Genomic DNA, 144,179 nt, shown 5'->3' with positions numbered 1-144,179 from the left:
GTTTTCTAGGTGCCTCTGAGTACCTGTATTTTATCTGAAAAGGCAAAAATATTTTGGCACCTTTCAGATGCCTGCTAGCCTCTGACCTCAAGCAGCTGAGTAATTTAAAAGCAGTAATGAACTTCCCCTCAGCACCCTTGTGCAGGTATTTTTTTCCTTCCCTGCCTTTTTATAGATGGGGAAACTGAGGCACAAAGCAGTCTCTTCCCTGCCTTCTCATATCATAGTAAAGACAGAACTAAAGTCCAGATGGCCTGGCTTCTGGGCCTGTCCCTTAAACACAAGGCCATGCACTCTCTTTCCTGTCAGGCAAAGCAGTTTTCCATATTCTCCTGATATGCTTGGCAATAAATGTTATGGTTAAAAATATCTCTCCACACTGTTTATGTGAGAGCATCATCAATGTAACCGTGCTCCCTGTTTGCACACCTTTGAAGCACATTGTGAATCTTTCTTTACTTTTGGAGTGGTTACTAACCGTATCAGATTTACTTGAACTGGACTGTTTCCTAATAGTAGGCTTTGATCACAGGATGCTCTTAGTTAAATAAAAGGTTTTTGTGTGTATGCAAAATCCTTAGTTCGATCATCTGAGCTTTAATAAATGACAGACTGTTTTTACCCCAGAGATGGTGTCTTTGCTGATCAAGCAGAGGGCACCGCTGCAGCAGCAAGTTTAAGGCCCCCATTTCAAGAGCTGTTCACAGTGATGTCTATGTTTCAGGCCAGCTCTACTATTTCACATGGATATCCATTATATGGATAGTCAGCCAACTTGATTAAATCATGTCTGAATGTATGTAAAATTTGTTACCGTTACTGTACAGTGAGGAAGATTGTGCTGTCACACAAACGATACTTGACTGCTGCTAATTATAGGCATATAAAAAATGGTCAGCTCTGCAGAGGTCTTATGAACCAGACAAGGTCTATAGCTGTTGATTATTAAAGGCTATTATATATTGATAGGTTAGGATTTATTACTGAAAGTATAAACCAATTGCTCTGGATTGGAGGGTAGTCAGGCACTAGGGAATAAGTCTCAGCGCTGTTAGTCTGGGGTAATCTATCAGTAGTAGGAGGAGTGTGTTCTATCAATTAAGGAACAAGCAATTCTACTGATTCGCTATTGGCAGACTAATAGAGATAATGGGTTTTACTGGACAGTACAGGTACAGCACTGTTGGGGAAAACAGTGACATTAGATAAATATAAAAATGGTTCATTAAAACATTATGATGCCTGCTGCAAAGAAATGTAACTGAAGGGCACAAGGCACCAGTATGTCTAGCTTGAGCAGATCATCTGTAGATATAGACGGATGTTACAGAGAAATGTATACATCCGTCAGGCTAAAGGCATACATTAAACTGTGTTTGCGACAGAATTAAGTTATTTCTATTTAAATGTGTTTCTTATTGTGGTCTCCCATTCCCTGACACTGTATTTATTACATCAGTGCCTGCACTGAGCCACCTTATTTCTTAGTTGTTTATAACTCAGTCATAAATACTTGCCCTCCCCCCTCTCTTTTGTAACATGGGGTCTGTCTCAGTGGGATTGTAGTGCTCCTTACAACGGGACTTTTGCTAGCAAGCCCACTTGAGAAGGAAAATTGTGAAGATTATCAAAGGGCCTTTCCTAATATATGTTATTCATTTATGTGCTAGTTTGAATAATGAGGGAAGGGAGAAATTTTTGAAAAGGGGACCATTACAGGGGCAAATTCTGCTCTCTTTCCTTCTGCAGATACATGAGGCCTGAAAACTCATTGCTCTACTTATTGCTTCCCACCCATTTGCACAGATTTCCCTGCTGAACATCAACAACGCATAGCATACCAATGGCACCTGCCACAATTGCGATAGAAGGAGAAGGTTTGTGGGTTGTAACCATCCTAGTAGGTTAGAGGGGTTGCCATTTTGGAAAAATGTTAATCATGCTCTTCAGTCATCATCTGCTCCTTCCATCTGTTCAGTCTTTCTCTCTTTGCTTTTATTCCATGCACATTTTCTGGTTTTTGGTCCCCTTTTCTTCTTTTTTCATCATATGCTTTCTTTTTGCCTGGTCTTTCTTTCCCTTTTTTCATGCTTCCCTACTGTGCTCAGCTCCACTCTTCTCTAGAGGAACTGCCCAACATTTGCAGCCCTGAACATCCTGACTGGATGCCTCATCTCCTGATCCCCTCCTGACTGACCTTCCTTAACAGTGGCTCCAGTCTCTAGGGGTAGTTACCATGTCCTTTCCCTTCCTGTAATATGGTACTGATTCAAAGCAATTAGGCAGTTCTTCACTACAATGAAAATCCTGGGTACCTGAAAACATACAATGTGAGTAGCCAGCTCTGTGGGCTACACCAGATGTTCTGTGAACCATAGTTTTGGAGCCAGTGATATCAGCTTTGACCACAGGTTCCTTCGTTCACCCTTTTTTTGGCTTCTATAAGATGGTTTCTCGCTACTCATTTTGAAAAGTATTATGAGAGTTTTAGCTTCCATGTGGACATTGAGCAGAGAAATGTGGGATGGATCTTTATTTAATATCCTCTCTGAAAGCCAGTACCCCATCATGCCACACTACAAATCAGCCCTACTTATGAACCTAAGGTCCTCTGGTCCACAGGCAGGAATCTGAGCAATGCTAACCCTCTCCTCAGCAAGACATTGGGGTGACTGAGTTACAAAGAACATTTTTCAGTCATTTTTTGTCCAATTTAGATAGAGCAGTTAACTTTGGCAAAGGATTGCCACTACTTCAGTCCATTAACCTGTACTCTGTTGCTGTTTACTTATGAACTAAAAGACCAGTTCCCCAACCCAACTCCTCACTCTCCAAAGAGCCTCCATAGGTAAGAAATACACAGAACTTTCCCCCATTGCTTTCCTATAAAAAAAATACACCCAGGAACTGTGTTTCCTTGAGTTGTGTGTTAATTTGGATTGTAATGTCCTGTGCCAAAGAACTTGTCCTTTAATGGTTGTAAAGCACCATGCACTAACCAGATTTAACTTTTCTTGCTGAAAGCACCCTTAACTTAAAATGGTTTAGGTCCTATAATTTTAATCCTTTCTTTTTAACTATAAAAATGTTTTTCCCTTTTGGATTTTTTCAGAATATGGTATTGCTTATGCAAAGCACCAGCAATGAAAAGCAGAGGCCTCCATTTGGCCATTGAACAAGCACAGAAGAAAAGCAAAAGGTCGTTCTGGCTGCTTCATGCTGTCCTGCCAATATGCCTTATTACTGCGGTGAGCAGGTGACCCTGCTGGGTGAGAGGGCAATTCAGTCTCCATGCTCAATTGATCCTTGGCCTTTCAGCTAAGACTGTTAACTACAGTCCCGCTTGTGTTGTTATTGTTCTGTGACAGGGGCAGCTGTTCACTAGGAACTAGACCGAGACCATTAGCTTGTTTCACATCATGTTCTAAATGGCCAACAGGAGGTAAGACTCCTCAGTTGCTACTAAGCTGGCGTAACTGCCAGCCATGGGCCTAAAGATGACAGGCTCTACATACCACTGCTGTCCTCCAAGCTATCTGGTCTCTCTGAACAGGTTTACTACATTTTCAAAGGGATTTATGCAAACAAATTACATTAAGAACAATGGAACCTGTTTGTGTGTGTCCCTCTTGAACCACTTCAAAAAATATATCCCTAAATCATTCCACTAAAGGGGGAGAAAGAATATTTATATTCTGTTTGTCATTGACTTTTCCATATATATTATAATCTTGCTAAATGGTTTTGATCCAGTTAGGCATCTAAATTGTGGATTCAAACACAATAATCTGAACTTTATAAAAATGCAAGATTCATTCAAATGCAGGAAGGTCTGAGCTGTCGCTGCTCTTGGAGAATGCAAGTGAGTCTTGAAAGGATAAGCTTTCCAAAATGAGAATGTATTTTATCTTCACAATTAGTGGTTTCACTATTAAGTAAGGACTCTGGACTCTATAATTAATATCTTACGATGCCACAGGTGAATTATGAAGGTCCTATTTCAAGCACAGGAATAAATGAATAATCCTACTATAAGCCCATTAAAGCTGTGGAGGCAGCAAAGTGTATAGGTTAATAAAGTATTCAATAATAAATAAATTAAGATACTGGTAATAAATTATCTGGTTTTGTCACTATCCAATTTGTGAACTACAGTGTATCAGAGAAAAAATTCGCATCAGATTTGTGATACATGAATTAATAGGGGATGTGTGCTAAGAAGCCAGGTTGTTTTAAAATGACTCAGACTGAGAGCCATCTCCCAATGGCTGCTAAGTATGTATTGTTATTTAATGGATCAGATGTTAATTGCATCTCTTCTCCATATTTTCATGAAAGGGCAGAAAACATTGAGAGAACAAGACTTTTAAAGATTTTCTCTTTACTTTTTAATATTTCAGTTTAGATGAACATAAATAAATTACACACTTTAAGACTCAGCAGGAACCTAAATCCTGTAATATTGCTTTGTCATTCTCTTTCTGCACCGACTTCCCCTTGCATTTGCCCAGCTGCATCTTTTATTAGGACTGTACTCACAACTGGTCATTGTTAGCTTTCAGTTACAGTAAAACTAAATGATAATTGAGTTATTTTCTGTTCCCCTTTTTGGCTTGTGAGAAAAAGCAAAAGCCAACAGGAATTAAGCTAAGAATGTACCATTCTCAAAAGCAATGGCTCTCTTCTGAAAATGTAACAAGAACAATGTGTGTGTGTCTTTTCAGGGTGGTGGTGATAAATATATTCCCTGCTTCAACTACAATGGGATGGGAATGGCCCAATAGAACATTTAGGCACATGCCGGGCAAGCCTCTGTTTAGGGCTAAGTGGGTTCATAAAGAATAGGGAGAGGCACACAGAGCTTGTAGAGAGACCAGCCAGAATCCCCAAAGCTCAGGGACTAAATAGAACTAAGATAGGTAGGAGCTGAAGAGAACACATATACTGCTCCATGTGAAAACTTATGCTCTAGCCTGCCCTCCACCAGACCCCCTGGTGTAGCCCTGGTTGATGCATTTAGATTGCATCTAATTATACCTGCTGCTGGGCAACCCATCCTCACTCTTCACCCGTATAACACAGATTGTAGCTCAAACAGCAAGAGTCACCTGAGTCCTGGCATGTGGGATCAGACCTACTGTTTTTTTCTCTCAGTTTCAGTTTTCAGTATATGTATTTCTTCACCTATGATGCCCATACCACATATTGTATACTCTGTTTACTACCCAGACATTTGGAAAGAGCCCTTGGTTACAAAACACTCAATATGAAGACTTAATAGAACTGGTTTTATTCATTCTTCATTGTTTTGTGTGCCATAAATGTTTAAGGCAAACTCTGTATTATGTCACCAGTGAAAGGCTTAGACTGAACTGTACATTCGAAATCTCACTTTATCAGAGAGTTTTGGTATACTGTAGATTTGATATGCTTTTTATGAGATATGCTGTATGGCATATTATAGTCAAGTCATAAACTGAGAATAATGCTTGACTTCCCAAAGGGGATGATATTTTTCTCATCAATGAACACTAACTGAATTACTTGTGAACCCTGAATAAATAAATGAATTGGACAAACTAGTTCTTATGAACACAACCAATATGAATTTCAATGGGAAATTATACTTTAAAAACTACATCTGTTTTACCATTTCTCTTAATCACCATTACCTGATTTTCAGCATATGGCCAGTTGGCCACATTCCAGCCAAGGAACAACTCCTGGCTTTTGCTGATATGTATCCCAAATCAGGGTGCCTTTTATTAAAATAAAAGATGTAGCAATAATTGTTTAGAGTGTTAGGGTGCTGTCTGATAGCCCTTTGTGTAGCCTGCATTTTCTGTGGACTTTCTATATAATCTAAGGTGATTCTAATAATTTCTCTTGCTGTATACAATACAGTCATATATCTGAAGCAATTGCGGAGAAGTTATCCCATACATTGTAACACTGTATTCAACTATTTCCTCTCCCTTAAATGGTCATTATGCTGCTGTGACACATACAGCTTCTAGAGAGCTTCTTATGGACTTTCACTTGAAAACATAGTTAAGCATGGAAGTTTCCCCCTTCAGTCTTCCTAAACCAATTAAAAAAAACCCTCAAGTATAGTGTGACTGTTTGGTGAGATGTTGGAGGGATTTACCACTATGGAGAGGAGAGTTGGCTCCAAAAGTGTGGAGATGATGACTGTCTATACAGAGACCCTGCACTGAATTTTGCACACTAACAATCATGGAGGCCATGACAGCACCACTTCTGTGGAAGCTGTGCCATAGTGGTGTTTCACTACAGTCACTGGCTCCAGAGCTATTTGGGAAATTGGCATGCATGAATGTTGATTAGTTCCTCAAAGGAAACTTACACAACACTTCCCAGAGACAAGCCTATGAACTCCACTTCATCAACCTCCTGGATACTAAAAATCATGGACTAAACATAGACATTGGATTTATGACACATTATAACCTGCCTGACATCTGACGCCCCAGGTATCTCTCCACTTTCATCCCCCTTCTCTCTCTTCCCTCCCGCCCCTTTCCAGCCTGTCTCTCACCCATTGACAACTCAGTCTACATTTTCACTGACTACCTGTCTTGTAAGCATACCAGCCCAGCCGCTGGCTTCTTTACTTTTCATTCCATCCAGGAAGAGCACACACCAACTGCTGAAACTTCCTTAGCCTGACGAAGGGTTTTTGAACCAGAAAGCTTGCTTAATAATTGTTTTCCAACTATTTAAGTTGGTCTAATAAAAGATATCAGATTCACCCAAAGAACCTTGTCTGCTGATTAGGTTGATATTAACTCATGCTGGGTGCTCTACATGTGCTCTTTACTGCACAGTAGGCTAATTTGCTGTTCAGTAAAACATCACTGTCCACATGTGTGCGGCAGTTAGGCTGGTGTAGCTTAATTTACTGTGTCGTTGGATAGTCCCATCAAACACAAGCACTCTCTGACAGTGAAGTAAATTACTGCACTTAAATGCATGTGTACATGGTGATGTCTGGATTAGTTTACTCTGGCTCAAATTGTGATGGAGTTTATTCAGTCACATTAATTGTACATGTAGATGTGCCCACTGGTAATCAGCACATGTGGATTATGTCATATGTTCTTCTGATCCTTCCTACCCAATACCCCAAGCTTCTCTGTCAAGCATGCATGGAGGCTGCCTTGTGAAAACTGACTATACAGAGGACACATCTACATGTGTGGTGGACTGCACAGTTGTTACAAGTACTAAATGACTGGGCAGTAACTGGTGTTACTGCACAGCCCTGTTGCCACATGGTTATTTTTAGCTGTTACTGCACAGAAGCTCGTTGCAACTGTGCAGTAGTGTTGGCATCATGCCTGGCAATACTACAATGGCCTATGGCAGTGGTTCCCAAACTGACAGACTGAGCACTACTAATCTAAAACGATACAACTTTAAGTACTACCAGCAAAATTTTGTTGTATAATTATAATAAATCTGTTAACATGTACCACTGACAGGCTGTCTGTGTACCATTGGTGGTACCTGTACCACAGATTGGGAACCGCTGACCTACGGCATAGTAGCTTGTTGTGACGGTGATGTAGCGTCTTGTGTAGATGCGCCAAGAGTGTCTCAAAAATATTTATACACGTTATTTGTCTGGAATAGAAACATATTGATTGACAGCACTGATTCTTGTTTCCTTAGAAAGCCAGAAGCATAATTTACAACGTACCCTGTTGTAGGTCTTCAGAATATCCATCATTGCCCCCAGGCATGCAATACTGTGGTGAACAAAAAACCAATACACATGTGTATATACATTTTTTGTGCCACCCTATATATGGACCTAGTATTTAATATTTTAAGACTTTGCAGAATCATTGTATGAGGCATCTGTTGTCAATGATGTATGAGGAGTATGTGTGCTGTTGAGTAAGTTTTGGGCAAATCACAGTCTCTTTAATCAAAAGATGCAAAAGCCTTCCTAGAAGTATCTGACCTAGGATGACTTTTTTAATATTCTTACAAATGAATACTATTTGGACATGCTAGAGATGTTTACATATTAATTATTTGGCTAGAAATGGGAATAGTGTGTGTGTAAGTGAGAGTGAGTGAGCATGTGTATGAGAGTGAGTGAATGTATGAGTGAGAGAACAAGCAGGGGGGACTACTGCATTCTACTGGGTAGAATAAATTTGTGTTGCAGTGTGTCCCAGACAATACACGCATGGCAAGCAACTCTGAGACATTCTCCTTCAGCGTAAGTGGCAGAAAGTGGCCCGATTTTTTGTTTTGAAGCAGGAAGATAAGAGTTCTGCTACAGTGAAGTTCTGCCCCGCCATGGTGTACTGTATAATGGCAGTGCAGTTAAATTGTGGATGGCCAGGAGACATATCATAATACCTGTTCCTTGACAAATACGCTAAATAGATAAATGCTGTAGCACAGCGTTCAGCGCGTGGAATTCAAACTATGTATTTCTTTAAGGCAAACCTTGCAGGCAGTTTGTGATGAGGACATCCCAAGAGAGTGACACGGTGCAATGCACTCTTTTTCAAAGTCAGCACAGTGACTCTAGAACAGTTTCATCAACCTGAGCAACAGTCATTTCAGTCAGGACTGACGTAAGCAGCACCCAGAGACGAGGCAAACCTTGGTAGGGAAAGAGGGAATCATCCTAACTTTCCCTTTAGTTGGTGGCAGTTTTAACCAGAGGCTCACATGAGCCCCCTTCAGCATATCAATGATAGGAAGACTTGTTTTTTTTTCTTTTTTAAAAAGAACCATTTGGCAGTTGTTTCAATGATACCGTACTTGGCCTTTTAGTCAGTCATCTCCTGGCCTAGAAAGTCAGGCCTATTAAGTGCTGATACAGTGCCATGGGATTCAGATTGAGTGGATTCCTTTTAACATGTTATATTCTTATCTTGAGCTGACATAATATGCCAGTCATCAGAAGTTGCAACCACCAGCAGTAGCAGCAGCAGCAGCAGCAGCTGTATCTTTCCAGGTAAAAGGTCTCCAGTCTAGATTCTCTGCTCATTTACAGCAGCAATTTTACTATGAATAAAGAGAATCCAACACTTAAAAGAACTGCTTATTGGTAGGGATCTACCTAAATCACACTGAGGCAACCTCCCCCCCCCCCACAGAAAACTCATTTTGCACAAGAACCATTTTTGCAGTCTTTTTTCACCCATCTTGGCTGCTGATTGGCTATGGGGCCCTGGTAGCTCTGCCTTCATTGATTATTTGCCAGGAGGGCTTCCCATCATGTGGCCCAACCCTTTGCTGCTGACTGGTGGAGGGTGTGGGGCTGCACAATGGACAGCCCTCTCAGCCAATCAGCAACAAGGGGCAGGGAGGTAGCTGCCACTTTGCTGCTCCCCTTCATGCTGGCAGCTTCCTCCACCTGCTGGTTGGCTGTGAGGCCAGACTGCAGCAGCCCTGAGGACTGGCTCCCACTGGAGATCCAGCATTTTATTTTAGGGGTTTTTTTCCCTGGCAATTCCATGCCAAAATCATGGGGATCAACATTTTGTGCAAACCACTTTTTTGTTGTTTCCAGGAAACCCCCCCCACAAAATAGCAAATAGGGTAGATCCCTACTTATTGGTTAACACAGTAAAATGCATGCAGGATTCCTTCTGGAGGAAAGAGGCTTCTGGAAGTGCTTTGTAGCAGGTATCTTCACAGCAAGCCGTATCATACTATCCAAAATTTGCATACGCTAACTCCAAGCACCACTTGCATTTGGACTCCTAAGCAGGAGAGGCCTGAAATTCTGAGATGATGAGCACCTGCAGCCTACACTGACATCTGTGCCAATTGTGGAAGCTTTGCATGTTGGAAATCAGGCCACTTTTGTTTAGAAGCTGAAGGTTAGGCATCTGTCTTTGCATACCTTTGGCTACTTAAAAAGAAAAATACCTCAGCTGCAAGACTTTCTTATTTTGCTAAGAAGAGACAGGTTTGAAAAGTCATAAGCACCTGTCAGGCCTCAAATTGCCCTTGGAAAGTCAATGGGCAGTGGTGACCCTTGCCCCATTTGTATTTGCAAAAATCTCTCGCTTACTTCTTTGTCATCATTTAAGTGAGCTCCCACCACAGAAGACAACATTATGGTTGGGAAGCATCTGCCAGACAGAATTATTCAACATATATTTCTACTAGAGTTTACAGAAAGAGTCACAGGTGGTGATATAAGAAACAATAGACACAGAATAGTTATTTCTGGCTAATCTTCCTCTCCTTCATAATCTACTCTGCTTTTTCTAATCCACCCACTTTTTATCAACATTTCTTTTAATATTTTTTTTCAAATTGGCATCATCAGGAAACAAGACTTCAACAGCATTCACAGACTTGGGATGAAGGGAGGAAAGTAAAAATTGGCAGCGGGCCTTCATTCTGGAAGGACATCAGTGTCAAATTATTTCCAAAACTACTTCCAAAGTCTTGTCTTAAGGATTTTAGTGAATTTCTCTGAAGACTCATGTGTGGTGCGTATTTAACTGATGCAGGCCAAGTTTTACGGACATGACTTCCTCAAAACAGTACAAAATCTGATAGTAATGTTTCGTAAATGTACATTGACTTTAACCTTCCATAGTATCTTGACTGCTGTGTGATGTTTCTTGGATGAGGAGATGTGAAATGCAGATTTAGAAAAGAATTGTCAGTAGTATCTGGGATAGATACCAGGCAGTGTAAAAGCTTTCCTTTTTGCTTTGCAAAAACTGTTGTTGCAACAATCTGCATATTTGCTCAAGGAATTATGCCACGTCTCAAAATGGTAAAATGTGAACATGTGGGAAAGATGCACACCAGTTCTTTTTTTGTTTGTGATGGTAATGAAAATGATGACATTTGGGCCTCATAAGGGCTCACACCAGGGTAAGGCCATTTGCAATGCCAATCTTTCTTGCAACATGGAAGTCCAAGGACAGGTTTTTTTTCCAGCTCTCCGCAGGTGAGAAAACTGGTGAAAAGAGGATGGGGAGAGGGAGGCCTAAAAACCCTATGGAGTCTGGCTGGCATGCACGGACAGCATTTTATGGCAGTGTAATGGCTGTGTGGGCTGCAAACTCCTGCATTAGATGGTGAATCTTTTCTTTAGTCCTCCTGGTGTAGCTCTATATAGGCCTATAACTCAGATTAAATCCATGATCTAGCCTGTGAACCTCAACCTTCCTAGGTCAGGAAGGTAGTTTTCATCAGGAAAGATGCCCTGCCTTCTTGGCTTTCTCTTTTTAATTAGAATTAAACAAAACTTAACTAAAATCTTCATCTACTGCTCTGAGGATTTTTCTCAGGGCCTTTGACAGATGGTTTCTGAATGTTACCCAGCGAGCTGTGACTCTCCTGTAGTCAGGGGACTGTCTGTTTTGTCATTCACGTGAGGTGTTAGTTGTTCTCCTCTCAAACATCTCCTCCTCAGATTTTCACGCTTAAATCCACACAGACATAGGAGACACCTTTTTTGGAAGATATGTTAATATGATAAATGATGGTACCATTGTGGCTATACTCCTTTGTAGCCATCACTGCACACAAACATGTGCTACATATCCAAAAGGCCTGGTTGGAGCTACCATCTGAAAATTAGACAGGTCCATATTGCCACCTACCTTGTGTTCATCCTCAAAGCCAAATCATTGCTTGTTTTTTTCTGATATGGATGTTAAAAACATTGCAGCAAAGAAAAAAATACTGCATAAATAATTTTGTATCCTGACTTATTAATTAGAGAGGAGTAAACCATAATCCTATGGCTTATGGCACAAGAAAAATGGCCTATGAATCCCATTGACGTGTAACTTATGGCATTAACTTGTGAGTGGCAATTTAATATGTACATAGCAGACATACCAAAGGGTTTTTAAAAGCCTAAATCTGCCATCTTTGCTTGTACTGAAATGAAGAGAACTACTTATGGAGTGAGATAATAGTTATTGTACCTAAAGAATTGTCAACATTTTCTGTAATTACACTATATCTGTTTATCTAGTTATGTTTTCCATGGCTCATTTTCTCATATACAGCAAAGCTTCCCAGGTCTTTAAAAACAGAAACAATATGAAGTTTCAGACTTAAGTAGGGGAGGCTCACTTCTTAATGGAAAGAGTCCAAAATAGTGGCCAGAGGTTGTGTGTGTGTAGGGTATTTTGGTTCTTATGATATAAAACAGTGACACATATGAGTCTAATATTGTACAAGCAATGCCCACTAAATTCAGTCAACAATGCTAGCCTAATCCCTACTTTATTGTAAAAGTGAAGTACTCTCACTATTCAACTTACTTCTAAGATAGCTGTTCTGCCTTTTGACTTTTTAGCATACTCTTTACCTTACAAATGCTCAAATGAGAGAGATGCAATGATTTCCCTTAGAGGCAAAATGTCCCTTCAGGACATTTGCATTGCACTGAGGGGGAACAGAGGCCAAGCTGCTTGAAGGTGCAGTTTAGCCCTAAAACAGAGCCAAGCCCGAGGAATGCAACAGAGACCAGGTGTCTGTCCAAACCTTACGGAGGGGGACCATTCCAGTGAGGTCTCGTGCAGCCCAGAAAAGCACACAAAATGTGCTGATTATTATGTTGAATGGGATCTAAAAGGACAGAATTTGATTTGCTGATGGAATTTGGTAAGATTTCTTTATTACTCCCCAATTCAATCTCTGGCATATTCAACAGTGAGATCTTCCTGTACTTCAGTGGCTTAGAATTTTATTGTTTCATTTTTATTCCCTACTACAACTGGCATCCTTATTTTTAAAGTGGCCATTGCATGTTTTATTTCTTAAAATGCAGTCAAATACTGAAAAGGTTGAACAGAGATTGATCAAGCTTTTCAGTTAATTCATTATTGGACAGACAGTAATGGAAGAAACAATTCCTAGAAGGATAACATTTTGGAAAATTATAAGTGTGTTAGTTTATGAGGCAGGCAACCTTCTTTGGGTAGATGTAATAGCTTTTATTAAACCAACTAAATAGTTGGAAGAAAGTTCTTTGCAAGCCTTCAGGCACAAACACTGGAGACTACTTTTTATTTTTTATTATTTTAGATAACACTAGATACCCAATAATTTATTTCTCTTCATTACCATGGAACCCAAGCTTGGTTCACCGCATGGCTTTTATCACTAGTTTCATTCAGTTCTTACCACAAGGCAGATCAGTTAAACAAGTTAATGTTTATTCTCTGGGCCTTTTTTTGGTTTTTTAACTTTCTTTGTCTCACACCACCACCAAAAGGAGAAAATGGGCTTGGCTCAAAACATTGTCTCAGATGACTGAGCACTCTTCAGAGCTCAAATACAGCCTTCTTTCCACATTAATGTCAATTCAGAGGTTAATTCTGGGAGATTATCTGAATAATTCCAAGTGATGTCCTTTTAGGTACATGTGAAATGCTTCCTCACATGAATGAATAGGAAGACCTCTTAACAGAACTAAATGAAGCACATACAATACCCACTGGAGTCAGTGGGAAGTAATAACTTGCACATCATGGCTGGGTTTGGCTTTGTCTTAAAATAGTTGATCTTTCCTACAATCCCTCACCATCACTATCTGTTCCAGGAACAGTGGGGAAAATTCTCCCCCTGGTTACATTGAAATAACCCTCCTGACCAAAATGGAGCTCCCCTGATACAACCTTCAGGAAAACTTGGCCCAGTGTGTATCAGTGTTTTGGAGGAAAGCATAGTTTGTGTTTGACCTTAGATTTCTTATTCCCTGAGTTGATGGAGCTCAAGTGTCTCATGGAGTGAAGTGTTTTTCCTCCATGGTTGGGAGGCTGCCATGGTCACGCCTCTCAGTTCTCTGTGCCAAAAGGAACTATCTTGCCCCTATGGAAGGAGTTTAGGCATCATGATGACTGCCTGTAAATGGGAGTGAGACTGGGAGAACCAAGGGTAAACACTCATCAAAAAATGGCAGTGTTTGGCAAAAAACTGGTTACTGAATGGAACAGATGTTGGATGAGGGCCAGGCTCTGTGAGCAGCAACTGTGACTTGAAGGAGGGGGTACATTATCAAAAAAGTTGCATAGCAATGGTTAAAAAATGTCTTGCCTTTCTTTCCTATGAGAGAAACTATTTAAACTGGCACAAAATAAATTTAAGGAGCATATTCTTGGAATTACATAGAAAAATACCCTGTACGTTTTGGCAGCAGCTAAACATATCCTTAATAGAATTCATATGGGGCCTCAAATGATCACAATGTTTGGAGAGGAGCCAGATAGTAAGTAATTTAAACATCACAGGAAATTAAATTTTAGAATTCAATTTTGCATAAAGTTTTCTGTAATGAAAATGTCACACATAAATTATGAAGTCTGATTATATTCTTTTTTGACTTTTTAATAAAATAATAGAGGCACTTGACAGTCAAGAACAAATGCATATTTTATGTGAATAGCATTACGTTAAACTAACGTTCTCTGGAAATAATGGAACAGATGTTAACACTGCTATATCAGTTATCAGGTGCTCTGTTAAACAGCTTCAAACACAAGTATTTATTAAAAAATGCTAACAGGACTGTCTCTTAGGGTTATCTAATTGTAGGTTTAAAATGTAGATATTTAATATAATTAATTATACATGTAGAATTATATAGTTAGACCATAATTTATTATATATGCCTATATATAAATTATACGATATTCTTAATGTGAGTTAATTTAATATGGGTATGGGGAATGACTTTGGTGAAAATATCAACTGGTTCATAATGCAGTTATAAATCAAAACTAAATCAAATTTCCACTTAATTTTGGAGGGGGAAGGAACTCCCCAAAGTTACAGACTTCTAGGTTCTTACAGAGTTTTAGATTAAAACCCACTAACTTTGAGGTATTGGTATAATCTTCAAAACAAAAGGGAAAAGAAAAGAATCTGAACATTGTTTAAGCCTCACATTATGTATATAATACACAGACAAAATTCCTGTTGGTACCATAAGAGCAGGATCATGACCCTTTTTCTATTTTAAACTAAAGACCATCATCTTCAAAACAGAAAAAGCAATTTCATTTCTTCTCCACACATTACGCTGCCCAAACACATCTTCGGAATATCTCTGGGGTATAATAAAATGGTAACCTTCTAAAAAATACTAAGGGCCAGATCCTATTTTTTGCTTCATGAAAACATAGTACATAAATATTAGGTAGCAGCTTGCTCTGCTTAGTCTTACAAAAGCAGTAGTGTTACACCATGCTGTACAGCTTCGGAGCCAAAACCAAAGTACCTTCTCCTGGCAGGATGAGATTCTGTTGTATCAGGAGCATTGACTATTGACTTGCTTCCTCTTCCCTGTCTCATGTGCTAATGAAGCAGGTTCAGAGACAAGTTTGATTCCTGGACTGGAAGATGCTCATTTCTAACATGAGGTGGATACTATGAAAAATAGGTACACTTTTTAGCAAAGGTAAATTCATCTCGGGAGTAAGCCATTGTGACTCCCAATGTCCTCAATGAGATTAGTACCTTATTTCAGGAATGCTTCTGGCTAACTTTCCTCTTTTCAAACACCAATTACCAAGGTCTAGACCTCTCATTTTTAACCCGTGGCTATTAGGATGTGCACAGCTCTTGGCACAATAGAGCTTTCTTGGAGATGAAACTGTGACAAGAAATAAGGACCATCACAAACTTCACACCTTCTTTTTAAGTGCCAAGTGTTTGTCTTTGACCTGACTTCTCCAGTACAGACTCATGGTATTGTATACATTTAAATAATTAAAACTCTAATAAAAATATTACTTTGCACATGACACTTTGGGGAAAGGATGAGAGCATGAATAAAGCATGTGACAGATCGTCCCTGTGTTGTTTGTTACACTACTGGAGGATGCTTTCAGGTGATGATCCTAGTATCTGTATCTCACAGTACCTAGCTGCTATGAAAAGCTTTGTAGAGCAGAATTTGGAGCCTCACATGTTACTTTCATGATATGCATGGATTTGATCATTTCTGCTCTTGCTCTGCTTTGTCTCAGTCAGAACAATGAACCATTACCCATAGGAGCACTCTGCATGAAATGGTGCTTTCAGCATTGAGCCTGTGGATCACAGCAATTAGGACGAAGGCACAGGGAGATAGGGGACATGAGAGAGGCCTTTCCCCTTCCCCCCTATCAGCATCAGGGAAAAAAGATAGTGGTGAACAGAATCATAAAGAGCAACAAAAGGATTAGAGCTTGATCTCCTGACACAGAGCTGTGATGTTGCCTTCATGGTGTTGCATCAGTACATGATGACACTGTCCTGTAACATGTCAGGATATCAAATTGCCATTTTTGTGGCCTTCTCTGCATCTACTTGAGGAAGAGGATCACCAGTACTTCAAGGCTGAGAGTCACTGGCTTAGACTTGTAATTTCCACTGAGCAGATAAGAATTACATTTTCTAATACCGTTTCTCCTCTTGTAGCTTCAATATCCATCCAACAAACCCAAGCATGAGTGCTCATGACTAAGCTTTCAGGACAACTGTTTTGCTCTCCTACAGTGATGTGAAAATTCAGGGAATATTAATTCTACCCAGACTCCCTATCCTGAGAGAGGCCTTCAGTGGGAACTGCCAAGGATCCATCACCTTTGAAAACCAGGACACTTATTAGGTGATTAACTATGGATTTGTACAAATATTATCAGGAGAATACAGATGAAATTTCAGCAACACACACTAACTGTTGAATCAACAAATGCCATTTTTACCCAAGGAAATTAAGCTAATTCTTTATGTAAAAAGTCATAGTTCTTTGTAGTTACATCTAAGGCCACTGCAGATATCTATGTATTCAGTCTTATTGCATACCTCTGATGTTAAGTGGTATTACTTTCAATTTTTAAAGCAACTCCTTTAAAAGACAGTCCAGAGAAGAGCCACACGCATGATCAGAGGTCAGGGAAGCAGACCCTATGATGACAGGCTGAGAGCCCTGGGGCTCTTTAGCCTGGAAAAGCGCAGGCTTAGGGGTGATCTGATGGCCACCTATAAGTTTATCAGGGGTGACCACCAGTATGTGGGGGAACGTTTGTTCACCAGAGCGCCCCAAGGGATGACGACTAGGTTGAATGGTCATAAACTACTACAAGACCGTTTCAGGCTGGACATAAGGAAGAATTTCTTTACTGTCCGAGCCCCCAAGGTCTGGAACAGCCTGCCACCAGAGGTGGTTCAAGCGCCCACATTGAACACCTTCAAGAGCAAACTGGATGCTCATCTTGCTGGGATCCTATGAACCCGGCTGACTTCCTGCCCTTTGGGCAGGGGGCTGGACTCGATGATCTTCCGAGGTCCCTTCCAGCCCTAATGTCTATGAAGTCTATGAAATCCTACAGGAATCAAAGCCAACAATTTCTATCATACAGGAAAAGTGTGTATATGCCAAGGCCCTGAAAACAACTCAAGTCTCTTCACTCAAGCGTGGGCTTTACTAATAAACTATTGTCCCTTCCATGGATGAAGCAAGATATTCTAGTCTTGATGGCCACTTTCAAGTTCTGAGAGCCATTTTGCCTTTTCAATACCCATCCTTTGGCCTTCTGTTCCAGCACAGTGGCACAAGAATGGCGTCACGCCTATGTGTTGGAATGTAACCTGCCTTTTAGTCTCTTGGATTTTGTTACGTTTTGTCATATTCCATTTTACACTGTTCATAGTCTCTGAAGGCTCCCTAGCTGATTGACAGTACTTGTGTGAGTTTATATAGGAAAAGGAACATTTACTTTTATGAGGCTCTACATGAGATTCAGTGGAGAAGGGTTAAGTTGGGCAGGGGTTGCAGGGTGTATTCCTGTAGAAACTCTACCAGCTTTACCAATTCTACCATTAACCCTTCCCCTCCCCACCCCAAAGCTTTATATTGAGGCCAATCTGATTGCTGACCAAAAAAGGATGGCACTCACTTTAACCTATCAGTGTTGAGTGTGAGTGGGCAGCAGGTCATGACTTAAAACATTCCCTCCCAGACTCCATGGGCTGCATATGCCGTCTCTGTGGCATTCACTATGAAGCCTACCTGGGAAGCCTGAATTATGATCCCCACGTGACACTAAATGGCAAGGTAATGTTGCCAAAACTTATTTGGCCTTTGGGGCCTCATCCTGCTTTTCTTAATTTAGGCAAGACCCAAATTTGAATCAACCAGGGTTTGACTGAAAAGGAGTCAGGAGTGGGGTCCTCAGTAGCTCTCTCCAAAGGGCTGGGAAAAGAAATAGAAATACCATTTAAGGCAAGAGCCATTGTTTGCTTTAAAAAGAGCCATCTCTCTGCACAAGGGGAAAATGTAACCCTGCTCTGTGCTGTCCTGAATATCTATTTTGGAACAGTGCCAGTCCTCTGATCACTTCCCGATGCCTCGCTAATGCCAATTCAGCATGTTGGAAGGCATTGGGAAGTGAGCGTAAGACTGGCTGCATCCCAAAAATTATCTTTAGGACAGAACAGACTGAAGGATATCTTTTCTTTTAACACAGAGATGTCAAAAAGCTGCATCCCTTCAATATTGAATGTTGAAAAAAATGCCTCAGCTAAACCAGCCCTTAGTCAGATTTAACTTACAAGTTTGTCATAAGTCATGAAGGATAATGCTAAAGGAATTCCTCAGCATTTCCTTTGGCTTCCTGATATAATTAAACACCAACACATATACATTCCTAGCCCTTTCAGCACAATCAATGGCGCATTCCTGAACTCAATACATTTTAAACACATGAAGTACAAACTAATAATATAATGTAATATAGATAAAATATTTGACCTCAACTATTTGTATTTTTGTCTGTGACTTCATGTTTTTCCCTACTGACTCCTTCCTTCATTTCTCTGAGGTAGAGGGCCAGACCCTCAGCTGCTGGAAACTTTTGTACCTCCATTGGTTTTTAATAAAGCTGCAATGATTTACATAATTTCTGAGTCTAGCCCACAGTTCACATACAACACATGTAGGACCTGAACTTGGAACTGCTTAGTTAATGGTGCAAGTGGCTATGTTGAACTCACTGGGACTACCTGCATGTATAAAGTTACTCACATGCATAAGGATTTAATAGACATGAACTTAAGTGGTAAAAGTGGGACATATCCTGAAGTTTTTGTTCTGTTTTAGAAAAAAAACAACCTGGTAAAACAACACTGCAGTCTTTAAGGGCAGCATCAATGAAAGATGTATGGAGAGAAACTTTAAGACCGAGTACACACTTTGTCTCTGCTCTCTCCCAGGTCCCATTCTGCTACTGCCCTGGCATATGACCTTGGCAAGCCACTTTATTGCTCTGGCCCTGTTATCTCTTCCATGCATTGTCTGTCTAATCTGTTGTCACTGTAAGTTCCTTGGGACAGAAGCTGTCTCTGACACTGCTTAACTTCATTAGGACCCTGATGTCAGTTATAGCCTCTCTACTGTAATGTACTGGTTAATCCCATTTTCCGAAACTTGTGAAGGGTGCATCCCATCCTTGGGACACAAAGAGAGTAAGAATCCCCCTTTGAATGGTTTATTCCCCCCTTGCACCATAGGACTAATAATTATGTGTAAGACTACATTCATGCCTTACTGGACCCTAATTAAAAGATTTCTGCTGAAATGGTAGCTGGAGTTATCACTCCCCATGTTATTTCAAACAGTCAAACCTGGGTCAAGGCCATCTCAATCATTAACCTAAGGGTGGAAAAATATTTGACCAATTAAAGTCATAATATATTGTCCCTCTAGGTTTTTACAATAATTTAAATATTATAATAAATACAGACAAACTTTGTATATCTCTGATAGTACAACAAATGCTATTTTTGTTTGTGTTAACATATTTTATTTATTACAAAAAATGATAGAGTGGCTATAACAGCAGCATCTGGGCAAAGAGGTTATTATTGTCCCTTTTTGACCCATGTAATTAGCCAATAATCAGTGCTCTGCCAGGTTGTTTCCATTAGGAGGAGAAATTGATTATATGAATCAGGCATTTCTTTGGTGCAGCCCTGTTTGTTTACAAAAAATGATGTAAAATATTCTTGCTCACAATTACCAAGCTTACTTTTCCAGGCAGTCTTATGTCTCAAGACTGTCTGGTTCTGCTCTCCTCAGGGACACAGTCATGACCACTTCTCCTGTTTTCTGCGTCTTATACTCAGCCCAACTAATCCTAATCAATGTCCCACTGCTTGCATTTGCAGTCAGTCCCCTGTGAAGCCTTTCTTATTTGTCCTGATATAGTTCTTGCTCAAGTCTTCCCTATGTCCCAGTCCCTTGGATGGTGACTTCTGTTTCATCTACCTTGCTTCATTGCTTCTTCCACTTAGCCTGAATAAAGAGCTAGCATTCCCTGTGTACTTTAACTATATCTGTTATTGCTTATAAATCAGACCTTTTGTTGACTGTCTCCTTTTTTTATTCAAAGGATGGGTACACTAATCCACATGCATGAAGAAGAGTGTACATTTTATAGTACCTATGATGATATAGATGTAGAGGACCCAGGGGTATATCATGTCTTCGAGAGGCTTGGGGGATGGCCTCCAACGCTAAGGACAGAAATTACACATATACTGGTATAAGCGATCAGAAACAAGTTCAAATCTGTAATACAACAGAAGCTCAGTGACCATAAACTGCTTTCAAAATGGCCAAAACCAGTTTAGGACAAACCTGGATGGATGTAGTATCAGACATAACTGATTTAGGTTAAATTGGTTTATTGAACATCTGTCCCAGATACCCTTCAGATTCAAATTAACTCACAGTCTCCCAGCATCCCAGGATGCTTTGAACCTCCCCTGCAAACTCCCCCTTGCAAGCTGGGTGAGCTAGCCTTGGCCCAAGCTGTCTGTTCCAGCTGAGCAGAGAGGCATGCTCTAGCACCCCTCACCTTCTGGCCTGAGCCGCTGCAGCATGTAGCTGCATTTCTGCGATCAAAAATGAATGTTTGTTAACTTGCTTATTGGTTCAATCTACACAGCTTAGACTAACCTGCAAAGATTGAATCAATTCACCTTCAGGTTTTTTGACTGTCTGTACTTAGCCCAAATCTTGAAGACTCTGAAGTTCCTTGGCATTCACAGCAAATTTAGATATAGCGCTATCGTGTACTAGCCTCTCAGCACTCATGGCTTGGGACCTCCCTCTGCCAATAGTAGGAAAGGTTTCTTCTGAATATGTGACGCCATAGGCTTAGGGAGCTCATGGCTGTGTTTTCAAGAGACAATGCAAATGTGTAACAGGAGTGAATGCTAACTGGAACAGCATTCATTATTGTCTGGAGCTAAATGTTCTCCTTCTGGGCTGAAGTGAATATGTTTTGTTTGGCTACTGCCCTTGTTCCATCGCTGATATGCCTGCCTACAGAATGCCATTACTGCAGATAGGAGGGGACAACATTCCCCTGGGTGGGGCCTCGGGTTGCCAACTCGGACTGAAGCTATTCTAGGAGATTTTTTTCCCCAACATGATGTAATGTCATTAGTTGTACTGTTCAACCCATTCACGATATCAATCTCCCGGATTGCTTTCAATAGTCACTAGAAGATTGATGCCAATTTTGGTAGCGACCCGGCAAATCTGGGAGTGTTGGAGACCTTAGTGGGGCTAGACTACTGGAGCTGTTGCTTTTCCTTCTTTCATACCTTACAGCTTTGTTCTTTTGTCTTTCTTTTACCTTTTATAACTGGGAAACTATAATGTGTGTGCTCTGTGATCTGTACTTCTAGGGCAGATATTTAAAATGTTGGTTTTAATGTACAAAGACCCAACATGGCTAGGACCAGCCTACTTGAGAGTTCTCCTCTTCTGTGTACAGTGAGCACCTCAGTTGGATTCCCCTTGATATGAGACAAGGGGCTGCTGGCAGGTCATATTCTCTGAGGGCCCATTGACTTTTCTACTCAGGCCCAGCCCAGTCTGGAATAGATGGTCTGTTGACCTTCAGGGCATGCTGCAAGGTTCATCTGTTTACTGAGGCACATAAGGAGGGTGAGGACACACTGATAGGATTTGAGGTGGTATGGGGTATTAATTAATTCACTATTATGATTTGTCTGCTTTGATCAGAACTTGATTTTGCTAGCGGGCAAAGCTAGCAAACAATTTGGATTTGTATGTGTTTTTAAATAATGGCAGCACTCCTAGACCTTTAGGGTATATGCCTTTATTATTTATGACTGCAAAGAAATACATACAAACATATATGAATACAGGTATTAACATTCCTGGACCTTTACACCTCTGTTCAAATCCCGCATACATTTTGGCCGGGCTGGACCTTTACAAAGTCAGGCACCAAGCAAATATGTGTGTAAATCTGGTCTAACAGTCTCTCCTGTCTTGCTCTGCAGCTGAAGAAGGAAATTGACTGTCCAGTTTCAAGGCAGGGCCACAGTTTGAGAGATTAATGGACCCCCAGCAGCATCCTTTGCTGTTCACGTAAGTAGCTAGCCAGCACTCTGATCCCAGAGTGTATCATCTTGTAGTTTATGTGTACATTGAGCCAGAGAATACCTGTCCAGAAGTGGAAAAAAATCTAAAACTATATTCAAGAGAAATACCTGGAAAATACACAAAACAAGGAGCCTGTCATAGTCCAAAATTAATGTAGTTTTACAGCCACCTCACAGACTTTGCAATGCTAGTGCACTTAAGTGCTGACAAGCTGGCCTGCCATCTCGTGCATTAGTATTTTACAGCTGAGACATTGTTTTGAAATGTTGAAGAGGATTCAGATTTACATATGAGGAGCATTTTATGGTTTCCACATTTTTACATTAGTGGGTCCTAGCAAAGACACAGCAATAATCTGAGGTGAAAAAATGCATTGCCTTTTTCAAATGTAACTGTTTGAATGGCTTTGAAAAGTAAAGTAGAATTTGTTTCCTTGGATTTAAATTGGTAAATTATTTGAATTTCTCCACCCCTAGGTGAATGATTTAGATGGCCTTGACCCCAGTCTGACTGCAGGGATTAATGTGGTATAATGATTGCTGAGGCTATCATTGCAGCAGGCATCATTAATTATCCTTATTGATTGTAGCTTTCAAAGATAAAGCATTATGCTGACTGGAAAATACCCTCTTCCTGCAAGGTCAAGGCTAAAATAGGGAAGCTAAATAATTGCATTAACAAACAAAGAAATAAAAATAACCTCCCGGAGAACTGTGTAATTAAGATCCAATTACAACATTTAGTCTTGTTTACAAAATGACAGAGTCTCGTCAAGTCATTTTCCCGAAAAATTGCTGCAGTACATGATAATTGCATTATAGCAGGTAACTGGAACAGAGCATTAAAAGGGGGATCAGTTTCCTTGAATATGTGTGACTTGCTCCTGCTGTCTGACTTACTCACCTACAAAAGTGCAAGGGCCTAGAGGGACTTGTCTAAAAATACTAATGATATGTTAAATGAAATGGGTGAGATGGAGGAAGTAATAATTGGCCTCAAATCCTATTATATTTCTTTTGGATTGTATAATGGAGCTTATAGGTATCCCAAGGATGTTATCTTACATGTCTTTCACTCCCCCTTTTTCCTGCTACATCATTTTTGGCTGCAGTGAGGATCTTTGGTTTAAAGGGATATTTGACTGTAATTTTCTCCAGGTTAAGAGAAAGATGTTAGACCTATAGTCCTATCTGTTCCAGTCTGAACATAGTAAGGAACAAGATGCTTTTCAAAATGAAAAACAAGATCGACTTTGCATCCACCCTGAAGAAATTAAGGCAATCTGTTTATATTTTCCTTAATAGAAACAACCTGTAGAAAATGGTTAGTGAAGTCATTTTGCCGAGCATTTTGTTTCCATTTGGCACTGCGTAAACAGTAATGTGCAGTTTGGAACAGATACATTTGCAAGAAATTTCCCCCACCTTCTTTTCCAGCTAACATTTCAATATATAGTGAAGCATGAAAAATATATGGGGAGCACAAGATAGAAATACTAATGAGAGACAGCATGGCCTAATGGGTTGAATATATATATGTGAGACTCTGGGGCACTTGAGTTTCCATTTCTGCTTTGTCATTGATTTGCTGTTTATCTATAAGCAAGTCACTTATGGTTACATTTTGAAAAGCACCTAAGTCCCATTTGAAACAGTGACTTTATACGTTGAAGCCTGAGTCTCACTGAAAACTGTGTTTTAGAAGCTAGTCGGCATGTCCCAATTTCCCCGTTTGTTAAATGGGAGTAATGATTTCTGACTTCTGTAAGTCACAAGGAGGTTTCATATTCATTAATGATTGAACAGTGCTGTGAAAATAAAAACCCTATATACATGTACAACGTATACAAGTGCTAAGTATTATTAAAGTGCTAATAGTAGCTTTTACTTAGGTATAAAGTGACAGCTGTTCCATTGCAGCTCCACTAAACTCCGAACTCCAAATTGCATGTCAGATTTTGTTTGTAAATTACATTGTGTTTCTTTTTGCAAAATTTGCCTAGGGCATCAGTTTATTTCATGTTTTGTGATGTGGCTTGTCATTTGATAGGATGTGATGGGCGTTTGTGAAGTGCATTTCAGGCTCAAACATTTTTTGACATCCATTTAATTATAATTATTTTAATTTTAAAATTTGTTTTTAAATAAGAACCAGACTGTTTGGCATGCCAGTTCGATAGTGAGCTTATTCTTGGTCTTTTAAAAATTAAACCTAGGCAATATTTCTTTTAAACATAATATCTTTTCCATTAAAATTACACAAATATAATTTTAGCTAATAAAATTAAATAATTAATATGTACCATCAGGCAATATTGCTTCCTTCTGGTAAGCAGACACACACAGAATATGCAGATATGGAAATTTTTTGTTCCGATCATTACTTATGCAAGTAGTTCTTATTTACATGAGCAGTCCCAGTGATTTCATTGGTGATTTCTATATTGAATGAATTGAATGCCAGGACTATCTGGATTAGGCTTTTCATAATCTGGCCTTTTATGTCTGGGCCCTGCTCACATAGGTAAAAATAGGGAACTATTACAAATGTTTCTGGAAGTTGGAGAATTATGGCCGTATTCCAGTGGTTTTAAGCACCTAAGTGCAACTCTAGTCTATCCTGCTTGAGTTCCTGAAAAACAGTTAATGCAAAAAGTGGATGCTCTTCCTCACTGCTTTTTTCTTTCCAAATCTTAAGTGCATGATGTTAACATGTTACTACAGTAGACGCATTTTAAGGATTTTCAAGACTTGAACAGAGTGGAATAAAATCATACTTAGGTCCCTATGTCCATTTAGATGCCAACAGGTGGAACAGAATTTGGCCCCAGTGGACACAAACGTGCATAAACCTAATAAGTGTGAATTTCTTACCAACGCGAGTGACAACATCTCACTATTTAGTGAGGCTTCCCCCGGAAGTAAGCCCAATGAAACCAATGCAGGACTTTCCTTTGATTCCAAAGGGGTTTGGATTAGATCTTATGCTTTCAGTAAGGACTCATAGGATTGGGGCTACAGCAGGAAATCCTCTATAAATATCGAAAAACAACTCCATGGAAACCCATTTCATTTTGTGGTGGAGCTGAAGTATGCAACTACAGTTCTGTGCTATTTTTTTCTGCCATAAAATGTTTCCTTAACTAACAAAAGATGATGGTTTCCATGTCCGAGAGCAGATTCCGAGAATTATAGTTACCTTTTCACTCAGTTCAATTCTTCTTGAAATGTGTGGCTCCCTCCTTTACATAGCTGAATCTTGAAGAATATCTTAAATCATTTTGATAGCATCCAATTAACCAAGATTATCTTGGAATCTGATTAGTTGCATTCTAATCCCTTTGTCCAATGACTACTCACTGGTTTAATTGCATGAACCTAACTGCTTGCTGGACTGGGTCAGAATTTTCAATGTTTTGCAGAATCAAGCTTCCAGTTAAGACCCAATATTCTTCTCAATGTACAGTGGCTGCCTCTGACAACTTCATTAGTGGAAGATGAATCTTAAGAGAGTTAGATATGTCAAATCATCCAATTAATAACACCAGAGCTGGGCAAATATGCAGATTTTCATGAGGATTTTAGTACAGAATGAATTTAACCAAAAAGCTAAATACCATGATCATATTGGGAAAATCATTTGAAGGGTTGTGCAATTCTTTAGCTGATAAGTTATAATAGATTGGAAAAGAAAAAAGTGAAGAAAGAGAGATAGATGGAAAATACGGGAGCACAAAGAGTTTGTATTATGGTTCACACCGTGTGGAGAAGCAAGGAACAGAATGTAAAGACACCGGGGGTAAAGGAAGCAACAATAGCACCCATAGCAACAACAACTTCTAAAGGTGAGTTATAGACTCATGGATGCTCCAATACTAGTGTCCACTCCTTGATCTTAGCATCACAGTACGCAACGCAATACACAAGTGAGAGGAAGGCCCTCCTGCAGGGACAAAGAGACCCCCACTGATCAGAACATACAATAGCAATTCATTGTTTACTGTACAATGTAGAACAGAATATAAGTTACAGCAGCATGGAAAGGTCAACAGAAGCAGCATAACCCCTCAACCTGCTCATTCATTTATGTGGAACACAGGCCATTAAAATATGTAGTTGGAAGGGAAAGCAATATTGAACATTTGGGGCAGGCAGAAAAACTATGAATAAAATAAAATGCCCAAACATGGAAAATTCTGTAAACCACAACTTTTAGTTACCCAACCAAAAATGCAGATGAAGTAGCACTTGCTAATAAAAAAAAGAACCAAATCAGGTTTTCCCTTGTATTTCTAACATGGGCCATGCATTGAGAGTTGCAATAAGGAGTGTTCCTTGGAATTTTTGGCAGTGAGGAGAGGTGGTTAGTGTTTTGGCAATGCAAGGTCTAGGTCCAGATTCTTAGGTCTGCCATAAACATCCTCTGTGATTTGGGGCAAATGACCCTCATTATTTATGTGTTATGTCCATTAGTTCCCGTCTTGCAAGGATCTGTGTGTAAAGAGTGGTGTTCTACAGGTGCAGACACGTAGTTATTTCTAGGACCAGAGAATTAGTTTGTAAACTCAGAGCAAAGGCTGTCTCTAACATGGCTGCATGGCACAAGTCCTTATGTTATGTTAGCAGGGGTTTCTTTCTGTGTTCTAGCTGAATTCAAGTGAACAACAATAAAAGTTTGGGCCCCATTTTCAAAGCTACTTCCACCTGACCTCCAAAACTCTGGGTGTATTTTTTCAGTGCCTAAATTAAAAACTCTGTCTTACAATGGCACATTCAGCCATGCGTTATCTTCCTACATTAGATCTCTTGTCACTGTTGTATCTTTTTGTAGCTGTTTTTGCTCTTCTAAAACTACTGTTTTAGGGAAATGGTTCTAGTTCTTACTTCCTTTGTTACTGAATGCTTTGCCTGCAAACCCCTGACTTTAACCACATTTTTATTCAAGGCCTTACCTAAAGCAGAAGCTTTTTTGAGTTTTGTTTTTGTTTTAACTTGCAGTGGTCACCATTAAAGAGTCAGTATTCACCACAGCCAGCAAAGGTTAGGCCCCTGCTGGCTGTGTGACTTATAGCAGATATTATGGGGATTCTGACTCAAATAAGTTGGTGTTGTTTTTAGCTAACAATATCTGTCAAAAAGAGTGGGGGATTTGCCTGGGGAGATAAGCTGTGTGTTTTAGATTTCTCCCTTTACACTTACTGTGACATTAAAAAAAAATCACAATTTTGATTTTCCTTGTCCCCGAGGGGGAGATTGACAAGGGCATTCAGTCCTCATAATTGGATCATTCCTCTGGGAAAGTTGGCTTCTCTACTGAAATCCTTAAATGCTTTCAGGAAAACTGGCTATAATGCTGTTAAAAATGTTGTATGAGACTGAAGGTACTGGGGCCTGTTCAACTCATCCAGGCCTAAGGAAGACAATGAGCCACAACAACGGGAACAAAATCTATAGCTCCCCTTTTTAGTTAAGGCCCATTACTTATTGCTGGCCTGCCACACATAAAAAACGCTCTCAATTCACTAGGGCTTCTCTAGTCAAGGGCTTGCAGATGAGAGCTGTTTTATAGCAAGTTCTAAAAAATATAAGCTTAAATTAAGGCAAAGTAATTAGAAACAGTGCTCTTTCTATAACAAAGGGTTCGGACATTCAGCACAAACTCTTAAGATACAGATAAGCACCATAAAGCAGACTTCTGTCACGCTAGCACTGGAACTCTCTTGGAGGAGCATATGTTGCTTTACATTACATAACACCTGAAAGGCTGTATGACAAAAAAGTTCCAGTAGTTTTCTCTCAACAAGACAACCAGTACTCTGACGGACAGCACTTTAATTAGAACTGTAGTCTTGGACCAAACAGAGCTTTGCCTTCCAACTTTGCCCAATAGAGATTAGAAACTCTAAGGTATATTTACTGTAAGACTATTTAGATTGTAAATTCTTTGGAATGGGGACTGCCTTTTTCTTATAAGCCTAGGCACCAGGACTCGGGCTTCTAGGTGCTAATACAGGTCAAGCATAATAGTTACAGCATGGAATGATGTCAGGGTTATTTAGCTTCATGGATAGAAGATACTTCTGACCCTAGCACTGATATCCCTAACTAATGTTTCTGTATTGTGAGAAAGAAGGCAATCCTAGGTACAGATAGTATATGGGAGGAGAGAATGCACAGATAGTATATGGGAGGAGAGAATGTCCAATCAGGTAGGGGGTGGAAGTTGATTTATTATAATTGCAATATAAATTATTGTTCCGTTATGATTACAAATTGTGCTCACATGAAGTTTTCTATTAGCGAAGATATTAAGAGATGTAAACTTTTTCTAAAACCAAACCAATATAGAAATACACACTAAGGAATTACTGCTCTAACTGGTTCTCGGCAAATGAAGCAGGCTTTATACAATTGGGTATATGCAAACAATTTTTATTGCTTCATTGTGGCAAGAGTGGCACTCAGAGAATAAGTCTTTGGTGATAAAAAATAAAATGGACTTGCAGTACTCTACTGGGTAATAGGCACATTTTAGTGAGCTATTGGAAGGATTCCATCATTTCAAATATAAAAGAATAATCCACATCCATGGCATAAATTGTTGGCTTTTAAAGGCTTATTTTAGAGGATGAGGGTAAAATGGAATATTTTGATGAGATATAGTCCTCTCTTCCTTCCACATAAATTAATTGTACAATTTAATAAACTAACAGGTGGTTCCACTTCAGACAGAGCAGATGTTAGACTGAATGAATGGAGTCCCCTCTTGTGATCAATTCATCCCCAAGCTATTTCTTCCTTTATATCTTTCCCTTTCTCTTTTCCACTTCCCTTTTCCCCCTTCTTTTCTATCTGATTTATGAGCAGCTACAGTATGAAATGTTTTGTCTGAATTATATGAATATTGATGACTGGGTAGTGTTGACTTGAGCTGTATTAATAAGTTCTCAGCACTTCCTGAAAATGTGACTTTTTAAAGTGCCGCATGGTCTTCTCATACTACTTGAGTCTCTGCTCTGCATATATTCCTTTCATAGGCTGAATTTTCAAAAAGCAGCTTCTCTTTGTAAGGGTACAACTTGCTTGCATGTTTTTGTAGATCGTTACCAAACAAAAAGTTGATAAATTAGATGGGATGAGACATGCAAGATCCAGTTAAACAGTGGGATTTGCACATGTGAATTAATTTGGCTGAAATGATAATGCTTGGGAAGTGCGTGAGCAAATACATGGATGTACACAGCTGAGATCCCTGTGAAAGTCTAGCCCACTTATACACCACTTTATAATGTATTTTCCATTGAAAATGAAAAAGAAACCCCAATCATTTTATGGTTAGGGCATCCTAGTGAATAGGAGGGAAGAGCCAGCTGGGGCCCTAGGAAAGACTAGAAAATAATGTTAGGAAACATTTTGATAAGAAACTTTGTGGACTTATTCAAATATTCAGAAACTTCTGGAGCCCATTTCTCATTAGATTGAACCCAGATGATTTCAACATTCTTACATTAGTTAGAATGTCTCTCTAAACTTTCTGCTTGCAATGAGACTTCCTCTTTGGAAGTCCTTAACAGGCAGCATTCAGCCAGGGTGACCTAGACTAAGGCAGAAGTTGACATGTTGTAGGGTCAGTTGTTTGGTTGCCATTTTTGGTCATTTAAAATGTCAGTGTCTGAAAAATTTACAGCAGATCATTATGTATTGTATATGAATATGCAGGTTGTGAAACAAATTTAGTCACAGGTCAAGCAGGAATGATTTTATCAAGAAATATATTGGGGATTGTTCAGAAAACAATGTGAACCACATATAAAAGGTTTATAAAACTGAGGTACTTGGGGGAGATTTTCAGAAGGTACAAAGGGCAAATAAAAGCCCAACTCTCCTTGACGGTCAAAGGGAAATGGGCCCCAAATTCCATTTGTATCTTTGAAAATTGACCCCCCAAAGTAGAGTCATTTACTAAAAGCCCATTGTATTTCTGCTGCTTATTTAGTCCTATTCAGGCCTATTCCTGTTGCTTTAACAAGTGCCAAATTTTTAATTTCCTTTCTGATCACTTCTAACTTCTGCTGATGTGTATTTCACTGGGCACTCACAAGGAGCAATAAACAGTGTTAAAACATAATTACTAATTTCCTACTGGAAGTTTGTAAGTGAGACCCAAGTATTTATTATGTTCTCCAGAATAGATTTAAGGACTTGGAACTCTTCAAGCACTAAATCCAAGAAGGGTTATAATAGAGTATATTACTCACATTTATAAGAGTAACTTGGCAGTCACAGCTTTGTTCACACAATTTTTGTTATAGCAATTTTGTTACTGGTAATTTTATTACAGAAATAAAAAAAATACTCTGAGGTCATATAGAATAATATTTTGCTGCTAACAAGCTACTTATATTCATTATGAAAATCATATTTTATCAACCACTTAGAAACAATAGATTTTTAAACAAAAGTGCAGCATTGTGGGGGTTTATTTGGTCTTTTAAGACATCGCATTTGTAAGGAGCTAGTTTACCTTCTGGAGCTCTGTGACTGAAAAGGGATTGCTATATACTGCTCTCTCATTGTCCATGTGGTAGAGATACAATACTACCTTCCCATCAGTGCTCATTGTTAACTTAATACAGCTGCACACAGAAAAGAGTTGAGTGTGTGACTCTGAAGAGACATTGGCACGTAGCAAGGAAGGGGTTCCTCCCTGTGTAAAAAACAGGTAGGTACGTACCAAGTCAATGACTTGTCTCACGTTCTGCTAAACCTCTTCTGTGGCCACTACTGAGCAGGGGCCTTAACCCTACCAAAGAGAAAGGTGAGGGCCAGTGGAACAGTGTGGTTCCTGACTCTGGGTAGAAATTCACAATGTGTCAGATTCCCGTGACACACAGGAATGGGAAAGGTCAAAATTTCCAAAGCCACAACCCTCTAAACACATCCCAGGACAAGGAAGGATGTGCAGATCCAATTTTTCTTGCCCGTAATATTTTCTATGCAGGTTTTTTTTTCCCCATAGATGAGAACTTCCCTAAGATGGCTGACTTTTACTAGTATTACATTTTTATTAGCCACCAGCGGATTACAATTGTTTGTACAAACAGCTCCCTAACTAATTCAGACCAGCTCATGGAAATGTTCCATAAGTTGCAATCATGAGGGTAATACACATTGCTTTTTAAAATATAAATTAACTTATTGCATGTAACTCTCATCAAGAAGGAAGGATTGTTAAAGGCCTATTTGTATGCTTTTTGGATTGCAGGGCAATCTTCCCCTGTAAATATGCTGCAAAAAATGTACTAGTTTTAGAATGCTATTGTTAGTAAAGTTAATGTTGTTGGACTCTTTAACAAAGTTAAAGCTACATATAATAACCTGATTTCCTATGTAAAAACTCTCTAATGGGTAATATTTAGAAATCAAAGTCTTGTGTAGTAGTTAATTTTCTGCATGGGCAACGCCAAGTTTAAATCCAGTCCAAATGCCACTTCTCAGTCACAGCTTTAAAGGATTAAAAATGATTATAGTGGTATTTGTCTACTTGCCTGATACGTAAGTTCATGTCAATGTTATCTTGAAAATTGACATTCAGTTTCATCTTTGAGGTGAGAGAATAAACTGTTGACTACTAGCTTCAGAGAAGAAAATGGATCAGCTATAATGCAATTAGAGTTGTATTCATAAATGATTATTTTAGCCCATTGCAAAGAACACATGGATAAATAGCATACAGAAGAGTAAAATTAGAAAGTATTTCATTGGAATTTTGCATATGGTCTTTATTTTACAACACTGTATAAAGCTTTAATTTAATAAGGGCATAATCATGTCAAAGATGATATAAAATGCATTTAATTCAGCTTGCTTAAGTATTTCAATTTCAATTTAAGATTTTTATCTATGACAAATGATTTGCTCCTGCTACCCTTACTCAAGTGAGTAGCCTTTATTTAGTCTTATTCATAAGAAGCTCTTATTTTTGTAGAGATTATCTCCAGGCTTTTTTGAATAGGCCCTATTATTGTCTCATGTAACTTATTGCTTCCCAAAACTAAGGCATGAACTAAGGAGCTTCTATTTATTGTGTTTTCTGAAGGAGAGACTAGAGATCATTATGGTAGTATGAAGTGGAGTACATAGGAGGTTCTTTTAATTAACCATTTTATTTAATCGATTTCTGTAATGACTTTGTAACAGAAAATTACAGAATTTTTAATTACAGAAAAGCCTCATGTGAAATAAGTTATCCAAATGGTAAACAAAATAAATGCTGCTTGCATCTTGCCCTGAAGGTGCTAGACTGTCTCTGATGGTCTTTCTATGGGGACCAAATTCCAAAGAAGGAAGGCTCTCACCTTTGTAAGCTATAATGCTTCCAGATGTCAAGGCTTACTTCAAGCACCTTCCACTACTTGCAACAGAGTTTAATTTAGCCTAGGGAATTCAAACTTCCACCAAATAATGCTGCCTGCTAGTAGGGCTGTGCAAAATGGCCCTGTTCCATTTCAACTAGAGTTTCAAAGTTCTGATGGAACAGCAGTTTGTTTTGAATTTCATTTCGAGTTGAAACAGCTGTTCCATTTTGCTTTGTCGAAACAGTGAGGCTGTTTCAACTCTGGTTTAGCATTTCGCCCATTCGCTATAATGGAAAAGCTCAAAACAGCCTCTCCCATCTGGCAGGCAGATCGGGGTCCAACCCTGGGAGGGCTGCTGGGGCTGTGCCAGTCCTCCTGGGGCTGAGGGCCCCTGATCTGCCTGCCAGATGAGGGAGGGAAGCTGGTGCTGCTGCCTGGGACTGGGGAAGGGAACTGAGCCCGATTGCTCAGTTCACCTCCCCAGCACTAGATCGGGCTGGGGAAAGGAAGTCAGCCCAGCTGGGCTGAGTTCCCTGCCCCAGTGCGACCATTGGGCTGGTGAAACAAACTTGGCACAGCTGGGATGAGCTTGTTTCCCCAACGCGATGGTCATGCTGGGGGGGGAGGAACTCAGCCCAGCTGGGCTGACTTCCTTTCCCCAACGCGATGGTCGTGTTGGGGTTGGGAATTCATCCCAGCTTGGCTGAGTTGCCTTTCCCAGCCCAATCGTAGGGCTGGGGAGGGAAACTGAGCAATCTGGCTCAGTTCCCTTCTCTAGCCCAATTGCAGCACTGGGGAGGGGAACTGATCTGGGGCTCAGTTCCCTTCCCCTGTGCTGTGATTGACTTCCCACCCCAGCTGTGGGAGGCAGGGAGAGCCAGGGCTGCATTCCCCGCCTGGCTGAGCCTAGAGCCACTGGGAGTGCAGCCCTGGTTCCCCCCTGTTCCCCACCACCTAGCTGCTGGCTGCTTCGAAACTCAAAACATTTTGAAAATTTTGAAACATTTTGACTAGCCTCACTTTGTTTCAAGGCTGTTTTGAAACCCTTCATTTCATTTTGATTTTGCAGTTGCGAGCTCGAAATGATTCGAAGCAGTGTCGAAATGAAACGTCCAGCGAAATTTCGCACAGCCCTACCTGGCAGATCTTAACAGCTCATCGGAGATATGTGGTGAGAGGCAATCTCTCCCACATTTAGTCCCAGACAATCCAGCTGTTTAAATATTGGCCCCATCTTCTTGATTTGTACCTGAATGCAGACAGAAATTGGAGCACTTATTTAAGTGAAGTGGAATGAACATATCAGGTTCTAGACAGCTATATTTTCTAAGAGCAGAACTTTCTGGTGTCATGGTTGTCCTGAAGAGGTGACAAAAGTCAGAAATTTTAATGAAGTCTGAAATGAAGAGAATTTACCATCTCTATTCTGTATTTAGCTTTCATTTCTGAGAGATCATCACCCCTAGGATCCTGCCATCTCTTGACAGCAGAAGAAATGCATATGGTGCAAGATTTTGGGGTGCCCTAGGTCTCCATGTGGCAGCGTTGGAATCTTATAAGATCTTGTTTCAGCATCCATTGAAGTCAAATGTCTCACAGTCATGCATGTGCTGGATTGGATCCTTAGTGAGGAAATAGCCAAATATGAGCACTGTTTTGGACCTGTTACTCAAGCGAAGAGTCCCATTGATTTCAGAATTAGACAGTCTAGTTCATTCTATAGCATGTTAAATTAGCAGAGCTCAGGGCAGTACTGTAAAGTTACTACTCATTAAATGCTTATAATAACAGTAGCAATAGCTACCTCTTTTTTAATATAAAGACAAATATTATAGCTATAAGTGGAGCACAAATCCCAAACATATGGATTCCTTACTTTTTTTTACCTATTCTGGGATTTCATAAATGAATAAAATCAAATGGCTGTGACTTTTTAATGTATTATTTGTCTATGTGCCTCTTTAAGCTTTTAAAAAATACATGAAAGAATGTGAATTGTCCCCGAGGATCAACGAACAATGGAAAGCAGTGATAATTTAACAAAAATAAATAAATTAATCTGTATACACTGGTGCTAATACAAATGCTTTGTGAATGGCATGAAAGATTTTGCATTATTTTCAAAATAGCACAAAATCTTTTTTTCCATTATAAATTCAATTTAATTTTAAGTAACATGATAAATAATGGCAAATTGAACTTTATTATGTATTCATGAATGCAGTTTAATACAATTGTTATTTCTGGCATTTGTGGTTTAAAGATATTCCCTTATGAGTAGATGTTATTTTTAATGTGCAAATTCAGAAATAATGACCTGCGGTTTCACTAGTGAATTAGTGCCAATACTCTAAGTTAGGGTATATGGAGAAAAGTCCTTTTCTTCCCAGCCCCCCATCCTGTCTGACATTCTATGAAAGCCAAAGCTTTGATGCTATAACAGTCTATATTAGGTAAATTAATATTATTTCTGACACTAGGCACTGACTTTCCACAGAAAGGAAAAGCTAAGCTAGAAATCCTTTTTCTAACTTATGAAGGGCTTCTTTTTCTTTTAATAAAGACAAACATCTGAAAAATTACAACAAAATGTACCAAGTAGAGATTATTTTACAAAGACCACGTAAACTCAGAGGCATGAATGTCACTCCAATACATTTCACACACAAAGCCTTCTCCTTGGCAGCTTTACAATAGAACTGAGAGAGCTTGAGAAACTTGCATAGTGAGCAAGTTATCTAGCTAAAAAAAACAACCTCTCAAGGCTCATAAGTCTCAGGAGAGCCAATGGAGCAATCTCCAAGAATTGTTTTCAAGCACTTAATTGTTGCATTTTTGTTCTAGGCTTACTAAGTCTTTCTTATCCCCTCACTGCTTCTATCAGACGCAACAACTGAAACTCCCATACAAATACAAATATAAACATATTGGCAGCCTTTGAGGCTTGCTTTTCAAGGTGAGCCTAAAGGATGAACAACACGAATCCACAGGCTTTTCTAATGGAGCTTAAGAGGAGGTTGTTCATCATCATTTCTCCCTCTGGATATACTCTTGCTGCAGATTTTCAAGCATGGCTCTACATTTGTAAGCATGAGTAGGATTGGCTCATGAATATTTCCACTAAGGAGTATCTGAGTAAAGTTACTCCCATGTGTAAATGTTTGTGGGATGGGCTTTTTGTTCATTATAGGATATTCAATTATATAACAGCGATCTATGCTAATGCAAACTATTCATTCACCCCAGATAGAGTGATGTGTAGGCTTGCAACTTTAACATAATTTTTGCAATGCTTGTGGTTTTTCTTGTGCCATTCCAGTACCTGGAATTATACAGTTACATGAGAATTTTAGCTTTCACTTCAGAACTCACAAAAGCAGAGTACTGACCATCATGGTTGCATAGCAAATCTTGAAAACATCAGCTCTAGAGCCCACAAAATGAGTCAATAATAAGCAACTCAAATATACTGGGTACGCAGAAATTTATGTACACTTTCTTCACTGTTATGAATGCATATGCAAATTGCAAATTTACTTCCCAAATTCAGTAGCCCAGACCATCCCCTCCTACATTAAAATGTGAGGGAAGTAATTGTGGGGAAAAATGATCACTTCAGTGGGTGCATCTACATGAGATGCCAACTGCACAGTAGCCTAATAACACTGTGCAGTAGCTTGCTGAGCAAAACCCATGCTAATATGCTAATGTGCAGTAATATTAGGCTACTGCGCAGTAAATGTCACTAAAAACCCATGCGCTGCTGCTACTGCACAGTAGTACGTGTTACTGAGCATTGACTTAGTACTTGGTTATTCATGTGCAGTAACTATGGTGCATTAATGAACATGCAGACATGCCCAGTGGGTCTTCCATTGGCATTCCCTAGCCCATGGCCCACATCCAACTGTGCAGAAATCGGGTTTCGGTCATGTGGCACAACTTAGATTCATTAAAGTGGTACCAGATATAGTGGTGTCAATATGACATACCTGTAAAGTGCTCTTTAGACAGGCTACTACCTGCAGTTATGTGCTTTTTCATATGGTTTTCTACTAAGGGTGTGCAATGGTGATAGAAAATAGGGCTGTGCGAAGCTTTGGTTGCTGATTCGATTTGGCAGAGATTCAGCTTAATTTAGGGGTATTCAAATTGGATTTGGCCTGAATCAGGAATAGTGATTTGCTTTGTTGATTTGGATCACTGTCCTGATTCAATTTGGCCGAATGTGAATCTGAAGATTCGATGCTGATTCAGAGAATCAGCAATTCGGCCATAGACACAGCTTTAAATGTTTTTCTACATACCTCAAGGTACCAGGCATGGCTTGCGAATGCTTGTGAATGCTGTGAGGATGCGGTGGATGGACTGCTGACCTCCGCGTGCTCGGCGGTGGGTCCGGAAATGGACCAGAAGTACTTTTGGTCCACTTCTGGGTCTGCCGCCAAGCACACAGGGGACCCCCCACCCCGCGTTCCCCCAGCTCAGCAATCAGCTGAGGGGGGACCCCGGGTGCCCCCCCAGACCCAGGAGACACCAGTTGCTGAGCTGGGGGGGGTGGAAGGGGTCCCCTGTGTGCTCTCCGGCAGACCTGGAAGCGGACCAGAAGTGGTTCCGGTCCACTTCTGGGTCCGCTGCTGAGCACACTGGGGACCAGTCCACGCTCTTGTGGGACGCTTCATCCTCCCCAGCATCTCAGCATTCATGAGCTGCCTGATACCTTGCGGTATGTAGAAAAAACATTTAAAGTGGTGTCTATGTCCGAATCCTTGAATCTCTCCGAATCGATTTGGGGGGTTCTGATTTGATTTGGAGAGATTAAAGGGTCTCCTGATTTGATTCAGATTTGGAGATTTGGCCACTGAATCGGGCTGAATCTCTGCTGAATCAAATCAGCGACCAAAGCTTCTCACAGCCTCATTTTCTATCCCCACCGCCAACCAAAATAAATTGCACCCTTAAAGCTGAGCTTTGACAGTCTAGCTGCATCTGAACTGGAGTCTTCTGTGGGCTGAACTCTGTTGATCAGGAATCATACCATTTACACCGTTACACAGATAGACTGGCAAAAGTGGGTTGTGCAGACCTGGCCTAATGCAGGTGCAATTATTTTAATACGAAGGTGCTTTATATCTGCTTAGCTATTTTCATAGAAAACAGGGAATAACTTGTAACAGCATAAGGCACCTTCATTACAGTGCTCATACTAGTACAGTATAACTAATTTGGTTGTAAATCCTCCCCCCCTTCATATATGCAGATGGAACCTTATAGCAGCCTCCAGTGATGGAAAGAGAAAGAAAAATAGAGTTTCAGATACTAGTAAGGAAGACACTGGCAATAGATTAATTTTGAAGAAGTCTTTGCACAATTACCTTGAGAAAACTCAAAGTAAACTCTACTTGTCATTTCAATACTGGCTAGTACTTTTTTTTCTTATCCAACATGTATTTGCTGAACTGGGCTCTCTGTTTCCAGCTTTGAAGTAGAGGTGGTAGACATTTTTATATGAAAGCAAGTTCCCTGTTTGACAAAACAGCAGGAGGCAAAGTCTACGGACTTCTATTGTAAAAGGCTTTTAAAAGAGGTGATGCCAGCACACAGGCAGCTTTTATGAAATGCTGCAGGGGTGGAGCAAGGTTTCAACTTTTGTATGACAAAAACAAAGGAACCTGGGCTGATTGCAAGGCAACCAGCTCACCTACTGATGTGCTGGTAAACCAGAAATAAATAAGGCAACACATTCATACCTTAAAAATGCAATTATAAATAATAAACATAGCATGAAATGGCTAATTACATAAACATGGGTTTCTTGCTTACCATCTCTAGGCTGGGAACTCTTTGGACTCAACTTTTTGCCTAGATGTAGGACATTTTACTTCCCTGTTCTGTGTACTGCCTCATTCAGGCAAAGATCACAGGCTTTCCTCCATCTCATTTCAGGAATGGAATGACAAAAATGGCTCACCCACAAAATCTCTAGAAACTTTCTTTATCCTCATTGTTGCTTATGTTGGTTCTGGGTATGACCATAAACTGCAACTGACCGGAGGGCCTGGTGGTAATGTGGTGAAGCTACTCATTGTGGGGTAGTTCCGATAAAATCCTACAATGCTGCACCCTCCAGAGTAAAGTGAGTATAGGGCAGGTCAAAATCCTAGCCCCTGATGCCTTGTGGATACTCCTTGGTTGGAGAAAGGCTAAGGGACCTCACCCTGACAGAAATGTGTCTTTGCTGAGGCATTAGGCACTCGGCAGCAGTTCTTATCTGTTGCTTTCTGGCAGAAGCTACAACCACTGAGGCACTGAATGTCTGGACTCAGCCTGGCTTTGGATTCTGTCTCAGTAGTCTAAAGGAGGGATGGTAGGTTTTGGGTAGCCTCCACTCCTCCATACTCTTGCCCAGGCATACGCATCACAGGTCTTGGTATGATGGTCACAGGACTCCATAGAAGTGGATTCATCAGGCACCTGACCAGACTTCTTATGTGTACACCATGATCTAGAGGATCAATTGTTGCCTACTTTGTTGCTTATTTCAAAGTTACCCAACTGAAAGGCCTAGGTACCACAAGCAGTCAGGACAGTATCTTTACCTGGCAAGCAAAACTTTCAGTGCCTTGGGCCTAGGCCATTCCCTCTTCACCACAGATTATGATTCACTGACAAGCTGGGCGCATCTACACATTCATTAATGTGTCATAATTACTGTTCATTAAGTTTAGTACTTGGTTATCCAAGTACTAAAACCAAGTACTAAAACCAGTGCACAGTAACATGTGCTACTGCACAGTAGCGCCGGTACACAGGTTTTTATTGATGCTTACTGCACAGTAGCCTAATACTACTGCGCAGTAGTGTATTAGCGTGGTTTTTGCCCAGCATGCCACTGCGCAATTAGTGTTTCATGTAGATGCTGTGTAGATGCTGTCAAATAAAGCACATAGGCAGAAGACCAAGCATCACTGGTGCAAAATCTGCTCCAAATGTACCTGTCAACAGTACAAATACTTCTTACAGAACCATGCCACTGCTGTAGAGAAAATCAGAGAGAATCTTGTCTCCTTCAATATCACAGTAGCAAAGGTATGGTCACCAGAACTATGTTGTTATAACAAAATAACTCACATATTGGAACCAATTTACCAACCAAGGTCTTCGACTTACAGAAACGATCAACCATATTTACATTTAATGCAACTGTATTCACAGTGGATACATACACCTCATAAATTATGGCAATTGCTATATTAAGACAATAATATCTATACCACCTATGACTTGCAGCTCCTTTTTGGAACAGCAGTTTTATTAAAGAAATTGTGCTGAAAGGCTCCAGTGCTGTAAATATTGTGCACACCATAGTCTGACAATAGAACAACAAAACCAGAGACTACAGAATCACACCCTCAGTGATGCCAGTAAAAAAAACCAGTGGGAGATCCATCCTCCTCATGGACTTGCTCCAATATTAGTCTTATTTTTCTCCCAGAAGGCCAAAAAATATTAATATTGACAAGCATTCTTTAAAGCCATCCTTCATTGATGCTTTTCACTTCAAAGTGCCCTACCAGATTCCCTCTTTCATTAGTGGGGTGGTACCCTTTTGAAGGACCAAGTTCAAGTGAGTCAGAAGGATTAATGTTTCGCCATCTTTTCATTCTTTTGAAATGAATTTAGGAATTGTGGTTTGATTGTGCAAGCTCTCAGCAAATTTTGTTAGTTTGTGGGTTTTCTGTGCACAGAGACTCCAGGACTGGCTCTCTTGCAGACAAAATTGTAGTTGTATTCTTTTAACCCTATTCCACAGCATTTGTCTCATAAAATTCCTCATTTTCCTTTTCTGAGCTAAAGTGTTTCTGATCTTAATGTCCATCTTATTTACATAGAAAAATAGCAGCTTGCTTATTGTGCTTATTCTGTTGCTTTTCTATATGATAGTGGGTAGTTGTTCATGCTTTTTATTTGATACCTTTTTTTTAATTTCCTTCCAGTTAAGTCTCAAATATTTTTTGCTTGTGGGTTCCCAGGATTCTTAATGTATTTTAAAAGAATTGACATATGCCTTTATGCCTTCTTCTACTAATGCACACCCAATAGCTATTGCTTGAATGCATCCAATGGGATCCAATATGAATTAACCAATCAGACATTCTCTTTCAAGGATTCCTGTACTTAGGCTAAATTGTTAATATTTGGGAGGAATCTCAAAACAATGAATTCAATCATATCTGCTAACAGGTAATGGCATTTCCACCAAAACTCTAGGCATTGTGGAGTGATCTTCTGGACATATTCATTACCAGACTTTGTTGCTGTTCACTGGGCGTGTCTACATGTGCCTCTACGGCGCTGTTGTTATTGCACTGTTATTTAGTGCTTCCTTTGGCAGCGGGGCACAGTTATTTTTTGCTGCTACATTGCCATAGCAATGCACAATAGTGAGGGAGTGTGTTGCTATAGCGACATAGTTGTGGCATCATGGTTTGTGCCTGCTGATGCTATGTCACCGTAGCGCATTGCTAAGGTGATGTAGCGTCTCATGTAGACACGCCCACTGTTTACAAAAATTAGCTGATTCCAGAAAATATTAAAATCCTTATTTATTGTGTATCATTAAAGATACCAAAAAAGTTTTCTGCAAAAATGGAAGGCATTTATAAAAATCAAATAAATAATGCAAATGGGGCAAATAATGTAATTACATTTTTGCATATACAAAGGGGCATTTCCATGTACCAGTGGCACACACAGGTATTTAGTGTATTTGGTACATACAAATGTAATTTATAAAAGTTTGGATTTGTATGTGTGCAAAAACTTGGTCATAAAAATTGCACCTACAGAAAACAGATGCACAATATTGCATTGATAGTTTGCATCTGGGTTAACCTTTCCTTAAAAAATAAAATCAGGGGTAGATCCAGATGCATCCCGTTCTTTCAGTTGACCACGCCCTGAGAGAAGCATCTGGGGACTTTTTTTCAAGTCCCTGAAGCAAGGAAAAATCCCCACCTTACTTCCCTTCCCTGCTCAGCATCATTTCCCATCCTCTTCCCTTCACTCCCCTCATCCTCAAACACTGCTTCTGCCTCCACCTGCCCTGGGGACTGGGGTACAAGGAGGCTTCAGAGCCACTCTTGCCCCCTCCAGTCAAGCTCTGTGGGGAGCTGTGCTCAGCCAGGGACAGTGGCACCAGAGGTGGGTCCCTCCTCCCTGCCTAGTCCCTTCTGGTATTCCCTGAAGCCCAAGATTTGAAACCTGCCCACTCCTGCAACTCCAGGTGTTGTCTGTAGTGCAGCCTGGCTTCACATGTAGCCTAGCTGTAGTGGGACAAGAATAGCTCTGGAGCCCTCCCGTCCCTGCCACCTCCCTGGCTCAGCTGGGGGCAGTGGCAGCAGCAGGCAGGAGAGAGGCGAATGGGAGGGAAGATGAGGTAAGAGCAAAGATTTTGACCTATTTGAGGGATTAAAAAAAAAAGTACCCAGTGTTGCTCCTGCGGTGCAGTCTGCTTGCCCTTGTGTGTGTGCAGGGGAAGTTGGGAGCTGGGGTGCAGCCACCCTTGCACTGCAGGTCACTGCTCCCACAGCCCTCTTTCTGAAATCCTGAATCTGCCCATGAATAAAATATATCTGTGGCAGAGGATAAGAAAAAACAAACTTTTTACTGGTTTTTAAAAGTGTCTCTCATCTCTCATTGGATGTTCCTGAATGCTAAAATAATCACAGATGGACAAATTAAAATGGCATTTAAGAAAACATGTACACATTCTGTAGTGGATTTAACTTGGGACCCAACTCCAAAATCACTTACATTCTTGCTCCACATCATGATTTATTGCTTGTATGATCATATCCTGTAGGCAATAGCTCTGCAAGCAAGAAGTAATGCTGTGAAGGACTCAGAAACGGAACAACTTAACTTACATATGGAACAGCTTCCAAAAAGAATTGCACCAAATCTAAGAGAGCACATATTGCCATTTTCCTACAGATTCAGTTAACAGAATTTATAAATCTCTGTGTGACAGCAAAACCCTTTCTGACAGCTTTAATTCCTTCATCTCATTGCATCCAATGAATTATCACACCACAATGTAAGCTTCAGTTTCCTTTTAGAAGGAATAATATGTCACAGCCTGATCTTGAACTCTTATCTTATCCACTAATATACCCATCTGCAGTTTCAAATGCTTCATTCTGTTTTATTTAGATGTTTTAAAATTTTAAGTCCAGCTAACAAAGGACTAATTGTCCACTGTCTGAGTTGTCCTTAGGATAGTCTCAGCTCCAAACCCAATTCACTGAATTCTAATACAGGTTTCATGACCATTTATAATGAAATGAAGGCAAGAGAAGCCAGCCTCATATAGGCAAGGCAGAATCTGGCCCATAACAAGATAGAGATATCTTCTGTAATTCAGGTGAGATACTACAGTGATTATCATGTGGTAAACTGTGGACCACCATCGATGTCACTTGGGCCCACATTTCTGCGTTGTAGAGTGCATGACAGCCTTAACTATATGCCTTGCCTTTTTTTTTTGAACAGCAAAGTATTCAGTGAACTTTTTTGGATGTTATAAAAAATAATTAAAATGTAGATTTATGAATAATTACACAGGAACTTTTTTATTTTGTCTGGTAATGAAAATTTATTACATTCACAAAGAAGATATATGCACACATACATGTTAAGATAGGGTAAAAATAATTTATTTTCTCTTTCCTCTGTGCACAAGATAATGTTCTTCCTAAGGTGGTGAATGTCTACCAGGGCTCTGTAGTGCCCTGGGGTGTCATGAGATATATCTAAGAGTGCTGTGGGATGCTGTGCAATATTGGCACTGGTAAGCATGCAGACACCTAAGTATGACTTACAAAATAAACCTAGATATTTCATATAGGTATAATATCAAAAACATGCTGATCTGTTGTGGTTTTTCTGAGTTCTTTGTAATGGAAGAATTGCTTTATTATTTTTCTATAATCAAATGAGTGCTGTGAGTCTTAATGAGGGGTGCTTAAAAGTTTAAGAAGGTTGAGAATCGCTGTCTTAAGGGCTGTAACAGAAGAGCAGCAACTGTCAAATCAAAGCTTTTCAAATTATCTTAAGAAAAAATTGATTTTTTTGCTCAAAATCTTAAAGTTTGAACAAGCTGAAAGAAAAAGGTGACTAGCAGGAAAACAGAGGGTGGAATGAAATATTTTTACATGGATAATCTGATGTTGGTGTTACCTCCTTATGTTTAAATTTATTTTAAAGGGGCACGTGCAGAATATGGCATTTGAACCTTAAAACAGAAATGAGTTTGCAGCACATAAATGAATTTCATATTATTTGTTTAAACAAATCTGTTCACGCTTAGAAAACAAATTGTTATTTTTATAGACCAAAATAAAGCAACCATGTGAACAGCATGTATTGAAGTACATTTTAAAGCCCACATTTTTCTTATTACAGGAGAGAGAGAGAGAGAGAGAGAGAGAGAGAGGGAGGGAGAACAGTTTCTACTACATGCAAAATAATGACAATGGTGTTTCGAAAAATATCTTTGAAGTGGTAGATAGGTGGTAAGTTTTGCGTACGCAGTTATACAAAGTTTGGGAAACAAACTATAAGGTAGATTACCGAAGCTAAATTAAAAGGAGGAAAAACACACAACAGCTATTTTCTTTTACTTGACTTGGAATGAAAGGTTATATACTGAGTGGTGGCTAGTGCTTACATTAAAGTTAGAAGCATACTTCACATTTATTTCAGTGGGTGCACAATTGAGTCCAAGACAGTGTTAACTGTTTATCTTCATGCAAATACAGTCAGTCACTGTCCTGCTCTGAAGCATTGAACTGAACTGTGTATTAATTTATGCTTCGAGAACTCAGATGAAACATGCAGATCTTTTGCTAACTCTACTATCCTTCTAGTAATAGTAACAGATTTACTACCTAAATCTTCCTTTGTTAATTTCTTGCCTTGTCATAAAGGAGCATAAACCTACATACACACTAAAAGAAAATAACATACCCAGAAAAAATGTTAAACATACTGATCATTCATGTTTATCTGTCCCATCCATTATCACCTCTTATCAAGCAGAGACTTGAGTTCTTTCAGGTGCAGCAATTCTATCCCGAGATAACTCTGTATCATCCAAACACTGATGTTTACACAGTCTGGAAGAAACACTTGCTCTTTCCTCCCTGACACTAAAAAAGTGGAGGCAACTGTCTCTCCACTTCCACACATCTGGTACTGTCTGCTTTTCCACCAGTATGAAAATGCTTAAGTCTCCTCAGGCCAGCCTTCCTATCTGTTAGCATTCTGTCACTGACACTTCCACAAGTAGTTAGATTATCTTTGCAAAATTATTTCTGAAAAAAGGTTGAACCACTAAATTAAAAGTGGTTGCTGAGCCTTGCAAAGCATGTACTTTCTCGCCCCTCTCACCAGCATTTTGCTGGTGGGCAGTACATCAATGGAAGGATGACACTGTAATGATGGATTACTCACTACCATAATGTTGGCCAGCTGGAATAGCTAAAGCAAGCTTTAATTTACTATTTATAAAACTTTACAGCTGTATTTTCATAGAAAGAACAGCTGGCTAGTTGAGCGAGTGTGAAGGAGAGGATGTTAACAGGTAGGCTTGAAGGCCTCCTGAATGTATTTTAATTGAACTAGTGGGGGAAGGGAGTTCACGTACAGGACAGAAAGTAGCAACACAACACAGGAAGAAAATCCTGCAAAATATCACGTGAAGTGTTTGAGTGAAAAGCAACAGCTACAAATCTTAGTGTAACCTTATAAAAATTCTTAGGAGGATACTGCTAATTTTATGAATGCTGTATCATACAAATATCATGTGGCTGTTACAGAGAAGGCATGCAGATTAAAATCCAGAACATATCATAACTTTGCATCCAAGGACTACTATGGCCAAAGGTTATATCAGAAATCTCTTGATTTGCAGGTAGTCACATTTTGCATTGTTCCTCTGCTCTTTTTACCTGCTCCATTATTATTATCAAGGTTAATATTGACACACAAGTGAAAAGAATCTTTGAAGAATGTACTTGGGTTTAAGGCACAGGGCTGGGAGTCAGGAGGCCCAGGTTTAATTCCCATCTTTGCTACAAATTCCCTGGATAACCTTGGGCAAAACATATGATTCAGTGGGACTGTGAGTAACAAGGTTTTGTGTTTGCAATGAAAGGTGCTGTGAAGTAGGTTAGTGGTAGTTCTTTTGTAGGCCTTGATCCTTCAAAGGAACCTGCAAGCACAGACCCTGATCCTGTGCCTTAAACCCAAGTATGTTCTCCAAAGATAAAAGCCATGGGTATTCATGAATGCCTGTAAAGTATTTTACTGAACTCCTGAGACAAGTGCAAATATTATTATAAGAACGGAGCAGACAGGCACAGCAAAGGTCTTAGCATGAGTTCTGCTTTTTAGCTCAGCCTCTACAGACTCCTGCTTTAAAGGTCCCCGCTTCACCCAGTATTGGCTGACATGGCAACTGTCATCCTTATGTTGAGTAACTCCATGAATAATCCCATTAGTGTCAATAGGGACATTCATGGAGTAAGGTGCTATTAAAACTGGACTAAGGATATTAGAATCCAGCCCTGGAAAGTTTGTAAGTGGTGCTTCTCCTACAGAGCTCAGCTTGCCAAAGCCTCTTAGCTAGCTTTGAAACTGCACGTTTCTCAAACTGTCTATTAGGGCTGTGCGAAATGGCACCGGTCCATTTCGACTTGCGTTTCGACGGAACAGTGTTTCGTTCTGAATTTCATTTCAATTCGAAACCACTGCTCCATTTCGTTTAGTCAAAACAGTTTCTCTGTTTCGATGCTGTTTCAACGTTTCGCCCATAGGCTATAATGGGGAAGCTCGAAACAGCCTATAACTTTGTCATTTCTGGCCTGATTTGGTTTAAACTTGCAGGAATGCTAGACCCTGCTGAGGCCAAGAAGCCTGCCAAGTTTCAAGGAGATAGGTTTAGGGGTATTGGGGAAACTGCACTTCAAGCTGCGGGCAAGCAAAACTCGTGACCTGGGTGACAGTGTGCGTGTTAAGGCGCAGCAGGGTGACAGCTGCAGGCATGCTAGCCCCTGCTGAGACCACGAAGGCTGCCAGCTGTCAAGGAGATAGGTGCAGGGGTTCAGGGGCCCTGCACCTCTGGCTTCTGACAGGCGAAACTTGTGACATGGGTGCTTGTGCAACTGAGTGTGTCTGTCTTAGGGCACAGGGGGGTGAAAACTGCAGGCCTGCTAGGCCCTGCTGTGGCCATGAAGCCTGCCAGTCTCCTATCTCCTGAAAAGTGGCTTGTAAATTCAAACAAGCACCTAAGCTCATCACCAGAACTGAAGCCAACTTCCTACAGCTCAAAACACAAAATCTACCAACTATCTCCAGTACCCCACAAACCACACACCAGAAGCTATCAAAGACAACAATAGCCCACTACCTGTGGGGGTACATTCCTCACCAAAAAAATACTATGCCTCCAGTCTCTCAGGCCTGATCCCGAGAGGGAACAAATTATGATGCAAACCACTTTTCACAGCTGGGCCTATGAACTTTATTTCATCAGCCTCCTTGGTACAGTAACTCATGGGCTCAATATAGACAGTGGAATTCTGACACACTGCAACCTGCCGGGCATCCGACTCCCCAGGTACTTCTGCACTTTTACCTGCGCTGCTACAGCTCTCCCTCCACCCCTTCTTCCACCCCTCCCTGAAGGCCGTCCAGGTGTGGCTACCTGCCTTTCCACCACACTTCATGGTGTGTTTCATGTCTCTCTTTTCTACAAATATATAAATGTATTTGTGTTCCTATATACATTTAAAAATGTAGGTGTCTGGTGCAAATAAGAAATGTTAAATGGCAAGTATATGGCTTAGCCTCTGTATAAATTCAAAAGTGTGGGTGCAAGAGCATTGGTGGTACTAGTAGGTGTGTGTGTGATGCAAATCAGAAATGTGAAAGAAAACAGCAAATATGTGGCTTAGTCCCTGTATCAGTTCAAAAGTGTGGGTGCAACAGCATAGGTAGGTGTGTGGTGAAAATAAGAAATGTATAAAAGCAAACAGAAATATGGCTTTGTCCCTATATAAATTCTATAATTTATGCTGCAAACCTTTAAATGTATAGAAATAAAATATAAATGTATTTCACTTACTATATAAATTAAATTCTACAGTAATCCTATCCAATATAATTATAGAATTCAACAGAATAAATCAGTGAATATAATAAAATAAAAGAGCCTCGAAGAAAAAGGTATTCTTAATCTGAAATCCCTCTTGCTAGCACGTAGGGAATCCTTTAGAAACCAAGTGCTGCTAGTCATAGTTGTCTGATGCTGAGTTGCTGGAATACACAGCTCAGTATAACTGACACCAAGGCAGAAAGAAGGGCAGTTCAAACAATGCTGCCTTTTATGCTGTTTTTTCATCCCTCCCCCAGAGCACTGGGATTGGAAGGGACCTCAGGAAAGGATGAGTCACTGGCCAGTTACACAGTCAATATAAGAGCAGTCCTTCCTCCCTCTTCCCTCTCCCTCTCCTTACTTTCTGTTTCCCTGCAGGCAAGCCTAGCTTCAGCTTTGAAACTCAAAACGCTTAAAAAATTTCGAAACATTTCGACTTGCCTCGTTTCATTTCAAGGCTGTTTTGAAGCTCTCTGTTTCACTTTGATTTTGCTATTTTGAGCTTGAAATGAGTCAAAACAGCATCGAAACGAAACTGCTGGCGAAATTTCGCACAGCCCTACGGTCTATGTCTGGCCATTGTGTTTCTTGTATTCTTGCTCTGCACAGGTTGGGAGCATCAACTGTGCAAGTCCAAGACAAAAAATGTGGACAGGAGAAGCAAACCATGCATTAATATGGTGCTGCTGGCATGATTGTCAGGATATTCCCACCCAGTACCTTATAGTACAACATAGGACTTATTTATACCCCAGAAAGCTGCACAGTGTTCTCCACCTGGTCATTGAGAGGTAACTTCCTTGAGGAAGCTTTAAGCAGAATTACCTTGTTATGGCCCATCTCTGTGTTTTGAATCCTCCCTACGATGATGGGATGCCGAGGGCCAGTCACCACCGTGAAAGTCTATTTAGCATAGCTCCACTGGATGTGAACTGCCATGGTGCAGTACCTCCTGTTGGCTCCTTGAGACATGAAGAACAGGACTCTGGGGCTTGGGAACTGGTACCAGTTAGTTCTACCAACTCCCTCACTCAACAGTACAAGTTGAAGAAAATTCCTAAGGGAGACTTTCAGAGTTTTCTTCCTCGTCATCCCTTCTCATTGTTTCTTCAGGGGATGCACAAAAGGGATGTACAAGGCTTTAAGAATGAGGCTTCAACTAATTTTGAAGATTTGGTAAGTTTAAAAATGCAGAATGCAAGCAGCACTCCAATGTAAATTCACTCCCACCTAAGAGCGATGGGAGCTATAGGAGAAAGATCAGCCTATACCTTGTACTGCCTGGCTGAGTTACCTCTCATCCTCCTACAATATTCTGTTTTCCAGTGTTGGGCTGGGAGACTCAAGCAGCAACAAATTATGCTTTTATGTTACTTTCTCTGACTCTAATCAGCATCCCACGTGAATCCAAATTAATTTTGTTGTACAGTATAACTTTCCAGTAACATTAATGTTTAAACACTGTATGCAGAGGCAAAGCTATCCTTGACTCCCATTTGTACATATTACTAATTGCTGCACAATTATGGCTTTGAGGTAATTTATATTTGGCTATAGTGCTCTTTCATGCATTGCATATTTGCCGGGGTACTTTCCCACAGGAAAGTTCCAGAGATTGAGAGCTTTTTATCTGAGGACATTTTTTGCAATCATAATTAAAGTTGAAAAGATGGAACTAATAATCACCTAAACATTTATTTTCTTAATTTTGTCTTGTGGTGTGGGAAAAACAAGGATAGACATACTTACAATGAAATATTCAACACATATTGTACATAATCCAGACTGATTATGCAAGAAAGGAAAGACAATGAAGTAGAAGGCGTCTTTTCTAAGTTTTATGGGTAGGATTTGTTCTTAAATTAAAAATCATTATTTGTTTCATTAAAAATTCTGCTAAACTTTCCAGAAAATGGTCTTATGGAAGATGAACTGTCCTGGGGGGGGGGGGGGGGGAGGGAAGGGGGGAATTAGATCAGATAGGTTAAGAAGCTTCCCAGACTATTGCTCATCCTTTGAATGAAGCCAGTATCATTTTATTAGTTTTTGAAGTTTGGTTGAGGAGGGTTTTCCTCCTGCTGCTTTTTCCTCTCTTCCTAACTCTCAAAGGCTATGTTCTAGGCAGAGCTGGCATCATCACCTATCATTAAAGTGGCCCAGCACTTCCCAATATAAACTCTTGTTTTCACTTGCTTAAAACTTTGCCAAACTTAATCTGTCAAAGCTGAAATTTTCCATGCTGGGTGCCTACCTCAGGTTGAATATTTTTTTAAAAAAGGTTTCAGCCAGAAAAGCTCAACCTTTGCCAAGAACAAGGCTAGGAAAAAAAAAATTGTTTTTGTTTTTCCAAGTGTTAAATGATTTTACCACCATTTTGTCGAGAAGTTTTGGTACCCCTTTGCTTTGGAGCAAGGGCTTAAAATTTGGCAGGAACATGGCCTTTGTATCAGGGGTATGTCTTTAGCTTTTCCTGTGAAAATCCACCCAAATCAGGTCACATTAGAAATCTTCCACCTGCACTGATCATGCCCCTTTTCCTCACAGCTTCTGCAAATGTTTGGACTGCATGGCACATTCCCACAGAACAGCCAAGCAAGCTGCTTCCCTAGGATATAATGCAAGCTTCCCTGCAACTGAGACAGCATGAGGGGAGGCAAATAAGGCTCAAGTTATGACTGAAAGTTTAATTCTGACACTTCCTAATGGAAAGCTGAACTATGCAAATATAATGTTCATTTAATATAAAAGTGCATAATATATACAAAATAGAGAGAGAAATTGGTATTAGCTGCATACCAACAAGGCTGCTATTATTTCTTCCCTGTCTATACCCTCCAATAGGTCATACTGACCGAAAAGCTTGTTTTTTTCAATCAGTTCACCTCTGTGTTTTGGAACCCATGAAAAAATAGCCGAAGCCATATTTCAGTAGAAAGGTTTGCTTGTAGCAAGCACTTTCATTGTATAACACAGAGCCCAACAACCTACAGTATTTCAGTTCAATGGCTAATGGCTCTCTAGATGGGCTGGCAGAACTGTAGGGCAATGCAATGGGCTCCTATAGACATGCAGGAAGCTGGCTCTGATGCACTGGAAATCCAGCATGTTGAAGCAGACTTGACTAATTGAGTCTGCTGGAGCACAGAAATATATATGCTGCAGCAGACTCTGGCGTCACGGGTATCAGTGTCCCTGCGCCGAAAAATGGCAGTGGTGCACTTTGAACTAAAGCTCATTCGATGAATTTTAGTTCAAAGAACGATGCTGCCATTTTTCAGCATAGGGGATGCTGATACATGTGACTCTAGGGCACTTTTAATTAGCCTGGCTCACTAATTAAAGCATCCCCCCCACATCTCCCAGAGCATGTGTAAAAATGCCCAGTGGCACCAAAGGCCACCAGTAGGCTTGCATGGTTAGTAAAATCTAAGCTGTCTGCCCTTGCTTGGAATTTGTTAGTCAGTTGGGGAACTGTTCATCAATGTGCTGTCTCTCCTTAAAGGTGTGCTATATGTATCCTACCTGCTATAGAAAATGAGTCTATAAGATAGTTCTAAGAAGAAACCCAGCTAGTGGCTTTGATCTGGGCTTCATTCAGTTTCATAGGGCCACCATACTTTTAATGACATGCAATCTGCAGTGGTAGGGCCAGGTCCAAAGCTGAAATTGATGGAAAAACTCCCATCCAGTAAAGAATTTTGGATCAGTGCCTTCTAGTGCTTTAGAACCAAAATTCTTTACAAGTATTAATGTGACATTACAAAGAATTGGGGTGGCTGAGAAGTGACAAAACAATGGCATGTGTTCTGTGCGACTGCAGTTAATATAAATGCCATTTGTATGACGGAATTTCAGTACAGTGGCTAACAGGTGTTTCTTCAGAATTAAACCTCATTCCTTAATCATTTCTGAATACAGTGGAACTTTGTCACTGATTTCAGTAGCAACAGGATGAAGCCCTTATGATCAAGCCTAGAAGACGTTTTCATGCAGAGCTGTCATTTGGGATGGGTAGACATTTAAGGAAAATATGAGACATCAGCAAGAATAATCTACTGTCCAAAAACTTTGTAACCATCATCAGTAACATTTAAAATTAGTAAAGTGATGGACAACTTAAATTGCTGAACTAACTACTTTCAGAACTGACACGGATATTCTCTGCCTGATGGTTTTCTTCATAGCAATAATAGCACAAATTCCACAGCTGTGCCCAACTCAGTGGAGGGAAAAACACAGATAGCTGCGGTCTCCTGATTCTGAGCAGGTTCTAATCTGACCCAGGACTTGGCATCTGAATGGTCATCTTAATTTACGTTAGTAGGCTCCCCCTGCCTGTGCAGAAGACACCACCAGCTGATTTGGCTCAAAGAGAGAAGAGCAGGACTCATATTGAGAAGTTCTGTTGTCAGCAGAAGTTCTGCGTGAAGAGTGGTTTCAGGATCAGGCCATTTATCTTGGAACTGCCTATTAGCTGAATTGAAAAAAATAGTTGTATTGATGCAGTTGGTGGTATCAGGTAACTATAGGGCAACAATTCAATTTTGGCAATGATGGTATGCTATTAAAATGTTGATAAATAAACATAATTTCTGCAGTTAAAAGAAGACAATGCTTTATATTTTTATAGCTGATGGAACTATAGCATCTTATTTAGTTTTCAATTGTTTTCTACAGAAAAGCATATGATGAGATACTTTAAAATTAACAGCTATGAGGATTGTAATTCTTATAGTATATTTTATCAGATCATTCATTCTTTCTGTTCTAATATCTTGACATAAGTGTCAAATTAAACACTAGTCAGATTATTATAATACTTTGCACTTTTGCAGCTTCCCTATCTGATTTGAAAAGCCTTTTTCCTCCACAAATGTACATGAAGTTGGTACTTTATAGAGGTTGATAGAATTACTTCAGGGTTAATAAGCCTTCCCTGAACTATTTAGCAGAATCTCTGTAGCACCCTATTTTTGACTATGAAACCTATTCAGAATGCTAAAGACTGATTTAATTAATGTGTCTAATTAATGGAGGGAAATTAAAATTATTTCTTTGCTTCACATTTGTTTTATGCTAACAGAAGCAAATGCCAGTTGAATTATATATATGATACAACTCTAGCTTCTACTGAACATAAGGTTATCTCAATGTTGTTTTAGTGGTACATGAAATTTGATGTCTCTGACAATTCAGGGCCAGCAGTCCATGTGATTCTATAATTACTTTTGCCACTTTGCTTTTGTGGAGTCATTCATTATGAGAATGTTCTTATCTTGTCATACCTCCATGTCATTAGCAATGTTTTAATGCATTAGTGACCAAATGCAGGTTTAGCAGACAGTGATTAGAGCAGCAGAACTGCCAGCTGAGTGAGTGATGTTTGAAATATTGGAATTGTTCTGCTAATTTCCATCAAAATATAAGAGTAAGATGTCAGCATGAAAAACTGACTCTGCTCCAAACAGTGCTACAGCTGAAGACAGAGAGATTGTTATTGACACCAAGATGTGCAGCTGATAGCATTGCTGAAAAGAACAGTTTGCCATTTTATAACAGTGCAGCTGTATTCACAATTAACCCTATATTAACTTGGCTCTAAGATGCACTCTATTTTGTAACCTGATATCTGACCTAGCCTTGTAGTCAAGAAGATTTAATTTCTTCAAATAACTAGTTTTTAGAGAAACAGTCACCCACTCTAGACTTTTTAAGGTACACAGGCCCAAAGCTGCAAGCTCTATATTTGTACATGGCCTTAGTTTGCAAGAGATACCTTCTGATCACCCAGAACTCTGAGAAATTGCTACTGCATGTGTGTGGTGTAAACATATACACACTACCTATCATGCTGGATTTGTATTTAATAAATATACTTTATTGATTTGTAGTTTTATGATGGGAAGAAAGAAGATCCCTAAATGGAAATGTTAGATGTCTTTCCTAGCTAGATGCTACAGGGCTATTCTACACAGTATGTGAACTCCACATGTAGCCTTTATGGGTTTGTGTTCCTAAACAAAAAGGAAAGCCAAACAGTGAAATAAGAGAGATCACCACAAGAATTATTTCCAGGCTTGGTTTCTTCCTTGTGGACTGCACAACCTATGCCCTAAATTACTTCTCCCCTAACAACCATATTATTTATATCTATGATATCCAAGTTGGGGGTGCTGAGTCATTTCCTTGGTGAGTCAGCAGATGCCTTCTGACACTGCCCTAGCAGGATCAACACTGGCTAATATGGTGGGGCTTTTCAGTTTGTTAAAGGGAGGCCCAGTTACTTTAGCTTCATTTCTACTGTTTGGATATGCACAACAGAAGGATTAGAGTCAGTAGCAGGTATGCAGGGCAGATGTTGGCAGTTTGGATCCTGATTCCTGAATTAGAGAGAGTTTTATTTGGATCCTCCACAAATTGCATCAGAGGTGGTCATGGCTAAAAGTATTATGCTCCAGTTCCCCACCCTGAGGAACCTAAATCCAATATAGGTTCTAGCCCAACATCATCCTTCAGAATATAAGCACCAACATTTCTGTGATAAAGTGATGGAACCATGCTGTTAGCTTATATTGGCAGGATAATATACTACCACTACCATGTCTCTGTTACTCAAACATTTTGTCCCTCATTTTATAAGAACACAGGACTTCAAACTTTGTAATAGCTAGAACTCTCATCTGAAAGAGAAGGCAATGTTAACACTGGGATTTACTTCCCTTTATGAGCTACAGAATCAAACTAACTAAAAAACTCTATCCTCAAAAAAAAAAAAAAAAATGGAACAGATTTTAAAAGAGGCCCTTTCAGTTTTGCAGGTGCACTTAATTGCTTTTATGAGTCAGTTCTCAGTCATCAATATATAGTAATTCAGTAGCTCCAAACTGAATGCTTCGTTGAAAGAGCAGAATTCTGTAACTATTGGAAGCACTTTGTAATATTTATAGAGGTAGAGTCTCAACCTGAGAAAAGCCACCAGAAAAGAAAGCCTCTTAGGGCACAATTCACAGCTCAGTTGCAATAGGATTCAGTTGTAGTAACTCCTTTACTTTAAAAAGGAGCAAGTGAGATTCTGTAGAAGCCAGATAATTCATATCTGTGTGGTTTACACCTGCTTAATTATAGCAGGTTGCTGAATTAAAGACGAGCTAGTCAGTTGTTTGCTTCAGTTTTTACTTCAAAGGGCATTTCTTCTTGATCAGCTGGAGGGCAGAGTTGAAAAGTAGCACCCTTTGAAATATAAGCAGCGGCTGGAGTACCCACAACAGTTCTGCACAGATGTTTGCTATGGCTCTATATATGCCTGGATAGTCTTCAAAATCTCATTTGAGAGGGGGTTAGGAACCTCACCCTGTGAAGAATCTGGGTTCTGCTCTAAACGTGAGATTGGGGGTGGCAGCAGTCCCTTAATATGAGGATGACAGGCTTCCAGGAAATAGGGAAGCTGTCAGTGAGTCTGGAGATGACTGAAGAGGCTGATCCAAGACCTGCATGCTTGACATGGCAAACAGTTCCTAGAGAAAGGAGCAAATCCTGGTGACGTTGGGTCCCAGCTCTTTTTCTTTCTCTTTCTACTAACCACTTCTATAGTGAGGTGAATTTGCTCAAAATTATTGATGCCTTGTCATACATGATGGTAGCACTAGGGACAATTCAGTACTGAATCTCCCGGGTATTGATGGTAATATTAAATATCTTTTTGACTGGCCTTCATGGTGTCCTTTTCCCCACCTCAAGAGTAGTTATCATTGGTGAGTTTAGAGTATAGGACCTATTTTCAGAGCTGGTTGTCAGGCATCCTTATGACATGTTGTATCCAGTGGAGCTGGTGCTGTATAAACATGGCTTCAACGCTGGTGGTGTTTCCTTGAGCCAGAATGCTGGTGCTCATCCTTCTGTCCTTCCAATTGATATGGAAGATTTTCCAAAGACACTGCTGATGGTAACGTTTCAAAGGTTTTATGTGTTTCTGATATATTGTCCAAGTTTTGCATCCATACAACAGGACAGGGATGACAACATCCTAGCAGATGAAAAGTTTGGTTTGGGTGTTCATGTGTTGATCACTGAATACATGATTTTGGAAATGTCCAAAGACAGCACTGGCAGATTTTATCTGCTGTTGAATACTATCCTTTATGTTTACTTTTTGGGAAAGGTGGCTATCCAGAAAGGGGAAATGCTCTACATTCTCTGAGGATTGTTCTCTAATTGTAATGTGTGGAGAAACAGCTGGTTGGTTTGGGGTGGGTTGATAAAGTATCTTGTTTTTTATAAAATTGACAGTGAGTTAAATCATTACATATGCTTCACAGAAGCAACCAAGAGTGACTTGGAGGTCTGAAACTGAGTGGGAACACACAACACAATCATCAGCATATTGAATATCTTGGATCTTGATGTTCGTTAGCTTGGATTTGGAGTCTGACCAGTTGATGTTAAAGAGAAAATGGATGCAACTCCAGATGGAAGTCTATCAGCAACTAAATATGAAATAGATGCAATATAGATGGAAAAGTGTTGGTACAATCACATGTCCTTGCTTGACTTGAGTTATAACAGTGAAGGGGTCCATTTCCAAGCTATTCCTTAGGACACTTAATATTGTTATGAAGCAGTCTGATAAGAGTAACAAATTTTGGTGGGGGTGCATCCAAATCTCATTAGGATCTTCCAAAGGGTCTCTATCTCGATTGAATAAAAATCCTTAGGTCAGTAAAGGCTATGTAAAGGTCTTGGTGTTGCTCACAGTATTTCTCCTGCAGCTGTCTAGTAACAAATATCATATCTATTATATCTCTGAATGGTCTGAAACCTCAGTGAGAAAAGTGAATTTACTGAGGACAGTTCAGGTGAGAATCTTCCCAGCTATGAACAAGAGTATAATATCGCACTAATTACTACAATTGGACATCTCTTTTCCTGAATATGGTTATTGATTCGGATCACTGTCCCAGATTCGTTGATTCGGATCACTGTCCCCGATTTGGCCAGATCTGCATCTGAAGATTCGATGTTGATTTGGAGATGGACACAGCTTTAAACTTTTTTTCTACATACCTCAAGGTATCAGGCAGAGCTCGTGAAAGCTGCAATGTTGGGGTAAATGGAGCATCCCAAAGGGGTGGGGGGAGGGAGGCTTGCATGCTTGATGACTCTGGTCCACTTCCCCCCAAAGCCCCCCAACTCAGCGATCAGCTGCAGGAGGACCACAGGTGACCCTCCCCGAGACCCAGGAGGCATCAATTGCTAAGCCAGGGTGGCACAGCCCGCCCCCCCACCCTTGCACTCCATGGCGGACCCAGAAGTGGACCAGAAGTGCTTCTGGTCCATTTCTGGGTCTGCTGCCGAGCACACTGGGGAGCCTCTTGTGCTCCTGAGGGATGCTCCATCTGCCCCACCATCACAGTATTTACAAGCTGCCTGCTACCTTAAGGTATGTAGAAAAAACATTTAAAGCTGTGTCTATGTCTGAATCTCCGAATCTTTCTGAATCTCTCCAAATCAATTCAGAGGGCTCCAATTCGATTCAGAGAGATTAAAGGGTCTCCTGATTTGATTGAGTTTCAGAGAATCGGCCACCAAATCAGGCCAAATCACTGCTGAATTGAATCAGGGACTGAAGTTTTGCACAGCCCTACTAAGAATATGTTCATGTTTTCAGATTTTCATAATAATGAAGTGTAGCTGGCAAGAAGTATTTTTCCAACTTATAAATTTCAGTTGTATTCCATCAAGACCATTGTCCTGTTGTTATTCTTCATTTGCTTAACAGATTTCAAGGCCTCTTGATAAGGTGTTGAATCTGAAACATAGTTCTTAGTGGAGTGCTGTGGAATGGCTATGGAGTGTTGGTCCTTGTGTGCTTGGTCCATAGATAGCTTGGTTGCTCTGAAGAAACTACACATATCACAGCTATCAGCAAACTTTCAGATCTCTTTTGCTTTGTCCTTCCACCACTTATTCTTTTACTCTCAAATTTTCCTTTTGGTCTCAGCTTTAATGTGGTGATAAGTGTTTTGCTTTTGTTTGGAATTGGTGTCATCCTGCCAAACTTTGAAAGCTCCCTTTTTCCTGTCAGTTAGAGCTTATATTCCCCGATCATTCTGATCAAACCAGTTCTGATGTTTCTTTGTGGAGAAGCCCAGAGGTTCTTTGCACATTTCATTAATGTCTTTCTTGAGATAGTAATCAATGGTGTCAAGATTATCAGGGAGGTTGGAGAGTTTCTCACTAAGACACTGTTGCAAATGATTACTTTTAGCAGGGTCTTTCAAGCACTCAATTTTGAACCTCATCCTTGCTTACTTCTTTTATTTGCATTGTTTTGGGGTGATACAAATGGACATGATGGAATGCGTGAAATGAGGATCCATCTAACTGTCTGTGCTAGTCATAGCACTGGTGATATGGATGTTGCAATGGTCCCATCCATGCACTATGACATAATCATTCAGGTGTCTGTGTTTTGAGTGGAAGTGCATCCATGATGTCTTCCATTTCTTACTTTGGAAGTATAAAGAGTTCATAATAAGTAGGGACCTACCTAAATCGCAGCAGAAGTGTGCTGCGCAGTGACTCCTTTAATCTTGTTCTTTTTGCCGAGCCACCCCGTCCCCTACCGCTGATTGGCAGAGGTGCTCCAGTGGCCTTGTTGCTTGCTACTGATTGGCCAGAAGGCAAAACCGACAGTTTTAAATATGCCACTGTTTTTGCCTCCTGGCTGATCAGTGGCAGGTAGTAGATTCATAGATGTTAGGATCGGAAGGGACCTCAATAGATCATCGAGTCCGACCCCCTGCATAAGCAGGAAAGAGTGCTGGGTCTAGATGACCCCAGCTAGATACTTGTCTAACCTCCTCTTGAAGACCCCCAGGTAGGGGAGAGCACCACCTCCCTTGGGAGCCTGTTCCAGACCTTGGCCACTCGAACTGTGAAGAAGTTCTTCCTAATGTCCAGTCTAAATCTGCTCTCTGCTAGCTTGTGGCCATTATTTCTTGTAACCCCCAGGGGCGCCTTGGTGAATAAATACTCACCAATTCCCTTCTGTGCCCCCGTGATGAACTTATAGGCAGCCACAAGGTCACCTCTCAACCTTCTCTTGCGGAGGCTGAAAAGGTCCAGTTTCTCTAGTCTCTCCTCATAGGGCTTGGTCTGCAGGCCCTTAACCATACAAGTGGCCCTTCTCTGGACCCTCTCCAGGTTATCTGCATCCTTCTTGAAGTGTGGCGCCCAGAATTGCACGCAGTACTCCAATTGCGGTCTGACCAGCGCCCGATAGAGGGGAAGTATCACCTCCTTGGACCTATTCGTCATGCATCTGCTGATGCACGATAAAGTGCCATTGGCTTTTTTGATGGCTTCGTCACACTGCCGGCTCATGTTCATCTTGGAGTCCACTAGGACTCCAAGATCCCTTTCCACTTCCGTGCCACCCAGCAGGTCATTCCCTAGGCTGTAGGTGTGCTGAACATTTTTCCTCCCTAGGTGCAGCACTTTGCATTTGTCCTTGTTGAACTGCATTCTGTTGTTTTCTGCCCACTTGTCCAACCTGTCCAGGTCTGCTTGCAGCTGTTCCCTGCCCTCCGGCATGTCCAGTTCTCCCCATAGCTTTGTGTCATCTACAAACTTGGACAGAGTACATTTCACTCCCACGTCCAAGTCACTGATGAAGACATTAAAGAGTATCGGTCCAAGGACTGAGCCCTGCGGGACCCCACTGCCCACACCCTTCCAGGTCAAAACCGACCCATCTACCATGACTCTCTGGGTGCGACCCTCCAGCCAATTCGCCACCCACTGGACTGTGTAGTCATCCAAGTCACAGCCTCTTAACTTGTTCACCAGTATGGGGTGGGATACTGTATCGAAGGCCTTCCTGAAGTCTAAGTATATGACATCCACCCCTCCTCCTGTGTCCAGGCGTTTCGTAATCTGGTCATAAAAAGAGACTAGATTGGTCAGGCACGATCTGCCTGCCACGAACCCGTGCTTGTTTCCCTTCAGCATAATTTGTCCTGCCGGGCTCTCACAAATGTGAGCCTTGATAATTTTTTCAAAGACTTTGCCAAGGATGGAGGTGAGACTGACTGGCCTATAGTTGCCCGGGTCCTCCTTCCTCCCCTTTTTGAAAATGGGGACCACATTGGCCCTTTTCCAGTCCTCTGGGACTTGGCCCGTGCGCCACGAGCGTACAAATATTCCCGCCAGTGGCTCTGCAATGATGTCGGCCAGTGCCTTCAGCACCCTCGGATGGAGCTCATCCGGGCCTGCCGACTTAAAGGCATCCAGTTCTTCCAAATGACTCTGCACCATCTCAGGGTCTACGCGTGGAAGTCTGACGCCTTGCTGCTGCCTCTCTACAACCCCAGTGAGAGACTTGTCGTGCCCCTCGCTTAGGAACACTGAGGCAAAGAACTCGTTGAGGAGTTCAGCCTTGTCCCCTCTGTCCGTCACCAATTGTTTCTGCCCATTTAGCAGGGGTCCTATTCCTCCCTGGGCCCACTGAGGCTCCTTAGCCAATTAGCGATGGGAGGCAAAAACCATAGCGTATTTAAAACCATAGTTTTTGCCACCTGGCCAATCAGAAGCAAATGGTGGGGCCACCAGGGCCCCTCTGCCAATCAGAAGTGGGGGAAGTATGTAGCAAAAAAAGCAAGATTAAGGGAAACACTGCACAGCTCACTTCCAATTTAGGTAGGTCCCTAATAATAAGTTGATAATGGTTTTATTTGGATCTGCATCGGGGTAGGGATGTCTGCACTGATAGCTGTTGCATGTTTGTTAGCCAGTTGAAAATGAAGGGTTATGAAATATGAAATAAGGAATTCCGAGAATGGGTAGAATAAGTTACCTCTGTTATAGGGACTATACTTGCTTATGTGACTACTTCGTAACTCTAATGAAATAGTCATGAAAAATTCATTGGAACTCTTGAAATGGCAGATACCTCAAGAAACCTTTATTTTATATCAGAAATATGGTTTACGAACAGTTAGTGCAGGGAGTTGGGCTAGATGATCATGACCCTTGAAATCCCAGTGAATCATAAAATTCTGTGAATAATATTAGAAGTCTACGTCAAGGATGAAATCACTCACTTTACATCATAGATGAAATCTTGACTCCACTGAAGTCAAAGAGAGTTTTGACAGTGAGTGCCATGAGGCCATCATACCACCCTATGCTCTCTTTTATCTTTTTCTCATTTCCAATTGCTGTACTTTCATGAAAACACCCATATTTGCTGCTTAATGGCCTTGTGACTGTACGTCTGTACATTCACTGTAGTATAAATTGTCACAAATCTGTTGACTTCAGTGGAGTGTCATGTGCTTATGCCAGTAGTGTATTTACCTCATAAATCTAAGTTCATGACATCATAGTCAATAGGTCTTAGACTCCCAAATCATTTCAGTGTGTCTGAATATTTTACCAGTCATTTATAGCAGATTTGAAGCAAAAAGCAAGGGGCATATTGAAACATCTATTTTTTTGTGTCAAACTGTGCTTTATTACTTCCTACTCTCTCTTGCTGCACCTCATTTATTTCTGGGTTTTGGATTTTTTTACACCTATTGTATCCTATCTTATCCTTACAAGCTGACCGCAGGAAATAGTATTTCTTTTGGTTGTTTTAAATATACTTACCTTAGTTTCATCACGTGTCCCCTTGTTCTCATCTCACAGTTGTTACTGGACATGATAAAAATGAAGACTTAATTAGTTTGTACTTTATCATTCCTAATCTTTACCATATTTAAATCCTCTTTAACTAGAGGTGAAAGCTCCTAGTTTTTGCACTTCTGAAATGCATATTTTGTCAGAGTCTCTAATTGTCATCAGCAGGGATTTGGGCTTTCTGTTCACCTTGGAAAATGCCGTAAAACTGGATTTTGTCTTTTAAAGGAGAAAAATGCAGATAATAGTGGGTTTCCCCTTGCAGGCTGGCAGAGTTCCAGCCTGCAAAGGGGTGGGGAGAGCAGGAAAAGGATGTTCAGGCAGGGGGCACCATGTGCATGTGCACATATACATATTCACATGGCCTCCAGGTAGCCTGGAGAGTAGCTCCTGCAGGTAAATCTGGCACGGTGGAGGGGGATTGAGGCCCCCATAGGGAGGGAAGGAGTTGGGCAGGGCTGTGGCTGGGGCTGCTGCCCAGCCCAGGTGGTGCATGGGGCCCAGGGCCATATGTGGCCACAGGTCCCAGGCAGGGAGTGGGATAGAGCCATGGGTAGCTCGACCAGGTGGCAGGGAGGGGGCTGCACACTGCTGGGGGGAAATGGGTGCCATGTGCCCTCCAGGACTGTGCATAGGGCAGATGTGGGATGCCCTCTGTGGGCTCCCCACCCTGCTGCCCTCCCCTTGAGGACTCCATGGCCCAGCAGGCAGGACCCAGCAAGGCAGGGCACAGCAGGGCCAGGTGGGGAAGCTCAATGCTGTTGCCGTGAGCCCCACACTGCAGTGGCAAGGTGCCTCCTGCCCCAACAACAGCAGAGGCACAACCCTACACCGTTACCCCTGCTGGTGCTGAGCATGCAGGAGGCACTTCGCCATGGTGGTGAAGGGCTCATAGATTCACAGATTCATAGATGTTAGGGTCGGAAGGGACCTCAATAGATCATCAAGTCCGACCCCCTGCATAAGCAGGAAAGAGTGCTGGGTCTAAATGACCCCAGCTAGATACTCGTCTAACCTCCTCTTGAAGACCCCCAGGGTAGGGGAGAGCACCACCTCCCTTGGGAGCCTGTTCCAGACCTTGGCCACTCGAACTGTGAAGAAGTTCTTCCTAATGTCCAGTCTAAATCTGCTCTCTGCTAGCTTGTGGCCATTGTTTCTTGTAACCCCCGGGGGCGCCTTGGTGAATAAATCCTCACCAATTCCCTTCTGTGCCCCCGTGATGAACTTATAGGCAGCCACAAGGTCGCCTCTCAACCTTCTCTTGCGGAGGCTGAAAAGGTCCAGTTTCTCTAGTCTCTCCTCGTAGGGCTTGGTCTGCAGGCCCTTGACCATACGAGTTGCCCTTCGCTGTACCCTCTCCAGGTTATCCACATCCTTCTTGAAGTGTGGCACCCAGAATTGCACGCAGTACTCCAACTGCGGTCTGACCAACGCCCTATAGAGGGGAAGTATCACCTCCCTGGACCTATTTGTCATGCATCTGCTGATGCACGATAAAGTACCATTGGCTTTTCTGATGGCTTCGTCACACTGCCGGCTCATGTTCATCTTGGAGTCCACTAGGACTCCAAGATCCCTTTCCACCTCTGTGCCACCCAGCAGGTCATTCCCTAGGCTGTAGGTGTGCTGGACATTTTTCCTCCCTAGGTGCAGCACTTTGCATTTCTCGTTGTTGAACTGCATCCTGTTGTTTTCTGCCCACTTGTCCAACCTATCCAGGTCTGCCTGCAGCTGCTCCCTGCCCTCCGGCGTGTCCACTTCTCCCCATAGCTTTGTGTCATCTGCAAACTTGGACAGAGTACATTTCACTCCCACGTCCAAGTCGCTGATGAAGACATTAAAGAGTATCGGTCCAAGGACCGAACCCTGCGGGACCCCACTGCCCACACCCTTCCAGGTCGAGACCGACCCATCCACCACGACTCTTTGGGTGCGACCCTCTAGCCAATTCGCCACCCACCGGACTGTGCAGTCATCCACATCACAGCCTCTTAATTTGTTCACCAGGAAGGGGTGGGATACCGTATCGAAGGCCTTCCTGAAGTCCAGGTATACGACATCCACCCCTCCTCCTGTGTCCAGGCGTTTCGTAACCTGGTCATAGAAAGAGACTAGATTGGTCAGGCACGATCTGCCCGCCACAAACCCATGCTGGTTTCCCCTCAGCATAATTTGTCCTGCCGGGCTCTCACAAATGTGAGCCTTGATAATTTTTTCAAATACTTTACCAAGGATGGAGGTGAGACTGACCGGCCTATAGTTGCCCGGGTCCTCCTTCCTCCCCTTTTTGAAAATGGGGACCACGTTAGCCCTTTTCCAGTCCTCCGGGACTTGGCCCGTGCGCCACGAGCATTCGAATATTCCCGCCAGTGGCTCTGCAATGACGTCGGCCAGTGCCTTCAGCACCCTCGGATGGAGCCCATCCGGGCCTGCCGACTTAAAGGCATCCAGTTCTTCCAAGTGACTCTGCACCACCTCAGGATCTACGCATGGAAGTCTGGCGCCTTGCTGCTGCCTCTCTACAACCCCAGTGAGAGACTTGTCGTGCCCCTCGCTTAGGAACACTGAGGCAAAGAACTCGTTGAGGAGTTCAGCCTTGTCCCCCCTATCTGTCACCAATTGCTTCTGCCCATTTAGCAGGGGTCCTATTCCTCCCTGGGCCTTCCTTTTACTCCCTATGTATCTAAAAAACAATTTCTTGTTGTCCTTTACTTGGGTTGCCACCCTCAGCTCCATGGTAGCTTTGGCCCGCCTAACTGCCTCCCTACAAGCACGAGCAGAGGAGGTATATTCATCTTTAGTGATCTCACCCTGTTTCCACTTTTTATGTGCTCCCCTTTTGGCCCTTAGGCTGCCCTGGATTTCTCTGGTCAGCCATGGAAGCCTCCTGGCCCCTTTCCCTCTTTTGCCTCGCTCGGGGATCGTCTTGCTTTGTGCCCAAAGGATCGTTTCCTTTAGGCACAGCCACCCTTCTTGGGCACCCATCCCATCAAAACTCCTACTCTGCAGTGCTTCCTTGACTAATCGCCTGAGTGCAATGAGATCAGCTTTCCTAAAGTCTAGCACTTTCACCCTACTAGTTACCTTACCCACTCGCCGTCTTATGTTGAATTCTATCATAAGGTGATCACTGTCTCCCAGATAGCTACCGATCTGGAGGTCCCCTATCATGTCATCTCCCATTGCCAATACCAGATCCAGTATGGCATTCCCCCTAGTGGGACCATACACCTCCTGTGTCAGGTGGAGGTCCTGTACACAAGTTAGAAACCTGCGTGAACGATGGGACCTTGCTGTCTGCGTCTCCCAGCAGATGTCCGGGTAGTTTAGGTCCCCCATGACTACCGCCTCTTTAGCTTTTATGGTCTCCGAAAGTTGCCTCAGGAGCCCCGCATCTATTTCTTCCCCTTGGTGTGGGGGTCTGTAACAGACCCCTACCACCAAATCCCTTTCTCCTTGCCCCCCATGTAGCCTAACCCACAATCCTTCTACTTCCTCAGCCTCGGATTCTGTCTTGATGAGGGTTGATGTATATTGCTCACTGACATAAAGTGCAACCCCCCCCCCTTTCTTCCCTGACCTGTCCTTTCTGTACAATCTATAGCCCTCAATATGTACCACCCAGTCATGGGATGAATCCCACCAGGTCTCTGTTAGCCCCACTAAGTCATAGGTGTTTAGTGCAAGCAGGAGTGCTAGTTCATCCTGCTTGTTCCCCATGCTCCTAGCATTAGTATATAGGCACTTGAGCCCTGCAACTGGCACCTTTGCTGCCCCCCCGCTCCCAGTCCCATGGGGCCCATTGTTTCTTGCCTTCTTGTTCCTTACCTGTTCTGTTGTGCTGGCCTCCCCATGGCTTTCAGGTTCCCAATGTTCTCCTTCTTCAGGCTGGGATGTCCTTGTGGGTGCCACATGGTTTGGTGGTCCACAGCTTCCCCTGCCCTCGTACTCCCCTCCCCCCGACGAGCCTAGTTTAAAGCCCGCCGGAGGAGATCCGCCAACCTAGAAGAAAACACACGCTTACCTCTGGGGGACAGGTGAAGCCCATCCCAGCTGAGCATGTCCCTCGTCGTGATGTGCAGGTCATGGTCCAGGAAGCCAAAGCCTGCTCGTGGCAATAGCACCAAGCTCCCCACCCTGCTTTACCCTGCTGCACTGCCACACATGGGGGAAGGGGAGCTGGGATCCACTGTAGCAGCTGCTTCCTCCCACGGGTGGCAGGTGGGGCTCAGGTGGTTAGGGAGCTGCGGACCCAGGTCCCTGGCACTGTAGCCGTGGCAGCTGGGGGCCCCATCCAGCAGTGCTGGAGGGTAAGGGACTGTGGGTGAGGAGTGAGGAGCAACAGCAGGGGCGGGGGCGGGGATGATTGTAAGTGAGGCATGAGGGATTTGGGAGTCTTTAATCAGAATTTTTTTTATCAGAGAATATTTAATTTTAAAATGCAGAAAACCAGGATCCCTGATCCAGCATCCTCTCTAAGCTGCACAGTGTGCACGGCTGTGCAGACACACCTGGCAGCACAGCATGAGCGGGCCTACACGACTGCGCATGCCATGTAGCTCAGAGGGAACGCTGCCTTGGTCATCACCAGTGCTATTCTGTGGAGTTCTGAAAATTCAGGAATGAAAAACTAGACGACAAAACATGCTTGAATGAGTAAAAGCAAGGTCTTAACATTTGAGTAAATAGTCTGTGGGTGCATCTACACATGACACTGTTCAGTAATCTAATAACACTGCACAGTAGTATGCTGGTCAAAAACTGTGCTAATACGCTACTGCACAGTGTTATTAGGCTACTGAACAGTAAGTGTCATAAAAAAACTGTGGCTAGCGTGACTCTGTAATAACTGTGGTTACCGCACATTTAATAAGTACTTTATTAAGTAAACAGTAAACTAAATGTGTAGTAACTACCGCGTATTAATGGATGTGTAGATGCCCCCTGTGTCATCTAAAGAAGAACACAATGGAAAAGGCAGAATAGCTAACCTGAAAGAGCAGTGGCGATGTGTAGGTGGTGCACAGGGGTGCACGTGCGCCCCCTCAGAGCACTGGTGCACCCCTGTCAGGCCACGCTCCCTATTTAGGCGATGGGCAGGGGGGCAGGTGGGAGCACCAGTGCCCACCCTGCAAGCACCGGCAAAAGTGGCCACGCCATTTCCAAAAGTGGCGGCTGGACTTCCAGAAGTGGCATGGCTGCTTTTTGGTGAGTGAGATCAGCCACTGAGGCCCCCGACCCTCGGTCAGTGAGATTGGCTGCCAGGGGACAAATCTCTTTATAGAGGTGTGATAGGAGTAAATATTGGTGAGAAAGAGGAGAGCAAGTAAGTCTTAGGATATAGCTGGCACCAGAACAAATGGATATAAATTGGCCATGAATAAATTTAGGCTGGAGGCTTGCAGCTATCAGTGTAGCAAGGTTCTGGAACAGCCTCCCAGTAGGAGTAGTGGAGTCAAAAACATAATTGGTTTTAAGACAGCTCAAGAGTTATGAAAGGAATGACATGATATGGTTACCTACATATATGGTAAATCTAATGATACTTTGTTTCCTATCATAAAAATAGCTGACATAAGCCCATGCTAGATGTTACACCCAATAATGTGTTACAACCTGTAACATGATACACATGCACAGGGTTAAATCTCGTTTAGGAGCCCAATCATCACATGATGGCTAAAGCTTGATGGACATAGTTTAGGTGAACCAGATGTAGTTGAAGCAGGTTCTGCGACTAGTTTTGTAATGTCTACCACGCATATGTGATTTAGGGTCTGTCTGCATTGAGAGTTACCTAGTTTGTCCACCAGGTGTAGGTCCAGAGCCTGTAATGTCTTATCTCCATGCTTCCTTGTTGTGGGTGGGTGTGAGTGAGGTTAAATAGATAAAGCAGGTTTTGTTGCTAGAAGTACAAATACTCAATTATCACTTTGGTATTTACTAACTTGAAAATTTAAGTAGCGACTTGAGCGAGGAGGTTTCAGCAATTGGATCGTGGACTGTCCTGCAGCTATAATGGCTCAGACATGGGTGTGAGAGTGCGCTGAGACCAGGCATGCTCGGTGCAGGGCATAGACTTGGGTGTGTGATGGAGCTGGTATCTGCTCACACTGAAAGTAGCTGCTTGACACACACAATAGTGGGATTGGCAATGTATTGTTCTAGGAGGTTTCCCTCTCATTCTCCAAGCAATCATCCTTGGGGTGGAGGTGGGGTGAGGGGATGGGATTTGGTATGCTTAAAGGCCAAGCTTAAGCTGGAGTGTGACATGTATTGAAACTGCTAGTTCTATGCCAGGAATCATGGCAAGTTCTGCAAACTCAGATCCTCCAAATAAAAACTGTTCTGTTGCTACCAACCGTGTGCCAACACTGAAAATTCAAGTATGCATACAGATACAATTCAAGATGGTCATGGTCTCAGCAATGGGATCGGCAAAACTTCCATTTATCATTTATTATACTTATAAAAAAAGTCAGACTCCATGTTAAGTGCAGTGAAGGAAGTGTTAAGGTAAGAAAAAGAAAAAGCTTTTAGCTCTGTAAAGAAACAATCGTAATATGAACTCCCTTTATGTTGTAGCAAAAGACTGTGTTTTCTTTTTCTTTGGAGGGGTAAAATGATGTCAGTTGCTGGAAGTATTAGCACTCCTAATGAAGGAATTTTGTCTTAATATCTGTCTTGTACAGTGTGCAGTGTGGGGAATTATTATTTTGAAAGGAAGAAAAGTATACAGACTGTCTGTATAATTCTTCTCTATTGTTTTCTAGTGCTATTCAATGAATAAAGGAAAGCAGCAACATGCACCCCAGCAGTGCAAAAGACAAGGGATTTCAAAGCAGTTTGTAGACACAATAAAGCCTCAAAATGAACTTCTGAGTAACACTGAGCTTTAATCAGTACTGCAGTATTTGAGGAATGTGGTGGGCGAGGTGTGTGACTAACAACCAGGGTGGGAGCCAGGCACCAAGCGGCCAGGGGCCTGTGGCAGCAGCATGGATGTTGGGGTCCAGGAAGGTGTCTGGGGCCCTTCAGTCTTCACTGGGGCCTTGCTCGGGTCCCTTCAGTCTTCACTGGCAGCACCCCAACCTTCAGTACAATCCCCTGAGACCCTGAAGCATTTTTTTCAGCTAAGCTACAGTGAGGAGTTTATGGTCCTATGCATTATGCCCTGTTAAATTTACCTTTATGCTAACCCACAATAGTTTTATCCTTATGATAACTAGAAATATAGGCTGCTATAGCTAAAATAAGAATGCCCGCACAGACTTTAAGATTCATAAGCAAATGGACAGAAACTGGAAGGCTGGCACATAGAAGCAGTTAGTGAGCAATCAACTTTGATCATTGCTACCATAGTGAAGTCAAGTAGCCCCTTGACCACAAACAATGGTGAGATGGTCATTTCCACCCCCCTCCTACCCCCACCCCCGCTCTCCTCACAAAGAAAAAAAAGGCTCAGAATAGCAAGCTAATTCGTGTTATTCTTTACAGACAGGACAGTTTTAATTTACTTACATATATACATATTATTAAACCTAAATTAAAGCTAAGCTATTAAAGTGAACTATTTAAATCTTAAATATTTAAGGTTTGAATATTAATTTATTTATTTAAAGCTAAGTATTTAAGCTTTCAGAGTATTTAAATTAAAGCCAAGTAATTTAAGCTAAATTAAATTAAATAGATATATTTTCTGTCTAGAACAGCGCCACCTGAAGCATGAGAATTCAAAGTACAATAATCTACTCTGCAAAAAACATCATGGCGTTTAAGCGCCATCCAGTGGCACTACGAGGTACATAACACATGACCAAATGAACGTATATCACCCTCGTCTACATGGGCATGCATCTAAATCGGATGCAGCTGAATCCATATTTAGATAAATCACTTGCACATGTAGCAAGGCCTATAGTTTGATCATTAGTACAACCTTAAATGTCAAAGGTACAGACTCAAGAGACTACCATGAATGTATTGCAGACTATGGGACCATTTGATAGATTTTAATGTCTTTTTTAATAAAGCAATTTACATTAAACTACAAAAATGCTGCCTCCATTTTTCAGAAATATCAATGTATGCAATCCTGGTTTATCACAGAATATAACTACTGCTACAAATGGATAGCTGTTTTCACAGGAGAATTTTAAAGTAACTTAGTCTAATAATAAATAAATCAAAATGAAAACAAAAGCCAGCACATGAATCTTGTCTATAATCTATATTCTTACAGAGATGTAATATATATGGAAAAAATTCAACCAAACTATGTAAGGCTTTTTTTGTGCAGCAAGTCCACATCTGGTGGCCTGGATCATGCCTGTACCCACTTATCTGAGAATTTTCTTTTCTCCTTTCATTTAATTTTGCAAACATATTACAACATTTCATCTGTCACTCCTAATACTGAAAGACCATATTAGCCTACATATTACTTGGTTCCTGTCTCATGAGAGCTTTGATAAGACTGGACAGAAATAGTTCCAAAAAGCTGCATAATAATTGTGTCTTATAAGTGAAAATGAGCAAAAGGAGAGAAAGAGCTTGGCTTGAAATAATAATTCTATTATCTATCTATCTATCTATCTATCTATCTATCTATCTATCTATCATCACAAAGAATACACATCCAGGAATAACAGGTGGGGAAATAACATGCCCACAGATAAATTCAATCATTAAACTGGAAGAAAAATAATAATTTGTTGGCACTTAATTTATTTATAGCAGGAAAAGGTAATAATGATCCGTGATTGATATCCACTTTTAGAGCTTTATAACCAGTTACACTATTGAGGTACTGGGAAGATTTCTATCCCAAATTTGTTTCTAGACTCCAGTGGAATTAGTTTCTGGAACAATCCTTCTATTAGAAATAGGCAAGACATGTAGCTGCATTTAAGCTTGATAAACTCATGAAAGGGCTAACATGGTGTTATTACTTGTGTACATGATACATTTTTCAATTGGGAAGGTAAAATGTTTATTAGGGTTGATAAAGCTTATTAAAGGACAGGCACTGCAAAGAGATAGACAAAAAAAGTGGTGATAGATTACCAATGGGCAGATTCTTGCCAGTATTTAATAGGACCTTCTACTATAAAAGCAGTCTCATTTTCTCCTAAGTGCCAGTGCAGAACAATTAAGCCTTTTGAAAATTTACCTAAACACCTCCAGATACGGTTCCAGTAACTATGGACCCCACCCAACAAAGCACTTAACTATGTGCTTAAAATGAAGTACTTGAAGCCTAAGTCTCAATTTCATTGAGGCCTACAACACTAAATTGTTGATTTTCCTGCATATTCTCAATGCAGAATGGCAGGTCCCTTCCTGACTCCTGGCATCTCTCAGTCCACCTCAAGAGTCTTAGGATGCAGCTACATCAGGCATAACTATTTTCCTCAACTGAGACTCCAAAAGTGGAAGCTGTGAAGTAGGCAAAGAAAAGTTCCTCCTCCCAGCCAGTGTCTAATCCTGCTTCAAGTTGTAGTGCTGCAGAAACTTTTTACAATTTTTCCCTAGCTTACAAATTTTCCAAGGAAGGGCAAAATCTTAAGGAGTTATTTTGCCTGCAAAGGAAAGTTTTCCTGAGGAATTACAGTTTGTGCAGGTAGGAAGCATATTTCTTTCTGTTTCACAATTTAAGATCAGTCAATTTTCCAGGTGAAGTTGACCAGTGAGTGTCATGTATTCTGTATAGATTTATTCTGGCCCAACAAGTGTCTAGCAGTTTAGTTATATGTGTCAACAAGGATCAGGAATCTGAGGCCACATTTTTCAAAGGGTCAAAGGACCTATGTTGAACACAGGTGCTGAAGGGGATTTAGGTTTTGAAAATCTCAGTAGGCACCCATCTGCATTTTTAGGTACTAAAGTCCCTTTAGAGCAGGGGTGGGCAAAATGCGGCCCACGGGCCAGATGTGGCCCACCAGGCCATTCTATCTGGCTTGTGGGTTCCCCCCCAAAATTAGAAAATTAATATTTATCTGCCCCTGGCTGCCTGTCATGCGGCCCTCGATGGCTTGCCAAAACTCAGTAAGCGGCCCTCCGCCCAAAATAATTGCCCACCCCCGCTTTAGAGAGATTACCTACAAATCCTAAACCTGCAAGTATGCTCCACCATACTGAACTTCAAATGTATAACTAGTCTCATCAAAGTCAATATAGCTATTCACATGCTTCAAGTGAACGTGTTTAAATATTGCAGAAATGTGGTTGTCTTTAGTTCCAAGCAGTTAAAATTAGAAGACAAACAAACATTTAAACTTGGTCTAATTAGAATAAACACACAGTGAAATACATATTTCAGAAACTGTATTTGTCACCATGCTCCAAGAAAGTCCATTTCCCTTCCTCTTCCAAACAATCTAATAGACATTTTGCCACAATAATAAAATACTACAGTGTCTCCCAAGCCACCTGAGAGGGTGCAGAAAGTCTTGAGAACAGGGGCTTCATGCCAACTAATGAAATTAAGCTCTGCAGAAGGCAGATTAATTCAGGCCATGTCATTTTCATATCTGCCCTTAAAATTTACAGTAGAAATATTCCATTCAAGAAATCTCTATCAATCCATTTGGCTTTAAAATGGTGCTGAAATTTGGTAACACACCTGCAAGGTTCCAAAACACATTTTGACAGTATTCATAGAATTATTTCCATATTTTAAAGTAAAACTTTTTCTTTGGAGGGCTAAAGAAATGTAGGATAAGAATAAATGGATCTGCATAATGACCAGGCATTTTCCATTAGGAAACTTTTCTAACATTAAACTAGTCTAAATGAGCTACACTTGCATATCGGAGAGCAGGTCTGGGTCCAAAATGTTAATTTCAATGAAGTTTGTGATCATACGGGAGAAAAACATTATTTTCTTTTTTCCTGGAAAAGTTAATACATATTTACTTTTCTTTTGGATTTGCAAATACACCTTGAAATGCTTTTGTAAACATGTCAATAGGACAAAAAGAAACAGTGACTTTCATTAGCAGTTCTGATACTCTAATCAATACACTGTGTTTTATCAAAGCTTTGTGGAAATAGTGTTGTACAATACTATTAGCACTTTGGTTTATTTCCTTTTTGAAGTGCTTTCATCTCATTCATAATTTGCACTTTATTTGCCACTTTTCCATAATATGGCTCACTATCTTTTTGTTTGTTCACAGCAGCTCCATTTGTTTATTACATAACCACATCAATTAATACCAAAGAGTATCTACTTGTCAATACTCTACTTTAAAATGGTACTTTCATGGTCAGATTTGGTGTAAACTTGATAATTATTGATAATTTGATAATTAATAATTGATAAGTAAGGATTGGTAATTGCTAATTAATAATTGATAATTACTTAATGATAATTTGTTCTCCCAGCTTAGTCAAGGCTTATACTCAAGAGCAGGGTGGAGAAAGTGCTTTAAGGCTATTCTCAAGGCCAGCTTGAGAGAATGCAACATCAACATCAACTCATGGGAGGCTATTGCCCAGGACTGCCCCAATTGGAGGAAGAGTTTTATGCAAGGATCTCAGTACTCTGAAACATCACAACAATAGAAGACAGAAAAGCAGGAACAGCAGAAACAGCATGTTGTGAACTCTTGGGGATAGGTAGTGTATGGCTTAGGGCCAACGTCTTACCAGAGGACAAAATCAGGATGGGGATCGATACTACAACAGAGGGGTGGGCAAAATGCAGCTGGCGGGACGAATGCGGCCTGCCAGGACTTTCTATCTGGCTTGCGGGGCCCCTAAAAAATTTAGAAAATTAATATTAATCTGCCCCAGGCTGCCTGTCACGTGGCCCTCAATGGCTTGCCAAAACTCAGTAAGCAGCCCTTTGCCCAAAATAATTGAATGCTCCTGCTATAACAGCTGCTCTCCAGTGTTATCCTTCTCGCTTGCCATGTCTTTGATCTTGTTTAAATTTGAGAGTTGGTTATGTTGGCTGATAGGTCTTGGCCTGCCCCTCAAAGACATTTTTTCATGGGGCTCTGCCTCCCTTTACACCTCACCCTTGCCACATCCTAGGCGTTACCCAATTACTTCTTTTGGGCTGTGACCCCTTGTTACATGTATGGTGGTCTTTCCTATACTGCTAGGATCCTGGTCAGTCTGCCACTCATTCAGGGTTCATCCCCTTCTATCAATAAACTAATAGCCTTCAAAAGTAAATCTACTTAAGTCAATTCCCTTAATTCCTTAACCATCTCAGAAGGTGCATCAGCTGAAGTGCCTTCCTTCTTTCAGAGTTTATCCCCCTCTAACAATTCATTAGCAGTCCCAAATGGAAATCAACTCAAGGCCAAACATTCATTTGGGGTTTATTCCACCCTATCAATTCATTTAGTAATCCCAAACCATAGAAATCAACTTAAGTCCAAGCATTTATTCAAGGTTGATCCCCTCTATCAATTCATTTAACTGTCCCAAATGCAAAATCTACTTAAGAGATGAATTCATGCTGGCTAGCTCTACTGCCCCGCTCATGGAAGGCTTGGGCTCCCATGCTGCACACCACCTATTTCCTTAGTTACCTACCTCAGCCTGGGGATTCAATCCTTTCTTCAGTCAAGCTTCCTCGGTGTTTTGTTGGTGATCCTCAAGTTTGTTGGTGGCCCTCCGACCACTCATGCCTGTTATCATGCGCCCCTTCACTGCAGCTTGCTGCAGGCTAACAAGAACAGGAGAGCCCTCTGGCATCTTCCCTTCTTGGATGTTGTAGTCTCGCCCTGGCTGCCCCTCTCCAGGGCTGGAAGTACTGCTCCAGGCTCCCTTGCCACCAATCCGGATGGAATACTTACTGCGGCGGGGTGCTCCTGGCTCCAGCTGTGCTCCTCTTACCCGAGATAAGTATGGGGTGATTATGATCCCCAGGATCTCCTTCATGCCCAACACTTCTCCCTTCACGTGGACCAAGTCAGGAATCCAGAACCATCCACCCCACAAGGAAACATGTCTGAATTGCAATAGAACCTGTCAACCCCAAATTGGCCTTGTCAGCCATCTTCAGACCCACAGATGAGATGATCATAGAAGACAATCACCCTTGACTGTGAGGGATTGCTGATAATGATGAAACTTGATAATTGTTATGGCAATGAATCATTGCTCAGTTAGTTTCAAACCACTGCATTCAGTGTTTCATAGTTTGTAATAACATTTAGGGCATTTCAGATGCTTCCTCATAATAGATATTGAAGTTGCAATGATTTTTTTCTGTAGATGTGCACGAGTCACTTTTAAGTGATTGATTTTTAGTTAATTTTAAAAAGGAAGATAAGCAAACCATGCTCTAAATTCAGTACAATATGTACACTTGAAAGCAGGGTTAAAGTAGTTTTAACTGCAGACATTTTCTTAGTCTGGCAATAGAACAGAAAAAAAATCAATGCTAATTTAATATGAAACCTCAAACTAAATTTTACTTCACTGCTCTTCATAAAGAGTATAAAATGCTGTATTTACAAACAGATGTTGTAATAACAGGACTGATCTGACTGTTAAATAACAACTTTAATTTAATCTACTTTAAAAATGTGTTAGTTTAAATTCAGATTTTATAGTCCATAGTATAAGAAAGGTACATTAAAAGGTTCCTTTGAAGATGATCAACTGGGGCTGATCATCCTGCCTATGGTACATTCTTCTGAAAGGTCTCTTTAGGAAAGAAATCCTTTTTACAATCTTATTGTGATGTTCCCCCTCGTTGTGTCACCAATCCCTGCAGAAACAAGCTTTGAGGTTGATCTCCCAACCTAACAAATGTTGGAAGATACATGAGAGACTGCTACCGTTTGAGTAGAGGTTGAATGTTGCCCCACTAGCTCTGGTACCCAAAGCAGGTTATCTGCAGTTATCAGAGACTTCCCACTCAGGATGCTGCATAGAATGGACATAATATATCCAATGGAAAGAAATGGAGAAAGATTTGTCCCCTTTTGGTCTGGCTCTAGCCTACTCACTTTTGTCTTGACTTACGCTCTGTTCTGTCCTGCTAAGCACCCATGAATGGGCCACTATGGCCAGGTAAAGAAGTTCCACTTATTGTGCAGTAAGCATGCAGAAAGTGCTCTGCAACCATAACTGAACAGATAGTCAGGGCACATAGAGTGCTATAAATTAATTGGCTATTTTCTGAAAATCCTATTGTACGTGAATAAATCTTGGAATAACCATGTAGTTTATGATCTTATCTTTCATGAAGATATCTCTAATCACAAAGCAATTGACTGTCTCCTGTCTTATCTACAGCATTAATTGAAGCATGAATGCTCAGGCTTCCACAGACAAATACACATGAGTACATAAAAGGACATGAGAAGACCAAGGTGTGGCCTAGTTTGATTCATAGATTCATAGATGTTAGGGTCGGAAGGGACCTCAATAGATCATTGAGTCCGACCCCCTGCATAGGCAGAAAAGAGTGCTGGGTCTAGATGATCCCAGCTAGATGCTTATCTAACCTCCTCTTGAAGACCCCCAGGGTAGGGGAGAGCACCACCTCCCTTGGGAGCCTGTTCCAGACCTTGGCCACTCTAACTGTGAAGAAGTTCTTCCTAATGTCGAATCTAAATCTGCTCTCTGCTAGCTTGTGGCCATTGTTTCTTGTAACCCCCGGGGGCGCCTTGGTGAATAAATACTCACCAATTCCCTTCTGTGCCCCCGTGATGAACTTATAGGCGGCCACAAGGTCGCCTCTCAACCTTCTCTTGCGGAGGCTGAAAAGGTCCAGTTTCTCTAGTCTCTCCTCATAGGGCTTGGTCTGCAGGCCCTTGACCATACGAGTTGCCCTTCTCTGGACCCTCTCCAGGTTATCCGCATCCCTCTTGAAGTGTGGCGCCCAGAATTGCACGCAGTACTCCAACTGCGGTCTGACCAGCGCCTGATAGAGGGGAAGTATCACCTCCCTGGACCTATTCGTCATGCATCTGCTGATGCACGATGAAGTGCCATTGGCTTTTCTGATGGCTTCGTCACACTGCCGACTCATGTTCATCTTGGAGTCCACCAGGACTCCAAGATCCCTTTCCACTTCCGTGCCACCTAGCAGATCGTTCCCTAGGCTGTAGGTGTGCTGGACATTTTTCCTCCCTAGGTGCAGCACTTTGCATTTCTTCTTGTTGAACTGCATTCTGTTGTTTTCTGCCCACTTGTCTAACCTGTCCAGGTCTGCCTGCAGCTGTTCCCTGCCCTCCGGCGTGTCCACTTCTCCCCATAGCTTTGTGTCATCTGCAAACTTGGACAGAGTACATTTCACTCCCTTGTCCAAGTTGCTGATGAAGACATTAAAGAGTATCGGTCCAAGGACCGAGCCCTGTGGGACTCCACTGCCCACACCCTTCCAGGTCGAAGCCGAGCCATCCACCACGACTCTCTGGGTGTGACCCTCCAGCCAATTCGCCACGCACCGGACTGTGTAGTCATCCAAGTCACAGCCTCTTAACTTGTTCACCAGTATGGGGTGGGATACCGTATCGAAGGCCTTCCTGAAGTCTAAGTAAACGACATCCGCCCCTCCTCCTATGTCCAGGCGTTTCGTAACCTGGTCATAAAAAGAGACTAGATTGGTCAGGCACGATCTGCCTGCCACGAACCCGTGCTGGTTTCCCTTCAGCATAATTTGTCCTGCTGGGCTCTCACAAATGTGAGCCTTGATAATTTTTTCAAAGACTTTGCCAAGGATGGAGGTGAGACTGACTGGCCTATAGTTGCCCGGGTCCTCCTTCCTCCCCTTCTTGAAAATGGGGACCACATTGGCCCTTTTCCAGTCCTCTGGGACTTGGCCCGTGCGCCACGAGCGTACAAATATTCCCGCCAGTGGCTCTGCAATGATGTCGGCCAGTGCCTTCAGCACCCTTGGATGGAGCTCATCCGGGCCTGCCGACTTAAAGGCATCTAGTTTGACCCTGGAGCAACTTGTTCCAGAGCAACAGGGGTGGATTATGTAGGCACCATTTTGGAATATGAGAATTCCTGCTAGTGCTTGATTTTACTCATCCATGAAACAGGTTTTATACTTTACTAGGGTCCAGAACCTGAAAAATAAAAAAGTTGATTGGGACCACTATGATCTCCAGAATGCAAAAAAGTGCAAAGTACTATTACCAGCAAATCAATTTTGATGCATCTATTATATACTGAATTTATTATGTACTCATTGCTGTAGCATTTGCGGTCATTACACACCAAATCAATAGAATCAATACTGCCCACAATGGACAACAAAGCATAGTCCCCCTCCCTGCTAACTATCTTTCTCATATGTCAAATAGAAAACCTCTCAAGGTTTAAGCCACAGTCAGCCAAGTTCCTGACTAGAGTTGTGCCTTGAACCAAACTGGAAAGCCAGAGTAGTCAGGCTGAGATGGGCTGGCAGGGATTCTACTGCCACAGATTCTGCTGTTAAAGAAAAAAGGCTGCTAAATGAAGGCTAGAAAATGGTATTTAGAGGTTTTCTTTTGGGAATTGGCTCATAGGTAAAGTAGATACTGCATTAGAGCAATGGCCCAGGGGAATGGCGAGGATTAATTGATTTCTAAAAGTCTGTTTGTGACAAAGTTTCCTTTCAGCTTCAATTTAGGGCCCTTTAAATCCCTGTGTCATGCACACACTCAAACTTATCTGCCTCTCCAGTGGCAGGGAGGGTGAGCTGAGGGCAGACCAGTCCCTGGGCTGTGCGGGGGCTGGTGCTTACTTTCACGGTAGTGGTGCCGCCCCCACCCCCAGGAGGCACTCACCTGCAGGCACCCAGCTCGGGTGATCCCGGGGGACACTGCAGCCATGGAGGGAATCACCAGGCCCCCGCACAGCTCAGGCAGGCGGGCAGGCTCCGGGGGGTGGAAAACAAAAAATATCAGGCTTTCCGTTTGTTTTTTCTTGTGGAGCCTGCCTTCTCGGGCTGCTGCCAGGATGCCTGCACGGGCTTCCTGCAGAGTCCCCGAGCTACTTTTGGAGGAGTTTTAGTTTGCTGCACCCCAAGTTCTTTAAAATGCATTATGCTGCTGAATTTGCTATAGTGGCTGGAATTACTGCACAATATGCCGCCAACGCATGCAAACACCAACACCATTAAGCGGTGGAAAAGCTTTTAACCTGTTTTAAAGTGTCGTGCACACATGCCTATCATTTCATCTACACACAGCTACTGTATCTGGAACCAGCAGACACCCTGTCTGAGGCCAACAAACAAGCAGGCATACACAGGCTGGGAAACTGAAGACATGTACCATACTGTTCCATAACATGAGATAAGGTGGCATTAGGTCACAGGGCCCAAGTGCAGAATCTCTGGGATTTCCAGTTTTGGTGAATGGACCAAATTAGGAGGCCCAGTAAATAACCAAATTAAGATGTGTGCATGTGATGGGTTTGTTAGAACAAAGAAATATGCTGACAGGACAGAATGTGAACGGTATGACAATCGCAGGGAAACCAGTCAACGATGCCCAGGAATAAAGTGTCATCTGAGGGAAGAAAGAATACAAAAGGAGGGATTTCCGAGCAGAAAAGGATCCCCAAGAGTGGAACCTGAGTCCACCATGGACAGAGGGCACACCACTAGCCCATTTCACTGACAGGGAGAGGTGTGCCTCAGTCCTCAACTTCAAGGCTGCTGACATCTGACATTCAAGAGAGAACCTCAGGGTGAAGCTTTTGCCTACTGGCCAGACATACCTTCCCTGTGTGATAGCTCTAGGACTGGTAGATATGGAATTGTTTGCATTATTCTTACCTGTATCAATAAAATTTGCCTATTATTGAACAGAGAGATCATGGTTGGCCTGTGGGTTTGGAACAAGGTATCTGGATCATAAATCCAGTGCCAACAGTAATCAAATGTGAAAACAGCCAGGAAGCCCACACACTGGATGGCACACAGGACCAATGTATTCACATTGGGCAATTAACACAGTGAGTGTGTGTAGCAGCTGAAACTTCTGAATCTTTTCAAGGTGGCTCATTTCTTTTGTCCTTCCCATTCTGACAGGCAAGAGATGGACTGGCCGTGTGCATGAGGCAAAGGATGGGAATTGAGAGGTTCTAGGTTCAACACTCCTTTGTCTTCCTGTGGGAGTTTAAGCAAGTCATTTAACTCTTTTTTCTCCATTATCCATTAAATGGGGGATATAATTAATTTCTTCCACTGCTTTTTCTCCACCAGCTATTGAGAATCTAAGTTTTTTCAGGACAGGGACAGTCTCTCACCAGGTGTTTGTATGTGCCTATCACAATGGGGCCTATTTCACTTGGTTTCCAGGTGTTACTGTAAGTAATAGAAGCAAACACAAAGACTGCTAGATACTGTAGTCTCAACAAATTAAGCTTTTAACTTCAACTTTCTATCTGGCAAAATGCCCAGAAATTAAGATAACTATAAAACTATTAAGACAAATAAAAAAGATTGCTTCTAAGCAGTGCCATTTTTCCATATTTATTTCCCTCTTTCTAGACTTTTTATTTGAGTTTCTGGAGTAAGAAATGGGACAAGGTTTATCCTTTTTTATATAGGACAGAAGGGACTGGAAAGACTGGACGTTCTCAGATAATGAGCAGCAGTGGAAATGCATGGTGTCCATCAAACTGCTCTTAGAAATGAAACTCACAATATAAGTGCAAAAACTAACAGACGGGAAAATGAATAAAAATCATATTAGTGCTGGAAATTCAACTTTCTACTCTTCTTCCTGTACCAGAATTTAATAAAAAATCTGTCCAGTTTCAATGCTGTTGAAACCCACACGAGCCCCAGAACAAGCAACCTTTTGGGCCTTGTGTGGGACTGTACAGCGCAGATGCCAAATCGAATTTTTATTAAACCCAGTTCTATGAAAAAACATCTTCTTTCCTATTAAAGGCGAAAGCAGCAGTACTGAAGAGAAGGAAATGTACAGATGCTGTCCCAATGCACTATATAATATTTCAATACCTTTATACAGAATAATTTTTTAGGATTAACTTAACTGCATAAACACAGAACTGCATAATTTTTGGAACAAAATAAGTTTGTCTTGTGTAGTTGTTGAATAGCATTTCCTTTCTCTTTAGCACATTTCCCATATTGTTATAATCAGAAATTCATCTACAATACAAATATTGAATTTAGAACTGTATTTGTATACACTTTGTGCAATAAACCAAATGTATGAAGTACCCACAGTGGAGTGAAATTTCATTTTTTTAAATTTATAAGCAAAGCAATAGAAATGTTTATGTTTTATTGCTCTAAACACAGCACAGGGACACAATAAGCAGTGTATGGTATGCATTTCTGCAATTATTTCCAAGTATTTCTTGGGAGGTGTTCCTCCAAATACAGTAATTATGTGACACAGAGCCTTTTACTATTTTTTTTTTCGTAAGAACCTCTAGAGAAGTACCCCCCTCTCTAGCAAATCAGAATGAATTCATATGTGCGTACTTACTGCTGAAAGGAATTTTTTAATTTACACAAGAGTAAAGTCAAGGCAATATTGTACTTTTATCATTTCTGTTATATTTCAGAGAACTTAAAGGCCATAAGTACCTAGAAGGGAAACCCAGGGAATAGAACTCATAGTTGCATATTAAATTGTCTGCTTAAAAATCTTCAGTAGTTATTACATTTCTAATATTTTTTCTAGTAGGTAAAACTTGAATTATAAAGGTTTTATAACCACATCCTAGTGTTAACAAATGAAAGAAACGATGGGACATGAAAGGATGGAGGGCCACATTCACCAGTCTGTTAGGACTTTTTTTTGTTCTACCTGAACAGCATAAAAAGGCTTAAAACTGGTGTGACTGACCAATTTATGATCTCCCTACCATCTGGGAATTCTTATGTGGTATAGGATCAGTGTACCAGTCCTGATACCATCCTCCCATGCATAGGCTAAATGACTATGGCAAGAGGGTACACCTTGAACTCTTGTGGTTTCCTGGCTGATAAAATGACCTGTTGGCTATTATCAGATGGTTCAACTTAGAGAAGCCTCAAGGTTGCCCCTCTGATGCTGGACTCTTATAGCTTGAAAATTGTACAGAAGGCATAAGCCCTTGTAGGTCCCTCAAGTGAATTTGGAAGCAAACAGCTAGCCCCAAGAGTCTGGCCTGATTGATTAGAATAGGCTGTTTATGTAAAGCTGAAAGTATGTGGCAATGTGAATGCTGAAGGGGGAAGACAGTAGAAAACCACAACTAATTTAGGTTGAACTTTTCAGTAGTGACCAAAGACTGTGGAAACTACCTTGTTTTTTGGCAATCCACCTTCCAGTTTCAAACTGGAAATGATAAAACTGTCACGCCAAATCACTTTTGAAAATGTGAATGTTAAAGTCTATCCTGAAAATTCAAGTCCCTTGTACTTGCTCTGTTAAAAAAAGGAGTCTGTGGAACAAGCTTACTTTCTAATTTGCAGGTCAAAATAAAATTATTAAAATATTAATTTAGAAGAGTGTTATGCAAGAAGTTCCAGTATGGTCAAATGGATTACCTCAAACCTGTATCTTTAATAATTATAATGACATGATACATAAAATCCCAAGATGTGCAACAAATATATTAATAATGTTTCAATAGTAAGAGTATTACTGAATCTTTGGTTAGCATAGACAGAAAGGGAAAAGGATTAAATAAATCTCTAAGTAACTAAATTCCTTATAGTTTCCTGATTATGAGACTCTCTGGAAAGTAATGGCTATTTTGGGAGAGTTTGGTGGGCTTTACACCTGATCTAAAGTTGAAGGAACAACACTGACAAGAGGCATACAGAATTATACAGTTTGGGATACTGGACACACTACATGTTTCAAGTTGAAAGAGTTTTGATGGAACTACACAGATTATTGGGGTAAGGCAGAAAGGTAATGGCATGTGTGCAGTGGCATAGATCCATCCCAAGCTTGAAACGGGGGGGGGGACACCATTTGTAGGTGGCAGCGGTGAATGGGGACTGCCCGCAGACTCTGGTGATGGTGGCAGGGGGGAGGGGAAGTGGTGAGCAGTAAGCGGGGACTGCCCACAGACCCTGGTGGTGGTGGTGGCGACTGCCCACAGATGCTGGCAGCAGCAAGGGGGGGGGGTGAGTGGTGACCACCCGTAGAAGCCGGCGGTGGCTAATCTCAGATGGGGCACGTGCCACCCCCCCATTCCTCTTTTATGCATTGTCTATGATCCCAAGAAGAAACTGGGATTAAATTACAACTATATAAAGTCTGTCATCCAAACAGAGGCTGACTCCAATATATCACTCCTGTTTTTGGTATTCTCTTAGCTCTTAATGACTAAGAAAATATAGGATGCCAATGTATCAGTGTCAGACAAGGTTCTCTGGGTAGATGTGATATCTTTTACTAGACCAACTAAATAGTTGGAAAAATTGTTCTTTGCAAGCTTTCAGGCACAAACACCTTTCCTCAGGTATAGGGAGAGTCTGCTGGTATTCTGTGTTCTCCTGGATGGAACAGAAGCCAATATGCAACATGCAGGTCTGTGGAAATGTAAACGTGTGGCAGTAACGATCAGAGGAGAAGGGAGACAATAGGTGTGAGACAGGTAGGTGGTGGATGAAAAGTGGGTGATACACTGTAGTTGGTAAAATGCAGACAGGTTACCTGGGGTTATTGGATGGCAGGCAGGTTAGAATGTATATGTAGTCCATGATTTTTTGTATCCAATATATTTATGTAGTAAAGTTTGCAGGCTTGTCTACAAAAGGTGTTTTGTAAATCCACTTTGAGAACTAGAACTGAAAGACTGGAGAATGAGTGGTTGTCTTGTGAAAAGTGCACATCCACAGGTAATTGGGTGATTTTGTCTTTGATATATTTTTGGTGTGCGTTCATTCTGTTATGCAGTTGTTGTTTGGTTTCTCCTACATATTTTCCACCAGGGACTTTAGTGCACTGAATGAGATATATTACATTTCTGGAGGTGCAAGTGTAAGATCCAGGAATGGTGATCATTCTGTTGTGTGGTGTAGTGCTTGTGGGAGTGGAGGAGATGTGTTGACAGGTTTTATATTTTTTGTCCCAGCATGGTCTAGATCCATTCAGCGTGCTTTGGGCCCTAGGAAGTTTGCTTCTTCTGATGAGATTGGTGAGGTTCGGTGCTTATATAAAGACTAGAATGGGTGGTTCTGGGAAGATCTCTTTAAGAATCGGGTCTTCTTCTAGTATGGGCTGCAATTGTTTGAGGATTTTCTGTATACGTTCCAGAGAAGGATGGTGTCATAGCTAATGGTGTGCGATTCATGGGGATTTTAGTTTTGTACTGCAGCAATTCTTCATGTGGTATCTGGGTGGCTCTTTCAAAAGTGCAATCTGTATCTCTGGAGGAGTGTCCTTTTTGAGTGAAAGCCCTGTAGCACTGCAAATGACAAACTGCGCATGTAGGCTTTCACTGAAGTGTGTAGCATCAGTGGTTTTGCAAATATTGCTAATCTGAAATTGCAAATGTTATTAACAGATCAGTGTTTATCAAAAATGGGAATTTGGCACTAGGCTTCTCTGTCTATATTAGGCAACATTTTTACAGTGCTAGATCACTGGTCCCAGTGAAGTCAATTGGTGTTTTGCCATGAACATCATTGGCCAGGATTTCACTAACATGCTGGCTCCAAATGTGTCAAAGTTCAGAGGTGTTCTTAACTGGGTTGTGGTTCAGTCTGTCCTGAAGAGGAGACCTGCTCAGATTGGGATCTGACCTTTCCTGATATATAGGGTTGTAGGTTCTGATCTACCCATATTCTTCTGTTTAGCTGAAGGAAATTGAAAGGTTTTTTTTAAGTAACAATGAGTAAGATATACTAGCTGAGGGGTTGAAAATACAAAATCTTATTAGGATGAAGGGTGTTTGCTATCAAAGCAGAACTTTCCCAGGGCACTTCTGAAACAGTGCCTGTAGGAAGATGAGTTTTCTAAATGACTTTTCTAACTTCTTTTTTGGCTCAGATTGGTAATTGGTTCATTTCCAGGTACTAGCAAGAATGTAAATATGGAATGAATCAACTTTTTCCACATTTTCTTTAGCAGCCCTTTTATGAAGACCAGATTTTCCACAGAGGAAATTAAAAAGTACATAAAACTGAGAAACCAGGGTGTTGTTGAGAACAGCATCAGCTTTCAATGTCACTTTATAACTGGCAGTGCATACTGTATTCGAATGGCATTAATATAAAGTACAAAGTTTGTTTCAATTAGTTTCATTTTTCTTTGAGAAAAGGAATTATCATAAATCCCTGAAACAACATTTGTCCAAAAGAGATGTGTATCATTACTTTGGAAATCTTTTATGTCTGTTTTTAAATTATACTTCCTTGTAAAAATGACTATACATTGATTTAATAAATACATTTGATTTGTGTGTACTGCTTAAATTAAAAAAAGACGCAGCATAACTCTTATTTCCTGTACAAGATCGTCAAATAGTTTTTTTCTGCAGTAAATTCAGTCAGAAGGAACTTTCTATTTTACTGTGCATATGTGTGGTTTTTCTTTGCCTGTTAGTGAAAAGAAAGAATTTTCATTAGGATTTGGTTCATATTTCTTTTTGGTTGGTATTCTTTTGAATGATTTCTAAAATAATCTCCACTTCTGAGTGCATCTATAAACATCTGAAAATTTGATATTTGATTAAAGACAATTGATTTGGACAGCTCAAAAAACCAGAACTTTATGCAAAGTGATATCTGGATTGCCATCTAAATATAAACCACATGTAAAGCAGATGCTGTAAATCTGCATTCAGACAAATATCCATTGATAGTTTTTAGTGGCGGCATCTTTCTAAGTTACAGCACTTTTGCACATTACATGCCATGTGAAGTGCAGTCTGTTTTGTATGCCAAGGCTAAGTATTATACATGTTAAAGTTCCTTCCCTTTCCATTGTGACACTAGAAGTATAACCTTTATTGTCAATGTCTCAGCTGAATTTTCTAAAGCAGATGAGTGAAAATTCATGGAAATAGCATGTGTTTCACCATTTTCCTTTATTTCTCCCTGAGGACAAGCAGCTGTCAGGTCATCCCCCATTGCAGAGCCTGAAGCCATCAAGAGCAGGGATATATTTGCCTTGTTCTGAAGGGCAGCTTTTCTGCCGACTGCAGTGATCACATAAATACCTTCAGGCCAGTGTATCTGAGTCATCAGTGAGTGACCTCACTGACAATCTGAAACCACAAAATGCAACTTATGAAGCTTAGCTAGGCAGGCCAGCTCGATCTAGGTATCGAAGTAGCAATAAACAAAGAGGAACGAATTCATTCATGTTCACGCTTACATTTTTCAGGGCAGCGTGAAACTAATTCTAGAGACTAATAGTGGTATAAAACCCTTCTATAGCACTTTTCATAACCCTGTTACCTCAAGTGCTTTACAATAAAATCCAGGGTACCTAACAGAATTTGCTTTTCAATGTTCCTTATCTTTAATCTGTAATAACTTGCTGGGAACAAGGGAGACTTCAAAAAGCAAATAAATGTAGTGCTTTTTTATTTGCAGACCTTGTGTATGGAAGTGGGGGAGGGCAATGTAGGTACCTACCAGTACTGCGAGCTTTCCCACATCATCCCCTTTCACCGTAAGCCTCAGTCAGAAAACCACACTACAGGCTGAAATGTTATATACACATATACATATATTTTTATATATAATAAAATGTATCCATCCAAAAATTACATATATATTAGGCCTGTGCAAAGTGGCTAGTATTCGCTGCAGATTCAGATTTGACCAATTCGGGGGGACGGTGATTCGATTCAGTGATTCAAATCACTGTCCTGATTCGATTCAGAGAGTCAGCTGCTGATGAATCTCTGAATCAGCCAGGCCCATCTCCCACCCCTCTCCCAGCCCAGCAACGGCAGCCCTGCCTGCCCCAGCTCCGGGCACTTGTTAAAAAAAAGCCCTAATGCTCACTGGGTGCTGCCGGGCCGGGGGCAATCCCCACTGCCCTCACTGCCCCATGCTGTGTGGAGGGCTCTGCATGAGCCCCTCAACCTCCACCGTTGCTCCCTCAGCCTCCCCATGGGTGACCCGCCTGGGCCAGCTCCAGCCGTTTAAGAAACCCCCCCCCCAAAAACCCCAGGACTCTCTGCTCCTGCCAATGGGGGGTGACCCCTGCTGTCCCCCATTGCCCCATGCCACATGGGGGGCTCTGCACAAGCCCCCGAGGCTACTGCAAAAGCGGTGAGTTCCAGAGTTTTCCTTGACTTTTTAATTTTCTTAAAGGGCTGGTGCTGGCCTAGGTGGGGCCCCATGGGGGCTGGGGGGGGTGGGGGGTAGCAGGGGGCTTGTGCAGAGCTCCCCATGCAGTGTGGGGCAGTGGGGGCAGTGGGGATCACCTCCCGCCCAGCAGCACCTAGTCAGCACCGGGGCTTTTTTTTTTAAAGTACTGAGTTGGGGCGGGTGGGGCAGCCATAGAGGGCTGGGGGAGTGGGCAGGGGTCCCCCCCATGGTCCCCTCCCCTGCCCCTAGTACTTACGAGTTTGTAGTCAGCTGCAGCTCCCTGCTGCAGCCACTGGGGACTGTCTGAATCATCAAAGCTCTCCAAATTTTTTTTGAAGATTCAGATAGCTTTGAATCGATTTGGACCTTTAAATTGGTCCCCTGATTCAATTTGGATTCAGAGATTCGGCCACCGAATCGGGCTGAATCTCCTCTGAATCAAATCACCACCTGAAGCTTTGCACGGCCCTAATATATATATATATATATAAAATCCATCCCAGTGAGGAGAATGCACAAGTCATTAAGAACAACTTAAACTGAGATATTTATTTTTACTAACATTGAAATTCACCTCGGATGGAGGGTGAGCACCAGGCCCATGGAACACCTGAATAAAAAGTGCTTAACAGCCTTGAACATAAATTGAAGTCATGCCACGGGTTTATGTAGGGTTCTTCTACAGTCCCTTTTGCACCACACTGAATTTGAGCCTTAATAAAACTGAATTTCTCAGTTCAAACTTAGTCCCCTCTGCACTCAAATTAAGGAAAAGAATCTAAAGAAAACATGTACTGTTTATAGTTCTACTGATTTTGCAAACTTGCCAACAACCGACCTAAAGCAATGCCCGCTGAAGTCAATGGCAAGTTTCATTTGACTTTAAAGAGTGTTTGTTGGATTAGATGTTATGTTTTCTCAACTGAACTGCCCTGTCAGCAATAGCATATTGATTTCCCTTCCAATTCATATGTATGAAAAAAAGCTCTGGTTGCCCCTTCATTCTTAGAAATGGAAGCATAGAGTATAATCAGTGTGCATCAGTCCTACCTTCACCCCCATAGAATTAATTCCTCACTCATTCCCCATGGCACCAGAGAAGGAACATTTCAGGATGGGACCTGAGGATGAGCCATGGTCACTCATGTTCAAAATATCTCCAAGCCTATGTCTGGTGTGGCGGAAGCATTCCAGTTTCTGTAGCCAATAGCATACAGCTAGTTTTATGTGTAGGCTATTTTTCACTACCCAGTCCCAACGACCAGGTACCTCTTCATAGCTGGGTCAAGTGGAGAGAAGCCATCGACACAAGTCTGAGGTGGGGCTCAAATTCATACCTTTGAAGCCACAGAAAGATGCTTCAACGTCTCTGCCACCACACTTCTCTTTTGCCCCTTTCAAGAATAGCTTGCAGCAGGAGCTCAGTCTAGGCCCATTGACAATCAAAACACAGGCTTTCCACTATGACAGTGGTCTGCAACCTTTTTGGGCTGTGGGCCAAAATGACTCAGTTCAGCACAGAAAAGCTACTGATGCCAAAGCCCCATGTCCACAGACCGGAACAAATGGTTCTGTGGGCTAGATCTGGCTTGCGGGCTGCAGGTTGATGACCCCTGCACTGTGCTTTTTTGGGTGTAATTCTTGTGCACATGATTTTTATTTTTTTATTTTGATGCATGATCTGAGTGCTGTTCATGTTCACTATGTTTTGTCTATGAAGCACCTAGAAAGTAAAAGTTGTTTTATAAATAAAGTATGTTATCATCATTTAGGAGTAGATTCCATAAGTGGTCCACAGGGGGAGACCATTTACTTTTCAGATGGTGCACTGGCAATAAGCATAGGAGATGCCTTAAAATGGCAATGGACATATATTAAAAGTTGTCTAATTAAATTCAGTATACATATTATGTGTAAGAGAACTTTCAACACAAATCCATAGATTTTCCAAATTGAGACTTTCTGCTCCAAGTTACCCTAAACTTGGAGGAAGCCTAAATCAAGATCCAGAGTTTGGGTTTTAGGCCCATCTCTCAGCTTCACATACAACAAAATGTTATATTTATTTTTACTGTAACTCATTACATGCTGTAGAAACTGTAGATCTCTTAACTTACCCATTCTAGGAGAATGATCAAGCGCAAGCAACTGTTTCAAGATTTTTTTCAGAGTTCTCAGCCTTCAAAGAAAAAGGAAAATCATGTCAAGTGCTTGGTAGACGTTGTAAGACAGAGACACTGTAACCATAGAAAGTTAGCTGATGGGGAGCAATGGGTCTTGGTATCTCTCAGGGTCAGGTCCTATCATTTTACTTTCACAATACAACTCTTATGACATCAACAGATCCTTCAAACCACCATGAAATTGAACAAGGAAACTTTGATCAAAATTATGGAGGAGCATCAGAAAAGCAGGAAGCTAGGGATCTCTGAATACTAATGTGCTTTTTTGTGGAGATGACAAGCTGGAAACATGGCAAGAGTGATGTGGTCAGTGCTTGGAATATAATCTCTAAGAGAGCTGAATGTGCTCTCTCCATTGGGATTACATTTTAGTTTTAAAAGCTTGTTTCTTCCCTATTCTGGTCTCTTGAATCACATGCGCAAACCATCAAATCAAACAGGAAATATGAAAATGCAAGTGTTCCTATGTGCATATAAAAACAGAATATTCACAGAAGCTGTTCTGTAAATGAAGATTAACATGAGATCTAGGAACCTTGTATGACATCAGATAAACATTTACAAAATTATGTGCTTTCATAGCTTTTTATACTGCAATCCAAGTTTATGTAAGTAGCTTATTTACATTAGCATCTAAAAATATTTGTCCTATCCTTGCCAGCATGACACATGCCTTAGGATCTCCATGTTTGAACAGAAAAGGCTTTATGAACTGGATGAGCTGCATCATTGTTAGTATGTAAGGCTCATCGCTGCATCATGCAATGCAAATTGCAGGACATACCTCTTTATCAGCCGAGCTGTATTTTAATGTTGCTGTCACATTAAATATTTGTTTCTCCAACTCAGTAAATGACAGAGTCATAAAGTGCAGAGATAGCCAGCATCTTAAGTGTTTTTGATACCTAATGTACATCCTGATATTGAAAATAAACCACCTACATTTAGAACTAATTATATGCAAGCTGTGATAACAGATTTATTTTACAAGCACTGAACTGTGATCCACAGCTGTAATAACAAGCTTAGGGAAAAAATTACCAAGATGGATAACTATGGATTGTGAAAGCAAATTGAACTTTTGTTTTGAAATGGTTTGGGTTGTTTAGGTATTTATAAATAGAAGGAACATGGAAACAAAAAGAAAGGATTGTAATTATAAGCCAGTTGGATGGCATTGCATAAAGACAGCGGCTCCTCTCTCTCTTATTTCTTAACTCATCTTACTGAGCTCAGCCTGGGACCAGGATGTTATGTTATATTTCAGGAAAATTCGTGCGTCTTCAAGAACAATTGTCACTTTTGTGCATCGTTTTCTCAGTCAATTCCTTTTCTTGGAGGTTTGTTCAGTTAAAGTAACTGACAGTCCCTTTGTTTAGTGAAACAGGGCCCTTTAAGTTCAATCTTGTGCAAAGGATAGTTGCAGTTTTTCTGCCCTAGGAGAAGTTGTGGGAAGAAATGGTGACTCAGAGCCATGGTCCCTCCCTTCCTCCTGTCTTGTTCTTGTATAGGAGTAACTTACAGTAAACCCTGAAAACTCTTCCCCTTGTGCCCAGCCAGCTGCTCAGGCCAACACACGTGAGGGCACAGTCAAGTGTATGCCTACTCCACTCTGGCAGGCTTAGAATGCATCTACATTTTTTACACAACTGTGTTGCCAAGAGGTCTGGTAGCCACAGCTGGAACACTAAATAAAAGACATAGTTTCAAGTGCATTAGTTTGCAGAATTCTATTAGCAGCAGCAGTTGAGTAGCTCTAATGCAGGTGGTAGAGTAATAAGGAGGACACATGCAACACAAGCTTGCATGTGCATTTTCTCTCCCCTTCCCTCCCTGCCCTCATCTATTTGCTTGGCTACTTTAAGGTCACATTTAGGAGTTGCTGCTGCACATAGACCTACCTGCCCTGGCTTTAATCTGCCCTCTTTGAGAGCCATGTTCAGCCCTGGACTTTTGCTTGGGTGACTAATCTGTACTGAACCCTGTGCCACTTGATATCCTCTGCTATTGTCTAGTGAGCCAACACTCACCACAACTAATTATTGTCTGCTGTGCAGACGTAGTCACAAAATAGCGAGGTGGAATGGGAGAGATAGAGAGAGAACACATGATTTGGAGCTCATGTGCATGGCTAAAAATTACCCTATTGTGTTAGGAGCAGTCCAAAGTTACCCCTTATGAAACACTGAAAGCCAACACTTTGAAATTGCATCACTGTTTTAGGGTCCTGGCATGAAGAAAGGCTCCTAGACAGCAGGAGAGTTACAAGGACTGATTATGCATATGCATTGTTTCTGGCTAGCAAGAACAGTTTTCAGATATAAGCTGTCCCTTATACAGAGGGGATTCTTTGCTCTGCAGCATTAGGGTAAGATTAGATGTTACAATTAAACTTTGTTAAGGGCACTTAAAACATGAAGGATCACGTGATCATGCTCATCAACATGTGTTAAGTGCCCTCTATATATTTTAAAGTTATGCCATTAGCTTCCTGATGACAGATCAGGAATTATATGAGGAACACTCTGACTCATGGGTTTCTGACTAAAATGTCTCAAATGAATCCGATGCTTGTATATTGAGATGGAATAGGGGAGGGGAGTAGGAAGTTAGTTACATTCTGAAAAAGGAGGAAGATCCCCAAAAAGGATTCGTGTATCAAGAACCTGCTCTAATTCCTGTCTAACAGCTCCATGACTAGCCACCTATAAGAGGGCAGTTCCTTTAAAGTACCCTCATGCATAATGGATACTCTCAAGCATAATGGATGCCCAAGTACCTGCTGCTCAAGGGTAAGATGATCCTGTCTAGTGATGAAAAGATTGGCTCTTTTCATCACTAGATAGGATGATGTCTAGTGATGAACTTTTTAAAGTCTCACTATGACTTAAAAAACTAGTTCACCTCCTGCACTGTACCAGCCATACTGAAGGTATCAGCACCCCAGTTTTACTTACTGCATCAGGGAGTTAGCAGATAGCACAACTGAAGATAGAGAGTTGTAGAGTGTGTTGGCACAAGCACTTTCTTCTTTCTGTAAGTTGATCTGCAACCTCTAGGTATACAAAGAATTTCTGGTTGCTTTAGACTGGAACACTAGATATGAACACAGGATAAAATCTTCTTTTGAGTTTGAGGGAAGCTCCCTTGTTTTCTCTGTATCTAATGTTAATTTCTGAAGCCTCTAACATATAGGTCCTGATCCTGATCACACTTAGGTTGGGTAATTCAAAAGAAATTCCACTCAATTTGGTCAGGTGCCACAGGCAAAAAATTGGTGAGAGATCAAAATTAAGTCCTTAATTTTAAACCTGGAATAGCACCAGAACTAGGGGAAGAAAGGAGTGCAATCCAAACCCTCTGAGACATGTCTCCAATTCTCCAGTATCCCAAAGCCAAGGGACAGAAGACAAGAAGTGCTGCCTTATGTTGCCAGTGTGTTACATTTCCCCATATCTAATCCTCCAAGGCCAGTTGTATATGAGGGTATGGGGGGCAAACATGGTTGCTTCCAGGCCTCTTCTCTTAACTCTTGCTCCAGCAGGATCTCACTTGTTACCCCTGGCTCTCCTAACTAACTGAAACCCACTAATACAGCTCTCACTAAGGAAGCCCTGTCACTTTGCATGGCTTCTGGTCAAAAGAAGTTGTTTACAGAAGGGACAACACTAAAGACAATAATGTGTAAGGCTTGCACTAATTATAACATGGCACTTAAGATGTGATGCACATGATGCACCTTCCCAGTCCTGAAGACCACCTTTTGTAGCAGGCCTTGCCTTGTCTTGCCTCGGCGAGAATACATGAGCACATGCCAGGCAGTCGTGTCTTCTTCAGCTTACCAGAGATGGATGGGTGATATTTCAGATCTGAAGCATATTTATCAAACTGACCTGGTTGAAAACTACTTGGAGTAATATTAGGTACGCGGGAATTTAAAACAAGACAAACCATGCAATGACTCTTAATGAAAACTTTTGTGCAGAATTCCATGAAACAAAAACTCTCAGCAGTTTTGCTCACCTACTACCACATTACACATATCATTAACTAGATGGCTTATATCAGTGGTTCTCAACCTTTTTGGGCTTGAGGCACCCCTCACTGGATTCAAGGCACCACTCCAGAACTTCTGTGAATTGAATGGCACCCAGTTTCAAAAACTAATTTATATATCACAGCAATTACCCACTTGCACAAGGGCTGGGCAATACGAGTAGGGGAATGTTTAGCAGGAAAAAGTCTAAGCCTGGGTTTATCTACTTATCTCCTCATACCTCATCTACCTCCTCACACCTTGTGGCACCCTTCAGAGGATCTGGCAGCACTCTAGGGGGGCCTGAAATCAGCTTATGCTGTCCTCTCTGCATGTGGAACTCCTTTCAGTGTCAAACCAGAATTATATCCTTCTTTTCCTTAACTTAGAACATATATAAAGAAATTCTTAAATTTCCCTTCTCCTAGTTTTATTGCAGGTATGGCACAATATCAGTGAAGTATACTCTTATTACCTGTCCATGTCAGGAAAAGCGTAGTTTCTGGGGCAAATATTTCTCACTTCAGACTTCTACCTGCAAAGAAAAGGAAACAGAATTTTAAAAAGGCAATTTGTTTAACTTGGAAAGCGTACCGTTTATGTGCTAGATGAATTGGAGTGAACCCGATTTGTGACCAGCAATAAAAATAAAGGGAAAGAAAAACATTCTTCTTTCCCAATTGAACTTGGATTACATTGGCTAAAAAGAAAGAGCTGCACTATTTGTATAGTTTTGCAGTGTTGACAGATGAGAAGTGGGACAGTAGGACGTTCTACTGTAGGGGGAGGGGGCTTTCAGAGGGAATGAATAGTTAAGAAGCTTTAATCCAGGTTTCTCTCTACTCACTGGAAGGATCCACATTGAGTAGGTGTTGGGGGAAACTTGAAAAAGGGGTAGGAAACAGGGGCATAATTGCTTTGGAGAAGAGAGAAAGAGACAATGCCATGGGTTGGGCAAAAAACTGACTCAGGAAACCTGGCATCTGTTCCTGGCTCTGCCACTGACCTGTTATGCATTTGGTAAAGTCCCTTGGACATGCCTACACAGCAGGTGATTTTGCAAAGCAGCAATATAGTCAAATACACAGTACTGCTCCAAATCCAGGCCCTCTAAAACCAGAAGCAGTGAACTAGTTAGCACTGCTGAAGGCGAAGAGCCATTTCACCTGCTGCAGCACTACCTTGCTTCCCGTTTGGAGATAGTATGTGCAGAGCAGCACGACATGTGAGAACATGCCCACTGTCCGTCACTGTTAGCTTGTGGTGCAGACATACCCTTCCTTTCCTTGTCTATTTGGAGTATGAGCTATTCAGAACTGGGATACTCCTGTAATGCGTATTTGTAAAGGCCCCAGTATGATAGGACCTGATTGTGGTGGGAGCAGATTGCTACTGTAATATGTATAACAGCAGCAGTCACCATCACTCCTCAGTGACTTTTGTCATTTCTCTCCAAGCCTAAAGTGGGCTTTCTAAACCATGACTAAGGCAGGATGTAGTTGTAATTTGTACAGTCAGTCAAAACACAGAATCCTAAACTCCATGAAATTCATCACAATAGATTTATCAGTTCGAAATACTCTTTTAATCTGAAAGCCTGTCCTGTTAGGGTCCATTGGGCACCGGCTTCATTTGAGTTCTCTGACAGCAATGTCACAATTTTCACAGTTAAAAGACATACTTTTATTGTGGTGGCTGATATGGCTTGAAATTTCTAAGACTTTCAGACATATTAGGCATCACATTTCTTTCAGTACCAACCCCCACACTGCACTTCTGGCAAAGTCATGTCTCACATTAACACAAATCAAGGCACTTTGGCTGTGTGTGTGGGTTGGGGAGGGAAGGGCAGAAACCACTTATGGTTGCAGTTTGGGAAAGCACACTTGCTGAGCCTGGGGTTTGCCAGCAGTGCTTACCACATTAACACCACAAACTAGACACACTAGGTGCTACTTTACATTTCACAGCCTCAGAACTACTGTGACTGCCAGGAAATCAAGCTGAATTCAACTGAACAGCAGTGGACCTTACTAAATTTGTCATTTTGTTCTTACTCAATTTATTCCATTTGTAGGTATGTTTGTTAGGTCAGATGCTCGGGCACGGCCAGAATACACAGAGTTAGCATCACAGCTGTGGAAATAGAAACTTAAAACTCTAATCTCAAGAGCTCTAGGAATTGGGCTGCTGTGCGCTGCTTCCTCCCTACATCATGCTGAATTGTAATGTTCCACAAAGGTATGACAATATAAGGATTAAGATAGTCAAGGGGCATCCTGACTGTGACCAAGTGTAACCAGGCCCCCTTCTCTGGCAATGCTGGCTGCACAAAAGGGACCATGGCAAACTGCAACATTACTGCAGAGATGTATGCCTCTGCCAAATTATTCTTACACACTGCTGCTGAGTGGGGTTTTATTACACTGGCAGTATAGCACAAAGCAGCCATATCACTCCAAAGGCCCATCCATTTGAGTCTATGGAGATTTATCTCCTCAACCCACATGAAGCCTTTAAGAAAGCAGCAAATCATGGCTTTAGGGTGAGTTTAAATCTCCCAGTTGCAAAACATCATGAAAGGGGAAACTCCAGAGGCAGTTGGTTGCAGCTGCTTTTCTGGGTACTTTGGTCTTAGCTTAAGAAGATTGATCTGGCACATGAACTTAGCTTTAGTTTCTAGGGTCATTTCACTGTCTGCATCTTACTTGTTCAAACTGTCTGCTATAGCATTCAAAGAACACTTCACAAAATCCAGCACAGCATTTGTTTTGGCCATCAACATGGACAAATTGCCATGCATTTGATCTCTGGAGATCTGGCTTCAAGTCCCAGCTCAGCCATGGACTTTCTTTAGGACTTTACACAAGTCAATTAACCTGTCCCATAGAAATTCCCTTGCAAGAATCAGGTTTGCCTTGGAAGTGAGCTTGCAGACTGAGAAAGACTGAGAATCCCTGGTCTTGTGCACGCTAGATGCTTATAGCTTGAGGGGTCTCGGTTTACAGCTCAATTTAAGCATGGACTAACCTGATCATGGGGTATTGGGATAGGATTGTCAAGGGAAAAATCTCCATTTTTACTCAGCAAAAGGCACTCTTCTCAGGCCTTACAGGAGTTGCCATATAGTGGATAATTCTAAAAATAAAATTCTAACGTATGTAGGATCATTATAGATTAAATACTGATCTTTTTGAAGATCAGGATTCTTACTTTTTATCTCAGTTTCCTGGCCAAATTTTCACTAGGTAATTAAATTCTATCTTCCTAAATGCCACTGCCATTTCAGCTGGATAAAGTATTCTTCACTTTGTGTCATAAAGGTGTCATTTCTCTAGCCTTCTTGGATTTTAGTCATATCTCTTGGGATTACAGGTCTGCAAACTGATTAAGGGAGAAGAGGCTACTGACAGCGAGGGCTGGAGATGAGAACTTATATTCACTATTCCTTTTACATTCATGGTGAACATGATTAGGCCATTTAACCTACAAAATTATGTATGAGGATTTGTTTTACAGCATCACATACAGATGATGCGAAATCAATGGACTGCTCTGAACTGATGTTAAAAATGTGCATAGTTTTTTGAATATCTACTATCCTCTCAAAGCACATGTGTAGTCTGAGTCTATACTTGCTTGAAAGGTAAAATAGACCCATGTGTCAGAAATGAAGAACATTTTTTAGACATATTTCTGGATATTTCAGGTTCTGTCCCCACTAGCCTCATGCATCTTCAGGAACCAGACGTTTACTGTAATACATTGCTTCACACGGAAATCACACTTCTGAAATATTCAATTTAACACTTTTTACTATTTTATTGAATCATAGCAATAAAGGGATGAACCAGGGAGTGGAAATAATTGAGAATTTACACAAAAAGTTTGCACCATACTTCATGTTTTGGAGAAGTTGATTGTGTATGCTTAATAGTCAAAGGTCACATTTTTTATGTGCTCATTGAGTTGCTTTTCCTTACGGATTAAAAACAGGCTTAGAAGAAATATCCTAAGAAGGTGCACACTGTAGCAAAATTTAGATTGTTTAAAAAAAAAAAGTTGTGTTTGAAAAGATACACATTTTAAAAAATAAATGCTAAAAAAAAATCAGTAAAGAGAAATTTTTAAGTGTCATGAAATAAAGTCACTTGTTTGTCAAAACATTGACTCTATAGATTGCCTTTTTTTACATATATTTGGTTCATTAATTGATTAGACACCATTTGAATTGACCTGAACTAATTTAGTTTTAGAGCACCACCTGTAGGAAAGCAGTGATCATTTGAAAGGCACTGTACTTTTTTTTATTCTTCAAAACCAAGCAGTAAATTTGTGTTAGTTTTGAAACAGGTATGGATAGTGTGCTGGAAATTCTGATTTGTAGCGCTTGTGAAATATAGAATGAACAATCAATTTGGAAAGCTTTTAATTTGCTTTTATTGCCTATCTCTAGCACCTATGGCTTCTTTCAGCTGGTTATAGTTATTGGCAACCTTCTATAGGTGTATACGTAAAGTACAAAATGCTTTAGCACAAGTTTGATAGAAAAATATGGACATTTATTTGAGTATACAATATATCAGGAATCTAAACTACAGTATGCTTTAATATATTTGTTTCCTGAAATAGCTGCAAATGAAGGTAAGCACAAATACAGGATTTTACATGATATACAATGACACGTAACTAGGCATTTGAGGTGACAAACTGGACCTTACAGGGGCAATACATTTCTTCAGAAAAATCACAGTAGGAAGTTCAGTTTCCCTGCCCTGTTGATAATTCAAATTTGATACAGGTTAGATGCAACTTGATTTGAGGAAATAGCTTATAAGGAATAATGTAGCTAACAATTTTTTACTTTTTTTATTTCTGTTCCTGAATTATAGAAAGCAACTAGCTAAATTCTCAAGTGAGACCTGACAAAAAATGTTTTGCATTCAAAACTTACCTAACTATATCCTGACTGTATGGATGGTCTACTAAAAGATACCACCCTAAGAAATCCTTGCTTCTTAACACAGATTGTCAAGTACATTCATTATTTAAAATTCAACCTTTTTGGTGAGTGATCCAACCAGGTTATGCCAGCTATAGTTGTAATTTATTAAAACATATTTTATATAATTAATCAATATGGCATGCTTTTCCCATTGTTGTAATAGCTTCATACTGCACTGCAACAGTTAGGTACAAAAATCATCCAAGTAGGAAACAGATTTTTTTTTTAAAAGTGACATACAACTTTTGCCTTGGCTAGTTACAGTTACAACTCAACATATAATATAAAAATGTTTTCTGCTTAATATCTGAGTAGGTGGCCTAGAATTCCAATTAACATGGGCATGCAAAATAGTAAAGCATGATGGCTTCAATGTTCAGGAAGAGTAAACTTAAAAAAAAATCATGGACATAAAATTTAGATTTATCCACACTCTACCAGAATGCCTACTCATAGTTGTTTTAACTCTTATCTTGACCAAATGTTTCTATGAAGTCATAATTATCTGGGAAGTTGCTCATGGCTTCAGTCTATATTTCAGCTTTCCTAGTTGGTCCTCTGGTTGACATCCCTTGCAATGACAGAGTGGACTTAGAAATTGAACTAGTATTCACCATAATGGTGGCTTCTCATTCAAGATAGAAACATTGGAGGGCAGCATGCCAAAGGTAACACTATTTTTCTTTCAGTATCAGTTCTGGAGAACAACTAGATTTTAGTATGCATTGGCTGAGAATTAATTTATCACAAGTACTAAATTTGATGCTTAGAAAGACCAACCTCCACCTTCCCCTCCTGTCCCCACAAAGCAATCAAAAAAATCCAACCTTAATATCTTAGGCAGCTGTTAACATAGAGTTATTGGCATATACAGAATTTTCTGTTAACCTGCAGATTTTGTCTTGCCTTGTCAGAAACAATTGAGAGAGGATGCCCACTTGCTAGTTTCATAGAGTTGCAGTGTGCATGAGACTAGCTCTATGCATGGTATGACATTGAAAGCCTTGGTATTTAGCACTGCTAGGCTTCTTTATTCAGTTAAGTATATTAAACCAACTGATTAATTATCCTTTGAAAACAATTCAGTTAATGAACGCTTGGAGTCATTTAGCTATAGGAGGTAGAGTGATAAAAATGTAGTCCCTTTCTCTTCAATGTGGTCAGAAAATGCATTTTTAAATGTGATCCAACTACATTAATTTCCATGGAGATGTTATTTGTGAGGGGATTTTTATTTTTTAACTAACAGAAAGGATGCTAGATTGGGAGCTTGCAGTAAATAGCAGGTAGTTTGGCTGTTGAGGTCATAAGATTAAGGGAAAAGGAAATGTTGCTTTGGGAAGGAGGCAACAGCATGAATGAACAGAACTTGTATTCAGTAGCCAAGAACTATAGGCATGAGAGCAACTAGGAAAGTGGTTAGCTTGGGGTATCTGATGGTGGAGTGAGACAGCAAGCATGTAGAGGGGAGCCGGAAAAACAACTTTGACTGTAGGAGGCATCAGGGAATAAGTCTGGGCAACTCTGGATACAACAGAGATTGAGCAGTGTTATGGTAGAGTAAATTTATTCATAGCCCTCAAGAGCACTTTACCAAGGCTGAGCACTGTTTGTGTTTGGTGCTATAAAAGGTGTAAGGATTTCAATTGGAAACAGAAATGTATGCAGCCAGTCAGGTATTTAACAGTTCACAACAATGGCGGTATCTTCCAGTTTTGGACAGAGGTGCATACCATATCCTATGTGGGATTTAGGTAGGTAGAATGAATTTATCCAGGCAAAGTATTGGTAGATAACCAAAGCTAGATCAAGTATGGGTAAATTCATTCTGCATACTGTAGGCTAATGATATGCACTTCTGTCCAAAACTGGTAGGATTTACCCAAGCTGAGTATAGGTAAATCACTAAGGTTAGTCACAAATTTTCTTGTCTTTAAACATAATTAAAAACAAAACCAAGCAACAACAATCAAAACAACTACTCAGAATAGCACTGTGCTGGAACAACAAGCTGGAATACTGGAACGGACTCAAAGGACAGGCTGCCATAATGAATGACACCTCTGAGTTTTTCTGGGAGGTCTTCCACATATATATTGAGCCAAGCACGTCCAACTTGACCAATCTGACGTGATAGAGGGCTGGCATTCCTCATACAGATAGGACTATTTTTTTACTATGGGTACCCTACTTTTGTTATCTGAATGTGGCTTCAGGTAGCACAGGCACAAAACTATGATAGAAAATAGTGTGTATGATTCACATGATGGCATGCACCAATCTGAATAATTTCTGACTGGGATATTGTTATATTAAGAAGGATTCAAGAATGTTCAACTTAACACGAAGTGCAGTTAAAATGCAAGCAACTGCATGTTCAAGCAGTTTAGCACATATTAAGTGTCCTTCTGGCACTGAAAAGTTGTTCCCTTTCAAGTGAGGGTTCTCTCTTAACACGTACTAATTTTAATAGGATGCTACATTCCAATGATTTGCAACCATTGCAAGTGAATGCCTGACAAGACTCTAAGATTATTTTTTGATTAGTATGTTAAATGAATTTGTTGGTTAGTTCAGGTCTCAGAAGGCCACAATCCATGCTCTGCCTCTGCTGGAGATTTCCAGAACAAGTGCCCAGGGAAGAAGGATAGGGAGGGGCATGCTGACCACTGGAGACTAGTGGGGTATGGGGGAGGAAGGGGGGAGAGGAAGAAAGGGAAAGCAAAGTCCTATCTGCCATTACTTGTCACTGAGCAAAGCTATTGCTATTGGTGCCACTGCTGCTGTAGCAGCATCAGCCAGGGTGGCAGCAGCGCCATGGTGCAGGCTTCCTGGTGCTCCGTTCTCTCTGCCTGCCCCCCACATGCTATTAGGTGCAGGGCTGTGCCTGCTGTGGAAAACACTTCCTGGAGCACCATCCACTCACCCCCTGTCTCCCAGATATATGGCTGTGTATGGGACTGCACCTGCCCAGCACCTGTGGCTGGGAAATGTAGGGTTGCCCCTACCGTGGCAAAGACTTTTGGTAGGGGGGCATTTTGGCACCCCCCTCAATAGTCAGTGCCTGGGGCTGGTGCATGCTCACCTCATCCCCCCAGTTATACTACTGATCTCCAGCACAGCTGTGGCTTTGGTTGAGTTTACTGCTTCAGCTGAGAAGCCAATGACTGAATGGTCATAGGTATTCTCTTATACCCTAGCCTTCAGAGGTATTCCCTGTATGTCAGGTATGTCAGGTTTAGGATGCAATAACAGGACAGAGTTGGGAAATTTGTCTCTGCTACTACGGTTTGTCAGTAGGTAGGGTCCATTAGTCTATAGACTGGTCAAATTAGCACTTTTGAAGAGTACTGAAGTAACACATAGCGTACATGTGAGCACATGCAAATTTTTAAAAAAAGCAGACTCTGAATTTCCATATTCAAATTCAAGAGTACAGGTCTGTAGTAATGAACTTTTTTTTTTTAAGCTAATATCAAAATACAATACTATATCCAAAGCTATTGACATTTATCAGTGAAGACTGATCTTTGGCTAATTACTTCCACTAAAGTTTTAACCGACTCTCCATTTATTTGCTACATTCCATGTTTCAAAACATTTCAAAACCTGACGCAGTTTTTCATTGTTTCGTTTCGAGTCCACAGTTCATAAACACAAGAAATACCCACACATAGATTTTGCTTCAGTTGTCTGTGTAGAAGCAAAATACAATTCACTAGCAATATATTTTACCTTACTTTACAAGAAGGAATGTAGCTATGGACCTAAAAGAAATCTCAGTGTTTAAAAGAATACAACATTTTACTAAAATAGTACAAATTCACTGAAGTAAAACTGTTAGTTTGCTAATTTTCCTTATATACTTATCAGATATCAAAGGGGGACCAAGGACAAACTAACTGAGTTTTGGGGAGGTAAAGTGAGAATTGGTAATTAACTAAATAACCAATTCCAGCTGGCAAGTCAGCAACAACATAAAATGTTACTACCATCTGATCACTGTTGAGGGATCTATGTGAAATGAACCGCAGACAAAATACAGACAAAAACAAATGCACATATGTGTATGTGTGTGTAGAAGGTGTTGTGTATGTATTCATTACATTTGGTATTATATATTTATTCCTTGTAAGGTTGGCTTCTGCAATTTATCCAACGTTGTTAAAACTATGTATGTGCAATGATATATCCTATGTGCAATGAGATTATAACCTAATTGTTTTTACTAAAGTTGAACAGCAATTGAAAAGGGATGACTACTCTACTGTATGGCTATTCACCACCTGTGAAATGCATTTTTGTTTAAATACAGATAAAAACAGAGAAAAAGGATAGGACTAATAGCAAAAGTCAGACTAGCATCTTTTTAAGTATGTTTTCAATTAAAATATCACAAAACTCTGTGTATGCAGCTGAACTATAGATATAATTTACCTTGTCAGCTCTTGCTGCATCAAAACTATGTATTTTTTTAAAGAAAAGTCATTCCCTGAATAAAAAGTGAATCAAGTTCATAACCCTTCCCTGCCTATTTCCGCCTTCTGTTTTGCCTTTAGACTGTCTCTGAGCCCTAGAGCAGAATGATATCATCCCTGTACTCTTTAATTATCTATTCCTCCCTCGCTGATGTACCAGAGACTGGACCAGGAGTCAAGACACTGCTGTTAATAAAAACCAAAAATTGTCCATTTGTTTTTTGTTCAGCAGCTCTGTGTTACAGGCATAAATGTTTCCTTTTGATCTAATTTGTTGCATACATCAATATATAGTCTTCATGGGGGAAAAGAAAATAAAGGACAGATTTTTCTTGATGCAGAAATCACCTGGACAAAGTAATAGCAATACTTTAAGGGAGAGACAGGTTTTGCCTCCCTACTCCATGGACCAAGGTCAGCATCCAAGTCCAACTAGGTCCAGGGAATCCACAGAGGCTGTGGCTTGCCACCCAGCACCCTCCTACTAGCCTTTACTTCCAGAGACTATACTTCCCCTCTACCACATTCTGCCAGCTGATGACTGAGGTTCCTTCATAAAGCACATTAGCAAATGGGAACTCAACAGTTTAGGAAGGGAACTACCTTCATTAGTTCTGTTTCAGGCACTTTCATCTTCAGGGCTAGAGGAATGGAGGACCAATGTATGAAGGACAATGATCCCCTAACTCCTGTGCTTCCTTACAACCTGCAAGTCGGAATCCTAGAGCTCTGCAAAGGGTTTCCTTTAGGATAGAAGGAGGGAGTTAACTCAATGGCCACCCCCTTTTTCCCCCATGTCTACCTTTCCTGAGAGTGTTTCCATCTGTGCAGACAAGCAGAATGTTATAGCCCAAGGAGTATTTCACATGTGTGCTCTTCAAAGAAATAAGCTCCATTTTTCATTGAAAGTTAGTGAATGAGAACTTGAGGATCAAACATGCTCTTGCTATCTAATCTTGCCAAGAAAGAGAGCTATTAGTTGTTTCCAGAAGTACATGGCTTTTCTTTCACTGCAGGTATGTGCATTTATGAAAGTAAAATGCACATCCACTGTAATCTAAGGGTTTCACTCATACTTGGCCCACACTGAAACAGTCAATGGGCTCAGATCAGGGCTTCTGCATAAAAAGTTGTATATTTACACTAGGACTCTACAAAAAATTATTTATAAAACCCCAACAGTCTCATGATGGAATGATGTATTATATGGGTAGAGGAAAACCTACCAATAGTCCCACAGACAGACAGGTTTGTTGGTAGAGAGGCATATCTGCAAAGGAGGACATGCCAAAGATGAAACAAAACCGATGCCCTTTGCCTTTCCAATCAGTGGACTTTGAATCATAAATACTTAACAAAACTGGCACCTACCTGTCCTAGACAACAGAGACCAGAGTTCTCAATTAATGGCATTTCTAGTTCAACCAAAAATCACTTCCTACACAGCAAATAATATGTTGGGAACAATTTTAAAACATTTTTCAACACTGTTATTAGGATATTGTATTCTAAGACGCTTGGGTGGGTTGGACTTTTCTGATAGATGTTTCCTCCTAGGAGTTTATTTGGGGGGGAGGGGGTTGGTTTTTGTTTGTTTGTTTGTTTGTTTTTTAAAAGTATCTAACTCTCTGAGTATTTAAATTTGGTGCCTTGGAAGGACTTCAAAACTGGCAGACAACTCCTGTGTGTCACATATAAACACTGGGGTTTGAAATAGATATGGGATTTCACACGTGTGTGTGTGTGTGTGTGTGTGTGTGTGTGTGTGTGTGTGTGTGTGTGTGCGTGTGTGTGTGTGTGTAGCATTACGTTTGGTTCCAAAGTTCTGCATTTATGGTGTATCTGAAAGGAGCGTTTGTCATGACAGCATGGATATAGAATTCATCTTTACTCAGCAGGGGAGCTCCTTTACCCATTTGTGGCTTTGGTCTGTTACACCACTTGTGAAATACAAGGCCACCCCTATCATGAAGATGAATACCATATTCTCAGTGTCATGCCATCGTGTAGTCCTTGTGTATATGTTTATTGTTTACAACACATACACACACATGCATGCACCAAGATAATTGTATGGCACCTAAAGCAAAGCAAACTAAAGATAAAATGTATGTTTGTATGCTGAGAATTACAAAGATCACAAAAACAATTGTAGCATGAAACACAAAGCATTAGAAAGAAACTGAACCTAGTACTTTAATCTGTTCTTCAAAATATTTTTTTTATTTTTCATACCACATTAAATACATTTTCAATATAGAGTAGAGCATACACTATGTACAATGAATAGTAAATGAACATCCCCTTATCTATAAAACTCATAGCATCATGGCTCACGGTATACGTAAATACTTCAAAGAATACATATTTCATGTTCTTAAATCATTTTGCTTTTGTAAGTAAGTTCTACTGACATCACAGCTAAAACATTTTTGTTCAAAGGTATTGTCTTGCTTAATTCTTCTAGCTAATGTATCATGTTTTTAATAACAAAATGATTAGTGATTGAAAGATAAAAAAGTTATTGGTGTAATTTAGTAAGGAGGGCTAACATATATTTTGACACAATATGAGTGAAACATGAAATCTCAAAAAGGGAATTGTGAAAAAATGCCTTGTAGACCTATTCATGCCGTTTTTATTTTGTCTCTCTCTAAAATGGAAAGAGATAAACATTGACATTTACGGGAAACCCTGAAAAGTTTCATAATTAAAATGCTCACTGAAGTTTCAGATTTGGTTTTGGAGGTAAGCAACAGGATAAATCTTGCAGGCTGCTTATGCTGTTTTATACAGACTCTTAAATAAACATTGTGATGATTAAGATCTGTGGCAGTTCTATCTCATTTTCCCCTTTCTTTGCCTCCATAGCTTCCTCCTAGCATAAGCTAGAGCGTAGATCATAATTATAATGCAAAACAGCATCCCACAGCCTTGTTAATGCATTTCAAACCTGAAGTTCCTTGAAGTTCTAAGGATTTTAAAATATTGATATTCATTAATAGAAAGCTTTCCTGTGACATAAATGCACATTACATACGTTAACGTGCTGGAAACAACTAAAAATGCCATGTCAGAAGTGTTTACATGGCTGTTGTGAAAAACGGTACCATGCTAATATATGCCTGTTTCTTAAATTCTGCTAGCAGTTGTAAGACAGTCAGATACCACCCATGGGATCGTGTGCCCTCATGAAACACAATTACAATGAGAATATCTCATTATCTCATTGGCTTTAGCTTACTGTTCTGTTACCATGGTTTCAAATACACAGAGGAGTCTGAAACTAAGAGCGCTGCTAACAAAGAACATATCCTTGTACAATGACATCAGATCATGTTAGACAGAATAGACTTAATTAAATACCCCCTGATGTAGGCCAAAATATGGAAGTTATGTATACTTCTAAAAATTGAAAATAGTATTGTTTTCATGCAGCTGACCCCAGTTTGAAAATAAATAAGTTAGAGCATCATTTCAGCACTTCCTAATAATGACAAGAAGCAACAAATGTATTGGTAGAATTACGAGAAGAAAATCAAAGTCCATTTTAAGACTGTTTTTTTCTTTGAACTCTACTTTTACCCATACTATTAATCTGGATCAATCACTCATCATCTAGGAAACTTGAACCGTCTCTAGTCTCTAGAATTCATTTTGGTCTTGCCAAATCAATTGTGAAGCTGTCTAACAAAAGCAGGACACTCCACCCAGTTTGCTGGCAGGATGGATGCCCTACTCTGGAATATTCAGTTGAAGCCTTATCTTCCTGCTGGTAATGTGTAAGTCTGGCTCATGGATAGAGAAAAACACAACTGTTGATATACACTGCAACAGTCTTGCTGTCTGGAACCAATCAAATCATAAGAACCAAGCAAAGCTATATATGTAAGTGTCTCTGACTAGCCCAGTGATACAGCGTCAATGTTTACCCAGTCATTTGCTAAATATTAAAAGTTACACTAGAAAAAATTCTATAAATCAGCAAAGTTATTAGGCTCAATACAGCAGTAACTGGGTGAAAGTCTTTCCTCTGCGTCACACAGGAGGGCAGACTAGATGATCTAATATTCCCTCTGACCTTAAAAATCTCTGAATCTATGAAAGAATTCATAGCTGTTTCCAGTTTCACTCCCAGGACAAGTGGATTTATCTACAGTAGTATTTTGTTTTACCCATAAAGGGTGGGGGTGGGGGGGGGGGGTAAAGAAATAGAAAAAACTTTCCTTAGCACTTATTGTCCCTTGCAAACAATGCACCATCCAAGATTTAATCTAACTTCCAACATTTTGTTTTAGGGTATGAGCATTAAAAATTCCACAAATCATTTATTTACCCTGGAGGATATCAGGTGACATAATGTGACAATAATGACATCCCTAGTGGTGTTAATTGATTTTGTCCTGGTAGAGAGGGTAATTTGGCGTCCACTGTAGCTTCCAGATCATGGACTTACTGATTGTCTGCCTAGGTAGTATTACTGTTAATGAAGAGAAAACATGCTTTCCTCTTTAAAAGACAGTATGCTAATTATGACAGACAATGGAGAGGCAGGGGTCATTTATTATTTTTAAATAGAGAGTTAATTCTAAATGACTGGAATAGAAGTGCAATATGATTGTAAATTAGTAGGTGCAATATGTAGCTCATAAAATCCAATGTCAGTATTTAAGAAAAAAGAGAGCATTCATGAAATATTCTAACCATCTTAACATTTAAAGGTGTGAATAATTAACAACCAGAAGTTAACAACCATCAGCTTGTAAAAGGTCTGATAAAAGCAACGTTCATCATCCAACAAACTAACACAGCTCATCAGGTCAACATTTCCTAATTAATGGCTTCTTATTAGGGACATAACACATATTTTCTTAGTATAATTGTTTTTTAAAAAGCACAACTGTTTTGAATTTAATCAGTAGAATAATTAAAGACGTTGCTGTGCTCTAATGGGCAACCTAATAGTTGGAGGAAAAGGTTTTGGAATGAGGTTTATAATAAAATGCTCAGATTCAGGCTTCTAGGCGATCTGAGTGTCATGCCACCAGGGTCCTGGCGAACTCTTCCATCTGGTCAGCTAATTTGATATGAACTCTGTCACCTTAGGACTGACCTTTTTAAAAAATGAAAGCTTTGTAAGTTCAGTGCTCCTTAAAGATAACACTGCAGCAGCCATCTCTCTACTCAAAAGCTTTTGCTAGGGCAGTACTGCCAATCACTCTCATACCGCCCCACCCAGCACACCTCAAACTTGAACCAGGAGACCCACTTCAGAGAGAGGTGGAAGCTCAGCCGCATTCTCATTTAATCCCCAATTTTTATATTTACAAACATACTAGGTAGTTCTATTCATGCTGTTGCGGATTGTAATATAGTAATGTGCCTGACATTTGTGCCTGGCACCTAGTCCGAAATCAAACTTATTTCGTATGTCAGTAAATGCCCATTAGCTCACAACTTCCAATTGGTGCCCCCCTGAGTGCCAAACCATGCATCTGGCAATGAAAAACATCTTCTTGCTAGTCCCCCGAGTCACCCAATCCTACAAGGCCTGTAAGATCTGATGCATGCCAGTAAATCTGACTGGTTTCTGCAGTTATACTGGGGCCACAAACAGCATCAGAGAGGCAGTCACACAACCCAGCCCTAACTGCAATAGATAAGGGATTTTTTTTCTCTATTTTTTTGCCAATGATTTTGGGTCTGGAAGGCTCTAGTTTTATGAAGCTGTAGCTAGTTTGAGGTTACTGGGCTAAGCACCCCTTTGTGATCATGGTTTTTTGCTTGAGCAACTGCAATAAAACCAGATGATTCTCAGAAGTTCAGGGATGCACTAATTGCCTTACATGTGGATCAGGAAGGAACTTTCCCTTCTGGGAGCCTGGCGGTGCCTATGGGGTTTTGTTCTCTTGCATTTACTACAGGTCTTTCTTCTTCATTTGTGGATGCATGTGGTGAAGCTGCAGGCAGTCAGACTATGCCCATGCTGTCACAGCAGTGCTGAAGTGCATTTGCTTTCAGTAACCATTAGCACCGTCTTTAAGACAGGCTGCAAGACTCTAGCAGGGGGATGTGCCTGTACATCTTTGATCATTACCCAATAGTGAAGGCTCCAGTTTAGGCGTTCAGTAGAGATTTGTGGACTCAAAGACTTCAGTGATATTCCACCTTGGGACAAGCCCTGTTGCAGTAGTGGCCTTAGGGTTGTTGGGGCCCCGGGCAAGAAAGTCATTTGGGGCCCCTTAGAGGCTTAATTTTGATGACAAATTAGCAAGCTGGACATTTTTTATTTCAATTTCACTTTGCCCTATCCATGAAACTGCAATGAAAGTATCTTAATACAATATTGATAATACAAAGAAGAGTTTTTTAAATAGTTAGCTATATTCTAGGTTCATTCTAGATTCAAAATTTTGGGGCCCCGGGCAGTTGCCTGGTTTGCCGTCCCCTAATGCCGCTACTGCCTGTTGCCAGGAACAGAGAGGCAAGCAAATCATTGTCTCTGCAGGGAAGCAGTAACTAGAGATTGAGAAGATTGAAAAACGAGCTGTATCCACAGACGACTGGGCATGGACCTGAAGCCAGGCCTGCTGGAAATGAAGGGAATAGATCTGCCAGGTTGTTTCATGGCTGATTTCACACAGGAATGGGTCAGAGAACTTTCTAGACCAAGGAGCCATGTGAAAAGTTTTATTTTCACCATCTTCAAGTTCTAGCTTGCAGCAACTCATGTTTCAGCATACATCACCTCCAAAACCATCATCTCTGCTGTTTTGCTGGGAAATGTTTGCTTGTGTCCTTACACCATCATTTCTCAGTTAAACTAGACCAGTGCCACAACCAAAGCCCAGCACCATTTCTGACTGGACAGAGGAAAGGGATCAGTGGCAATCATAAAATCATAAGGCATTTTTACATGTGTAAGCACCACAGTGTAGAAGCGCACTTTGAAAAGTGCCCAGCGCTGCAATGCTTACAGTTGTATAAGTAGCAAAATGAGTGAGAAAATGGCGGTGGCACGCTTTTGAACTAAAATACATTGGAGTTGCTTTAGTTCAAAAGCACACTGCCATCATTTTCTGGGTGCTGATGCACATTTCACCGCTTATACAACTGTACACAGTGCAGGGACGAGTCTGCACACAGCACAGATTAGTCAAGTCTACTCTGAAGTGGCAGGTCTCTGGTGCATCATGGGATGAAAAAGTATGTATATAAACGCCCATAGAAAGTTAGGGTTGGAAGAGATCTTCAGAGATCATCTAGTCCAGGGGTGGGCAATTATTTTGGGTGGAGGGCTGCTTAGCAAGTTTTGGCAAGCTGTCGAGGGCCGCATGGGTAACCCCGCCCCTTGACAGGTGCCCCGCCCCCTGGTCACCATCTTGGGACTGGAAGTCCCACCCCTGACCTCTGACCCTTGCCACTGGGAGTCCCTCCCCTTGCCCCTGAAAGTACTCCTTCAGAGAAGAGGGTTTTTGCTATCTTAGAACCGAGAAAAAAAAAATTGTACTAAAAATCAAATACCCATAATATTGTATTTTAATTCAATTAAAATATATATGTTTGTCCTGATACCTGTGTGTTTGTGCTTTATATGTAGAAGTGATTGCATAATAGCTCAAAATGAAGTCTTACTCCTGTATAGTGTGTGGGGTGTGTAGTAGTGTTGGGGGGTATGGGTGGGTGGGTGGATGTGGGGTTTGTGGGGAGCTGTGGATGTGTGTATGTCTGTGTGTGGTATTTGTGGGATGTGTGATTGTGTCTGGAGGAGGGTGTGGCTGTGGGGTTTGCAGGAAAGGTTGCAAGGGGGGAGCCAGCTGAGCACTTGCTGCCCCAAGCCTCATGGCCACGTTTGCACTCCGGTGGCTCCTGCTGCTGCCAGGAGGCTGGGGACTGCCAGGGAAGGGCCTGTCAGGTTTGGCGGGCAGTGCAGGGGAGGGGCACGAGTTTGTGGGGATGTGGCCCGGGACATGGGAAGCCCAAGGAGGTGGTGCAGAACTTGTATCGCGCACCTGAGACTTGGGGTAGCAAAGGCTTTGCTGCGCCCCCACCATGGGTGGCCCAGGGGTTTCCACCACCCCGGGGGGATGGCCTAGCCTCCCACAACCCACACAGGCCCAGCGGCCTGATAGCAGCTTGCCCTCTGGCCCTGGTACAGGCAGGGAGGCTGCACCAGGAGCCAGAGCAGAGCCACGCTGCTTTTCTGCTTTAGAAGCTCCTGCAGCTCCCAGGAAGCCAGGGGCCCCAGAGAAGCTCCTTGCTGGCCCTGGGGCAGTGCAGGGGGCCACCTGAGGCCACTGGGGGTGGCATGTGGCCCAGGATACAGGAAGTCCAGGGATGCGGTGAGGAAGTTGCATCCTGTGCCTGAGGCTTGGGATGGCAATGGCCTGGCTGTCCCCACCACAGGCATCCCCAGCAGGTGCTGCCACCCTAGGGGGGAAAAGCCTGGCCCCCTCTCCCCACAGGGTCCCGGCAGCCTGGCAGCAGCTTGCCCCTCCAACCCCAGAATGGGTGGGAGGCTGTACCAGGAACTGGAGCAGAGCTGCAGTGGAGCCTCAGCTGCTTTTTTCCTCTGAAAGCTCCTGTAGCCTCCCTAAGCTTCCTGTGCCCCGGGCCGGGACCCTGACAGGTCGTGCCACCCTCAACAGCCTTGGAGGTGACCTGTGCTGTCCCTGGGGCTGGCCAGGAGCTACCCCAGGGCCCCTGGGCTTCTCACGGCTGCAGGAACTTCTAGAGCAGAAAAGTGGCTGTGGATCTGCTCCCGCTTCTGGCGTAGCCTCCTCGCCCATCCTGGGGCCAGGGAGTAAGATGCCGCTGGGCCCCTGCAGGGCGGGGAGGCCCGGGCCTTCCCCCTGGGGTGGCAGCACCTACTGGAGCCTCCCGTCGGGGGGTGGGGGCGGCAGCTGGGCATCTTGCCCCAAGCCTCAGGCACGGGATGGAAGTTCCATGCCACCATCCCTGCCAGGTCATGCTGCCCCCAGAAGCCCTAGGCGCCCCCCGTGCTGCCCCCAGGGCCATACAGGGGGATTGGGAGCTAGCAACAGCCAGGCAGTGCACCAGGGCCAGTGCCAGCAGGGCCCAGAGCAGGGTGGCAGGAGCCCAGGGTGCAGCTGCCTGGGCTCTATGGAGCCGGGTTGGGCTGCCCCAGCAGGGAGAGAGGGGAGCCACCCTGCTCTGGGCCCCACCAGCGCTGGCTCCCGCGCGCCTCTCGCTCCCAGCCCCTCTGCCCCAGCCCTGTGGCCAGACAGGGACCAGCGTGCCCCCCCAACCGCCACTTAATGGAGGCTCCCGCTCCAGCACAGGCAGGAACAGCCTCATGGTCCGTCTGGCTGGGGGGGGCAGGGCAGGCCCTGCTCTTCAAGAGGCCTGCTGTGGCTTCTACTGGGTCCTACTGCCCCTGACTCCTATCACTTTTGACTGGAGCCAGAAGCAAATAAATATTAATTTTTAAAAAAATATCTAGGGGCCCCATGGGCTGGACAGAATGGCCTTGCAGGCCAAATCTGGCCCGTCACCCATATTTTGCCCATCCCTGATCTAGTCCAACCCTCTGCTTAAAGCAGGACCATCCCTAACTAGATCACCCCAGCCAAAGCTTTGTCTAGCCGGGTCTTGAAAACCTCCAAGGATGGAGCCTCCACCACCTCTCTGGGTAACCTGTCCCAGCGTTTCACCACCCTCCTAGGGAGAAAATTATTCCTAATATCTAACCTAAACTTCCCTTGCTGCAACTTGAGACCATTGCTCCTTGTTCTGTCATCTGCCACCACTGAAAACTGTCTAAATCCATCCCCTTTCAAACCTCCCTTCAGGAAGTTGAAGGCTGCTATTAAATCTGCCCCCCACCCCCCGCCCCATCTTCTCTAGACTAAATAAACCCAGTTCCCTCAGTCTTTCCTCACAAGTCATGTCCCCTAACCCCCTCACCATTTTTGTTGCCCTCTGCTGGACTCTCTCTAATTTGTTCATATCCTTTCAGTAGCGGGAGGCCCAAAACTGAACACAGTACACCAGGGCAATCTGCTGCTCTGCTTTCTGCTCCCTTTCCTATCTGCCTATGTCTTCCCTGCCATGTGCAAGGTGTGCCACACTAATAGGCTGCACAATGCCACTTGTGGCATGCTTACAACAGGTTAGCCACCCCTGAACTAGACCATTCCAAACAGAGAAGTAGGGAAAGGAGCTGCTATAAAAATAAAAGTACCATTTTCATTTTTAAATTGGAAAATGTGGTCTTCAGGGCTTTTATGAAATAACACATCACGTAAACTAAGGTATTCATGCTGGAGGGGATGTCATGCATATGCTAAATATTTACAATCAGACATTTGAAACATGAATTAAGCATAAAATAGCTTAATTTGATAACATTCAAGTTATGCATAACTTTATAAACTGGGATTTGGAGTCATCCTTACATGCCAGCTTTGCTTTCTTCAGCATCCAATATACAAAAAGTTCCACTAAAAAAAATAAACTTATCTTGGGTGGCAAGCATTTGCCTCAAGTCATTCTAAGGTGGTACCTGAAGAAGAGGCGAATCTCAACATAACAGCTAGTAGGCAAGATACTTAAGATACTTAAACAATATCTAGTCCCTCAGTCACTGGCTATATACTACCATGTCTTTATTGACTTGGGTATTTCTCACTGCCCACATAATTCCATTTACCGTTATTATATTAGATGAATTCAGAGGAAGGAGATAGACCGCAGTATGGCCCACAGGGATTCTTTGGCTGAACAACTTTGAAAAATAGGCCAACATCAGGAGGCCCATTGTGGGCTCTATCTTAATTTGTTCCTCCCTTGCCTCATCTAATGTTAACTTGCTTTGCATGTGAGAAGCTGTTTTATCCTCCAATACTGCCAACCCCAAGCAACCAAGACCCATGAGGCAGACCACGGCAAATGATGAGATTTAAACACACACACACACACACATTAAAATGTTGGGGCTCCATAGGGCTAGAAACCATTTTTCCCCTTTAAATGAAAGCTGATGTTCAAGAGTTTAATTGACTGAAGATGCTGGGAGTTTTGAGAAACACAAATCAGATTCTGCAAAAGGAGCAAACTGAAAACTTGGGAACACACAACACATTACTGAGATTCAGTTTCCAGGGGTTCTTTTTCTAGGTTTGTTACTTTAACATAAACCACTTACTTTCAAATCTGAAAAAAGTGTTCTTTAAAAAAAACTTTAGTAATCAGTTTGGTGTTTCGAGGCCTCTAGGTAAGAAAAAGAGAATGAAACAATATAAAAATACATAATTCAGTATAGGGATAAATTTTGGGGGAAAAGAGGACAATGTGGTAGTCTTGATTTATCTAGATTTTAGAAATATTTGGGACTGAATCAATGCATCATGGACTGATTTGCAAAGCATGATATTTAGTGGATTAGAAATCTCCTCTGGGACTGTAATGGGGGCTGTTGGTGAAAGGAGGCAAGTCAGAGTGGTGAAGCTGAGATGTTGCAATAGTTGTCTTGTGCAAAATTACATATTGCAGTTTTAAAGGAAGACAAAACGGGAAAAGGGAATAGTAAAGGTAATAAGCCTTATCTTCAGCTGGTAAGAAGAGATGCAATTTTAGCAGTCACTGGAATGAAGTCAGGGAGGCTTGGTCAGTTTACAGCTATGAACCTCTTGGCCCTCTGTTTTGAGGAAATATGAAAAAGAAAGACTTCAAGATACATATATTTATTTAGAGGTGTAGACCTATAGCTGACCTTATTCCAGCACTATGATAAACTCAATGGTACACTTGTGGGCGTAGCTGGTATAATGACTGTCATTCTGTAAATACCTAAATTAAAGAGATTTAGACTACTGCAGACAATTCTGTTCACCTTGTTAAAGGGTAGACATCGCTAAGGTTGTAAAGGTGCTGCAGAGGGCAATCAAAATGATTCTGTGTTTTGGGGTATGAATTATGAAGAAAGCTAGAGAGACCCAAGTCTGGTTAATCTAACAAAAGGGTGAGTAAAAGGGTAATCTCAAAGAGATATACAACGTGCAATGTCCTGAAAGAGAAAGAATTAATGTGGATGAGATGTCAAAGACAGTTAATAATTTAAAAGCCATAGGTAATGGACTGACAGTATTTTCTATAGCCAATTTGGATATCATAGGAGCCAGTGCAAATGAACTTTCATCTAAAACTTAAACTGGCCTGAAGTGAGCAATTTTGGAATTTGATAAAGTCTGGGTAATTTACTCTTCCCACGTTGCTTTTTGTTTTGCTGCACTTGGGGATTTTGGCTGGAACCTGGAGCAGAAGTATGAAAGTACCACATGAAAACCTCTTCCTTTGACACATCCAGCCTGAGATGCCCATCTTTGCAGGCTTTAGTTGTTTGACTAAACCTAATCTGAATGGCTTTCAGCTGTTTACTGTTCTGAGTTGTTTACTAATCTGAATGGCTCTCAGCTTTCACATTTTTTAAGCCTAGCCATCATGAGGTTCAACCAAATGCACCACAGCCCCTCCAATTTTGATTTCTGCACCCAAAGGCTTGTTATGGTGTAGAATATATTGCTGAAATCAGCAAAACAGGCAGCCAGCATCAACTGAAGAAAATGGATATCTAAATCAGAGAAGGGAAGTTCTCAGTTTACTACGTAGTTGAGGTTTTAATTGTATATTTACTAGGTATTTGTGGGTTAAATAGCAAGAGGTTAACATGCCACTTGCAATGATTTTAACTACCAATGACATTTTGCCAGTGTTTTTATTACAACCCCCCCATTCGTTTACAAGCTTACTAAAAATGCCATCCTTGTTTACCTTTCGCAAACAAAGGGGTCTGTTTTTACCTTTGATGTATACTTTAGTGGTTAGAACAAGAGGTAGGGCTCTTGGAGTCTAGTCCCTGTTTTGTCAGTGACATTGAGAGAATCTATACTACAATTTGCACGTCAGCAAAATGGGTATATTTTTGCTTGAGTGAATTGCTTAGCCCCATTCAAGTCAATGGAAACTTTGCTATTGACATGATGGAGTCAGGATTTTACTCCTTACCTTTCTCAGATGGGTTATGAGACTGAATATGTGTATGCTTATATACGCAATTTGACATTTTTGTACAAGTGCTGCTATGTAAATGGAAATTATTGCATATTAGATGACAGGGGGTGTTATTCAAGTGCAATTTATGTTTCAAATTTCTAATAGAACTAGGCCCAGTCCTACAGCTTTGACAGCTATATGTAGTTTACTCACAGGAGTAGTCCAATGGAAAATATATTAATGGCTGCAGCATGGCTTTTTAGATCTTAAGTTCCCCAGGGCAGAGATGTGTCATTTTTATTTGTCTGTGAAGTGTCATGCACAACTTATAGTGCTGTATAAATAATGACAAAACACATTGACAGTACGATTGTCCCTAAGGTCTTGGCTATTTTAATTTTTTTTAAATATCCTTATGTGCGCATTGTCATTGGTGTTCTGCAGTAAAAACATGTCCTGGTGTTCATTTTCATTTAAATAAGAGGAATCCAAGCTCTAAAAACTCAACATTTTATGTGAAATGAAAGCATGATTAATCAATATTTACATTATATTCATTTTGGTTGCTAAATGGTGCTATAATTCTGGTTATAAAGAGTGAGCACTGTGCATGCAGTCATAGTCTTTTTTGCCATGAACTAATGATATGGAGGTGTGGCTAGACTTTAATGATAGGCTTTAATAATTAATCAATAGAGTTTGTAAGTACTAATTTGCACTTTTAGGTGCATATTCTCCTTTAGAAGCCCTTGTATAACCCCCCATTAATGTTAATGGGAATTGTGCTCACATTAAAAGGAGACTATACCCCTTAGGTGTTTAACATCTGACTTACCTAGGTCTTAAATTGCACTGCTGCATGTCATTTCTTTCATTTACTAAGATGGCTTTTTGTTGTGCTGCCACTGCATGAGTGCAAAGGCAAAGAGAATTTTTCAAGCAAATAGTACTGGCCCCATGAGTCAGTGCACTAGGCTTGAAATGTTTAGTTCTCAACTTAGTAGTTTTAGTCTAAGGTGAGATGAAGCTGCTGATTGATTCCATTTAGAAGTTTGCATTTTTCACAAAATCACCAAAGAACAGCGCATAATTCAACATGGCTTCCACTTTGATTCAGCAAGTACAGGAGCTAATTGATTGATTGCTACAGGAGAGTATTTTAAGCAAGAGAATAAAAAGAGGACCAGTAGTCTATAAGGATAAAATTTTTCCATTAGCAATCTGGTACAAAGATATTCTTAACATCCACAAGAAGGCCTTTTTTGTAATATCCTTCAATGCACCATTCATAAACTAACTCCCTGTTAATTAACATGGGACACTAGATTTCTTACACATCCTAATTCGGCAAAGAACTTAAAGCATTCATTTAAGCTCCATTGATTTAATTGAAGTGAATGGGACTTAAGGACATGCTTTGTGAAGCCTAACGTTGAAACAATGCTATTATATCTTGCAAAATGCTTTTTCTTCTCTTAATGTTTTATTATTTATTACTATCACTGGCATTTTGGTAGGTAAATATATTGAGGAGAGATAAATGTGAAGCTAGTTATATACAATAGTTGTTGAATCTCCTTAATTTGAAGGGGATACATTAGGTATTCTACTTGTGTAAGAAGGGATTCATTTGACATCACATCCTGTTTTCATCAGTATATGACAAAATTTAGAAGCAAGCAGTCAAAACCAATCCTGCCCTGAATGCTAACCTGCTTTGCCTTCCCGTGCACAGGTATTTTAAGATTAACTCTTAATTTCTTTTGTGGATTTTTGTTTAGAAACCAAATGTTATTTTCATTTATTTTTTGTGTAAATAGATTGATTGCTCTTTCCTTCATTTGTAAGGGCAAGCTGCCTCAGTGAAGTATATGAACTTTTCTTAGTTCTTAATGTTCCTATGCAGCATAGGCATTTTACTTGTTCTTAGAAAGACCCTCAGTTTGCAGTCAAGTCATATCCCAAGACACATATTGAGATAAACCAAATATTTTCTCCATGTGCGAATTCAGAAATAGTTCTTATCGTCATACAGGGTTCATAAGACATTGGCATTGACGAGTTGAGTGCTACTCTGCTCGCAAGGAGCCCAGTCCACTAATGTGGCCAAACATCTGGCTGAGGAACAAATTACACTGAGTTAAAAGGGGGTGAGGACCTGCCATGGCACACCTGATGTGCAGTAACTGCTTGTGTGCCTGCTGTAAGTGAAAGTTAAATAGTGATAACTGAGCCCTGTTTCACATTAATTGTCCTTTAATCTTATTTATTTCATTCACCACAATGCCTTTCAGGATTTGGACAGCCAGGCACAGACCTCACTGGTGAGATACAGGAATATCTCTGAAAGAATATTTCTAAATCCCTAAATGTATATATTTCAGGCTCTGGACCCAGACTTGTTCCTATATGTGGTTTTCATATGTACAAACAATCCCATTGGACTAAGTAGAACTACTGAGGTGAATACTTCCATAGAAATATTATAATAGATGGAAGATCAAATATTTTTCAGGGCTACTGGTTAAAAACAAATGCAGAACTATTATCCTTGGGATAAATAAAATAGAGTGATGGGCAAAAAAAAAAAATTCCTCCTGAGATCTAGCTTCATTCAGCATCTTAAAGTCTTGATGTTTTCTATGAACCTCCTGGGTTTGCAAAATTAGGTAGGAAATCTCACAGTAGCCTCTCATGAGATTCCAGGCATTTTTACTTGCTTTAGTACAGTACTCATCTTTCAAGCATAGATTGTCTTTTCTACATGTTTGTAATGTGCTTAGCAAAATGGGGTCTTGATCGGGCCCTCTAGGCAATACAGTAAACACATAATAATGATACCACAAGAGCAGCCTTTCTTGGGTTAGCTTTTGGATAGTTTTCTGTTTTATGAACTGGTTCACTCATCCCCAATACTTTGGGAAAGTACTTTCCCTCTTATTGATGATATTATTTAAATTGTCCCTATATATTACATTGGACTACAACCTACATGCCTGGCCACTTTCCTAGCTCTTTAATCTCAAGACATAATATTTTATGTTGTAGTGGAACTGATTAATGTGATAAAATAATATCACTAGAAAGACTGATCACTTTACTGGCTATTGTTTTTTTTTTTAATAAGAACATATCTTATATATTGGAAGTGCTAATAATTCACTGGGCATTGCCTGCTTTTGGAATTATAGAAACATGTGGGTGGAGAAATTACTACCAGGGCCTATTTGGGGCTTTATTAAATATCTGGTAATCACGAGCACAAAAGCAGCAAAACACTTTCTTTCAACTAGAGAAAACGGCAGCAGGTACAGTCTGATTTTTGTTATTTAGGATCCAAGACAAATGGGAACCATGACAATTCAAACGATCTATATGATGTTAGTAATAATGTGATTAATTATGATATCTATAGAACATTTCAAAAGCATTTCAAAAATCAAAACTTCTTTGAGACTTTGATGTAGACCTGTGTAATTGTGGAGAACAGACATACAAAGATGAGCATCAACCCTGTTTTGCAGTCTTGCAGTTTGAAATGCTCAGTGTCTGCTTTTGAGTGTTGAACTTAAAAAAATAGACAAATGGATCTTTCAAAAGTCAGTGATACATTTTTTTTTTTCTTTTTTGAAAAGAGAGAAAGAGAACGCCATAGGCATGGGAAGCTATTTTAGTTATGTCTACAAATCAGGCTAGGTACTAAGTTTAATGGTTCCACACTGGATATTATAGTCTATACTAATAGTTTCCCTAGTTGAATTGCATTCTTTCCGTATAACAAATAATTTCCTGAGCCAGAAGGAAGATCACAGACTAAACTTCTTAAAGGGAAAGATCCTGGGGAAAGCTGAAACACCTTTTTTTTTTTTTTGACTGAATTCTTTCATATTTGTAGCAGGGAAAAAATGATGAGCCATTTCTCAATGCAATATCTGTCCACAACACCCCTCATTACTATCATCTTAGCTTTTACTGAGTTATTGTGCTTCAAAATTATAAGTTTTAAGTCAATGTTAAGTTATTACTACAATCACTATTCATATTTTCTACTTGTGACCAGTCATTTGCAAATATGACGTGGTCTGGTACAAAGGCCAGGCTGTGAATTCCTGATTTGTGCTGTCAAACATCTTCTCACAAGTAGCTCCATAATGATGTTTCTAGCCAAGTGAGTGGGACTGAGGCAGGGGTGGGCAAAGTCTGGCCCATGGGCCGGATTGGGCCCGCAGCAGACTCCATGTCTCAGCAGCCCCTGCTCACATCGATGCGGCCAGTTTCCATTGAGACCGCAGGAGCAGCAGGCCTGTGACAGCTGAGGCCAGGGTCTCCATGCAGACTGGCCCCAGCAGTATTGGCAGGCTGCGAGGCTGGGTGGGGAGCTCCTTCAGGGCTGGGATACTGTAGTGGTGGCAGCATGGTCTGCAGCTAGGGCAGAGCTGCCACCTACTTTCTGCATGCCCCAGGGAGGGGAAAGCAGGATGCAGATAGCAGCTCGGCCCCAGCTCCAGAACACGCTGTCACCACTACAATATCCCAGCCCTGAAGCAGCTCCCTGCCTAGCTGTGCACCCTGCCAGCACTGTTGGGGCTGGTCTCCATGGAAGCCCTGGCCCCAGGCTGTCACAGCCCCACCGCTCCTGGGGTCTCCATGGAAACTGGCCGCAGCAACTCAGGCAGGAGCTGCTGGGAAATGGAGTCTGGCCACCAGTCGGATCCGCCATTTTACCCACCCCTGGGTTAAAGCATCTGACTATGGCACTGGAGAGGAGTTCAAACTTTCCCTAAACTCATGCCAGAGGCTGTACTCAGTTGACCCAGCTGTAAATGGGTCATTTAGGCTGGGAAGCCAAAGACAGACAGATGGGATGTTAGCCATGGGGGCAGACAGAAGTGCAGCTCCCTGCTATAACTCACAACACCCTGCAGGAAGCGTTCTGAGTTGCAATGATCTCCTGGACCAAACAGAAGTTCGCTGTTGGTTTCAGGTGGAAGGGAAATCTAGCTGTTGGCTTCCAGGAAGGGACCTCCAATCCACTTGCCCCACCCTGCAGTGTGGGCTGAAAACGCCCCAGATGGAGCTCCCTCTGCTCCCTTTCCCTCCTCCTATTCTGAACACAACGACATGCTGGTCGGCAGTGCAGATAGAAGTTACTGAAGATACTATGTTTATAAATGTCTTCATCTGAATCCTCATGCAATGAGGGTTCAGATTTTTGCAAGACTGGGCCCTTTTAAAATGCTTTGCAGCTGTGCACTTCTGTTTGGTCATGGCTGTAGAGTGCTTGCAGGGGCCAGATCAGGTGAAAACTTGTCACTTCTGTCTGTGCCCATAGAGCTCTCTTGTGTGCTATCTACAGAAACAGACATGTCACTAGATTTTAGCTGAATTTTGACTCAAGGAACCAGCAGATTTAGAAAATCATCTGATGGCCTACAATTAGCAAGTTAAAGCACATTAAACGGTTTCACAAGGCGAAAGATTTGCAATAGTAAATTCAACAAACTGCATCTCCCATAAATGCAAACCAGGAAATGAGCAAAGTTATTTAGCATCCCCATCTCTGCTCTATTCATCTCTAACTTAGTTGCTTTCCTCTCTGCACCTATAAGCTCCATTTCATTTTGAGCAACCAAGAGGCACCTTTCCTTCCTAATGCTAGCTTATTCTCCTGAGATTAGTGATTTACATGAGACTGGCATAGAAATTCAGCAAGAACTCCCAATCCTGAAATGATTATTTATATATATTATTTATATATATATAATCATTTCAGGATTGGGTGTTCTTGCTGAATTTCTATATTATATGAATATATTATATATCTTTCTATATATCTCTATATATATATTATAAAAGGTACCAAATGCTGATTTAACTTGAGATAAGGTCTGACATTTTTATTCAGATAGTCTACAAGAGCAAGAAGAATTACCAAGGGGGTGGAGACATGTAAAATACATTTTCAAAGTTGATATATCAACATTTTCATATATACTCCTAAAATGTGTAGAGAACATGTATCTCAGTAACAGAACACATTTTGAAAATGAGATAAATAGTTATGTCCCCCTTTCCCTATTGGAAAGTGATGACTAAAGGATGTCCACTACCATTCACATATATCTATCATTTATTGTTTTTCCTTCTTGTCATTTTTTGTGTAGCTCACTTAATCAAGCAGCACAGCCTTGCAGGCTTCAGATTCTGCTGTTTTACTATAGGACTCTTGGAAATATGGATTTTATTAGATTTATATCTCATCCTATTCAAATGACTCAGAGTGGCTTACTGAGAGATAGAATTCTCTAAACAACACCCCAGAACTTGAGACCTCCAACTCTGCTTCCCCCCCCACCAACAGGGTTCAAATAACACTTTGTCTCTTGGGGAGAGTCTGCAAAAAAAAAGGCCAGAGTCAGGACTGTGCTCACAGGTTCCTACCAGTACTGTAGGGCTGGGCCGGCAGTGGTGGCAGCTGGAAGGAGCCGCTGCTGCTGCCTGGGCTTTTTAAAAAAGGCATGGGGCAGGCCAGGGGCTGACCGGCCCATGGGGGAGTTCTTGTTTCTTATGAGGGGCTCTCATTTTTTATGGGAGTGCTCAGCCCCCTGAGCTCCCCCATAATTTGAACCCTACCCTCTACCACCTCCCAGTTTCCCCAGATACCAATTCCCTGCCTAAACATGCATTTAAGCAAGTTCTCTGGCCAAGCCCAACCATGCTTCCTGAATGCCATTTACATCCAGGGATAAGACCTCTTCCAACTTCCTGCACTCTCTGCCCACCCATTCTCCTGCTTCACCCTCAGGAGAGCTCTCTCCATCCTCTGTGCATCTTCCAAGCCCATACTCCCTCTCCTACAGAGGGGCTGTCATTGTCACCCCACAAAAACACAGACCTCTTTCCCCTCCCTACAACACATACAACATTAAATGCAAAAGAGCCTTAACAAAAAAGCAAAAAGAAAGATCCTCTGTTCTTGCCTCCATCACTGTCAAAAGGCAACACTAAAGAGCATACTTATGATGGCACCTTAGGAGGCTGGGCCCTAGTTTACATAGATTTATGAAAGTTCAAGTTAATGAAATCATATAGTACTGTTTTTCTCATCATTATTAAGAATTATTTTGGCTAACTGAACTTATAGGCCAAGAAGAATTTTACATTGGGAAAGTAGTCTACTGTTGCTTATCTCTGCATATCACCCCCTTCTGAAGGAATATCCAAGAGAGTAGAAAAAGTGCGATCCCTTTGCCCAAAATCTGAGACAAGCTGTTTATCCAATGTCACTTTCTTCCTTTCTTTTCCTCCCTTTGCTTCAGTCCACACAAACTCTGGGCTGCCGCACAAATGAGAGGACATGAAGGAAGATGCATGACTGACAGCAAAACTATCCATGTCATCACTCCTTCCTATGGCTTCCACGTTAATCTCTAGCACCTTTCACTCGTTATGTAAACACCACTTTTTCATCTCTGCTGTTCCCACACATCCCACCTGCTTTTGCGATTAAAATCCTACATTGCTTTATCCCTTGTCCTGCAGATACTAGCTTCTTCCCCTCCTGGTTGGGAGTAGTTTCAAAGATGCCATTACTGAGAAAAAACCTTACCAAAAAACTAGGTGATGAAAACTTAGACTTGATTATAATGATGGCTCATTTGTGTCCAACCTTCCCTCCATAATTGTCTTGGCTTTCCCTACTACTGGAAGACTTCTGAGCCGGTCTATAGTAATCAATGAGTTCAACACTCCTTAAATTTCAAAAGTTAAAACTTCTTTTTTATCTTATTTAGATAAATTTAATCCCAATTTAATTTCTTTTGCTCTACCTTTGTTAAATGGGATCTGTAACATCATAGCTTTCGGTTGTCTATGTATGGCATATAGCTCAATTCTATGCAACATGGCTAAGATGACATTGCCAGAGGAGATTCAATTTTGGGATTGTCCTGACCTTTCTATACTTCACCTCAGAATTTTCACATTTTATTAAGGATAATGTTTGGATCTAAGAGATGACTGCATATAGAGTAGGTTTTGCAATGGAGCAAGATAACTTTATATAACACAGGTGTTTGGTATTCATCCGTGTAACTTTCTACTAGTCTATACACTGGCTGAAAAATATAATGAATGCCTTACATGTTAATCATGAGAGAGACAGCGGTTGGAACGTGCTATACAATGAATTATGCATTTTATCCCACAGGGGACTTAATATTTACCATATCTTGCTGAAATCCATTATGAAGAACAAACATTCTATTTATACAACAAGCTGCAAAACTATTCATTTGCATTGTTGCAGGTAAAGAAAAGGTAACAGTGCACCATGGTCTCTGTAGGGGAGAGCCAGTTTGCAATACATTTTGTGCCTTTGTGCTGTTACCACTAGAGACAAAGGGCCAAGTTCTAGTCTCAGATGCACGGCACCATGTTTCTTGGAAAATCCTCCATTGAACATGCATGGAAAAAAGGGAGGAACACAGTAAGCATCACATTGTAAGGCCTACTAAAACAAAAAGAGAAAGCAGATAATTATACTGTGGAACACAGAAGAGTTAGCATTGTAGAGGAAGCTTCTCCTCTTGCAATGCTCTGACTTCAGCAGAACAGGTTTTGCCCTCCCTATCAAAAGCAGGGCAGCAAGGTGCCAACTTGTAACCTGGGTTCCATTTGGCTAGATGCTGCACATACAGAGTGAAAAACAGCTCGTGCCCACCAGAGCTGATGGGGGATAGGAAAAGAAAACATATCTATTTCACAGATCAGCAACAGACACAGAGATTCATAGATTCATAGATGTTAGGGTCGGAAGGGACCTCAGTAGATCATCGAGTCCGACCCCCTGCATAGGCAGGAAAGAGTGCTGGGTCTAGATGACCCCAGCTAGATGCTTATCTAACCTCCTCTTGAAGACCCCCAGGGTAGGGGAGAGCACCACCTCCCTTGGGAGCCCGTTCCAGACCTTGGCCACTCTAACTGTGAAGAAGTTCTTCCTAATGTCCGATCTAAATCTGCTCTCTGCTAGCTTGTGGCCATTGTTTCTTGTAACCCCCGGGGGCGCCTTGGTGAATAAATACTCACCAATTCCCTTCTGTGCCCCCGTGATGAACTTATAGGCAGCCACAAGGTCACCTCTCAACCTTCTCTTGCGGAGGCTGAAAAGGTCCAGTTTCTCTAGTCTCTCCTCGTAGGGCTTGGTCTGCAGGCCCTTAACCATACAAGTGGCCCTTCTCTGGACCCTCTCCAGGTTATCCGCATCCCTCTTGAATTGCGGCGCCCAGAATTGCACGCAGTATTCCAACTGCGGTCTGACCGGCGCCCAATAGAAGGGAAGTATCACCTCCTTGGACCTATTCGTTATGCATCTGCTGATGCACGATAAAGTGCCATTGGCTTTTCTGATGGCTTTGTCACACTGCCGACTCATGTTCATCTTAGAGTCCACTAGGACTCCAAGATCCCTTTCCACTTCCGTGCCACCCAGCAGGTCATTCCCTAGGCTGTAGGTGTGCTGGACATTTTTCCACCCTAGGTGCAGCACTTTGCATTTCTCCTTGTTGAACTGCATTCTGTTGTTTTCTGCCCACTTGTCCAACCTGTCCAGGTCTGCTTGCAGCTGTTCCCTGCCCTCCGGCGTGTCCACTTCTCCCCATAGCTTTGTGTCATCTGCAAACTTGGACAGAGTACATTTCACTCCCTCGTCCAAGTCGCTGATGAAGACATTAAAGAGTATCGGTCCAAGGACTGAGCCCTGCGGCACCCCACTGCCCACACCCTTCCAGGTCGAAACCGACCCATCCACCACCACTCTCTGGGTGTGACCCTCTAGCCAATTTGCCACCCACCGGACTGTGTAGTCATCCAAGTCACAGCCTCTTAACTTGTTCACCAGTATGGGGTGGGATACCGTATCAAAGGCCTTCCTGAAGTCTAAGTATACGACATCCACCCCTCCTCCTGTGTCCAGGCGTTTCATAACCTGGTCATAAAAAGATACTAGATTGGTCAGGCATGATCTGCATGCCACGAACCCGTGCTGGTTTCCCCTCAGCATAATTTGTCCTGCTGGGCTCTTGCAAATGTGAGCCTTGATAATTTTTTCAAAGATTTTGCCAAGGATGGAGGTGAGACTGACTGGCCTATAGTTGCCCGGGTCCTCCTTCCTCCCCTTCTTGAAAATGGGGACCACATTGGCCCTTTTCCAGTCCTCTGGGACTTGGCCCGTGCGCCACGAGCGTACAAATATTCCCACCAGTGGCTCTGCAATGATGTCGGCCAGTGCCTTCAGCACCCTTGGATGGAGCTCATCCGGGCCTGGCGACTTAAAGGCATCCAGTTCTTCCAAGTGACTCTGCACCATCTCAGGGTCTACACATGGAAGTCTGGCATCCTGCTGCTGCCTCTCTACAACCCCAGTGAGAGACTTGTTGTGCCCCTCACTTAGGAACACTGAGTCAAAGAACTCGTTGAGGAGTTCAGCCTTGTCCCCTCTGTCTGTCACCAACTGTTTCTGCCCATTTAGCAGGGGTCCTATTCCTCCCTGGGCCTTCCTTTTACTCCCTATATATCTAAAAAACAATTTCTTGTTATCCTTTACTTGGGATGCCATCCTCAGCTCCATGGTAGCTTTGGCCTGTCTAACTGCCTCCCTACAAGCACGAGCAGAGGAGGTATATTTGTCTTTGGTGATCTCACCCTGTTTCCACTTTTTATGTGCTCCCCTTTTGGCCCTTAGGCTGCCCTGGATTTCTCTGGTCAGCCAAGGAAGCCTCCTGGCCCCTTTCCCTCTTTTTCCTCGCATGGGGATCGTCTCGCTTTGTGCCCGAAGGATCGTTTCCTTAAGGCACAGCCACCCTTCTTGGGCTCCCATCACTTCAAGACTCCTACTCTGCAGTGCGTGATTAAGTGACCTGCCCACGATACATGGGGTATGAGAGGCAAAATCTGAATTTAGATTCCCAAGGTCCCAGTCAAGCTCCTTAACTACAATGTTGTCCTTATTGACTGTACACTCAGAATGTTTTGTTAGTGATACTCAATAGATATTTGCAAAAAGAACGCTTTTTAAGATGAAGTTAGAATGAAGCTGGCTAGCCATATCTATGCTCTTCTGCTAAAGTGTCTAATTATTTTTTTAGGCTTTGGAAACCTGTACAATCTAAAATCAAAGTGTCATTGTATCATTTTTAGGGATTTAGTTATCATCACTCAGATTTTAACCCTGCTCTGGTAACTCTTACAAATCTTCCACCTTCTACCTTGCCTTTCCTTTATGCCAGCTTTGAAAAAATGAAGTCTTTGATTTAAAAAAAAAAATCATTAAAGAAAATCCTTTAAAGGAAATTTTAATTTCATTTCCTTGAGGGCTATAAAAAAGCCTCCAACTGAAGAACTTGATCCTGCAGATATTTGTGCAGGTGAGTTTCCTAATTGAAGCCACTCAGATAGTGATGGCTCTTCATGTATGTAAGTGCTTGCAAGATCAGCCTTGAACATTTTACATGGAAGGGTTAGTGCACAGTACTGATTGCAGACTATTGGTTTTACATGTTTCCAATAATGTGCAATTCTTTACTAACATCCTAACCACTACTTGCATCCAGCAGATCATCTAATTTAAGAAAGTGCATGTCTGAAGTTATTAGATGTGTTGCTATGATAACTTTGTGGATAATGACACTTGTTCAGTGATATGTGGCTCTTGGGAACATTAGAAATGTTATAGCTTAAAAAAAAGACAGGAGTCCCTGAAGGATGTCTCAGTAGGCACACATCATCCACACAGACTTTATAAAGATCTTGAATTTGTAATTAAAATCTAAATTCAATACCCATCATTCCCCACACTAGTTAAATTCATAGATTGTAAGGGCTGAAAAGGACCTCACAATATCATCGGTCCAGCACCTGTGCATTAGGCAGGAACACTAATTGATAGGATCACAAATATAAAACCAGAATGTGATTTCTAGGCCACTCCATTTTGCAGACAGAAGCAGCCAGAAAGGTGTTATGAAAACATTTCACGTGGAAGAGAACAGCTTGATATTTAAACTCCCATACCTGAAGAGCCTTTAAATTTCAACAATTTTTTTGCAGTGGGATAAAAGTCTAGCTTGTGAAATGTTAAGTATATTGGTTTAATTTTGATAAAGTTGAATGAAGACTTGATAACAATTTAAAGGCTGTTTTGTCTGTATGATAATAAGAACAATGACACACAATATTGTTTAAAGTAATCACACATGACATTTTTGACTGTCAGTGCTAAGTAACAAAAGGGCTAAAAGTAACCACCATATTGCACAGCCTGCTTAAAACTGCACAAACTGGGTAGACTATACTCATGCCCATGGTTTTGCCACACCATGCTTCATTAGAGCAATACTGTACGCTCCAATGATAGGCCTCACAACCATTCTAGTCTATATAGGTTCTTATACCCCTCTCATCACTGAGTGCCTCTCAGTAGTACATTAAACAATGTGATTAACATCTGTCATGTGTTTGTTCTGGTCCCCTAATTGCAAGGACTTACATCATCAGTTATGCTTTATATTACTGAAGAAAAGAATCTGTAATTGAAACCATTTCAGGAGAGTTGATCACATTTTCTTAGTAACAAGAACTTGCCCCAGAGTAACTAGACCTGGGCTTGATCTTAGTATGGAGATGCCAGCCTAGTGAAATTGCTGATACATGCAAATTGCAGTCCATCAGGAAAAGCCATTTGTGAAGTTAGCAACAAAATCCAGCAAACCAGTCTTCATAGCCACTAGTAATTTAAGCCATGAACTGGAATGCAACTGCATGCTGGAATTTTAGCAGAGAATGATGAAATGTGGCATAAAAAATATACAACTGAAAATGATTTAGTGCAAAACCAAGAAATGTTTTGCTGGGTATTAGAGTGGTATCAAAAATAAACTTGTCTCCGACTGCTTGTTTGCAGGTATGTCATATATAAACATGCTCATTTACTGTGGTTTTGGAAATTGATTACTTTATGACTCTTACTATAATTGCACCTATCTTAAGTTTTTGGACTACATAAGGTTTAATTAAGACATACATTTATTTCTATCTTCCATTTCCAATCATTGTAGATCACTCCCTGATAGGCTCAGTTTCCCAGGTAGTTTGCCTTTAAGTCAAGCTAAATTTTCTTTTTCAGCTTGTGTCACTGACAATTTTCTGCTCATTTTACTTGAATTGCTTTAAACGCAAATAATAAAAACATTTCTTTGGAATTAACAAGTGCCATGAAGGCCAATTACTTCATAACTGGAAAAAATAAAACCTGGGTGATTGTGGGCTGGCAGAGTCCACCGTCGGGTGAGCTGGGAACCTGCTAGGGGTCGAACCCAGAGAGTGTTAGTGGATGGGTCTGTATTGTCTTAGCAGAAGGTAGCCACAGGGTTTGGTTCTTGGCCCCGTGCTGTTCAACATCTTTATCAACGATTTAGATGAGGATGTGGAAAGCATGCTGGCCAAGTTTGTGGACGATATAAGTTATGGAGAAAAGTGGTCATGCTAGGGGATGGGATGTGGATCCAAGTGGACCTGGACAAGCTGGAAAAATGGGTGGAGAGGAACTGGATCAGTTCAATAAGCATAAATACAGAATGCTTCATTTGGGGAGCTGTAACCAGCAACATGAATATAAGTTAGGAGATGTCCTGGCCAGCATGAGGGCTGAAAGGGACCTCAGGGTTATGGTTGATCACTGGATGAAGGTGAGCCACCAGTATCATGCTGTAGTCAGAGCTAATAGCATACTGGGATGCATTAGCTGATGCATTGCAAGCATAACTAAAGAACTGATACTTTTTTTCTACTCGGCATTGGTGAGACCCCAGCTGGAGTAGCGTGTCTAGTTCTGAGTGCCACTGCAAAAAAGATGTGAAGAATCTTGAAAGAGTCCAGAGAAAGGTCACAAGAATGATTAAGAGCCTGGAAGACAAACCTTATGAGGAAAGACTAAAGGATCTGGGACTGTTCAGCCTGGGGAAGAGAGACTGACGGGGAACCTGGTGGCAGTCTATACATATGTAAGGGGTGAATATCAGGAGCTGGGAATAGTGCCATAGCAGTGGAGGGTGGTGGGCTGGGGTGGTGAGCAGGGAAGCCGTCCTGAGTGCCAAAGTGAAGGGGCTCCAACAGGTGCTGCACAGCTGAGGCAGGGCATAGGATGAAGCTGCAAGCAGCTTATTTGCTGGGGGGGGCACAGGGATGGGGGAAGGACGGCTCCTTCCACTGCATGCACTCTCAGGCAAGCATGGTGGGACATGTGCCCCCTGCATCTAGGTGCAGGGCGGGAGCAGGCTGCTGCTGCGATCTTTGCCCCAGGCACCACTTCATTGCTATGACACTGGCTGGGAGAAAAACTGTTCACTAGGGTGCCCCAGGGGAGGACAAAGAGCAATGGCCATAAACTGTTAGAGGATCGTTTTAGGTTGGATGTAAGGAAGAACTTCTTTACAGTATGGATGACCAGAATCTGGAATAGACTTCCCAAGGAGGTGGTGCAGTCCCTAACCTTGGAAGTTTTCAAGGGGAGACTGAGCAGACACTTTGCTGGAATCATTTGATCTCAGCAGTATTTCTGCCCAGAGCAGGGGAGTTGGACACCATCTTTTGAGGTCCCTTCTATTCCTTAATTTCTATAATTCTATATACTTTAGCATTCAGCAAAAACTTTACAAGCCATTGAGAAAAGAAAGTTCAGTCAAAGGGGAAAAAGGGAGAAGGCAGCTTCTTTTTTCACCTTGGCCACATTTTTATTTATTGTCTTCATAATTAGAGGTACTGGCCTGGGAAGAAAGGTCATTAGCCAGTTGTGTCCAATTCTGGTGAAATGCTGAGGACAAATATCCTCTAGAAAAATCTGTGCCAACTTAGGAGCCTTGATGTGGAAGAAATCCTTATTCTACCCAAAGCCTATGGCAAGGCTTTTCCACAGATTCCTTCTGCATTAGTCCTAAAAGGGACTTCCAACAGGGCTGGCACCAGGTTGGACAGGGCTGTGATGTTTTGTGGGACAACTTAAGGTGCTACACATGAATTCTGCTTGATATTGCGAGTTCTCAATATACCTATAATGAACTAAAGCCTCCACTGTGCTCTCACAGTACCATAATAAAAACTGTCTTTACCTTTTTTGGGGGCTAATGCACACAAGAGATGTCAGGAGAAATGTTGCAGGCTAGCAATGGAGGCTCCTTAAATCTGATTGATCTTCTGTTCAAATAAAAGCACAGGTGGATGAAGCTGACCAAAGCAGGACTGGGTCTTGTCAGATGAGGCTGGTACAAAGCAGTGAGTGATCCTGACATGGCTGATTCGGATGTTGCAAGACAGAGAGGGCAGAGACTTGAATAGAAGTGTGGGAATCATTCCACTGTCACTCATTCATCATCCCATCTCCTCTGTTCAGCTGCAGCCTTTCACCACCATACCTATTCAAGTTGAGGAAGCTTGCTGCCACAGCCTAATGAGGTATGGAGCAGCCTGCATACCTGGAAACTGGTCAACCAGGGTCACCCTGGAAAGGAATCAGGTTTTGAGGGGATTTTTTTTTTTTTTTTTTTTTTTTGCATAGAAGCTGTCTGTCTGTACCTGGAGAGGCCCAGGGAGCTGGAACTGCATCTTAGGCTAGGCAGTTGGAATGGGACTCTTTTACCACAGACAGAGGTTGAATTAGCAGCAACATCTGCTCTATAAGGACTTGTGTTCAGAAAATTGCTATTTGAAAAGCAAAAGCAATCTATACCCAGAGAACGTGCCTGGAAACCCAGAATAAGAGGCAGTGCCTATGCTTTGCTCATACTCAAAAAGGTCAGAGTCCATGAGTCCAATGCTGGAATCTAACCTGCTTCATGACTGTTTAAGTAGAAAGAGCCTGACCAGGGCAGTAAAAGGAGCCCAAAGTAAAATAGGAGGAGAGCTCCAAAGCAGACTTCAGCAACTACCATTATCCATTCTAGGGAAAGGAGTGGGACAGTACATGAATTGGCCTACATGGCTCCACACCTTTTCACTTCCAAGTGGAAATGATGGGATTAAAATCGACTTGGAGGCTGGAAAGTTGCAGATGTGTGCTGAGAAAGATCTAACAACCCTTAAAAATTAAGCTACATGTTTAGCAAGCATTCAGATCCAGTGACATACTCCAGGGGTAAGGTCTTAATGGTTGTGCTTATACATCCTAAGCTGTCAATAAGAAACAGATGCTCTTAGCAGCCATGACCTGCATGAAGGGGATGATTGATAAGGGTGCTGCTGACCAGGATTATCTTGAACAAATGCTGTTTTTAACATATTTGCCTGTGCCAGGTGGGTCCATGACAGTCAAGATCCAGAGAGCTGTCTAGACAGAAGCTTTTCAACACTGACTGCCATTCCTGGACAGTTGCGACAAGAGTTAATCAGTTAAACCAAATCTAATACTGATTTGAAATGCTGAAAAGAACCAACTGAGCAGTAAGTTGGGGTCAGCATTTGCATATCAGCATGTCCATGCAAATGTTTAGAAGAACATACCCATAATAGTGTTGTGCCTCTGTCTTGGAAAAAACAGAGCATGACACACAAGGGAAGACAATATTTAAAATATAATCGATGCAAGAAAAATCCCTCCTGCCTTTTAGATAGGTTCTACTGCAAAGGAAATAATACTGAATAGTGTAGATCAACTCTGGACCTGAACAAGTTACACACATATCACAGAGACAATTCTGCTCTTACACCTTTGTAATGCCAAGAGTTAATAAGTAACCAAGAAGAATTTGGCTCCTTGTTTGCAATACAACAAAATCCAAATAGGTCCTAATGAATATGTAAGCACATTACAATGACAGAGCAAGCTGATACTCAGCTCACTATATAAACTTGTATAATAACTCCACACTAATGGCCTAATCCTACAAGGTACTGAGTGCTGTTCACTCTCAATAACATTGAGAGAATTTGTGGGGGCTCAGGATTGTAATGATTGTGGCCAGAAGTCATTGCAGCACAATTATGATACAATAGCAACAACTGATTGATTATTAGTTGCAGCAATGTGCTCTAGAATGGCTTAGGATAGGTAAAGCAGCCATTTAAAAGGAAAAAAAAAAAGAAAACTGTTACAGGAATAACATTTCTAACATGTTCCTATGTGTTAGAAGGAGCTGACCAAGCATCTAAGGAGAACGTGTTTCATTTCTGACTATCCACACAGTCTCAAGTTCCTCAAGGACCCTAAACCAGCAGTGGCTTTCTGGAAACAGGCAGTTTCAATCATAGCCACATTATCTTTGCCAACACTGTTTATGAAGGTGTCAAGGGAGAATGTGATTTTCCTTATAAAGTTGGTATTTCAAGAAAATAGATTTTTCCTGCCCCTGTGCGGAAACAAGTATTAAAGTGTTCAAAATGCAACCAAATTTGGGTGCCTATACATGAGCTGGGAGGGTGCTCTAACACGCTACAATTACAGCATGTCAGAGTAGACTCGATTAATCAAGTTTGCTTGACCATGGTAATTACCGTGCTCCAGCCAGCCTCCGTGTCTCAGGTATCAGTGTCCCCTCACTTCAAAATGGTGGTGGGGGTGCTTTAACCCCCCCCCCCCACCACACACACACACACACACGCACGCACGCACATTCCTGGAGCATGTGTAAAAATGCCCAAAGTTACATAGCCTTCCTTTCTGAAAAATCAGCTTCTTGCAAAACATTGGCTGCTTTTACTTTTGTTTCTTGAGTTACATCAGAATTGATGGAGGAGGAATAGTTTGTTTGGAAAACTCTTAGTATTTTAGGATTTTCTATGTATCTTTAAATAAAGAAAAGTCTCTTTTGGTTTTCCTGTTGTGTAAGATGAAGATAATATAGAAACATGTTTGCATAGTTCTCAAACATTCTGGTCAGAATGAAACAAGCTTTAAAATTGCAAATTTCCCACAAAGTGGAAATTGCAGTTCCTGCCCAGCCCTGGGGTTGATATCCTAGAATATGGTATCAAAGATTTGGCCCACAGACTAGCTCTGGCCTGTGAAACCTTATCATCCAGCCTATGGTGCTACCTGTGAGTCTTGGATTGGCCCCACATACTGCATGCAGTCTTCCCTGACCCTGGCCCACCACATGGAGAAGGTCTGGGGCACACACTACGTGTTGTGTTGTGCTGGCCTGGCTTTACATGCTGGATCCAGGGCTGGTCTGGATTGGGCCCACAGACTGGCCCTACACATTACAGCCAGAATGTGGGGTAGGGCTGACATGCTGAATGCAGTGCAAGGGACTAAAGCCAGCGTGCACAGTGCAGGCAGTCTACAGGACCAGCATGAGGTGCTGCTGCATGCAGCGTCCTTGTCAGCTCAGCCCTGTGTGCTGGCTCCAGTGTGTGCAGTTGGTCTGTGGGTCTGATCTGGCCTGTGGGGCAGGATGAGTTTGGTACCCCTGTGCTAGAGTGCAGTATAGTGAATCCACTTCAAGCAGAGCATGGTAGTGTGATCCTCTATGCACCAAGGACTAGCTGTAAGACAGCTGTACAGGTTGTGTGTGTAGACCAGATGCCCCAAACTGGTATGTAAGCAGTGCTTCTGCCTCCAGGCACTATAGTTAATTTAGCTAAGAAAAAAGCATACTACAGATATTGAATCTACAGCCTTTGGGCTCTAGTCTGGGCTGAGGCTTCCTTCTTAGCCTTGCCCATTATCTAAGGCTCCTCAGTTCACAGTCTGTGCTGCTCCAGACCTACAATGCTCCCTTATTACACATCATTTAATGAAAGTTGATCTGTGAAAGTGCAGAATATGACAAACTCCACAGCAACAGACTTGGGTGAAAATTATGCATAATAAAAATTTCAGCACATTATATACCCTTGGTACATATACAGGTTGCTTTTGCTCCATTATTTTAACCAAAGATAAGACAACTTATCTAAATTTAATCACAGTATCACTAACAGCATGGAACCCTATTAAAATTGTTTTTAAAAAACAGGCCAAAAAGTTATTTCAGAGGCTCATTAAAATGAAAATTTAACTAGGTATTTTATTTTATTCCAGAGTTGTCTAAGTCTTCTTTAGAGAGATCATACAAGCATTCAAATGAACATGTCACATATGAGAATATAAACGTCCTCTCTCTCATTCCTTTGTTTCCTAGCTCTGTGTGTGTGATTTGTCTCTTTCCTAATGATTACTAAGTACCCAGTACTTTCTTATGCAGGAAGCTTATGTCAAACTAATTAACTTTTAATGAGAGGAAACCAACTGATTAGAATGTTTTTCTTAGCCCTTGAACCAATAAATTTTGCCTGTACACTTCACTGCATACAGTTAGCACCACAAGCATTGCCATAGAATATTGTGTGCTTACACAAGAGTGTTTATTTGAATAAATTTTGGGGTAGCTTAATGTGCCAACTTGCCTAAGTGGTAAGCTCGATCTAAACTGAAGATGCTTGGAAGAAAACTGCTGAGACTAATATTTTATTTCAATTTTGACTCAAACACTTACCATGGAAAATGGAGTAAGGGAATGTTACTAAGGTCAAAGGGAGTTTTACTAAGGTCAAACCTAGGACTTACTACAAACACACTTAGAAGTTTCAAACATACTTACGATAAGTTCTGCTCATGGGTAGGTTTATGATTTTGAAAAGCGGGGTGGGTGTGGACAATGTGACTACAAAACCGCCCTTCCCCAGGCAGTTGTGTCCTGTCAACATCTGTTGGGAACTCTCAAGTGCCCAAACCTGGTGCGATTCCTCTGCCACTCTGGACACTCTCTCTCCTCTGGCCGTCAGTGGCACCTCCCCTCTCCCTCTCCACCAGGATTTTGTCTCTGGGTGTAGCAAGGCGGGGGCAGACTGCTTCTGCTGCTTTACCCTGCTGACCCAAGGGTGGGGGGAGCCCCAGAGCTGTTCCTGACCTGCTCCAGCTGGGGGCTGCAGTGACTGTCTGCATGGGGTGCTGAGCTTAGCTGGGGATAGTGACAGCAGTAGGTTGGTCCCCACTTCCAGCACCTGATCCCTGCTCAATAAACTCATGTCTCCTACTGGCTGGGGGCAGGTGCTAGAAGGGAGGGGCCCTCCCCACCAACACTGCTGTCCTGGGTCTAGGCTGGCACCCCAAGTAGCCACTCTGCACAGCAGGGATCCCTCAGGCTGGTGGGAGTAAACCCAGGGGAGCAGACAGGGCTGAGACAGGCACCCCATGCAACCACTCCCAACATCTCTCAGCTGGAATGGGGCACAAGCAACTTGGGGTGTCTCTTACCCCTGGTCAGCTGGGGACAGTGGTGGCAGTGAACGGTTTCTCCCTGACCTGCTCTCTGCTTGGTTCCTCCAGGTATCGCCTGCCTGCCTGGTGGCTCCAGCCATGCCTTGGACTGTGCAGGGAACTCAGACACCTGTGGTTGTGGGAATTGGAGCTGCCGGCAAGTGAGCTACACTTTTGAAGGGAGGTGCAACTACATCACTGCATGCCCCTGGATTCTCCCTTGGTCCGTTGCATGTTAATTTAGGTTTATAAGCAAATCCACCCACATACTTTAAATAATGTGTGAGGCAACAGTTGCCTCATTGAGTTTCTGAACAAGGTCAAACTCAAGTTTTCTAGTGTGAGGGACATCACGGAGCCCATCAGCATACCAGCCCATTTATTCAAAGCCCTTGTTCTCGTTGCTTCTCTTCACACTAGTGTCACAGAATAGGTGACATTAGTGCATGAACATTGGCTGAGAAAATGTAGGTAAATTCAGGACAGGAAAAAAAACATTTTGGTTACAAATGAAAGATGGCTTGAATTCACATCATCTAGTCACCTCTAAATCCAGGTCTGATTCAAATTCCTACCTGCCATTTCCTGCATATAAAAGATGGAACCCAAACCCCGGGTCTGTCAGGCAGTTAAATATGGATGTGAATTGGTGGTTCTAGTCCCTCGTTCAATATTAGACAAATAGGTTAATATTAAGGTGACAACAATTATCCTCTAAAAGCTTATATCTGCATCTTTTGCTCTTGTAATTTAAGTTTAATGATGTTTTAAAAAAAATAAGATGGTATATTAGTAGCTGTCATTTCTAAATATTCTAGGGACTTTCATACCTGATTTTGATCTTATTCATTCTGGTGTAAATCAGAAATAATTCCACTTAAGTAAATGGAGTTATTCAAGTGTGAAGCTGGTGAGAGGAGAATCAGGTCCACAGTCCCCAAGTGCATCTATACTTTATAGCATAGTAAATGGCTAGTGGATTGAGAACACAAACTAGACTGAACTACAGAAGTTTATTCCCTATGTGTAAATTCCCAAGTTCAGGCCTTTATGTCCTGCCCCTTATCCTACATAGCAAAACTAAGACATTTGTTTGCATGCTGCTTCTCCTATGGCTGTGAAGGAGGAGACAGAATTTGCCCAATTTCAAATAGAAAATAATTTTGATTGCTATTCTATTAGTCTCCTGTCTTCCTGAAGCATGAGAACAGCAGACAAACTAGAAGCCTCAAAACTTTTACTCCAATTTTCTCAAGCCCGTTCAGGTTGCTTCTTCCTGATCTTTTTTTGGACGGAAATCCATTCTAGAACTGAACAGATGCTTCCATTTTTTCTAGGTAATCAGCTCAGATAAACCAACCATGGAGGTTAATACTATTTAAGTTACCATGGGTAAGAAAGACTAGCGGGTATTTTTCACTTTGTACTTCTGTGCTAAGAATACCTATGAAGTTCAGTCCTCTGCTGACAATGATTTTTGCTTTGTATTATTCCAGTGTGTACCATTGATTCTCACTATTGTGTATGCTACATAGGAGTGTGGCTGCTGATTCTATATTAGTCTTTTCTGGCCTGAAGGAGGAAGGATTTTTTTAAACACTTTTCTTAAGAGTGCAGTTGGGATGCTTATTTATTAGTTTCATAGTCTGAGTGAGCATGTTTCTAAGACCCTGTAATTTTTACATAGCTGGTGCATTCGTAGCACTAGGCTCTGCCACTGATATCTGGCATATACATACCCTTGATGACCCTGGGGTTGATCCAGTACCTGTAAATCTATTTTCTATAGCATGATAGAATTTAAGTCTATGTAAAATGTATTATTCTTTTTTCAACTAGACAAAGAACCCATTATGAAAGCTGGAGGGAGGTGTTCACCTCTCTAGTTGGTGAAGTCTGGTGAACAGTACCTTAAAGCTTCTGAGCTTAATTCCTTTATCTCTTTAGGCAATAAAAAGCCAGGCTGAAAAACAAGTGTAGAAATCTGAACCATTGAGCTGGGGGAAAATTCAAACTGTTAGAAGCACAGAAGACAGCAGTGCTGCTTAAATACAAAGTAACCTACAGTTGGAAATCACAGCACCAGGATCTGTGAAAAGAATTTCTGTAGCATGAATGAGGTGAGGCTGAGTGATTGTGACTGTATCAGATATGGGCAGAAAGGGGGGAGGAAAGAGTCCGAGAATAGCACTTTTAAGTGCATTGAGACAAGTTGTAGCAATGAAAAGGAAGGAAAGACAGAACTGGGACTAAGTGACAAAATATCTTCACCTCACTCTGAACACGCACCCACTGTAAAGACACATGCAATATACATTCCTATTTCTTATTATATGCCAATCCCACTTTAGTTTATCACAGTCCAATTTTTATTATTTCAAGTTTTTTAAAAATCACTAGATCTACATGTCAACATGAAGGGTTTCATGATGATTTTTTTTAAAAGAAAACTGTTCATTGGGATTCATTATGGCCATTAGAGCACTTATTATGCTAATGAGCGCTTATTATTAGTGCTCAAAGAGTAGCACAACATTTTCAGAAGATCAGGAAGGCTAGTTCTGGTGTCCTCTTACAATAATTATACTTTTTGCTTATCTAAATTGCTTCTGTCTTCAATTAAATGGGATATTTTCACTTGCTCTCCCTAAGTATATTTATATGTATTGGTAGGAACTCTTGTGGGAGTTGAGAATTTCCTTAAATTTGCAGGGTGAGGAGAGGAAGCTGAGAAGGCTTCGTTATGGTGGTTTATTAAGCGATACTAAAGTATTCTATATTAAAAGTTCCTCTTTAAAATACTGTGGGATTAAATGCTACTCTGTAAAATCAGTATGCTTTTGTCACTGTTAAAACTGGCAAATTACAAATAGATCCTTGTGTGCACTCCGTGTACAGGTCCAAAAGTCAAACCTTTGGATAGGACAAACTAGTGGGGACCAACCTATTTCTAATCATCAAACTTGAGTCAAACTTTGGCAACCTGCAGCTTGCCCACTTGGCAAAGCTGATAGGTTGCTTCCACTGTGATCCAGGCTTGAGAATTCAACATCTGTGCTCATATCTGTTCTCTGTTTATGGTTTTTATCAGTTCTGTAGCTGCCTGTGTAGGTAATTTATATTAATAAAGAATTGATGGAAACTGTTTCCAGCCATTTCCTATCAGACCTAATCAGAATGTGTGTGTGGACTAAAGAAGGGAATAGCTCTCATTAGCTTTAATATATAAATGTAGAAATCTACTGAAAATTCTTGGAAAAACCAAGACTGAAATCTCATTTGTCTCTTTGTCCCCAGTGATTTCTGAGGGAGTGCACATGTTAAAACAGAGATAGTGTTAAAGTTCCTGAACTGGGATCAGGTCATCTAAACTCTAGACATGAACTGGAGAAGGGGAAAGGTGATACACACAAACAGATCAGGTGATAGTTTTTTGACAAGTACTTTCCTGGTTGTCTTTTCAGGATGTCCCATGATTTAAATGAGTCCTGTCTTCTGACCAGTATTTAAAACATTCAGGTGATTTTTGGAAGCAAGTGAGGAAGTACTAAGAAACTCCTAGATAATGTGATCCAATATAGTGAGAAATTCATGTGGTGTTAAGAAGCCAGATTTACTGGTAGAAGGTCTAATGTTTTTTGTTGTGCAAGCATTGCTCATCTAGTTTGTCACCATCTTTTCTATCTGCCCTTCTCTCTCTCTTGCTTTCCTCCCCTCCCTTTTTATCAATATGTTGTTTCTTCTGACATGAGCTAAATAAATTATTTGCTGCACCCAGATATGTCGTCACAGGATGCAAAACAACAAACAACAAAAATATCGAGAGTCTGGCTGATGGCTGGGTATTCCTTGAAATAGACATAGGACAGACACAACAGCTACATCCTGCCATTGACAGATTAATTGTCTGTGGCAAGTTTTACTTATATTAGTATAAATGTAATGAAAAATTGGGGATGGCACCAGTAAAGTTACCAATATAAATAGAGAGGGGTCTCTATTAGACTGTTATACCCAGACTTGCTGGAACTGGTGGATTTCACACCAGGTTGAAATCTGGAATTGCATTTTGCTGTTTGGTTTCACACTGAGCTAAACTTACTGTGACAAAAATTGGAGGCAAGGGGCTGGATAATCTCCATCCAAGAACTCTCAAAGAGATGGCCCACAAATTAGCAGCATCTGTAGTACAAATCTTCAATGAATCTGTCAGTTCCAAGCTGCTGCCCCAATACTACCAAATACTAGCAAATATAGCATTGGTATTCAGAGTTGCAAAAGAGTGAGCTAAGCAATTACATGTCTAGGTAAAAATAAGGAAATAAATAGAAAATGGGACAAAATATAACATGGTTGTATTCAAAGAAGATAGTGTTAGCATAACAAGCTAGGGGTGTTCCTGAAACAGTGATCAGCGCATGTGATATGTATTCAAGTGCTGGTTATCTCTAGGGTGGAGTTGGAACTGTGGTTGAATGTGAGACCTGTCAGTTCTACGCACCAGGGCTTCTGCCCGTTGCTTATGGGTTAAAGTGGATGATCTTATGGACCTTTAAAACAAATGGCTGTCTGCAAACATGGAGGACTGCACTCAATGGTCTGGGACACCCCTTCCGGTCCTATGTCTTCATATATTTACATGGGAAAGGCCTCTTTCCAGAGAAATTAATCTACTGGTATAGAACAAAGCCCCTCAAATACAGAACTGACTCCACGGCTCACAACATTTTCAAGCATAAATTTCAAAGGTAAAATGTAGCTTTTCTTTTTGCATTCTTAAGCGCGGGAAAGGACTGTTGGCATTTCTGCTTTAATGAGAATCACACTGGGTGGAGGTCCTTTAGTTTAGCTAAAAATCTTCAAAATGTTCCTCCTTTTTTAAAAAACATTTCCACATGCATTTAATCTACAGTGGGTCACCAAGAAGCATTAAAACCATTACAGCATTTGGAGCAATGGTTCTCAACCTTTGTAGATTCTGGGCACTGTGGCACTCCTGAAAGGGCCTGATGGCACCCTAGGGTGCCATGGCACTCTGGTTGAGAACCACTGACTTAGAGGCTAGCAAGATCTATTTTTATTTAATTACAACTAATGTATGTAAAAAACTAATAGCAGTAGAATCCACAACAGGCGTTGATAATTCACATGATCATTATGAAGCAAGCAGCACAGAGCGTGCCAGTAACTTGGCTTAACAAAGGATTAATGTCATGTCTCAGAGGCTTCAAATCTATCCTCAAATACATAGGGACAATTCCCACTGAAGTCCATAAGAATTAGGACACTGAGTCAAGGGGAAAAGAAGGCCCATTCAGATTAACGGGTACAACTGCCCTGGCCTAGCTGTTCTTTTGTAGCAACTTAAACACATGAATTTGTATTTACTAGTCTAAACCTCCTATGCACAGCTGTTTCTTCGCTTCAAGTGCTTCTTATAGCTGGTAAATGCTTTGAACAATGCTTAAATTTAAGGAAAAGTTATGCTTAAATTTAAGGCACTGAACTGAAAGCTAAGCTCAAAGTATCCCTAAAAACCTCTAAGCACCTCTAATTTAATACTCAGGACTGCCTTATTTTTTTTCTTCAGATAGGTGCTATCCAAACTAATTCTAAAGTGTCATAGCGAATCCTTTTAAGGACTGTTAAGTGCAGAAGCAACTTGGTCGCTTTTGCTTTTTATGCCAGAATCTCTCTAGTAACTCAGAGAAGCAGCTCATTTTGCAAGTGAAGCCACCTATTGAACACAAGCAACTGAATACCTTAAGATAATATATGGCAGATACCATACAGTGCCCAGAAATGTGTGGGTTCTCCTAGCAATTATGCTCACTGATGAATGAACTTTTAATTGCCATGAATAGAAGTATAAGGGTTTTTTTTCCTGGCCAGTGGGGGGGGGGGGGGGGGGGGGGCGGGGAGAGACTCTATTTGGGAGCTTTACCAGACTGAAAAAGCACTATACCATTTTGTAAATCAGAAAGAGAAGATTTTGATCTACATTTTTTTAGATAAGAAACAAAGATAACCTTTAAAAGTTATTATATCTTAAACAGTTTAAAGAAATCAATGGGCATTCAGGGTTAACGAAGCATGAAGAACTGATATGAAGAGCAAATGCTGCAACATAAGGCGACTTTGGAAACAGAATAGGAATGAAAGAATAAAAGAAAACTGTTATTTCCCCTAATTAATCAACAACTCATTCATGGAAAAAACTTTCTGTATCCAGAGGGTGGGGAGCAAGGAAGCAGGCTGAAGATGGAAAAATAATGGTAAAAAAGGGACAAATGAAAAATGAGATTGGCTTTATGTTGGTGAAGCTGCTATTTGCACTTGCTGTTTTGTGACACTCAACTAGTTTTAACATAGGATTCAGAAACCTGGCATAGAATGGAGAGATGCTATATCTGGCTATTAAGAGAAAAACATATCTGAAATTTAGAGCTTAACCTGAAAGAAAAGAATTCAACATTAGAGGATAAGAAAATGACCTGAATAATATACATTGAAGCAGTAACACCCTTGAGATTTGGGGAGAAGTAAGCAAAGTATCTGAGAAAAAAATCTAGCCATGAGGGGTGTGTGTGGAAATGGCAGTTTAATGAAAATGATGAATAAAATGAGCTAGAGAACTATGAGGTAAAAGATCAGAGAGCACAAGAAAAAAAGCTATCATGGATTTTCCACAGGGACATGTAGCATGACAACTAGTTCTTTCCTGTCCAGCCAGTCCCTGCCTGACCGAGGAATATATCAAGTCTGATTCACCGCTACGTTACTTCAGTTTTGTGCCAGTGTAAGTCCATAGAAATCAGTGAAGTTAAGGGTGTCTCTGGGGAGTTGAAAGAAAGAAACCCAATATCTTTCATACAAAAGCTATTGAAAGAAATCTTAGGAAAAAGAAAAATGATCTCTAGACTGTACCAAAAGAGAGCTTTATCCTCCCTGAAGGCCAGAAGGACATTCGGCAGGGTTTAGGGTGGTATTTTCAATAATACTCATTATTGGCTTAACTCTGCTGCCATTGAAATCAATGGCAGCTTTAACTGTGCCCTCAATGAAGTTAAAGTTAAGCCAATGTTGAGCATTTTGAAAATCCTGCCCTTAATGGGTATATATGCAACCTTATAAATAAATAATTGCTAATGAGAAGATAAAATATCAAACCCCATCTCTTTCTCCGGGGGTCTCAGAAGAGTTAGATTTCTCAGTGCTTAAGGTAAAATCGGGAAAAAGAAAAAGCAGCTGAGGTATTGCAGTGAAATGAATGCATTGCAGACTCTATAAATTTAGGCAGTCACAAAAGCTTTCAGCTACCCAAATTGGAAAGGCAAAGATGTGCAGAGCTAAACCTTGCAATTTTCTGGGCTTGAGAGTTAGAGGAGAAAAGGCTGCTTATGGGCATTACATGGGATGTGTTGGGTAGACAGAGTTCTGCCCTGGCACCCAAGTGTGCTGACAGCTGTGCCCCTATAATGAGCCAGGGAACACAGAATATGCCTGTGGGGCATGGTTTGCTGCAAAAGGCTAGGCCTCAAGTCAGCAGACACTTGCTGCCACTAGTGACCATGAGCAAGTAGTCAGATGTACATGTGATTCCTATTCTAAGGGGCTGTAAGCATATCTTTGCTATGCCTTGAGGTAATGCTCCAAGTACATTCTGTCCTATGATAATCAGAGGGCTTTTGTGCTTGAAATATGACCAGCTCTGCAGTGCTATTCCTGCTGTGCGTTTCTTTGCAGGCCAGAATTTGACCACAGCTTTTAGGAGAGTGTAGGGTTCATGATCTTTCATTCTTCTGTGACTGAAAGACAGGGGGAAATTGTAGCTCTGGAAAACTCCAAAACACCAGCTACTGTGAAGCTTTATGGAGTCATCATCAGGGGGGCCAAAGTTCTCATTACATGAAGTAGGTCAGCTACATGCCCACTTTCAGCATATATGAACAACTTTGTGTTGTGGATACCTGGGTGCTCTCGGTCTGGTAACAGCCAGGCTCTGTTCTCAGATTAGAAAAAATGGGTTTAGGACAAATGATGTTATCCTACAAGTGGACTTGTGAACATAAGTCAATAGCATCATCGATAACAGAGACGTGGCAATACAAGATTCTTTATGTGAAACAGGATGCGTATTTCTTCCTTTAATCTAAGTTGCAAGTACTTAAGTTTAAATCCTGCAAATGATTTAGCTCTGAATATATGGTGTTAGAGCTGTTCTTACACTTTCTGTTAAATATGTTTGATTAT

This window comes from Alligator mississippiensis, chromosome 7 (genome assembly GCF_030867095.1).
Source record: "Alligator mississippiensis isolate rAllMis1 chromosome 7, rAllMis1, whole genome shotgun sequence".
In the NCBI taxonomy this organism is placed as follows: domain Eukaryota; kingdom Metazoa; phylum Chordata; order Crocodylia; family Alligatoridae; genus Alligator; species Alligator mississippiensis.
The sequence above is the reverse complement of the archived record's forward strand: the minus strand, read 5'-3'. Positions refer to the sequence as shown.